Source organism: Pygocentrus nattereri, chromosome 24 (assembly GCF_015220715.1).
Source record: "Pygocentrus nattereri isolate fPygNat1 chromosome 24, fPygNat1.pri, whole genome shotgun sequence".
Taxonomy (NCBI): domain Eukaryota; kingdom Metazoa; phylum Chordata; class Actinopteri; order Characiformes; family Serrasalmidae; genus Pygocentrus; species Pygocentrus nattereri.
In genome coordinates this window covers 7,501-144,419 of record NC_051234.1, presented here as the reverse complement: position 1 = coordinate 144,419, position 136,919 = coordinate 7,501, and the positions used below count along the sequence as shown (strand labels likewise).

General features: G+C 41.0%; 4 protein-coding genes and 1 long non-coding RNA gene across 6 annotated transcripts; 4 read left to right on the top strand and 1 right to left on the bottom strand.

Annotated features, from left to right (window-relative positions):
* Nucleotides 1–18,499: 18,499 nt before the first annotated feature.
* dhdds (dehydrodolichyl diphosphate synthase) lies at nucleotides 18,500–32,306 on the top strand. Of its 2 annotated transcripts, XM_017685981.2 has the most exons (11): nucleotides 18,500–18,658; nucleotides 18,929–19,110; nucleotides 19,192–19,284; nucleotides 20,994–21,069; nucleotides 23,889–24,005; nucleotides 25,036–25,178; nucleotides 26,756–26,872; nucleotides 28,309–28,410; nucleotides 28,532–28,646; nucleotides 29,562–29,669; nucleotides 30,403–32,306. In XM_017685981.2, exons 4-11 carry the CDS (start codon nucleotides 21,007–21,009, stop codon nucleotides 30,643–30,645), a joined length of 1,008 nt encoding a protein of 335 aa, XP_017541470.1. In that variant the 5' UTR covers nucleotides 18,500–18,658; nucleotides 18,929–19,110; nucleotides 19,192–19,284; nucleotides 20,994–21,006; the 3' UTR covers nucleotides 30,646–32,306. The 2 variants fall into 2 exon arrangements, with proteins under 2 accessions (XP_017541470.1, XP_017541471.1); XM_017685982.2 differs by lacking the exon at nucleotides 18,929–19,110 and having other exon boundaries at nucleotides 18,522–18,658.
* A 1,455-nt stretch (nucleotides 32,307–33,761) lies between these two features.
* Nucleotides 33,762–36,584, top strand: hmgn2 (high mobility group nucleosomal binding domain 2). The gene is made up of 6 exons (XM_017685977.2): nucleotides 33,762–33,932; nucleotides 35,049–35,084; nucleotides 35,219–35,248; nucleotides 35,374–35,424; nucleotides 35,670–35,729; nucleotides 35,973–36,584. The coding sequence occupies exons 1-6, from the start codon at nucleotides 33,918–33,920 to the stop codon at nucleotides 36,006–36,008; spliced, it is 228 nt and encodes a 75-aa protein (XP_017541466.1). The 5' UTR covers nucleotides 33,762–33,917; the 3' UTR covers nucleotides 36,009–36,584.
* Nucleotides 36,585–40,872: 4,288 nt separating this feature from the next.
* Nucleotides 40,873–50,511, top strand: LOC108413464. Its single transcript, XR_001856761.2, has 3 exons — nucleotides 40,873–41,018; nucleotides 46,889–46,994; nucleotides 49,407–50,511. It is a non-coding gene; the product is annotated as an uncharacterized LOC108413464 (long non-coding RNA).
* A 36,598-nt stretch (nucleotides 50,512–87,109) lies between these two features.
* Nucleotides 87,110–93,139, top strand: LOC108413462 (uncharacterized protein C1orf232). Its single transcript, XM_017685980.2, has 4 exons — nucleotides 87,110–87,460; nucleotides 89,951–90,028; nucleotides 90,523–90,632; nucleotides 92,319–93,139. The coding sequence occupies exons 1-4, from the start codon at nucleotides 87,380–87,382 to the stop codon at nucleotides 92,683–92,685; spliced, it is 636 nt and encodes a 211-aa protein (XP_017541469.1). The 5' UTR covers nucleotides 87,110–87,379; the 3' UTR covers nucleotides 92,686–93,139.
* A 16,888-nt stretch (nucleotides 93,140–110,027) lies between these two features.
* Nucleotides 110,028–114,913, bottom strand: LOC108413465. The gene is made up of 2 exons (XM_017685984.1): nucleotides 114,843–114,913; nucleotides 110,028–112,021 (listed from the first exon to the last, which is right to left on the bottom strand). The coding sequence occupies exons 1-2, from the start codon at nucleotides 114,854–114,856 to the stop codon at nucleotides 111,079–111,081; spliced, it is 957 nt and encodes a 318-aa protein (XP_017541473.1). The 5' UTR covers nucleotides 114,857–114,913; the 3' UTR covers nucleotides 110,028–111,078.
* Between the last annotated feature and the right edge of the window lie 22,006 nt (nucleotides 114,914–136,919).

Sequence of the window (136,919 nt, the reverse complement as noted above, 5' to 3'; positions counted from 1 at the left end):
TTAATCAGTCAAGACTATCGTTACACCAGTCATTAATCAGTCAAGACCATTATCACCCCAGTCATTAATCAGTCAAGACCATCATTACTCCAGTCATTAATCAGTCAAGACCATCATCACTCCAGTCATTAATCAGTCAAGACTATCGTTACACCAGTCATTAATCAGTCAAGACTATCGTTACACCAGTCATTAATCAGTCAAGACTATCATTACACCAGTCATTAATCAGTCAAGACCATTATCACCCCAGTCATTAATCAGTCAAGACCATCATTACTCCAGTCATTAATCAGTCAAAACCATCATTATCCCAGTCATTAATCAGTCAAGACCATCATTACCCCAGTCATTAATCAGTCAAGACTATCGTTACACCATTCATTAATCAGTTAAGACCATCATTACTCCAGTCATTAATCAGTCAAGACCATCATTACCCCAGTCATTAATCAGTCAAGACTATCGTTACAACAGTCATTAATCAGTCAAGACCATCATCACTCCAGTCATTAATCAGTGAAGACTATCGTTACACCAGTCATTAATCAGTCAAGACTATCGTTACACCAGTCATTAATCAGTCAAGACTATCATTACCCCAGTCATTAATCAGTCAAGACTATCGTTACACCAGTCATTAATCAGTCAAGACCATTATCACCCCAGTCATTAATCAGTCAAGACCATCATTTCTCCAGTCATTAATCAGTCAAGACCATTATCACCCCAGTCATTAATCAGTCAAGACCATCATTACTCCAGTCATTAATCAGTCAAGACCATCATTACTAAAGTCATTAATTAGTCAAGACCATCATCACCCCAGTCATTAATCAGTCAAGACTATCATTACACCAGTCATTAATCAATCAACACCAACATTACTCCATCTTGACATTCCAGTCATTAATCAGTCAAGAACATCATTACTCCAGTCATTAATCAGTCAAGACCATCATTACTCCAGTCATTAATCAGTCAAGACCAACATTACTCCAGTCATTAATCAGTCAAGACTATCGTTACCCCAGTCATTAATCAGTCAAGACTATCATGATCCCAGTCATTAATCAGTCAATACTATCGTTACACCAGTCATTAATCAGTCAAGACTATCATTACCCCAGTCATTAATCAGTCAAGACTATCGTTACACCAGTCATTAATCAGTCAAGACCATTATCACCCCAGTCATTAATCAGTCAAGACCATCATTACTCCAGTCATTAATCAGTCAAGACCATTATCACCCCAGTCATTAATCAGTCAAGACCATTGTTACCCCAGTCATTAATCAGTCAAGACCATCATTACCCCAGTCATTAATCAGTCAAGACCATCGTCACCCAGTCATTAATCAATCAAGACTATCGTTACAACAGTCATTAATCAGTCAAGACCATCATTACTCCAGTCATTAATCAGTCAAGACTATCGTTACTTCAGTCATTAATCAGTCAAGACCATCATCACCCAGTCATTAATCAGTCAAGACCATTGTTACCCCAGTCATTAATCAGTCAAGACTATCGTTACCCCAGTCATTAATCAGTCAAGACTATCGTTACCCCAGTCATTAATCAGTCAAGACCATCATTACTCAAGTCATTAATCAGTCAAGACTATCGTTACACCAGTCATCAATCAGTCAAGACTATCATTACCCCAGTCATTAATCACTCAAGACCATCATTACCCCAGTCATTAATCAGTCAAGACTATCGTTACTTCAGTCATTAATCAGTCAAGACCATCATCACCCAGTCATTAATCAGTCAAGACCATCATTACTCCGGTCATTAATCAGTCAAGACTATCGTTACTTCAGTCATTAATCAGTCAAGACCATCATCACCCAGTCATTAATCAGTCAAGACCATCATTACTTCAGTCATTAATCAATCAAGACCAACATTACTCCAGTCATTAATCAGTCAAGACTATCATTGATCCAGTCCTTAATCAGTCAAGACTATCGTTACTCCAGTCATAAATCAGTCAAGACTATCGTTACACCAGTCATTAATCAGTCAAGACCATTATCACCCCAGTCATTAATCAGTCAAGACCATCATTACTTCAGTCATTAATCAATCAAGACCAACATTACTCCAGTCATTAATCAGTCAAGACTATCATTGATCCAGTCCTTAATCAGTCAAGACTATCGTTACCCCAGTCATTAATCAGTCAAGACTATCGTTACACCAGTTATTAATCAGTCAAGACTATCGTTACACCAGTCATTAATCAGTCAAGACTATCGTTACACCAGTTATTAATCAGTCAAAACTATCGTTACACCAGTCATTAACCAGTCAAGACCATCATTACTCCAGTCAAAACTATCGTTACTTCAGTCATTAATCAGTCAAGACTATCGTTACTCCAGTCATTAATCAGTCAAGACCATCATCACCCAGTCATTAATCAGTCAAGACCATCATTACTCCAGTCATTAATCAGTCAAGACTATTGTTACTCCAGTCATTATTCAGTCAAGACCATCGTTACACCAGTCATTAATCAGTCAAGACCATCATTACTCCAGTCATTAATCAGTCAAGACCATCATTATCCCAGTCATTAATCAGTCAAGACTATCGTTACACCAGTCATTAATCAGTCAAGACCATCATTACCCCAGTCATTAAACAGTCAAGACCATCGTTACCCCACTCATTAATCAGTCAAGACTATCGTTACAACAGTCATTAACCAGTCAAGACCATCATTACTCCAGTCAAAACTATTGTTACTTCAGTCATTAATCAGTCAAGACTATCGTTACACCAGTCATTAATTAGTCAAGACTATCGTTACAACAGTCATTAATCAGTTAAGACTATCGTTACCCCAGTCATTAATCAGTCAAGACTATCATTACACCAGTCATTAATTAGTCAAGACCATCATTACTCCAGTCATTAATCAGTCAAGACAATCATCACCCAGTCATTAAGCAGTCAAGACTATCGTTACACCAGTCATTAATCAGTTAAGACCATCATTACCCCAGTCATTAATCAGTCAAGACCATCATTACCCCAGTCATTAATCAGTCAAGACCATCGTCACCCAGTCATTAATCAATCAAGACTATCGTTACAACAGTCATTAATCAGTCAAGACCATCATTACTCCAGTCATTAATCAGTCAAGACTATTGTTACTTCAGTCATTAATCAGTCAAGACCATCATCACCCAGTCATTAATCAGTCAAGACCATCATTACTCCAGTCATTAATCAGTCAAGACTATCGTTACTCCAGTCATTAATCAGTCAAGACCATTGTTACCCCAGTCATTAATCAGTCAAGACTATCGTTACCCCAGTCATTAATCAGTCAAGACTATCGTTACCCCAGTCATTAATCAGTCAAGACCATCATTACTCAAGTCATTAATCAGTCAAGACTATTGTTACACCAGTCATTAATCAGTCAAGACTATCATTACCCCAGTCATTAATCAGTCAAGACCATCATTACCCCAGTCATTAATCAGTCAAGACTATCGTTACTTCAGTCATTAATCAGTCAAGACCATCATCACCCAGTCATTAATCAGTCAAGACCATCATTACTCCAGTCATTAATCAGTCAAGACTATCGTTACTTCAGTCATTAATCAGTCAAGACCATCATCACCCAGTCATTAATCAATCAAGACCAACATTACTCCAGTCATTAATCAGTCAAGACTATCATTGATCCAGTCCTTAATCAGTCAAGACTATCGTTACTCCAGTCATAAATCAGTCAAGACTATCGTTACACCAGTCATTAATCAGTCAAGACTATCGTTACACCAGTTATTAATCAGTCAAGACTATCGTTACACCAGTCATTAATCAGTCAAGACTATCGTTACACCAGTTATTAATCAGTCAAAACTATCGTTACACCAGTCATTAACCAGTCAAGACCATCATTACTCCAGTCAAAACTATCGTTACTTCAGTCATTAATCAGTCAATACTATCGTTACTCCAGTCATTAATCAGTCAAGACCATCATCACCCAGTCATTAATCAGTCAAGACCATCATTACTCCAGTCATTAATCAGTCAAGACTATGGTTACACCAGTTATTAATCAGTCAAGACTATCGTTACACCAGTCATTAATCAGTCAAGACTATCGTTACACCAGTCATTAACCAGTCAAGACCATCATTACTCCAGTCAAAACTATCGTTACTTCAGTCATTAATCAGTCAAGACTATCGTTACTCCAGTCATTAATCAGTCAAGACCATCATCACCCAGTCATTAATCAGTTAAGACCATCATTACTCCAGTCATTAATCAGTCAAGACCATCATTACCCCAGTCATTAATCAGTCAAGTCTAGCGTTACAACAGTCATTAATCAGTCAAGACCATCATCACTCCAGTCATTAATCAGTCAAGACTATCGTTACACCAGTCATTAATCAGTCAAGACTATCGTTACACCAGTCATTAATCAGTCAAGACTATCATTACCCCAGTCATTAATCAGTCAAGACTATCGTTAAACCAGTCATTAATCAGTCAAGACCATTATCACCCCAGTCATTAATCAGTCAAGACCATCATTACTCCAGTCATTAATCAGTCAAAACCATTATCACCCAAGTCATTAATCAGTCAAGACCATCATTACTCCAGTCATTAATCAGTCAAGACCATCATTACTAAAGTCATTAATTAGTCAAGACCATCATCACCCCAGTCATTAATCAGTCAAGACTATCATTACACCAGTCATTAATCAATCAACACCAACATTACTCCATCTTGACATTCCAGTCATTAATCAGTCAAGACCATCATTACTCCAGTCATTAATCAGTCAAGACCATCATTACTCCAGTCATTAATCAGTCAAGACCAACATTACTCCAGTCATTAATCAGTCAAGACTATCGTTACCCCAGTCATTAATCAGTCAAGACTATCATGATCCCAGTCATTAATCAGTCAATACTATCGTTACACCAGTCATTAATCAGTCAAGACTATCATGACCGCAGTCATTAATCAGTCAAGACCATCATTACCCCAGTCATTAATAAGTCAAGACTATCGTTACACCAGACATTAATCAGTCAAGACTATCATGACCCCAGTCATTAATCAGTCAAGACTATCGTTACAACAGTCATTAATCAGTCAAGACCATCATCACTCCAGTCAATAATCAGTCAAGACTATCTTTACACCAGTCATTAATCAGTCAAGACTATCGTTACACCAGTCATTAATCAGTCAAGACTATCATTACACCAGTCATTAATCAGTCAAGACCATTATCACCCCAGTCATTAATCAGTCAAGACCATCATTACTCCAGTCATTAATCAGTCAAGACCATTATCACCCCAGTCATTAATCAGTCAAGACCATCATTACTCCAGTCATTAATCAGTCAAGACCATCATTACTCCAGTCATTAATCAGTCAAGACCATCATTACTAAAGACATTAATTAGTCAAGACCATCATCACCCCAGTCATTAATCAGTCAAGACCATCATCACCAGTCATTAATCAATCAACACCAACATTACTCCATCTTGACATTCCAGTCATTAATCAGTCAAGACCATCATTACTCCAGTCATTAATCAGTCAAGACCATCATTACTCCAGTCATTAATCAGTCAAGACCAACATTACTCCAGTCATTAATCAGTCAAGACTATCATTACCCCAGTCATTAATCAGTAAAGACTATCGTTACCCCAGTCATTAATCAGTCAAGACTATCATGATCCCAGTCATTAATCAGTCAATACTATCGTTACACCAGTCATTAATCAGTCAATACTATCATGACCGCAGTCATTAATCAGTCAAGACCATCATTACCCCAGTCATTAATCAGTCAAGACTATCGTTACACCAGTCATTAATCAGTCAAGACTATCATGACCCCAGTCATTAATCAGTCAAGACCATCATTACCCCAGTCATTAATCAGTCAAGACTATCGTTACACCAGTCATTAATCAGTCAAGACTATCGTTACACCAGTCATTAACCAGTCAAGACCATCATTACTCCAGTCAAAACTATCGTTACTCCAGTCATTAATCAGTCAAGACTATCGTTACTTCAGTCATTAATCAGTCAAGACTATCGTTACACCAGTCATTAATTAGTCAAGACTATCGTTACAACAGTCCTTAATCAGTAAAGACTATCGTTACCCCAGTCATTAATCAGTCAAGACTATCATTACACCAGTCATTAATTAGTCAAGACCATCATTACTCCAGTCATTAATCAGTCAAGAACATCATCACCCAGTCATTAAGCAGTCAAGACTATCATTACCCCAGTCATTAATCAGTCAAGACCATCATTACCCCAGTCATTAATCAGTCAAGACTATCGTTACACCAGTCATTAATCAGTTAAGACCATCATTACCCCAGTCATTAATCAGTCAAGACTATCGTTACACCAGTCATTAATCAGTCAAGACCATCATTACTCCAGTCATTAATCAGTCAAGACTATCGTTACTTCAGTCATTAATCAGTCAAGACCATCATCACCCAGTCATTAATCAGTCAAGACCATCATTACTCCAGTCATTAATCAGTCAAGACTATCATTGATCCAGTCCTTAATCAGTCAAGACTATCGTTACTCCAGTCATAAATCAGTCAAGACTATCGTTACACCAGTCATTAATCAGTCAAGACTATCGTTAGACCAGTTATTAATCAGTCAAGACTATCGTTACACCAGTCATTAATCAGTCAAGACTATCTTTACACCAGTTATTAATCAGTCAAGACTATCGTTACACCAGTCATTAATCATTCAAGACTATCATTACCCCAGTCATTAATCAGTAAAGACTATCGTTACACCAGTCATTAATCAGTCAAGACCATTATCACCCCAGTCATTAATCAGTCAAGACCATCATTACTCCAGTCATTAATCAGTCAAAACCATTATCACCCCAGTCATTAATCAGTCAAGACCATCATTACTCCAGTCATTAATCAGTCAAGACCATCATTACTAAAGTCATTAATTAGTCAAGACCATCATCACCCCAGTCATTAATCAGTCAAGACTATCATTACACCAGTCATTAATCAATCAACACCAACATTACTCCATCTTGACATTCCAGTCATTAATCAGTCAAGACCATCATTACTCCAGTCATTAATCAGTCAAGACCATCATTACTCCAGTCATTAATCAGTCAAGACCAACATTACTCCAGTCATTAATCAGTCAAGACTATCGTTACCCCAGTCATTAATCAGTCAAGACTATCATGATCCCAGTCATTAATCAGTCAATACTATCGTTACACCAGTCATTAATCAGTCAAGACTATCATGACCGCAGTCATTAATCAGTCAAGACCATCATTACCCCAGTCATTAATCAGTCAAGACTATCGTTACACCAGACATTAATCAGTCAAGACTATCATGACCCCAGTCATTAATCAGTCAAGACTATCGTTACAACAGTCATTAATCAGTCAAGACCATCATCACTCCAGTCATTAATCAGTCAAGACTATCGTTACACCAGTCATTAATCAGTCAAGACTATCGTTACACCAGTCATTAATCAGTCAAGACTATCATTACACCAGTCATTAATCAGTCAAGACCATTATCACCCCAGTCATTAATCAGTCAAGACCATCATTACTCCAGTCATTAATCAGTCAAGACCATTATCACCCCAGTCATTAATCAGTCAAGACCATCATTACTCCAGTCATTAATCAGTCAAGACCATCATTACTCCAGTCATTAATCAGTCAAGACCATCATTACTAAAGTCATTAATTAGTCAAGACCATCATCACCCCGGTCATTAATCAGTCAAGACCATCATCACCAGTCATTAATCAATTAACACCAACATTACTCCATCTTGACATTCCAGTCATTAATCAGTCAAGACCATCATTACTCCAGTCATTAATCAGTCAAGACCATCATTACTCCAGTCATTAATCAGTCAAGACCAACATTACTCCAGTCATTAATCAGTCAAGACTATCATTACCCCAGTCATTAATCAGTAAAGACTATCGTTACCCCAGTCATTAATCAGTCAAGACTATCATGATCCCAGTCATTAATCAGTCAAGACTATCGTTACACCAGTCATTAATCAGTCAAGACTATCGTTACACCAGTCATTAACCAGTCAAGACCATCATTACTCCAGTCAAAACTATCGTTACTCCAGTCATTAATCAGTCAAGACTATCGTTACTTCAGTCATTAATCAGTCAAGACTATTGTTACACCAGTCATTAATTAGTCAAGACTATCGTTACAACAGTCCTTAATCAGTAAAGACTATCGTTACCCCTGTCATTAATCAGTCAAGACTATCATTACACCAGTCATTAATTAGTCAAGACCATCATTACTCCAGTCATTAATCAGTCAAGAACATCATCACCCAGTCATTAAGCAGTCAAGACTATCATTACCCCAGTCATTAATCAGTCAAGACCATCATTACCCCAGTCATTAATCAGTCAAGACTATCGTTACACCAGTCATTAATCAGTTAAGACCATCATTACCCCAGTCATTAATCAGTCAAGACTATCGTTACACCAGTCATTAATCAGTCAAGACCATCATTACTCCAGTCATTAATCAGTCAAGACTATCGTTACTTCAGTCATTAATCAGTCAAGACCATCATCACCCAGTCATTAATCAGTCAAGACCATCATTACACCAGTCATTAATCAGTCAAGACTATCATTGATCCAGTCCTTAATCAGTCAAGACTATCGTTACTCCAGTCATAAATCAGTCAAGACTATCGTTACACCAGTCATTAATCAGTCAAGACTATCGTTAGACCAGTTATTAATCAGTCAAGACTATCGTTACACCAGTCATTAATCAGTCAAGACTATCTTTACACCAGTTATTAATGAGTCAAAACTATCGTTACACCAGTCATTAACCAGTCAAGACCATCATTACTCCAGTCAAAACTATCGTTACTTCAGTCATTAATCAGTCAAGACTATCGTGACTCCAGTCAATAATCAGTCAAGACCATCATCACCCAGTCATTAATCAGTCAAGACCATCATTACTCCAGTCATTAATCAGTCAAGACTATTGTTACACCAGTTATTAATCAGTCAAGACTATCGTTACACCAGTCATTAATCAGTCAAGACTATCGTTACACCAGTTATTAATCAGTCAAAACTATCGTTACACCAGTCATTAACCAGTCAAGACCATCATTACTCCAGTCAAAACTATCGTTACTTCAGTCATTAATCAGTCAAGACTATCGTTACTCCAGTCATTAATCAGTCAAGACCATCATCACCCAGTCATTAATCAGTTAAGACCATCATTACTCCAGTCATTAATCAGTCAAGACCATCATTACCCCAGTCATTAATCAGTCAAGACTATCGTTACAACAGTCATTAATCAGTCAAGACCATCATCACTCCAGTCATTAATCAGTCAAGACTATCGTTACACCAGTCATTAATCAGTCAAGACTATCGTTACACCAGTCATTAATCAGTCAAGACTATCATTACCCTAGTCATTAATCAGTCAAGACTATCGTTACACCAGTCATTAATCAGTCAAAACCATTATCACCCCAGTCATTAATCAGTCAAGACCATCATTACTCCAGTCATTAATCAGTCAAGACCATTATCACCCCAGTCATTAATCAGTCAAGACCATCATTACTCCAGTCATTAATCAGTCAAGACCATCATTACTAAAGTCATTAATTAGTCAATACCATCATCACCCCAGTCATTAATCAGTCAAGACTATCATTACACCAGTCATTAATCAATCAACACCAACATTACTCCAACTTGACATTCCAGTCATTAATCAGTCAAGACCATCATTACTCCAGTCATTAATCAGTCAAGACCATCATTACTCCAGTCATTAATCAGTCAAGACCAACATTACTCCAGTCATTAATCAGTCAAGACTATCGTTACCCCAGTCATTAATCAGTCAAGACTATCATGATCCCAGTCATTAATCAGTCAATACTATCGTTACACCAGTCATTAATCAGTCAAGACTATCATGACCGCAGTCATTAATCAGTCAAGACCATCATTACCCCAGTCATTAATCAGTCAAGACTATCGTTACACCAGACATTAATCAGTCAAGACTATCATGACCCCAGTCATTAATCAGTCAAGACTATCGTTACAACAGTCATTAATCAGTCAAGACCATCATCACTCCAGTCATTAATCAGTCAAGACTATCGTTACACCAGTCATTAATCAGTCAAGACTATCGTTACACCAGTCATTAATCAGTCAAGACTATAATTACACCAGTCATTAATCAGTCAAGACCATTATCACCCCAGTCATTAATCAGTCAAGACCATCATTACTCCAGTCATTAATCAGTCAAGACCATTATCACCCCAGTCATTAATCAGTCAAGACCATCATTACTCCAGTCATTAATCAGTCAAGACCATCATTACTCCAGTCATTAATCAGTCAAGACCATCATTACTAAAGTCATTAATTAGTCAAGACCATCATCATCCCAGTCATTAATCAGTCAAGACTATCATTACACCAGTCATTAATCAATCAACACCAACATTACTCCATCTTGACATTCCAGTCATTAATCAGTCAAGACCATCATTACTCCAGTCATTAATCAGTCAAGACCATCATTACTCCAGTCATTAATCAGTCAAGACCAACATTACTCCAGTCATTAATCAGTCAAGACTATCATTACCCCAGTCATTAATCAGTAAAGACTATCGTTACCCCAGTCATTAATCAGTCAAGACTATCATGATCCCAGTCATTAATCAGTCAATACTATCGTTACACCAGTCATTAATCAGTCAAGACTATCATGACCGCAGTCATTAATCAGTCAAGACCATCATTACCCCAGTCATTAATCAGTCAAGACTATCATTACACCAGTCATTAATCAGTCAAGACTATCATGACCCCAGTCATTAATCAGTCAAGACCATCATTACCCCAGTCATTAATCAGTCAAGACTATCGTTACACCAGTCATTAATTGGTCAAGACTATCGTTACACCAGTCATTAACCAGTCAAGACCATCATTACTCCAGTCAAAACTATCGTTACTCCAGTCATTAATCAGTCAAGACTATCATTACTTCAGTCATTAATCAGTCAAGACTATCGTTACACCAGTCATTAATTAGTCAAGACTATCGTTACAACAGTCATTAATCAGTAAAGACTATCGTTACCCCAGTCATTAATCAGTCAAGACTATCATTACACCAGTCATTAATTAGTCAAGACCATCATTACTCCAGTCATTAATCAGTCAAGAACATCATCACCCAGTCATTAAGCAGTCAAGACTATCATTACCCCAGTCATTAATCAGTCAAGACCATCATTACCCCAGTCATTAATCAGTCAAGACTATCGTTACACCAGTCATTAATCAGTTAAGACCATCATTACCCCAGTCATTAATCAGTCAAGTCTATAGTTACACCAGTCATTAATCAGTCAAGACCATCATTACTCCAGTCATTAATCAGTCAAGACTATCGTTACTTCAGTCATTAATCAGTCAAGACCATCATCACCCAGTCAATAATCAGTCAAGACCATCATTACTCCAGTCATTAATCAGTCAAGACTATCGTTACACCAGTCATTAATCAGTCAAGACCATCATTACTCCAGTCATTAATCAGTCAAGACTATCGTTACTTCAGTCATTAATCAGTCAAGACCATCATCACCCAGTCATTAATCAGTCAAGACCATCATTACTCCAGTCATTAATCAGTCAAGACTATCGTTACTTCAGTCATTAATCAGTCAAGACCATCATCACCCAGTCATTAATCAGTCAAGACCATCATTACTCCAGTCATTAATCAGTCAAGACTATCGTTACACCAGTCATTAATCAGTCAAGACTATCATTACCCCAGTCAATAATCAGTCAAGACCATCATTACCCCAGTCATTAATCAGTCAAGACTATTGTTACACCAGTCATTAATCAGTCAAGACTATCGTTACACCAGTCATTAATCAGTCAAAACTATCGTTACACCAGTCATTAACCAGTCAAGACCATCATTACTCCAGTCAAAACTATTGTTACTTCAGTCATTAATCAGTCAAGACTATCGTTACACCAGTCATTAATTAGTCAAGACTATCGTTACAACATTCATTAATCAGTTAAGACTATCGTTACTCCAGTCATTAATCAGTCAAGACTATCATTACACCAGTCATTAATTAGTCAAGACCATCATTACTCCAGTCAAAACTATCGTTACTTCAGTCATTAATCAGTCAAGACTATCGTTACACCAGTCATTAATTAGTCAAGACTATCGTTACAACATTCATTAATCAGTTAAGACTATCGTTACTCCAGTCATTAATCAGTCAAGACTATCATTACACCAGTCATTAATCAGTCAAGACCATCATTACCCCAGTCATTAATCAGTCAAGACCATCGTCACCCAGTCATTAATCAATCAAGACTATCGTTACAACAGTCATTAATCAGTCAAGACCATCATTACTCCAGTCATTAATCAGTCAAGACTATCGTTACTTCAGTCATTAATCAGTCAAGACCATCATCACCCAGTCATTAATCAGTCAAGGCCATCATTACCCCAGTCATTAATCAGTCAAGACTATCGTTACTCCAGTCATTAATCAGTCAAGACCATCATTACCCCAGTCATTAATCAGTCAAGACTATCGTTACACCAGTCATTAATCAGTCAAGACCATCATTACCCCAGTCATTAATCAGTCAAGACCATCGTTACCCCAGTCATTAATCAGTCAAGACTATCGTTACAACAGTCATTAATCAGTCAAGACCATCATTACTCCAGTCAAAACTATTGTTACTTCAGACATTAATCAGTCAAGACTATCGTTACTTCAGTCATTAATCAGTCAAGACTATCGTTACACCAGTCATTAATTAGTCAAGACTATCGTTACAACAGTCATTAATCAGTTAAGACTATCGTTACACCAGTCATTAATCAGTCAAGACCATCATTACCCCAGTCATTAATCAGTCAAGACCATCGTTACCCCAGTCATTAATCAGTCAAGACTATCGTTACAACAGTCATTAATCAGTCAAGACCATCATTACTCCAGTCAAAACTATTGTTACTTCAGACATTAATCAGTCAAGACTATCGTTACTTCAGTCATTAATCAGTCAAGACTATCGTTACACCAGTCATTAATTAGTCAAGACTATCGTTACAACAGTCATTAATCAGTTAAGACTATCGTTACCCCAGTCATTAATTAGTCAAGACCATCATTACTCCAGTCATTAATCAGTCAAGACCATCATCACCCAGTCATTAAGCAGTCAAGACTATCGTTACACCAGTCATTAATCAGTTAAGACCATCATTACCCCAGTCATTAATCAGTCAAGACCATCATTACACCAGTCATTAATCAGTCAAGACTATCGTTACTCCAGTCATTAATCAGTCAAGACCATCATTACTCCAGTCATTAATCAGTCAAGACTATCGTTACACCAGTCATTAATCAGTGAAGACTATCATTACCCCAGTCAATAATCAGTCAAGACCATCATTACCCCAGTCATTAATCAGTCAAGACTATCGTTACACCAGTCATTAATCAGTCAAGACTATCGTTACACCAGTCATTAATCAGTCAAAACTATCGTTACACCAGTCATTAACCAGTCAAGACCATCATTACTCCAGTCAAAACTATCGTTACTTCAGTCATTAATCAGTCAAGACTATCGTTACACCAGTCATTAATTAGTCAAGACTATCGTTACAACAGTCATTAATCAGTTAAGACTATCGTTACTCCAGTCATTAATCAGTCAAGACTATCATTACACCAGTCATTAATTAGTCAAGACCATCATTACTCCAGTCATTAATCAGTCAAGACCATCATTATCCCAGTCATTAATCAGTCAAGACTATCGTTACACCAGTCATTAATCAGTCAAGACCATCATTACCCCAGTCATTAATCAGTCAAGACCATCGTTACCCCAGTCATTAATCAGTCAAGACTATAGTTACCCCAGTCATTAATCAGTCAAGACCATCGTTACCCCAGTCATTAATCAGTCAAGACTATCGTTACAACAGTCATTAATCAGTCAAGACTATCGTTACAACAGTCATTAACCAGTCAAGACCATCATTACTCCAGTCAAAACACTTGTTACTTCAGTCATTAATCAGTCAAGACTATCGTTACACCAGTCATTAATTAGTCAAGACTATCGTTACAACAGTCATTAATCAGTTAAGACTATCGTTACCCCAGTCATTAATCAGTCAAGACTATCATTACACCAGTCATTAATTAGTCAAGACCATCATTACTCCAGTCATTAATCAGTCAAGACCATCATCACCCAGTCATTAAGCAGTCAAGACTATCGTTGCACCAGTCATTAATCAGTTAAGACCATCATTACCCCAGTCATTAATCAGTCAAGACCATCATCACCCCATTCATTAATCAGTCAAGACCATCGTCACCCAGTCATTAATCAATCAAGACTATCGTTACAACAGTCATTAATCAGTCAAGACCATCATTACTCCAGTCATTAATCAGTCAAGACTATCGTTACTTCAGTCATTAATCAGTCAAGACCATCATCACCCAGTCATTAATCAGTCAAGACCATCATTACTCCAGTCATTAATCAGTCAAGCCTATCGTTACTCCAGTCATTAATCAGTCAAGACCATCGTTACCCCAGTCATTAATCAGTCAAGACTATCGTTACCCCAGTCATTAATCAGTCAAGACTATCGTTACCCAGTCATTAATCAGTCAAGACCATCATTACTCCTGTCATTAATCAGTCAAGACTATCGTTACACCAGTCATTAATCAGTCAAGACTATCATTACCCCAGTCATTAATCAGTCAAGACCATCATTACCCCAGTCATTAATCAGTCAAGACTATCGTTACTTCAGTCATTAATCAGTCAAGACCATCATCACCCAGTCATTAATCAGTCAAGACCATCATTACTCCAGTCATTAATCAGTCAAGACTATCGTTACTTCAGTCATTAATCAGTCAAGACCATCATCACCCAGTCATTAATCAGTCAAGACCACCATCACCCAGTCATTAATCAGTCAAGACCATCATTACTCCAGTCATTAATCAATCAAGACCAACATTACTCCAGTCATTAATCAGTCAAGACTATCATTGATCCAGTCCTTAATCAGTCAAGACTATCGTTACACCAGTCATTAATCAGTCAAGACTATCGTTACACCAGTTATTAATCAGTCAAGACTATCGTTACACCAGTCATTAATCAGTCAAGACTATCGTTACACCAGTTATTAATCAGTCAAAACTATCGTTACACCAGTCATTAACCAGTCAAGACCATCATTACTCCAGTCAAAACTATCGTTACTTCAGTCATTAATCAGTCAAGACTATCGTTACTCCAGTCATTAATCAGTCAAGACCATCATCACCCAGTCATTAATCAGTCAAGACCATCATCACCCAGTCATTAATCAGTCAAGACTATCATTACTCCAATCATTAATCAGTCAAGACTATTGTTACTCCAGTCATTAATCAGTCAAGACCATCGTTACACCAGTCATTAATCAGTCAAGACCATCATCACCCAGTCATTAATCAGTTAAGACTATCGTTACCCCAGTCATTAATCAGTCAAGACTATCATTACACCAGTCATTAATTAGTCAAGACCATCATTACTCCAGTCATTAATCAGTCAAGACCATCATCACCCAGTCATTAAGCAGTCAAGACTATCGTTACACCAGTCATTAATCAGTTAAGACCATCATTACCCCAGTCATTAATCAATCAAGACTATCGTTACAACAGTCATTAATCAGTCAAGACCATCATTACTCCAGTCATTAATCAGTCAAGACTATCGTTACTTCAGTCATTAATCAGTCAAGACCATCATCACCCAGTCATTAATCAGTCAAGACCATCATTACTCAAGTCATTAATCAGTCAAGACTATCGTTACACCAGTCATTAATCAGTCAAGACCATCGTTACCCCAGTCATTAATCAGTCAAGACTATCGTTACCCCAGTCATTAATCAGTCAAGACTATCGTTACCCCAGTCATTAATCAGTCAAGACCATCATTACTCAAGTCATTAATCAGTCAAGACTATCGTTACACCAGTCATTAATCAGTCAAGACTATCATTACCCCAGTCATTAATCAGTCAAGACCATCATTACCCCAGTCATTAATCAGTCAAGACTATCGTTACTTCAGTCATTAATCAGTCAAGACCATCATCACCCAGTCATTAATCAGTCAAGACCATCATTACTCCAGTCATTAATCAGTCAAGACTATCGTTACTTCAGTCATTAATCAGTCAAGACCATCATCACCCAGTCATTAATCAGTCAAGACCATCATTACTCAAGTCATTAATCAATCAAGACCAACATTACTCCAGTCATTAATCAGTCAAGACTATCATTGATCCAGTCCTTAATCAGTCAAGACTATCGTTACTCCAGTCATAAATCAGTCAAGACTATCGTTACACCAGTCATTAATCAGTCAAGACTATCGTTACACCAGTTATTAATCAGTCAAGACTATCGTTACACCAGTCATTAATCAGTCAAGACTATCGTAACACCAGTTATTAATCAGTCAAAACTATCGTTACACCAGTCATTAATCAGTCAAGACTATCGTTACTCCAGTCATTAATCAGTCAAGACTATCGTTACTCCAGTCATTAATCAGTCAAGACCATCATCACCCAGTCATTAATCAGTCAAGACCATCATTACTCCAGTCATTAATCAGTCAAGACTATTGTTACTCCAGTCATTAATCAGTCAAGACCATCGTTACACCAGTCATTAATCAGTCAAGACCATCATTACCCCAGTCATTAATCAGTCAAGACCATCGTCACCCAGTCATTAATCAATCAAGACTATCGTTACAACAGTCATTAATCAGTCAAGACCATCATTACTCCAGTCATTAATCAGTCAAGACTATCGTTACTCCAGTCATTAATCAGTCAAGACCATCGTTACCCCAGTCATTAATCAGTCAAGACTATCGTTACCCCAGTCATTAATCAGTCAAGACCATCATTACCCCAGTCATTAATCAGTCAAGACCATCGTCACCCAGTCATTAATCAATCAAGACTATCGTTACAACAGTCATTAATCAGTCAAGACCATCATTACTCCAGTCATTAATCAGTCAAGACTATCGTTACTCCAGTCATTAATCAGTCAAGACTATCGTTACCCCAGTCATTAATCAGTCAAGACCATCATCACCCAGTCATTAATCAGTCAAGACCATCATTACTCCAGTCATTAATCAGTCAAGACTATCGTTACTTCAGTCATTAATCAGTCAAGACCATCATCACCCAGTCATTAATCAGTCAAGACCATCATTACTCCAGTCAAAACTATCGTTACTTCAGTCATTAATCAGTCAAGACTATCGTTACTCCAGTCATTAATCAGTCAAGACCATCATCACCCAGTCATTAATCAGTCAAGACCATCATTACTCCAGTCATTAATCAGTCAAGACCATCGTTACACCAGTCATTAATCAGTCAAGACCATCATCACCCAGTCATTAATCAGTCAAGACTATCGTTACCCCAGTCATTAATCAGTCAAGACCATCATCACCCAGTCATTAATCAGTCAAGACCATCATTACTCCAGTCATTAATCAGTCAAGACTATTGTTACTCCAGTCATTAATCAGTCAAGACTATCGTTACTCCAGTCATTAATCAGTCAAGACCATCATCACCCAGTCATTAATCAGTCAAGACTATCGTTACTCCAGTCATTAATCAGTCAAGACTATCGTTACCCCAGTCATTAATCAGTCAAGACTATCGTTACTCCAGTCATTAATCAGTCAAGACTATCGTTACACCATGGCGGAGAAAACTCATCTGCGCGTTTCCTTTATTCTACATTAAACGGGTTTCAGACGGCAGGGGGGCGGGGTTTCACTGACACCGCGGAGAAAACACGTGAGTTTTCGCTGCTGTTTTAGTGAAACACATCCTTCTACTGTCTGAAATTAAAGAAAAGTTCTGGCAAGTTATTAGAAACTATTTTAACTGTATTTTTAGCCGTTGAGTTCCATTCACTCCCATTCATTGAGGACTCGCTCGCGGGCGCCCTCTGCTGTTCAGCAGTCCTGTTTGTGATATAACAGGGGAAATAGGAAGCGGCTCCTCATTTTTATTATTTTCTTTATAACTGGAGAATCAAAGCAGCACAACTGTTTTTTTTAACGGCACAAATGAATAGTAGAATTTTATTCCATTTCTGGCCGCATGGGGGTCCAGCTTCACGGGGGAGATCATTCAGAGCGGTTTGGTGTGAAACACTCTGTTCTAGACAAACTTACTGAGTCAGAGCTGCTCACAGTGGTGGTGAATGGAACCAGACGTCCCCTCTAAAAGCTCCTCTCAGAAGGTTCCTACAGTAAATGGTGATGAATTGATGGCTGAGGCGCTGCATCACAGCAGGTTTGCGATAAGATCTAAAACAGTTTACAATCCAATTAATTTTAATCCATTCATACATAAAGGGAGTTCTACTGTAGAATACCCTGCTGAAAGGACCATTAGAAACCAGTAGGGTTAAAACCTAATGGTTTTTCTTCTTTTGATGTCTCAGCCGCTGAATTAAGCTGAAGTGTTGAAAAATGGGTGGAACTGCCCTTAAATTAAAGGGTGTGTCGCCTCGTCTTGTTGGAATTGCGGTCATTTGTTGTGCTTTTGCTCCTTTACTGACAGGATAAACACACCAAATGCCGAAGTTAGCTTCTTGGTCGCTAGCTAGTTAAAATTCCCGTTCCATCTTAAATGGTACGCTTACTGCTGTGCCATTTAAGGTGGAACGGAGAGTTCGAACGAAGAAGCAGGCGGAGAAGCCAGCTCCCAGTCGCTCTGGAGATCGGCGTGTGGCGTGCGTGCATGTGAGGACGTCTTTTTGGCTTTAGTGCAGTTTTAATTCATCATTTCGACTTTCTTTAATTTTAATATAATTTTTTTCTCAGCTTTTGAAAACAGTCACGTCCGCAGACCCCGACGTCACGTCCTGTGCGAGGAAGCGGTCGTCATCGTCCGGCAGGAGTGAGCTGGAGCTCTGAGTGAGTAAAACCTGCCGAGGTCGGTTTGAATGAAACCCCGTTTTCGTTCATCCATTCGGCTCCTTCCGCTTATTTACCCGCGGGTCGCCCCGATACCGCTCGGCTGGCCTGGGCAGATACCCAGCAGCGCGTCAGCGGGGCCGGGGTTTACCCACCGGGCTGGTCTTTAGGGTTTAAATCGGGCTTCATCCCAAACGCCTCGGCTTTTCGACGCCTAGTGCACTAATTTAGTGTAAAAGCCCCTTTCCGCCTGACTGGGGTCACCCAGGGTGCTGTGCGGTGAACAGGGAACCGCTTGAGGTTCAGCCTTGATGACCTGATGAAGCTCCAGCCAGTGTGCTGCTCTTAAAGGGGAATTCTGTGGATTTCTAAAGAAAATGGCTTTAAGTGAGATGTAAAGTCGTGCGGGGTGGTCTGATGGACCAGGGGGTCTGCAGCACAAATGTGTCCGAAATCCACCAGTTAACCCGCTTGTGTTTATATGAAATATTTATGGTGTTAAAATACCGGAACATCTGAAAAAACAAGTATTTCACAGGAATATTTTGCCTCACAACCCCTTGCATTAACCCTCCGCCACAAATGGGTTAAAGTAAATTGGTTAACGAGATGTTTTGGGGCAAAGATCAGAGCATTTCACATTAAACCACTCTGAATGGTTTTGCTCACATCCTAGCCGTTTAAAAATAGGCCAGATTTTCTTTTAACTAATGTTTCATCACTCAGGCTAAATGCCTCTTTGGCTGGTATTGAGCTTGGAAGGTAGAAGTCTTGACGAGTCAGTTGGATCATCTGTCCAAAAAGTTTGTTGACACCTGCTGATGCAGCGTTTTGTCTGAAATGAAGGGCATTCATATGGAGTTTGTCCCACTTTGTTGCAGCAACAGCCTCTACTGTCCTGGGAAGGCTTTTCAGTAAATGTTGGAACATTGCTGTGAGGATTTGTTTGAGTATTAGTGAGGTCAGATGTTGGATGATCTGATCACTCCAGCTCATCTCAAAGGTATAGATGGAGCTTTATCACTCCAGAGAACGGATTTCCACTGCTGTTCTAATGCTGGTGGGGTTTATAACCCTCTAGCCGACGCTTCGCATCGAGCACAGTGACGTTAGAGGATCAGCTTTCTGCTGCTCAATGCTTTTCTATGGATATTGATCTATGTCTACACAACTGAACACCTTTGCCAGCAGGAAGTTCACCCTCAAATAGCTGAATTCACTCGGCTCACTAAAGCTCACTAAAAGAGCTGTCAGGATAGTTTTGGACCTTTTGGGTTCTTCAGTAAAGACGATGCATCTGTATATTTTGTGGACACTCCCAGTGTGCACACTTAAATGGCTCCTTGCATGTTGAAATGCTTCTTCAGATTGATGGAGAATGTGTTGAATTATGCTTCTATATAGATCCTTTTATATAGAAACATCCAGTTCTATGTAGCACCTAAACGGGTTCTCCTATTGTTACTGCATCAAGCTCATTGCAGTAGGAGCACCATTTCTGGGGCTATTTAGAACCATATACAAATTCTCCATCTATCTGAAGTACCATTTCATACAAAAACATGCAGAAGGTTCATTGAGTGTCTGTGGTTCTATATGGAACTACTGTCTTTACTAAAGAAACCTTGGAGATGCATCTTTTTTAAAGACTGTAATATATTATGTTTACCAGAAGTGTTAATAAACTAAAGATAATGTGTTTATTTCAGACTGTAAGCTCAGATGTCGTGGATCCGGGAAGCAGAACTAAGCCTTCTGGAAAGGCTCTCTGCCAACATCCTGAAGGTAACTAACTTTTCCCCTGCTGCTTTTCATCAGCCTGACTAACTCACTTTGAGTCAGCTGTGTCTGAGTTGGAGGGGAATTCCACTGATTTTTGTCAAAATGTCTGAATAATTCAGTCTTTCAGATGTAAGCAAAGTCATTGCGAGTGGTTTGGTTCATTGTAGAGAAACTCAAAGTTGACAGTGTTAATGATGGGAGCCAGAGACTGAGGTGTGTATGATGCAAATATAGCCATTTTATTTACTATCAAAAACCACCAGTGACCCTACAAAAGCAAGTTAAAAAATAGTTTTCATTAGCCACGTTTACATGCAGCCTAATAATCCGTTAATAATCCAACTAATAGCTCAATCGGAATAGTCTAGTCCGATTGAGACCATTCGGAATACAATTTCTATCCAATTGATCGAGGTGGGTAATCCTGTAAATAATCCATTAAATAGAAGAATAACATCCGTGTAAGCGCCTGTATCCGATTACATTCCCTATCGGAAAGTTTCAGTCCGTTCTGCATGAGCGTCGCGTCACAGTGAGAGTTTATACGGTTCAACACGGCGGAGCAGAAACTGGTCTGCAGAGGAGACGAAGTTCATGCTCTGATCTTTAAAAGACGGCGGTGGGACGGACGTCCAGCTTATGCGTCTCAGAGCACGACGTCTTCCTTTCGGCCTTCTTTAATAAGGACGTGTGAAGGACGTTTTCCTGAGTCTGACGTCATTTTAAAGCAGTTAAAAACACAATCACTGCTCACTGCTGCTCATCTCACTCTGACTGGACCTCACGTGATGTTCACTGTCATGGTAACGTTTACACTAAGTGGTTCTCCGCGCATGAGCGTCATTTTGCATCAGATTACTTGTGAGTATGTAAAGAAAGATTTTCATCAGACTGTTGAATAGAGAGTAAGCATAAACACCTCAGTCTGAATCTGTAATCGGAATGTGTTCAATCGGATTGGCAAAAATCTTTGCACGTAAACACAGACACTGTCTTACAACTCCCTGCGTGCACCATTTAACCATCCGGACGTTTGGTTCCTATCACTGTGAACAGTTCTGGCTTGCTAAGTTCAAACCACTGTGAATGACCTTGCTTACATTGGAACTATTGAATGATACTGAGACATCAAGGCTGTGTTTTTTATATATATATATATATATCTACTAATAAGCAGCTTTTAAATGAGGAAGAAGGTCAGTAATGTCCTGCTGGGTTACTGCAGTCGTCTTGAGAAACACGCAGATGAAGAAAGCTGTGGTTGAGAATTTGTGGATGAATAAAGTGAACTGGTCAAGTCTGAGGGGTTGTTGTACTCATGGTGAAGTAAGCCGTGGCAGCTTGCCCTGTTAATGCATACTAGTGTTTGAACAGTTGTTGCAGGAGATTCACCATGAGCATGAAAACAAACGTCTGTTGTTTTTGTCACAGCGTTCCACAGTAGATCTCATTTTACGTTAATTCAAGAATAAGGAGTTTCTCAAGAAAAGCAGAATACGTTGTATGTGTCTTAATCAGCCAAGAAAGGTGGCTTTGCAATACTGCTAACCAGTGTATTACAGCTCTGGTCCTGGAGGCTCAGCGTAATGTGGTGATTATGGCAGTTTTCTTGTTCATACACACCTGAATCAACTCATTGGTTAATAGCCAAGTTCAGTGGGTGTGTTTGAGTAGAGGAGCTGCCAAACTGGGCTGGACACTGGCCACCCTGGACTGGAGTTGTGCACCCTTGTATTAGAGCTTTGCTTTCTAAACTGATGCAGTAGATATCTACAGTCCTGCACAGGTCACAGATGATTGACTTCATTGAATGTCCTGTTAAAATGGCTGTTAAGTACAAGTTATACATTTTTCAGTGTTGGGTAAAAGAAAATTGCCTCATTATCAAAATATAATATCAGACTGTTCAGTGTTTAGGGTGTTCACTCCTCACCCTCATTACAGCTTCCATTCTTCACTGGAGAAGGTTTTTAAAGAAATCCGCAGGCAGTTAGCACGTTGCCAAAGTTCAGTCTTAGACGTTGATTGCATTTTATGCTTCTCATGATCCAAGTAGCCTCATATTTACACATTTTGATCAGTCCATAAACTTTACTCCATGTTGATGTCAAATGTTGTTCAAATGTTCTTTTTTGCCAGTTTTCCTTCTTGACAGCTACACATTCTTTCATATCTCCTGAAAAATGAATAAATTAAATATAAAGGGCTCTTTTGACTGGAAATTGAATAAATAAAGGGTGGTCTCTGACTTTTGCACAGCAACATGCCAACAAAACATCCCGTGCTCTGACGGTGTGTCTTCTTAACCGAAATGCATGCAGCTTCCCAAAAGCATCTCAGTATTAAGAAGGAGAGATGATGTGATGGAGATGGATGATGGAGATGGATGATGGAGAGTTCACTGTGATGCTCACTCTACCATTTAAGGTTCATCTTTGTGCTGAGATGCTTTTGGACTTCTTTTAGCTTATTTTTACACTGCACACCACTGTCATTTCTGAATCTGTACACGTTTCCTACATGTTTTGCTTCTGCTGTATGTCCTGAACATTTGTAGACAGCTGTGTCTGGATACTTTGTCATATAAAGTACTTGTGTACTTTAGTGTTTTGTGTGTGAAATTTGTTTAGTGAAAGTGCAAAAGGTGTAGAATTTGTGGCCAAACACCAAGAATCTTAATGCATATTAATTTATAGCAAATAAATGTGATTTTTATTCTGAGTTGGCACATTTTGTCCCTGTATAAGATAAATTGTGCGTTTATTGTGATTTGCTCTCTTCTCTGTGTGTCTTCGCTGTCTTATGTATTTGCTTTTCTGCAGGCAGGGCCCATGCCCAAACACGTGGCCTTTATTATGGATGGCAATAGACGTTACGCGCGGAAGAGACATGTGGAGAGACAGAAGGGCCACATGCAGGGTTTTGATAAACTGGCAGAAGTAAGTGCTTCTTGATGAGGTATTCAATCAATTTTTCCATAACTCAGTTATTGAGATGTAAACAAATTTGTCTGGGACATGATTCAATGTAGAAAAACCTAAAAATTCAGATTTCTGTACAGCGGTGGTAATAGGAACCAGAGGTCATCGCCATGTCTACAACACAAAATTAGATTAGTTTGTAACCGTTCAGAATGGACCTCGGCAGTGTGACCGTATTTATCGTTGTATTTATCGCAAAATTAGTCATGTTTAAGTGGATTTAGCGCAACACATTATGTAAAAAAAAAGTGTATTAAAATTTTTTACATTTAAAAAGTTTAAGTTAAAAAAAATTACATTGAAAAAGTGTATTTATAATTTATCATGGTATTTTTTTAATGTAGCACTTCTGGCTCTTTTTTATATTAGCTAATAAGTACTGTGATTGTGTATCATGAAGAAAAATTGACATTAATAATCATTAATATTAATAATGATCATTCTGAAGTGAATACACACATGACTTGAGAAAATATTTATGTAGTAGCAATTCTTATGAATATTTTAAACATTTTTAAACTTTTATGTGTCAGCATAGTCCAGAAATTTTACTTTGGCCGAGGAATACGTGCATACTTTAGTGAATATTATCATAATCCATTATAATTTGTTAGTATTCCAAAATTGGTTCCATGGTATAGAAAACTGCATTTTCCTTGATCTTATAAAATGAGAGTTTGAAAAGTGTGTAAATGTTTATCATTCACTTCTCAGTCCATACAGTCCACATGTAGAGACTAAGCTGCGAAATCATCCCATTTTGAGTTCACTGGTTTTGTGATGGGACGAAAGCCAACACCTTCACTCGTTCATACTGAAGTTATAACGCATGCTTTTTGGGTGAGGCAGCCAGTCACAACAGAGCTCATTTACATACAGTAGTCCGAATGGCACTGCTGCAAAAAATTCCCAGAATGTGGCTGTTTTGAGTCCCTAATCTCTCATTTTAGATATTTTTATTAGTAAGATGTGCTGTTTGACCCTTTAGACGCTACGTTGGTGTCTGAATTTGGACATCCGTGAGGTGACGGTGTACGCCTTCAGCATAGAAAACTTCAAGCGCTCTAAAGAAGAAGTGGATGGCCTGATGGAGCTGGCTAAAGAGAAGTTCCTCCGTCTGCTGGATGAACAGTGAGTGACACTGGCAGCAGCTCAACAACATTGTTTGTAGACCCAATCCGAATGTTTCTAAACAAGGTTGGCGATACTTGCATCCAGTCAGCATGCAGGCATCTAATTTTACATGACTTTAAATACACAGAACAGACAGAACTAAAACATTAGTAAGTTTTTCCAAAGCCAGTACAGCTGCTATAGTATAAATCCCAGTGAGGGAAAGGGAGTAAAGGGAGACCTTTAACGTGGAGCTTCTCTCAGAAGTGCTGTGGAAATTAGCATCATGTAAGATGCTTTTAATGTGCTTTTTCATTGTGGCAATGCACAGTGCTGTTAACAATAAAGTTATCAAGCTATCACAGTAAGAATTTAGCAAGCAGCTTGAACCATAACGGCTTCAGGAGCATGTAGTCGTGGGCTGGAGGTCAGGGAACCAGCTCTGTGACCAGAAGGTCACCAGTTTGATCCCCAGAGCTGACAGTCCATGACTGAGGACACCTAACCCCCGACTGCTCCCCGTGCGCTGCGGATAGGGCTGCCCACCGCTCCGGGCAAGTGTGCTCACTGCCCCCTAGTGTGTGTGTTCACTAGTGTGTTTGTGGTGTTTTACTGCAGGGATGAGTTAAATGCGGAGGTGGAATTTCCCCGTTGTGGGACTAATAAGGGGGGAAAAAAAACAACAACATTAAGAGCATGTAGATGTACAGTAACTAAATATATTGATATTGATAAATGTATTCTGTGTTTCTAATATCTTGGCCAAAGAACTCTCAAATAACTAGTACAAAATTCTGATCCATCAGTGTAGCGCTACCAGTTGTCCCCTCGGAGATCAGGTCTTTGCTGTTGAGATGTAACACTGTTTTTTCCCTATGATAAAATAGAAGCTCAGGCACACAACACAGCTAGGAGTATGCACTATATACATATATATAGTACTATATATATATATATATATATATATATATATATATATATATATATATATATATATATATATATATATATAGATAGATATATATATATGTATATAGATATATATATATATATATGTATATAGATATATATAGGAGTATGCACTATATATAGCTCACGGGCAGACCAGACCATTTAATCTTTTCTAAAACATCCATTTTCATGTTTTTATATTAGTAAAATGAATAGTTAGCCTAGAGGAAAGGATGTTATTCTCGTTACAGTTGTGTGCCAACATTTGAACACTCCTGATCAAATCATGTTTTGTTAAACTCTTCTACAGAGAACATGCTTACACGTTACATTTATCTGCAATTGCTTTGTTCTTTTCCGTATGTTGTATTAATTAAATAACCAGTAATAGTGCATTAAAATGTGTCCTCTATAGGGGGGATGTGTTCACTTGCCTTCATTTGGAAAATCAACAAAGCATGTCGTTTGACCAGGGCGCCCAAACGTTTGCATATGACCGTACTTAACATCTGTGGTCAGCGGAGTGATAAGGGTATAGTGGAAAAACATGCCGTTATACCTGAAGAATGCTTTTCAGCCCGTTGGATTGCGCTAGCTGATGTGTAGATCTGTACAAGTGACTCGTTTCGTGTGTTTGATTCAAGAGAGAATCTTGAAAAGCATGGCGTCTGTATCCGGGTGCTGGGAGACCTCACGCTGCTGCCAGAAGATCTCCAGCGGCTCATTGCTAAAGCTGTGGTGGCAACAAGGGCACATAACAGGTACGAGCGCCACTGTTTCTCTCTCCTGCGCAGGGTTAGACTCGCAGGGTCAGTGAGCTTTATGTGAAGGAGAGCTTCACTGCTGGCTTCATTCACTGAAGACACACAAGCTACTTCTTTAAAGTGATACTTTAGTAAAAAATCTATACACAGTGATCAATCAGCCGAGACATGTTTGGTGTCTGAAGTTTGCTTCTTTAGTTTTGTGCTCGAGCCACAGGCCTAATGTGGCTAACGAGTAATGAGAGCTTGTAGTGATGCTCATTCCAAATCGTCTGAGATGTTTGTGCAAAACGAATCAGTTGTGCTGCTCTGATTCAGAATTTCCGCATGACCTGATGCCATGTAGGCTAACGGTATCAGGAATGTTTGTGCTCATCTCAGTTGAAAGCACCACCCAATCGTACTTCTGGACATTATATACTTTGTCTTTGACTGTTTATTTGTTTATAGGACTGTAAAAAGCTTCATCTGTTCGCCACGTCTGAGAATTCCTTCTAAAAGCTGAAGTCTCAGTAAAAAAACATATAATCAGCAGATGCTGCAGGGGGTGCAAAAACGTTTTTATTCTTTTATTCATTTTACCCGATTTTCTCCTCAATTTAGTCGTTTCCAATACCACCCGCTAGTTAGGACTCCCCCAATCACACGATGCTACCAACGCTAGGAGGGTGAAGGCAGCACAGGCTTCCTCCGAGACCTGAGGAACCAGCCGCCGCTTCTTTACAAACTGCCGCTCGCGCAACGTCACGGGACAGCCGAACGCGCTCGGAGGCCAGCGCCAACCGCCAGATCTGTTACGTCAGCTGACAGACGACTGCGCTGACCAGCATCGCGTTGAGTGATGGGAGGAGAAGGGGGCCATCCTGCCCACCCAGAGAGAGCGAGGCCAGTTGTGCTCTCTTGGACTCCCGGCTATGGACGGATGAACTCGCGATCATCTGATGACACAGCCAGCGCTTAGACCATTGCGCCACTCGGGAGCAAATACGGATTAGGAAGAGCTGAATCCAAAACATGATGACTGCGTTTTGAAACCTCCAGAAGAATCAAAGTGTCTGAAATTTGCCTCAACAGCCTTAGTTTATAGATAACAGTATGTTGTACCATGTCTGAGATAACTAGCACCTGGTGGAGTGGGCATAGTGTTCGCTCTGTGCTAATTGGTGTACACAAGCCTCTATTACCTGCTAGCTACGTTAGCCAGGGCAAAACTAAAGAAGCAGACTTCAGACACCAAACATGTCTGGCTGATCAGCTGCATTTGCGGTAATGGAGGTAAGAGACCTTTAAGATTTACAGATAAATAGTATATGATATTTACTGTATGACAAATCTGATTTTTTTTTTTTGTTAAATTATTCCTTCAACATCTTCAGCTGCAGGAGCTACACTTCCAACTTCATGGCATTCTGTTTGTCTGTTTTGGTTGCCAGGTGTTTTCTGAACGTGTGCTTTGCGTATACATCAAGACATGAACTCGCCAATGCTGTCAAAGAGATGGCCTGGGGGGTGGAGCAGGGCCTGATAAAGTCCAGGTAACTGATTGACCAGAATGTTGCTACAGAACTTGCAGCACAGTACGTCGTTCGCTTGTTACTGCGATGGTGACCTCTGCACTGTAATGTACACCACAGTGCGTTTATGTATGTGTTTCAGTGACGTGTCAGAGGCGCTGCTGAACGAATGCTTGTACACCAGCAACTCTCCAAACCCTGACCTGCTCATCCGCACGTCCGGCGAGGTGCGACTCAGTGACTTTCTGCTGTGGCAGGTACGAAAACTCAGAGGCCTAAAAGAACTTTGCTTCCATTGGAAAACAATTTATGAATGGATATTATAAAAATGAAAGCTAGCAGAGGCCGCATTTGCCTAACTGATGATCTTTTTAGTGGTTTGGTGTAAAGTGTTCTTTTTATTTAACTCTTACTTCATAGCCAGAAGTTTGATTCCTCAGACAACCAGCGTCCTCTCTGTGTGGGGTTTGAATGTTCTCCCTGTGTCTGCAGGGGTTTCCTCCTGCAGGTGCTCCGTTTTCTACCCACAGTCAAGCACATGCAGTTGGGCCAGTTGAAGATGCTTGCCCCTAGGTGTTACCCTAGGGGGTCACAATGTCTACAACACAAATAGAGCCATCCAAACCCACCAGTGAACCTACACATGTCTTATGTAACGTTGATGGTAAAATAGAATATGTTTTGTTTGGGGACGGTTTTGCCTTAGAACGCCTTCCATATTCTTCTCCACCACAAATGATTGTTAAAAAAATTAGGACAAAATATTTGCGTCATTCATCCGTTTCATTTGATAACTTTCTGTGAGGGAGCTTTTAGAAGCATTAAACTCTTCAGACGCCTGGTTCCTATCATCACCACTGTGAACAATGCTGACACTACCAGTTTCTCTGGAATGGAGCGTTTCACACTAAGCCGCTCTGAATGACTTTAGGTTTAATCTTAATGTTCTGTAGAAACTGTGATTTACAGGCTTATTCAGTATCTGCCAGGTAATGGAAGCTCTTTTTCAGATCTTTTAGAGAAGTTGTTTGTTGACCAGTTGATAAAGTTTCATCACAAGCAGAAATGTCAGTTCTGTGACCCTCCATTCTTCTGTTTCAGGAGCATTCTGTACATTCTACTGTTACTGACGAAGACTGATTTGTAGTCTTGCATTTTTGTGTGTTCCACAGACCTCTCACTCTTGTCTAGTGTTCCAGTCTGTCCTGTGGCCGGAATACTCTTTCTGGAACCTCTGTGAGGCTATTTTACAGTACCAGCAGAATCATCGCTCTCTTCAGGTATGTTATGGCGTCTTGTGAGCGAAAAGGTTTATGCATAGACTTAAATGGGTCTTATAGGTATAAAATTATAGGTACATTGTAATACATCAAACCTGAAAGTGGTTTTAGCTGCATCAGAGTTGATTATAATACTGTAATAATATAATATTTTATATTTCTTTCTAAGAATATTCATGTTCCCCTTAACACAGACACTCGCATTCACTAACATCTAAACATCTACCCAAGCTCACCTCAGCTGCCTCACATGTGCGTCTACACTGACTGAAGGAGAGCCTCAGTGAGAAAAGACAATAGGAAGGATGAGTCTAAGGCCGTTTTTCCACTTTTGAGCCAATCGATCCTCAGGGCTGTACCGGGCCATTTTATGCTGGTCTGGACTCATGACACCAGTTACGGTTTCTTTACTTCTTAATATACGTTTCCGGCATTTGGCAGACGCTCTTATCCAGAGTGACTTAGAATTTGATCATTTTTACACAGGCTTGTCCAGGCAGGGGACTGAACCCCAGACTACAGCGTAGAAGGCAGAGGTGTTAACCTCTACACCAACCAGCCACTTTACCATTGTTGTTCTAAGTTTTTATCATCTATATTTGTGAAAGCAGAGCACCAGTTAGTTGAACCGAACATGCACTGGGGTGTTTGGATCTCTTCAGCTATGCATCTGGCACAGTTTGTTTCACTGAACCCAATCTTAAAGTATCTGCTTGTCTGAACTGTGTTACAGAAAGCTCAGGAGATGCACAAAGAGGGCCAGGCCATACGCCAGCTGGAGGAGGACCGCTTGTGTGTGGCTGAACAACTCCAGCAACGAGGCAACGGCAAGCCGATGGACGCTCGCGCCCGACAGACCGTGCTGCTGAGCTACTCAGAAAGCCGGGAGGAGAGGGTGCAGCGCTTCCTCTGCGCTTTGCAGCAGAAAAGAGACACTTTCTTCGAACATTTGAGCAGCCCGACAGTCGTGGCTTAGGCCTCTGTTCTCATATGGCAGCGGTTCTGGTCCTAGGGTTCCCCTGCGGTGCTCATTTTAGCATCTCTCCTGCTCTAACACACCCACTCATGAAAGGCTTGATAATTAGACTCCTAAAATTAAAGATGCCTGGGACATGCAGCTCTAGGATAAACCTTTAAAGGCAGTGCACAGAAAAACCACATTTGGTTCCCTAAAGGACCTTTCATTGGATGGTTTTTAGAGAACCATTTGAGTGTGAAGAGTCTTTCGAGTAGAAGGATCCTCTACACAACATAAACGTTCTAGGAGAAGTTCTTAAATTGGTATAGAACCTTTAGGTTAAAATGTATTGCACTCACTCTTTTTCCAACATATTTCTTTAGGTAGAACCAAAAGTGGTTGTTTTATGCACTGCTCAAAGAAGACTTTGTGAGCGTAGTCCAGAACATTTACAGTTTAAGAGGTGGAGGAACGTCATTCACACCAACATATAATTTAAAACAATGGCTCACCCGTCGCAAGTTTCTTTTGGGGAACCAAAAGTGGTTCTTGTGAGACGTTCTGTAAGAACCCATTGGGCAAATTAATTTTTAGAAGTGTAGCTGGTTAGTTGTGTCATGAGGATTCATGAAACTTAAGAAATTTATCTTGGGAATTTTTACTTCTCAATCTCGTAAGACATGAGTGACCGCTCTCCCATCGTTTTCAGGTTTTGTTGGATGAAGATTTTTGAACATCAGGTTATTTTTTTTCCCTCCATTTTACCTCTAAAATGTCTCACAGCATCTATGACTGGGTATAATCAGTAGGTTAAAAATAAGTCATTTGTACACGACAATGTAAACCTATGTAGACACTAGGCTTAATCTTTCAAGTGGCACTTGTTATAACACTGGCTGAGGTGAAATGACGCTGAAATGGTCAAAAGCAGTCTTAAATAAGTTGGAATGAGCTTTCATAAATTTATGTAGGTTTATGTCAGTCTTGCAAGGCTTATGTAGGTGTCATAACAATTTGACTGCTGCTCTGTAGTCATATTTAGGAATATGGTTGTGACTAAATTAGTGCTTTGTGTTGATCCTAATATATTTTTTAAGTAAATTTTGGCAAACATTTCCGAATCTGGCCAAATGTGGTGTTTGAGAGCAGGGAGAAAGCACCATAATGTGCAGGCCAGGAGCATTCCAGGACCAGAATTTGGAACCACTGTTCAGTCCTGGAGTTCCACTATTACTGTCCAGGGCGGCTGGATCAGGCCAGCCGTAAATGGGTAACGCTATGAAACCAGAAACGTTAAAAGGTTTTTTATCTAATAATTTGTATATAGTTCAGATGAGAAGGACGCACCCCCGTTTTATGGGGCAGTGGACTATTTATACTTGTTGTCTTAATGACTGTCCTGGACTGAAAGCACTTCACAGTACACTGCTCAACGTGGGAAACGATCTCTGTTGATTAGAAGTGTTGATTTTAATCCTTTGAGGTGTGGAGATTTTGGAATACGTGGCTCTCGGGTGTGGCAGATGACTATGTGGTTGACGTGACATTCAGAATGCTGAATATGATTGATTGCCGTAATCCTCAAAGGGCGAAAGAGCGGACACTGAGCACTCAGTGCTACTGTGACAATGTGTGTACATAAAGACCAATGATTTAGAAAATAAAGTGATCAATATCAAGAACGTGTCTACCTTTTTTAGTCTCGCTGCTGCCCACTCTGATTCACCACACTGTGTAATTACACTATGGCCAGTTTCATAGACCTGGATTAACCTAGACCTAGGCTAATTTCCCACTGGTGATGCACTAAATTGCTAATGGTGTAAGACTAGTCTGGGAAACTGGCCCAAACGTCCAAAAGCTTGTAGACACATGCAGTCCTCTATTCTCTTAGACAGTTCTTCAAGGGTTCTTTAGTAAAGGGAATTGAATTGCAAAGAACCTTGCAGTCACGCAAAGAGGGGTTATACTGTTCTATTTTCAGTGCTTTTCTATGGAGGTTAAAGCTGCATACGTCACTCGACCCTCCTGTTATGCTCAACTGTAAGGACTTCACCATCTGACAGTTTACCTGATCAGAACTGATGTCAGGATTGTCTTCACGTTCAGATGCTCCTCCTCTTCTTCACTATACTGATCAAGGGTGAGTTCTAGAGCACCCTCAGCCGTCTGTCATACTGCTCATCTTTCCACCAAACTATAGGCCAATACAGAACATTGTGTGTAATGTAAACATGCAGGAGGGGTTGCAAACGCTGTAAAGCCCCAAAAATGCTTAAAAATCTTTTTTCTAGTGTTTGTAAACTTTGAAACGGGTCAGTGTGCGTAATCAGTCAGGACACGGCCTGCGGATCAGTCCTATCCGGCCTGGGAAGTTAGCTTGATTTTCTATCAGTGTTAACCAGTTTAAACCATGTGCTGCACTACAATCCCCAGCATGCACTGCAACATAACGTGCGCTCCAACCATCTTCCCCCAACAACAATCTAACGCACAGCAGTTACAGCTCAGCTCTACACAATCCCCCACCAGCCAGACCACCAGACGCAGCGGCCGCGTTTCCGCCGCAGGTCGGCGTTTAAGGCGTCCCTGCTGAAAGTAAACAGAGACCATAAAGTGTCCCTGCGGGTCTCTGGTGGGTTTCTAGCGTGTTTTTGGCCTTTAAAATGGGTTGATAGCACAGTGTAATGGATCCTAATGGTTTATCAGACCAGTGGCTGATTTTAAACGCATTTTACTGTTTCCTAACGGATCTAAGGGGGTCTACAGGAAGCTAGTGGTCTCTATTTAAAAGCCGTAAACCGTTTGCTTTAAGCGGAGCTCGGCGTTTTGGCGTGTTATGAATCAAAACTCGCAGCGGTTCATAAAAACACATCATCTCATAAAAACGCGACAGAACCGCGGCGTCTGGTCCCCAGATCTGTCGGGATTTCTAACATGGCGCCTTTCGGTGGTCGCGTCCGACGCCCCCCGATACAAAAGGCCGCAGTGCCTTGCAGCGGGTTGAGCGGAGCCACAGCAGCGCCCTCTGTCGGCGAGCCCCGCTTTCGGCTCCGTGTCTCTTTAAAATGTAAAGCAACGCCCAAATCACGTGACCGCGGCCGCAGCCAATGGCCGAGCTGGAAATGTGAGATCTGGTTTAAACCGGTTTCTATCTTATATTTCAATATAAAAACTAAATAAACATTCGGCCGTTATTGTATTGAAGCTTTGTGTGGTGAGCACGACGCTGCAGGACCCCGCTCAGCCGCTTTCCCTCGTTTTTCCGCGCTTTTTAAAAAGAAGCCAAGATGCCTAAGAGAAAGGTAAGGCCGCGCACCCGCGCGCCGCCGCGATCCGCCGCGGCGGTATTCGGGCGTTTTCCGCGCTTTTCCGCGGACGCGCCGCTGGATTTTCGCTCGAATGGCGCTGCGGCCGCGTCTTCAGACAAAGCTGTCAGCTCCGCTCCGCCGCCGTCACCCTGTGACGTTGAGTCGAGAAAAAAAAATGTAAACAGCCTCGTAAATATTTCGCTTTTTAGCCGTTTATGAAGCCCGAAATGAGCGAAAGTCGCGGGAAACGGGCTTTAATGCGCAGATTTAACCGGCGGTGGAGTTTAACCGACGCTAATTCCTCCTGAAGTTGGCTTCTCGTTCGAATTCGGCCGGTCCACCTTAAATGCCGCAGCAGTTACGTTCTGGATCCTCAGGCGCCTGAATGTAACCGCCGCGCTGTTTAAGGTGGAACGGGAAAATTCCAACAGCTTCGCAGTTCGTCCGCCGCCGACTTCTTCTCCAGCTGTCAGCTCGCCCCCATCTTTTTTCGAGGCCGCTGTGACGGGTTTTATTCCCTCAGCAGCGTCGCTGAGCGGAGCTCTCGGCCGGTGATTTATGGCTTTCAGTGTCTGAGGCTGAACCGGCCGCCGCGCGGGGGAAGCTGCGTTAAGCGGCACCTTTGGGCTCGTATTTGCGGTAAAACCGCCTTCGCTGCCGTGTTGGCGGAGCACCTGCCTCCGGCGGCGGAGCCCGCAGCCTTTTGTTGCTCTCTAAGTCGTTTGGACTCAGAGTTTTTGCAGTTGTGCGAAAAATGACGTTCATACCAACAAACGAGGCCGAGTCGCGCGCGCAAACCCAGAATTCATATCTCAGATTTGAAATTTCGACGGTTAAAGCTTGTGGCGCGCGCTGCCGGACTCGAGGACGAAAGGAAAGGAAGCGGCGAGGGCGGCCGCGCGCGCCCCACAATTTGAATTTGAATTTGAATAAGCGCGGGAAACGAGGCTCGGAGCAACGAGCGAGCAGAAAACAACAGAAAAGCCGGGAAAGCGGGTTTTTCCCGCGGCGGCGCGCGGGGGGCGGGTGATTTACTTCACCGAGCCGATTTGATGTTTTTTGTTCTTTCCGTAAATCAGTGATTTAACTAACATTCCCGCTGATCCGCAGGCTGACGGAGACAAAGCTGCCAAGGGCAAGGAGGAGGTGAGTGCGGCTGCTCTGTTGGTTTGTTTATTAGCCTGGCCGTTAATATTAATATTACGCAGAATTGATCTTTTCATATCGGGGTGCTGTGAGTCGCTGCTGCGCGGTTTATTCTGCGTCTCTTTGTTTTGCAGCCAACAAGACGCTCCGCAAGACTGTCTGCCGTATGTCGCTCCACACTTCACCTTTTAAAACACCCTTTGATGTTTATTAGTAGACTTAGGAAAGTCTTAATTGGGCTATTTGTGGCATTTTGACCATTTATTGATCACCTGTGCATTATTTACAGAGACCAGCCCCTCCGAAACCAGCCCCGAAGCCCAAGAAGGCTGCCCCGAAGGTAATAAAGGACAAGTTTCATTTGTTTTTGTTATTTTGCTCAAAAACTGATAAAATATGGAAGTCGTGTTGTTTCTTTGAATGACTGCTGGAAAAGGGGGCGTGGATTTGTAGCTGTTGTTGAGAGTTTAAAGTTATGTTTACATTTCTGCGGCGCTTCCTGACGGCGCGCCGGGGAGCGGGAGGCGATCGGGACGGAGGGGTCATTGGTGTAATTGTGATGTCATGTATGTGTTGAACTTGCAGAAAGCAGCTAAAGGGAAGAAGGCCAACCCCGCTGAAAACGGAGACGCCAAGGCAGACCAGGTGTGTGGGGGCAGGCCGTGATGGCGGGGTCAGGCTGCGGCTGCGGCTGGGTTGATTGATAAATTGAATAGATTGATTAATTGAGTTATTTTTGGCCGTCAGCTTCAGGGAAATACGATTTTACTGACTGGGACCAGTTTGTGAGCATTTTGATACTGTAACCCTCAGTAATGCAAACCTGTTGGTGTTAAATCTGTGAACGTGCGTCGAATGACGTCATCACCCCTCTCGTCTCTCTTTCAGGCGCAAAAGGTCGAAGCCACCGGAGACGCCAAATGAGAAGCAAATGAATTGTTTAATTCCTCTGTGTACTTGGTGACTGTACAGTTTGAAATAACTATTTTTTACCAAGTTTTATATTAAGAATATCGTTTATAGTTTAATTGTTGTTCGCTTTCATATCCATTTACGCCCCTTTCCGTCGTTAACGAAGCCGCCCACCTTGCCGCAGTGATTCCCTGGATCAATTGGTTGATAAACTCCTACATTTTGGGATTTGGGTTTTTAAAACTTACGTAAACACCAAACATTCTCATAAGGCAGCTATTGTGTGTTTTTAGAATATTTGGGGAAAGAAGTTTCCTTTTTTTCTTCCTTCTTTTCTTTATTTTATTTGTGTACTTACAACAATACTGTTAATTTTTGCATTATGTCCTTATTAACGCAGTGGAAACGAAATGATGGCTAAATTTCAGGCGGGAAACCGACCGTGATTAAATTTGCAATATGGAAGTAACGATTTTCTTCAAACTGTTATAATGTCGTTTTTATTAAGTTATACGCTCCAATATCGGAAGGATGTTTGTGACTCCTAAAATTACTTGTTCTAAATGGTTTTGAATAAAATAAAAATTTCAAAAGAATGCGTCTGCTCGCGCTGCTGGTTTAAGTGCATGAAGAGGGAAGTCGTGTGAAATGCTGGACGATGAGCCAGTGACTGATGGTGGGCTGGACACGCAGCTGGTCAGGCTGCGCAGCGATCAGCTCCAGGAGTGCAGAGTGAAGTAAGGGAGGCCGGTCAGTCATTTGACTTCTAAATGATGTCGATACACAAGATTTCCACTTAACTGGCATTATTTAAAACCTTGTTCTAGAATGGGTTCCACTCAAAGATGCGTTCATTAGGAGCTGTGTTACTTTTTAAAAGGATTTTTGTTGCTTTATACACAATATTAACACTAAATCAAGGGCGCATACAGAGGGATGTCGAGAATGAGCGCAAGTTTCATGAATTAACGTTGAATTTCTCAAAGCGAAACGATTCCGTATCTACAGCCCAGCTGTCACTGTCCAGATGTTGAGACTGGTTGCGTTTACTATGACAGATATTGTGGAAGCTCCTTTGGCCTAAAGGTGTTCTCACTATTCTGATTCAGCTCAGGTCGTCATTTTCGGTGTTTTAGAGGATGAAAATGCTAAAATGTGAGGAACATGGGGTTCTGTAAGCTCTAGATAAGCAGTCAAATTCCGCTGTTGCTAAATAGCAGTTGCGGTCTTGCTAACAGTCCACTAGAGGGCAGCACAACACAAAATACTGCACTACCGGCGACCAACGCCTTAGACATTCATTATTAAAGCAGTTCAGCTCTTGACCAGCAGAGGGCGCTTTCAGTTCGGCTTCAGTTCAGGACTTTTACAGAGAAATTCCAATATTTATTGTGACTTATTTCTCTATTTATCCAAGAACACCTTGTTTTCATTTATGTGCAGTGATGGAAGAGCAAATAACCTGATCTCCTCTGTACTTCACACGGAAACTTTACTCCTCCAAGAAAACTCACCTGCGCGTTTCCTTTATTCTAAGCGTTTCAGACGGCAGGGGGCGGGGCTTTACTGCTGGAGCAGGATGATTGATGGACGAGCGGAGCAGCTCATTGGCTGTTCGCGCTGACTGACGTCATGAACGCACAAGAGGCGCCGTCTTAAACTCCAATAACTGGAGTTTAAAAGCTCTTAAATTTAACAGCGGTGTTAAAATGGTTTATGCTGTTCAGGGAATTAAGGAATTCTTTTACATTAAAAATGTTTCAGCTCCATATCAACCCATTCATTCTGGACACGCTCGGGAGCGCCCCCTAGCGTCTGAGGAAACCTCAGCGGGTGAGCTCCTATTTATTAGGTTCTCTGATGAAACAACAAAGTGCAAAACTGATTCAGAACCTAAAACCGTACATTAACATCAGGGACGTGTCCTAAGAAGATCCAGTGTGTGCAGTCCTGTGGCCTGTTCAAGTAAGTAGAGCACACTGGACTCTCCCAGTGAAGAATCGAGCTGTCCTGTGTTCATCACCTACTAAACTATGAAGGAACATGAGAAAATCACACATTTAACGTCTTCAGAGAGAAAAAAGGCCACTGAGCATAAAACTCTAGCACTGAATATAACGCAGGAGGCCTTTCCTGTAAGTGGCCTTGAGAGTCAGAGCCCATAAAGCACCATCAAACCACTGGAGGTGGTTTAAAGTGACTGTTCCAACAAAACAGCAGTGTTTATGGTCTTCATTCCATGAATACATATTCATATATATATATAAATAAAGTAGAGGAGGCAGTGGATAGGGCAAGATGGAGGCAGATGATCCGCTGTGGCGACCCCTAAAGGGAGCAGCCGAAAGAAGAAGAAGATGAAGAAGAAGATATATATATATGAGGCAGTTAAAGAAGAACGACAGCATGACGTGACGAAATGCTCCAGGATGAGAATAACTGCTGATTTCACGTTTTCACCACTTCTGGTCTTCCTAGCTATGTGTAAAGGGAAGGGAGTGAATTTCTCTACCAAACTTTCAGCAGAAAACACCAAACCAGAGTCTAATTCCCCAAGATTCCTGTCAGCAAATGGAACAGGTGGTAGACACTCGTAACTTTGTTTGGTCTGCAAGGATGTAATGGTCCACATAAGGTCTTGTATTGTTCCAGCAGTCTAGATTAGACTGCGATGAACTATCTTAGACCGTAGGACCGTATTTACAGGACTAAACTATAAGATGAAAGCAAGGTCATTCAGAGTGGTTTGGTGTGAAATGGTTGATTATAGAGACTCAGGTTTCGTTACAGTAGTGGTGATAGGAACCAGGGGTTCAACACACCTTTCTGACTCAGGAGAACAGAGCATCTCACACCAATCAGTGGAGCCGGACGAAGTACACAAACCCTGTACTGGAGTTAAAGTAGATACTCAAGGTAAAATATTCCTCCAGTAAAAGTAAAAGTTCCTCCCTTTAGACCTCCACTTGAGTAAAAGTACTAAAGTATTTCCCTTCAAATGTACTTAAGTATAAAGTAAAAGTACTAAAAGAGGAATTCTGGCTCTGATGTCCTGTTATCATTTTTATAACCAGACTGGCTTCATGAACTCATTTCAGGTGAAAGTCCTCCAGCGTCTCTCTTGGTAAACCAGTCTTTTAATAGAACGTCATTAATTAGTGACGCTGACGTCTATTAAAATGATCAGAAGCACAAAACACTGAAGGTAAACAGTTTCCATCAGGGAGAACCGAGTGGCTCTGAAATCACTTTTTACACACAAGCAAAGTTTCAGTTTCAGATTTATTTACAACTTAGTTCCAAGTTTTTACAAGAATTTTTTTTCTCCCAAATGTTTATCATCACGGGGCGGCACGGTGGCGTGGTGGGTAGCGCTGTCGCATCACAGCGAGGAGGGCCTGGGTTCGATTCCCCGGCCGGGTGATCGGGGTCCTCTCTGTGTGGAGTTTGCATGTTCTCCCCGTGTCTGCGTGGGTTTCCTCCGGGTTCTCCGTTTTCCTCCCACAGTCCAAAGACATGCAGTCAGGCCAATTGGACATGCTACATTGCCCCTAGGTGTGAGTGTGTGAGTGACTGTCTGTGTCTGTGTGTCTGCCCTGTGATGGACTGGCGACCTGTCCAGGGTGTATCGTGCCTTTCGCCCGAAGACTGCTGGGATAGGCTCCAGCACCCCCCCGCGACCCTGACGGAGAAGCGGCTTGGAAAATGGATGGATGGATGGATGGATGTTTATCATCACACTATCCTTTAGTCCATAAGCAGACTATATGAGTCTGATATGAAGGTAACGTTTATTAATCACACACACACACACACACACACACACACACACACACACATCTTCTAAACCACTTATCCTTCTGGGTCACAGGGGTGATGGAGCTCATTCCTGCGGTCACTGGGCGGAAGGCAGGATACACCCTGGACCGGTTGCCGGTCCATCACAAGGCAAACAGGCCTTGGGGAGATTGAGCATGTCCAGTTGGCCTGACCGCAGGTCTTTGGACTGTATTTATTAACCAGGCAGCCTTTATTAAACTCAGAGTCCACTGAGGGGCGTAGCTGAGTCTTACACAGAAAAGCAGGAAATGAAAGGAGTAAATGGACAAAACAAAATATGACCAAATTATTGCAAAAGTACGTAAAAATAAAAATGAGGAAATGTTACGACAAATCGGGACAGCCAGTTCACTATTAAGCAATTGATTGATAAAAAATAAATGAAGTAAGTAAAAGATGTAAAAACACGACTAAAACCTCTACACTGTTAGAACTGAAGGTTCTGTGCAGGAACGTTTTCCTTCATCAGGTACAAACAGTGTAAATGTTCCTCAAAGGTTCTACAGTGGTTCTAAGGTCTGATTGTGGAGCTTAAATCAGTTCCTCCAGGTGAAAAGTGGAAGCAGTAGAGTAAAAGCCTGGAGGCGAGGCGAGGCGGGGTGTGTGGAGTCAGTCCAGCTTAGAACAGATCATTTCAGTGGATTATGGTTCAGTTATGTTCCCTGACTGGAGGTGCTGATATGGAGCCTTGAGGGAACCACCCCAGTGACAGGAGGGGAACTGACCCAGAGACAAGAGGGGGACTGACCCAGAGACAAGAGGGGGACTGACCCAGAGACAGGTTAGGGCCTTTATGTCTGTGAGTTTAATAGTAATAATGAAATGATAATATTGTAAAATAAGTAAAACAAAAAGTAACAATAAAAATATCAATCAGCCAGAAAAACAAGCAGAAGTATATATTTATCTGGTATTTAACGCCATATACTGTTTGCAGGGAGTTTAAAGTGTTTATGCTTAAAAAACACAATAAAACCAGGTCCATGCTGGCGCGCACGTGCCTCGTTGGCCCCGCCCCCTCCTTCTATATAGGCTTCCTACACAACCTGCAGTCTGAACATCGCGTGCTTTCGGCCCCCGCCTCGCTTCAGGCTCGACCACCGCCTTCAGACCACAGGCTCGACCACCACCTTCACACCTTCAGACCTCAGGCTCGACCACCGCCAGCAGCCGCTCTTCTGGGTAAGAAACGGACTCGTTTCGTTTATTTAGCCGAACTTTAGTCCGCCGTTCATTCCCAGCGGCGCTGACCACCGGACACGGCCTGACGCTCTGTTTACAAACAAAAGGTCCAAAAGGTGAAGAAGTTGAGTTGAACTTACTGACACTCCCTCCCGGTGAGTCCGCTTTATACCCGGTTCATTCACAACAGAGTGACCCCCAGATTGACCCACACTGGCTTTGTAGTACGTGTGAATGCATTTGTACCGAGATGCATCACTGCTTCGCTCCTCTTTAGTGGGTTTTAGTTTTTGGCAAATTTTTCCGCACTTTTTATTCTAATTGTGCGTTCCACCTTAAATGGTGCATTTTTCCGTTGGCGCCTGAGGGGACAGAACGTAAGAATTCATTATTTTGAGAGAGGACTTTCTCATCACATCACGTCCTGTAGTTGTGGACATTGTGCAGACACTAGTGCGGCGTTTCTGAACCCCCTGTTTGTTTTCCACACCAGCTTTAACCCAATAATGGGCTCTGAAAGGGCTGATGAGTTGGATCAGGGGTGTTGGGAGCAAAAGTGCAGGGCAGTGGGCCTCCAGGACATTTACATGTCCAGCGTTTAGCAGACGCTCTGATCCAGAGCGGCTTACAAGAAGAGCTCTGTCTGTCTAGAGAAAGTCTCTCTGCTAGTTACCAGTAGGTTAGAGAGAAAGTCGGTCCTGAGCTCAGATACTGATAGAGACACAGTCACTGTAGATACAGAGAGAAAAGAAGCAGAGCTGAACACAGAACAGTGCAATACAACACACTACAACACACTACCGTAAACTACAATACACTACAACACACTACCGTAAACTACAATACCGTAAACTACAATACACAGTGAAGTACAATAAAATAAGTGCAGCTTATAATTCAGTGCTCATCTAAGTGCTGTGTAAAGAGACGTTTGAAGACAGCAAGGACCAGTTGTGATGGATGCTCCACCTGAATTGCTCCATCTGTAATGCCTGGACTGCAGACAGAACGGACCGTCCAGCTCTTTGGAGAAACAATGTAATATGTAAAGCTCCATTGCACTGAGCATTGACATGACCTCGTCATGAGTTGATCAAAAGAGTAACCCTGATCTAGAACATCGAGACCATGGTAGAACAGTGGGGGGTGGGGAGGGTCCGTACTCAGTGTTCCAGCTCAGCCTTGTCTCAGTTTGACTTGCGCTCACTTTGTGTCTCTATGGTGTTTTTTGTTTGGGACTAAATTGAAATATTTCACATGCATAAAGTTCACAGTATGATCACCCCAAACAAATCGGCATCGTAGATGGTGGTGTTTTTATTTATTTGTTTATTTATTTATTAGCATTTAAAAGTGCCAGCTGACCTACATACCTTCACATTGCAGTAACGTTTCATGACAAATGGACAAAAAAAGGTGCAAAATGATTTGGAATGAAATATAATTGTAATTAAACTGTATTTTTCTTTTGTCCAGTGAACGTACCCTTTCTCAGTTTCTTTTTAAAAAAGTTCTTGACCACAGGCATAAAATCCAAAATTGCCCATCTGCTTTAGCTGACCTCTTATCCCAAAAGCCTGCGCATGGTCATTAGTTTGTTTGGACAGATAAGATGCTTTGGAATGTCGTCAATATCCGTAGTTTTTGAAAGTGGACGTGCATTCTCCATACTTGAGCTGTTTCTTATATAGCGGGATGAATGGAACCAACTGTTGACCACAGCAGGCTTCATTTACTCTTCAAAAGACTTCAGTTGATCTTGTTAGGATCTGAAGGAAGAAGCACCTCTTTTAGCTTTAGTGTTCAGTTTAGTGTGTGGCCGTTCACACTTTGGTCCAGTTCACTGGGCTTTTAGGTGTTGCGGTCAGAGGACCAGCTCTGCATGCTGACCATTTACATACTAATCAGTTCAACAGCTGTCATCCCTGTTCTTACCACCTTAATAAGCGTACAGCTGAGTTGCTGATATTGTAATGGCTCTTTGTGGTGATGCCGTTTATTGTGAGTACTGATGTACAAGTGGTGTTATTTTTGGGGGGTATATGTTTTGCGGTCTTCAGACGGAGGGAGGATCTTCACACACATGCAACAGCCATGTTGGGAATGCAGTGTGCACGCGTCAGACACGTGAGGTGGGGTGGGCTGGGCTGGGGGGAGGATGGACAAATGAAGGCAGGGAGGGCTAGAGGAAGGATCTTGGGCTTGAGTTGACGTTGCGTCAGGCAGAGAATCCAGCCTGCTTACTGGTTTTGTGTATGTGTGTGCACCATGAGCACCCCGACCAGTCTGCAGCCGAGCTGTATAGGCGTAGTAAAAATGTTCTTAATCTTGAATGGAAGTCAATGTACGAAGATTTTTCTCCAAGTGATCTTGTTCCATGTCTATTTTCCTTATCATCCTGCCTTCCCTTACAGCTCTAACAGAGCAGCAGCTCGGTGTAAAGCCAGCATGCACAAAGCTGCTGAAGCCATCGCCAGCGCTAGCTGCATTGTTTAGGCAGAGAGGAGCATTCCGGTGGCTCGGTGGGAGACCCCACACTCAATCACACACAGAGAGGGTGGGCTGAATTGGAAGAGAGGGGAGGGACATGGATTGTGTGGAAAGTGGTGATTAGCTGGCGGTATGAAGGAGAACCTTCATATTCAAAAGAATTCTTTTCAGGGAATTGGTTGAGGGCTGGTATAGCACAGATGGACAAAGAGTGTCCAGTGACTCTGTGCTGCTGTTATTGGGTAATTTTGCTGAAAAAAGAGGAGCTGTATGCTATTCCAGTCTATATCCAGTTTGTACCTTGAGTGAAAAATGGAGATGTGGTGAATGGAACCAGACGTCCCTCTAAAAGCTCCTCGCAGAAAGTTCCTACATGAACTGGTTTTGAATTCACTGCCTGATGGCTGAGATGCTGTTTTATGATGGTTTTGACCTGAAACATGTTTCTTTAAAATGCATTAGTGGTGGAGAGGTACATGCAAGCAGTGGTAAAATAAATTGGTTCCAAAACTTAATTTTCCAGATTGTCCACCATTTGTAAAGTCTGACACTTGTGATTTTGGATGGTAAATAAAATGATTATATTTGTGTTGTAGACAAGTCGACCCCTGGTTCCTATCACCACTGTAAAGAAATGGGTCTGTTTCTCTACAATGAATGGTTTCACATCAGACCGCTCTGAATGAGCGATTGAGTTCTGCAGAGACTTTGACATTATGTTCAGTGTGATTTCATTATTTTTGCATGCCTGATTTGTTATAGTGTGGTACATGCCTAATAAACTGCATCATCTACTTCCTTATGAAACGCACACCACAATTTGGGTTTGTGATTCCTATTTCGTGTAGAGCAACAAAAATGGGGAAGCAAAACAAAATTTGCCAACACTTTTTGGCTACGTAACTTACTTATACAAGTTTCTGCAAGCATAGTATGAGAACGATCATCAGCCCGGCGAGCAGGTTTTAGCACCAGGCTACTATGGGCTATAAACTTCTTTGTTGAGGGCGAATAACATGACCATGATTGGCTAAACTCTAACCTGGCATCCATAATGGCTACAGCATACCTTGTTTTTCTCAAACCTCTGCAGCCAGTTCCAAGTAAAGCTGTTCATATATGTTAACACTCTTCACCTTGACATGCCCAGTATGTCACAAACCTCCAGCCGAGATTTTCCACCGAGAAGAGAAAGCCCAGTCACTTAATCTGATTATTTGCAGGTACCACTAACAAACTACTTAGACAGCTTAGTAACTGCTCTTCACCTTGGCTGGACGGATTAAAAAGGCCTTTTGTGGCCAAACGTGTGATCTCAGCCAGGAAACCTGAACCTGGCGAGAAACTCCTCAAGTGGTCGACTGTGCCTTACTTTTGCTGCTATTAATGCGGTTTGCTTAATCCAATTATTCAGAGTCATGTAGCTTATTAAAAGGATCCAAGTACTTTGAAGGATGACAGCTTCTTTACTGGAGCGAATCCTTCATGGAATACTTTTGGCAAACGGGTTATTACTTTTGGTGAACGTAATCTGATTGCGCTTCATGTAATATCTTTCCTAAAGAAGAAAAGTGTTGAATGTTTGGATGGCGACCTACGTTACATCACTGTAGCTGACCAGCAGGGATGCTAACTGTAACTATCAAGCAAGTGAAGTGGAATAGGGTTATATAATGGCAGAAAGAACCGTGCCGAGCCATGTGGTTCAACATCACGGAAGGCATACGTGACTGGAGAGGTTTCGGCATAAAGAGGCATGCTAGTTTTTGTTAACGCCACTGAGAATGTCTTGGAAGGGGTGGGGCTTTTGTTGTAGGTTGTGGCTTTATGGGAATCATACAGGCCATTAAAGATCACATATGTGCTTAAATAAATAGTTAGGCCAAACACGCTAACATGACTGCTAGGTTTATTTATTTTATTCCCAACCCCCCTCTCTGTAGTGTTGTGGCGGGCACCCTGTGGAAGCCACAAAGACCATGATCCATTCTGACAGCTGGCAGAGAGCGCGAGAGAGAGAGAGAGCGCGAGAGAGAGAGAGTCCGTCTGATTGGGTGGGATGGGCCTTTATAAAAGGGCAAAGCTCTAGTGTGAGCTTCCTCAGTTGAACAGGAGTCCCTGCATGCTTGGCTCTCTCATCCTGTAACTTCCAGTCTGTGAGGATTTGCGCTACTTGGCTCTGCAGCCACAGAGCCTCTAACAGCTAAAGAGTTGTGCTGGTATCTGTTCCAGCTGTTCGGGACTTTCCTTCCTGCCTTGGAGCAACTTTTCATAACCGTGTTCGTCTGCAGGACCGCTTTGATTCTTCTTACATCTGCATGTTTGCAACCAGGTTAGCAGACTGATCCTGGACATATAGCTTTGTACGCTTTCCCTGCACCTCCCATGCCCTCTTCCTGGTAGCTAACTAACTTCCTAGCTGCTGTGTTGTTTAAAAGACTGCCTTCGAGACGCCTTTCCTTCTGTGGTTGTGGTTTTCATCCAGCTTTGGCAGATTGGTAGAGAATTGGGTGAAATCCTTTGTCACCCTATCCTTGTATTCCTACAGCTCTCAAATATGCTAGCTTCTTATATAAAAGTCTCTTTGAGGGCTTTACTGAGGTGATTTTTAGCAGCGATGACCGATTTATAGAACTTCCCAAAGTGGTGTCTGTAATTCTAGTTTGAGTTCCTTTTTAACTTTAGCTGAGTTAACCGCCAGGGTTTAGCATGGTAAGTTTGCTGCACCCTGAATGGCAGTACTGGTCAGATCCAGCCTAAACATGCTTATGTAATAAGTTGCATTCCCTTACATTTGGTAGCATGACAAAGGATCAAGTAGGTCAAATCCAAAACTTGTGTCCAATGTCCAAGCATGTGGATTTGCCTCTCTGTATGGGGTCCGAGATCAGCTGGGCTTAGTTTGCCGTTGCCTGAGGCTAGAGACGTTCCCTCTCTGGCGTCGACTGGGTTTAACACGGCAGACCGAAACTTTTCACTTGAACAGAGACTCAAATAGTGGATGGTAAACTTTCATTGTTTGAGCTGAAATGATCTTCTAGCTTTTGAAAGTCAGTTTTGTTCACCACAGGATGTCCAAGAACTAGGAATATAAGGATACATTGATTTGAAGATGCTGTTGCAGCTGCATTTTGGAAAGTCAGAATAGCCATATTTGATGACCTATAAAACATCAGCACCTGTGCTTTAGGCTCTTACATGACGCATTTTCAGTCAGCATTTTTCTGTCCTTAGTCTGCCGAGAGGGGAAAGTTATAGTCGGTGGAAAACGACCCTGTGCTACAGATACATCAGTTAGAGATTAGGTTGAAATGCTCCTTTTTAAATACACTCTGCACTGTGAGACGGAAGGCTTTACAGATGTCTTTTGTCCCGTCCAGGTCCATCAGCTGTCTCCTATAGGTCCATCCTAGCGGCGTACCAAAACCTGCAAGTATGATCATCAGACTGGGACGCTTGACCCCTGGGTACTTCCGTCTCCTGCAGGTATGTGACCATTTCTCTCCGATAGGAACACGGAGTGTTTTTCATTTCACTTACTGTCTGTCAGTGAGTGAAATGAGCCAATGGTGTGTTTTTGTAGTTTGCTTTTAGCCACTTTTAGTTACATTTCTGCATAAATTAATGATAAATGTGTAGGCAGTCATAAAGCGAAGTTTCATGTTCGGATGTGCTGTTCAGGAGATACTTGGTTGTCCACAATGGTGGTGAATGGAACCAGATGTCTGAAGAGTTTAACGCTTCACAGAAAAAAAGCTCACAAAAGTTAATAATGAAATGGTTATGATTGTTTTTGTATCAAGCTTGTTTAATGACCATTTTAAGATGAGCGTTTGGCCTAAAGCAAAACAGTCCCCAAAGAAAAGTGTTTTATCAGCAGCGTTACATATAAGAACTCAGTCACCGGTCACTCTGTATTGTCAACGAAATGGCTGCATTTGGGCTGCGGCTGTTGCACCGTCTGGTTCCTATCACCACCACTGTAAAGAAACCGGACTCAGTGTGTTTCCACTTAGAATAAATCCCTCAGGACTGAGCTACGCAGAATTTTTTTAACATTGGTGGAATTCCCCTTTAATGGTGGTGAGATGATTGTAATGGCTTTTAAATGAATAATAAATGATATCTGAAGGAGTACATGCCCAGGAGGATAATATCAAATAAGTTTACGGTCTTGGCTTGTTGGGTTCCAGTTAGCTGTGAAAGGTTAGTCCTGCGCTGGCTTGCTGTTGGCCTCAGGACAGTGGGCCTGGTGAGCTGAATTAAGGCCGTGTTAACTCTGGAAATACTAGCTCAGACACATCCAGTGTGAGTTGGTCAGGATTCGCCTGACTGGAAATGCAAAAATAATATGAAAACCACAGAGAGATTTAATGATGTGTCGTAAGAACTGTAATGGAGTTTGTTCAGATAATTACGGACAGTCGGACTCCCTGCTGAGACTCGGTCACTTTGCTAGTAAAACGGTTTCTTCCCCATACGCTTCTACTGGATGTCTAAATTAATGAAGAGTGATTAGTAAATCTTGATCTTAAGTACCTTTATCGTCTTTCTATTCTTAGTCCTCTCTAAGCCCGGTTTAATCTGTCTGTTTTAATGGTTCTTGCTGAAGGCTTGTTAAAACTTGATTAGCGGCGCCACCTTGTCATTAACTGTCCAGACCAGTTTTCTGCCCGAGTTGACATCGACTGGGACAGTTCTTGTGTGTGTTTTAACTGGACAGTGGGCCCATGAACCTAAAGACCCCTAGTGAGGCCCACCTCAGTCACTGTTAAAGCCCTGGCTACTGATCTAATTACAAAATGTGTTAAATTCTGGCTGTACAGATTTTATTTATTTATTTATAATTTTTTAAACTTTTTTTTTTTTTTTCCCCTCTCATTTTCACCACTTTGGTCATTTTCCTAAACGAGTACCTCTGGCAGGTTTTGGTAAATAACGCAGTTTTCAAAATATGCCTTTCTGTTCAGTTTTGGTGTCTTACTCTCTTTGCTCTATTCCCTGTTCCCCAAAAACACTGGCCTCTCTGAATATTTAATAACTGTGCACCAGCCGTTCGCCTGACGACACGGCTTTATTAAAGCTTCCGTTACAATGGATATATGAAGTGTCAGGAAAGCACTAATGCGCTGGATAAGAGGACATCCGCCCTTTTCATTTTAAACGGAGTATTTAGTCACGTAAATAAACCAGAACAACAAATTCCCCTTTTTACACAGCAGAGAAATGTGAAAATGTCTAAAATTTGAATTGACGGTACAGAAAATGGGCAAATGGGTCTACAAAGAAAATCATGCTGCTATAGAAGTTTGACCAAAAGTCTGACTTGTATTGAAAGTTCGATTTTCTTTTTTTTTAATGACTTATTTTATCAAAATGGTAGACATTTTATCAACATCTAATATGCTGAAAATATTTTATAAAAATCTGATATTAAAATAGAAAATGAGCAATTTCAGAATGCCATTATTTTGAAATAAAAAGCGACAGTATTGAGAAATTAAGTTATTTTGAAGTAATAAAAATATAAAGATTCATTATTTTTGAGCTGTCAGAAATAAGCCTTTTTTAACAATGCTTCAGTGTTGAGAAAGTCGTTACTTTGAGATTAAAAAGTCCAGATATTGAGGTTAATGAGTCATTTTTGAGGTAATGTTTGAAAACATTGAGAAAGTAATTTATTTTGAGAACACGTCAATATTTAGAAAATGTCATTTTGAGGTAAAAGTTAAATCTTCAGACATGATGAGTAACAACTGACATACTGCTGAAAATGTTTCCATATGCAGGTCATATTTGACCTCTAACCCTGACTGTAATCAGCATATTGACCACTCTGTGAATAAGGCTAACGCTGTCTGGCTGTACTTACCTTTTCCTGTCTGTCCGTCATTGTAGAGGCAGGTAGCCGGTGAGGTTCAGACGCAGCCACAGGACCGTGCCCTCAACCAGATCGCCATGTTGCTGGCCATCATGGGTCTCAGCCTGTCCTACTACAGTGCCAAGCAGATGACTGAGAAAGTCCAGCGCGTCCCTGGGCCCTGAAGTGACCCTGAACTCTGGTCCGTTTGTATGCCGTAGCTGAAGAGACCAAAAAGCCGAATTGGAGATCGAGACGGAGGGTTGGGGAGAGAAGAGATTAATGAAGTTGTAGGGCACGGTTTTACACTTTCATCACCACCGTAAGCCTAAGACACTGGAGTTCACTCACCATGAGAAGAGAGTTCAGGGCTGCTGCTGGGGGTCCTCTGACTGCAGCTTAGCATAGAATGGGTGGGTGCAAGTTTTACACTGGGGCCAGAAATTAAAGCCAGAAGGAAGCTGAATGGGGCCTGGGTTGATGGTTGCCGTGGTCCGCGGCGCCTCTTTATTACCGCTGAAGTCCCGGGGTCCAGTGCTAGTGAGGTGCTATCTGACGTTATAATGCTGTTTTAAAGGGAAATGGCTCCGTAGCTGGTGACCTTGGCTAAGAATCGATGCCCTTTAAAGGGAAGCACCTCTGTATGTATTAAGCAGTAATCGAACACAGGCCAGGTTGATGAGTGGTAGCTGTGTACTGTGTCTAAGAATAAATGCCTTTGAAAGGACAGAGCAGGTGCATTATGTGAGCAACCATTGACCGCAGGCTTAAACGAATGAAGGCAAAGGTATTTTTTGGCTGTATAGCTGCAGGTAAGATGCCACAGCATCCTGAGAACTCGTCTACACAACTGAACGAAATTACATTTCTTTTAGACACTGTGAACGTTTTTACTGCACTGTCAATGCAAGCTTGTAAATGAGCTTACAGCAGCAAATCTAGACCTGGTTAAAAGGGACTTTTCCTCCTTTCCGTTTTGTATTCCTCTCTTTTTCTTGTATCTGCAATGCTTAGTAGGTGTTTACTGTGACCTTTCTAATGCATGAGTGTGAACTGTGATAGTTACTAAGGACATCTGTGGTAATGAATGTATGTTGCTATTTTGAAAAAAACAAACAATAAAGCTGTGAAGATTTTGAATAAGATGGTTACCTGCCTGTTTGAAATGCTGCGTTGTTCAAACATTAACTTTATCTGATCAATTAATACACCTGGGGTATTTCACAAAGCAGGGTTTCTCAGTTTTGCCAGATAGCTTAAGCCAAAAGTCAAGTCTGACCAATATGAAATGAGCCGAGGGACATTACCACTGGGCAATCCTCGATTTCGGGTTATATGACTATCTTAAAAAATCTGCGTTGTGAAGGACTCCCCTGGTTACGAAGCCTTCAGCCTGCGCAAACGCTTTACCATGCAGAAATGGCACTTTAACCGGGCACTTCACACGATGGTAAACTAGTCTAGTTCTAGGTGAGTAAGTTGTGACATCACAAACTAGAACATTCACAAACTCTTTACTGCAGGGTAGTTCATAAGACTACATGACACCAGGGTTGGGAGAGGTACTGAAAAATTAGTAGTTGACTACTAATTTAACTTAGAACTATAAACTAACTTAGTTTGTAGCTACGTTCCCAAAATGTTGAGCAGCTACAATTCGGCTACTTTTCCAGAAAAGGTAGTTGCTGCTTTTTAGTTACTTTCAAAGCATGACTGTCAGAACCAAGCAGGCCCAACTGATGGTGTGAACAAGACACTGCATTTAATCCTGAGCCAGAAAGAAACACACAACTGAAAAGCTGCAAATAAACAAAAAGATCAGCAAACGGCGAAACCAACAATCAGACTTACACACCCAATGGCCTGATATCCAATACTAGTTTAGACTAAAGGCAAAGTCAATCATTCCAGGCTTTTCCAAAAAAATCTACAAAAATAATGGAAAACACACCAAACAATTTGTGCAAAGCATCATAAGCTGTTGAAATAAAACCGTTCTAGTTGAAAGATTTCAGCCAGATCTGTAGAGACGTGACTTTCAGAGCCCTTTAAACTTCAGTAACACTTTAGACTCTAAATCGTCATCAGTGACTCTGACTCTGTTCGTGGTGAGAATCAGGGCTGAAAACTCGCTCCACTGTTGCAGAGCCGCTGCAGCTCCACAGTAGAACTAGATTTTAGATAAAATAACAAATAATCCTCCTTTACTCTAAAATCACTATAACACACAGGTCTAACACAGTTTAAAAGTAAATGGTCTTAAACGCTGGAGTTAATGTAGAACTGCTGATTCACCCTTTAACCCTGAAGACCAGCGCAGATGGCTGGTCACCATAGCAACACAGATGACAGTCTCGTCCAGCTAGTAGCTACGAAACGGCAAAGAGAGACATTTAAGATGAACATCGATCATTTGGAGACGAATGGACTTATTAGTGTTTATAGTCACTCCAGCTGGTTTCCTGATACGTTTAATATGCTACAAGTTGTGAAGCTGAATGAGCTTCTCATCCTCCAGCTTCTCGTTCAAATTCTCCCATTCCACCTTAAATGGCATAGCAATACAATCATTTAAGGTGGAACGGGAGAATTTGAACGAGAAGCTGGAGGATGAGAAGTGACTTCAGCCTCATATAAAGTCGAACATTAAGAGACATTTTACAAGAAGTTTCCCTGAGATGTGAGAAAAGCAGAACAAAGTGAGTTTGTGTTTGTTTTTATCCTGAACTAGAACATCAGCGCATACTGAGACATACTTACAGCCAAGATGGTAAAACAGACAGAAATGTCGTGACTCCCAAGGTGGTTTCATTATTGATGAAAATGGCGTTTCTTACCAGTTCTGTTGCTCGAGCTGTCCGGGGCTCAGTCATTATTGCACAGTCGCCACCAGCCCAGCAAACGGCTGCGTTCTGTAGTTCAGGTTTTTTAGGAAGTTACTGAAGCCTGTGGTGAAAAATTTCACTATAGCTACACAAAAATTTGTAAATGCTACAGCTACCTAACTACAAAATGTAGCGCACTACTTAGCTACTCCCCCATCCCTGCATGACACCTACATAAGCCTTTAAAAACAGCTGACCTAAATCTACTGTAAACATATAAAAGCTTATTCCAGCAACCAGCAGTTGTCATGAAAAGCTTATGTAGGTGTCATGTAGACTTATGACCACAGAGCCAGATCGCCACAGATCCAGCCTGTTTTACTGCAACGCCAAGCAGACTTGAGGGGCTCCGAAATGACCCTAAACTCTGGCCTGTTTGTGTCGCAGAGCCAAATAAACTGAAAAGTCTGATTGAGATGGGAACGTTTTCTGATACCACATGAACACATTGATACCATCTCAGGACAGACAGATGTATTGTTAATGTGATAAAGCTGCCCATTGCTAATAACTGCGCAAACCTTGTAGTTAGAAGTGACTGACATGACAATTTTGCTACTTCTCAAGTTGACAATGACTGTCTGAATGCATCATCACATGTCCTATGATTGTCTGGTTTGACTGGCTATGTGGCTCGGAGCAAAGCAAAGGCCTTCTGTTAAGTTTTGTTCTGTTGGCTGAACGCAGTTCAAATAAAAGCAAGCAAGCCATAAGATCATGGTCTTAAGAGAATAACTCAGCAGACCCTTAAAGAGCTGCGGGTTTGATTGGCATCAAATCTAGCTCAGCGCGATTGCTTCCTGAATTGTAGTCAGCCAGCTGTCCACAGAAGCGTGCCATCTGTGCCAAACAGGAAGCGGTCAGAACCACAGACAGCAGCTTCCTCTCTGAGCTCACACTGCGTTGTCTGTAAGCAGGCCTGGATCTCTCAGCCCTCTGAATCTTGAGGTACCTGGCATCGATAGTTTGAGAGGAGCAGTTTGAAAGCTCTGCAGCCACACAATATGTCCAAAAGTTTGTAGACAACTGGGTCCAGTGTTTCTTCTGCAATCAAGAGTAGTGATAGGGAGCAACGTGTACCCCTCTGGGAAGAATGTATACTAAATGTTGGAACATTGCTGTGAGGATTTCAGTAAGCATTAGTGATGTAGCTCACAGTTCCACAGCCCAGTGCTGCGGGAGCTTTATACCCCTCTAGCCCACGTATGGCATTAGGCATGAAGCTGACGTTCTAGGTTGGAGCTGGACCAGAGTGTCCCATTCTATTGGTCAATGCTCTGGAAATGATTCAACATGTGAGTCTGCAATTGAACACTGTTTAAAGTAGCTGGATTTACTTTAGAGAAGGTGTCTGCATACGTTTGGCCACATAGTGTAGATGTTGGCAGGTTTTCTTGCTGGTCCTGCTCTTAAGGTGCATTGAGATCGGAAACTTCCAAGTTCACCACAAACAAATTGTTGCCAAAGATGCATAAATACAAAAAGTGGTAAATGTGGGCAAGTTAAGTGTTACTCAAGTTTACAAGGTGAGATGTTTCACCAACCTGTATTTGACTACATCTGTATATTTGTGTTGTAGTCATCACACTCTCTGGTTCCCATCATCACCACTGTAAAGTAATCCAAGTCAGCTAGTTTATATCCAATCAGCTTTAAGAATGGGTAAAATTCCACTTTTGTCAAAACATAAAGCTGATTATTTTCACTGGCACCACTGTAAAGAAATCTGATTCATCAGGTTTTCCTATAAATAAACTGTTTGTAGAGATTGATTATTATTTTGAACTGTTTGAACTTTGCAGACATTTTGAAAAATGAGCGGAATTACCTTTTAACTCTTTAGTTTGCTCTGGTGTGTTATCTGGGCCCCCTGGGTCTTGTACATGTTATCAGCTGCATTATCATTTAAAGGATGTTGAAAGATGTTAGCTGTGAGCTATCAGAGCTTTTTACAACTGGGACATCAGATAAGAGTGAATGGGTGAGGATGTGCTTTTGTTGTTTGTCAGTATTTATCCCTTACTGTGAGGACAGGCTGTTCACCTATAGGTTTTCTTGAAAGTGCTTTGCTGAGTCACACAGGCCAGTGTCTGGTGATGAGCTCATTTAGCGTGAGAGGAAAAAGAGGAAGTTTAGAGTAACGTGAGGACCCGTGCTAGCTCGCGTGCTGGTCTACTGCTGCTGGCAAAATATTTAAAGCAGTGGTTTCTAGTCCTGGTCCAGCAGGGCCCCCACTTTTATCTGCGCTATCCCAGTCGATCAAACTAATCTGCAAAAGAATTTCTGCAGATGTAGTCATTCAGCCAAGACATGTTTGGTGTCCAAATTTGGCTTTTTATGTTTAGCACTGGAACTAATGTTGCTAATAAACAGTAAAAGTCAGTAGTCGTCCAGATCTTTTCTATAAACACGCTGGAGTGGTTTAGAACACGTGTTGTGCTGACAAGTCTGCATGACCTTAACGAAGACATGGATGCGGTTTGAGAGATGTTTTGGTAATGTATTTACTAAAAACGATTTGGGTGACTATTGGCTTATAGTGTTTGTTAGCAAAGTTAGCCTTGTAGCTCTAAACTAAACTAAAGAAGCTAAACTTGCATACCAAATATCTTTCGGCTGATCAGCTACATTTTTGAGGTAAGTGTCCCTTAAACCAAAAGTCAAGCCAATAGGAGAAGATATCTGCGATATTCCTATTGGTCAGTTGTCACGTTTTCCTGCTTTACTTAGAAATCCTGCTTTAAGGAAACTTCAAGACTTCAAGACCAAAACATAGATCATAATTCAGAATTTAGGTTTAGGTGAAATATATGTTGCTCATCAAGGTTAAACGCCTTGAGTTCTGAGTTGGTACTGACGGCGCGTTTGCATGGAGGAGAGTTAAAATAACAAAGAAGGCTGCCCCTGCGGCTTTACTGTCCTTCCCTCACTACAGGATATTTATCACACCAGGGTCATCAGAAGGGCACAAAACATCATCAGGGGCAGTGCACACCCCCAGCACAGACTCTTCACACTCCTACCTCAGGCAGACGTTACAGGAGTGTGAAGTCCAGGACAACTAAGGGCTGACCAACAGCTTCTATTCACAGGCCATCAGGCTGGTGAGCACCTCACTCACTGCCTCTTCCCCTCCCAGTCTGAACTGGTTTAACCTTCCACTCAACAACTGCACCTTACCTGCACTGCACTGCTGCTGTTAGAACAATACTGTTTACATCTATTACTGCACAGAGTAACATTGTTTACTGTTTACATCTATTACTGCACAGAGTAACATTGTTTACTGTTTACATCTGTTTTCATCTGTCACTTGATGCACTTTATGAACAGCTGCTCCACTTATTTGCACATGAGCACGTGTAACTTTAATTTTATTTCAACTTTGCACATACTGTACACTTTTTGCTTTTACCTTTTAGTTATTCTTATATTTTCTTTTTTTTATTCTCATAAGAATATATATGGTGAAGGGAGGAAGAGCAAAGTATTGTACAGTATTTCATTGTACAGTGCAACTGCCTGTTCTGCTGTGCACATGACAATAAAACTCTTGAATCTTGAATCTCCGGTCTTCTTAATTTCCTCTTTATTTCCTTTTGGCTCGCCATAAGCCAGGAAGCTAGACTGTCTAGACATCATACCAATGGGTTCTGACTGTTTCTGTTTGCTGCTTGGTGGAGAAAAGGCCATGCACGTTGCTGTGCACACACTGGCTGGGCCGGTGATGTCATACTTCAATCTCCTGCCCTGCCGCTCTCCCGCCCCATGCCCGCTTTTTCCGATGGGGCGAGACTTCAGTGTGTCACGTGTTTTTCTCTCAGTTCCCCCTCGCCTTTAACCCAAACCCCCCGCCCCTTATGCATCACTGGGCAATTTGGGCAAAAAAAATCTGTCAGGGTGGCTCAGAAAGACAAGCTCAGGACATGAACCTGAGAGCTGTGCTCCTATTGGCTGGACCAGTGATGCGTCAGGAAGCTGTGTCTGTTCTGAGCCATGGAGATAAAAGGGAAGGGGATCACACTTTGGCGATGAGGGAGATACTGATGATGACTTTAAAATAACATAAAATCTGTTTTTGTTTCAGTTGCAAATTTGCAGACAGTACAGGCCTTATTGTGGATGACCAGTGATGTCTAATGGATTGATTTGGATCTGGAAGTGGTCAATACTGTGTAATAGTGTCGATCATGGAATTCAGTGCATTCAACTGTGATACAGTGTAAGGCTTAGAGAATGTCTAAACAGACTAGAGAATAATCCTTCAAATTCCCTTGCTGGTTAATCTTCTAAAAGATTGATCCAGATATTTTTAAAGAATAATATTATTATTTTGGCTCTACACTGTAAAAAAGACTATAAATGTACAGTGACTTACTGGGCTGGTAGTTACTGTAATATTTACACCACTCATACCGTAATGTTTATTTACAGTAATGACAAACTGTGCTGTATTTTAAAATACAGTAGCCTTCATTTTCACAAAACTACATATTGACAGCAGTATATTACTGTTATCAAAAATAACGTCTTTCTTATGTATGTATATATATATTGCATTCTAAACACTTTTAAAGCTAAATCTTTCAGTATTTACTAAAAGATTCATTTAAAAACTGCATTGTAAAAATATATTCCATCAATTTTTAAGAGCTCCGGTGTTAAAGCTAAAGCTAAAGCTAATATTAACATCATGAGAACAAATCTTAGAGACTGCAGCCCAAAGCTATCTGAAATTAGCTTTATTATACCCGAGGTTATCAGTGAGTTCCTACATTAACGTGTACTTTATTGACACTTGTGACAGAAAAGAAATAAAAAGTCCATGAACTCACATGAATGGCTCATTGTACGGTGGTGAAGGTTGTGCTGTGTAAGCTGTGCTATTAGATAGCCAGCTCGTTTGATCTGGCTAGGCTAATGTTAATGTTAATCAGAAACAGATGTACTATAAGTGCCGTGTTCACTCATGTCAAATCAAATCAAATCAAATTTATTTATATAGCGCTTTTTACAACTGATGTTGTCACAAAGCAGCTTTACAAAAATGGGAATCACAGCACAGAGAATCAGACAAAACACTGAACATAATATACAGAATATACAGAACCCCCGTGAGCGCTGAGGCAAGGAAAAACTCCCTCAGAGCTGGAGGAGGAAGAAACCTCGGGAGGACCAAGACTCACATCTAAAGGGGGGACCATCCTACCACTGGTCAGACAACTTATAAGTTAAACATTGAAAAGTCAATTTTACATCCACGCAGTTCTAATATATTCAGGTGTGTAAAATCAACAGTGGAAACAATTAGAGTTCATATAGATTTGGATGTGATCTGTAGTGGAGAAGCTGCGTTCCAGAAACTTCCATCAGTCTGGTCAATCAGGGGGACAGGGGGACTTGAGGGTGGGACATCCATCAGTATTGGGCCGGACCGGTGGACAGTCAGTAACTCGGAGGAAGGAAAGATTTAGGAATTAGTTTAGACTGTATTTATGAAGAACAGAAAATGTAAAAAATTATCAGAGTGTGACTAATGACTCCGGCAGGTCTGAATATGACAGCCTAACTAAAGGGAGAGAGCCAGAAGGTAACATAGACACGGAGGCTCCCTGAGACACTGGCATTCACCCACTCCACCGTCCACAAACCTGAGTGACTGCATGTAGTGAGTGACAGCAGCACCAGCATCTCAGTTTACCCACAATTCACTATGTCCATGAACCCCTGGATCTGCAGCCTTATCTAAAGGGAATTAACATTAACTACCAAAAGCTAAACTAAACAAGTAAGTTTTTAGTCTAGACTTAAAGATTGAGACTGTGTCTGAGTCCCGAACATTATCGGGGAGATTATTCCAGAGTTGGGGCGCTTTATAAGAGAAAGCTCTTCCTCCTGCAGAGCTTCTCTGAATTTTGGGAACTACTAGGAAGCCAGCACCCTGTGATCTAAGTAATCGTGGTGGTTCATAATAGGAGATAAGGTCTCTCAGATACTCAGGAGCGAGCCCATGTAGGGCTTTATACGTTAACAGGAGAATTTTATAGTCTATGCGGAATTTGACTGGAAGCCAGTGAAGAGCTGATAGGACTGGACTAATATGGTCAAATTTTCTAGTTTTAGTAAGGACCCTGGCTGCAGCATTTTGAACTAGCTGAAGTTTATTTAAGTTACTGCTAGAACATCCTGACAGTAGCGCATTACAGTAGTCTAGCCTTGACGTAATGAAGGCATGTACTAATTTTTCTGCGTCATGTAAGGATAAAGCATTTCTTAGCTTGGCGATGTTACGGAGATGTAGAAAAGCTGTTTTAGTAACATTAGATATGTGTTTATCAAATGCTAGATCTGAATCTATGATAACGCCAAGATTTTTAGCTGTTGAACCAGGTGTGACTGAGAAGTCGGCCAGATTCAACATTAGGTGTGATAATTTATTTCTAGCAGCTTTAGGGCCTAATAGAAGAACTTCTGTTTTATCACTATTTAATAGAAGAAAGTTGTGTGACATCCATGATTTCACATCTTTTACGCAATCCTCCATTTTCTTTATTCTCTGTTTGTCATCAGGTTTGGCTGATATGAAGAGCTGCGTGTCGTCTGCATAACAATGAAAATTAACATTATGTTTTCTAATAACTTTGCCCAGGGGGAGCATGTATAACGTAAATAATAACGGTCCTAAGATAGAGCCTTGTGGAACTCCATATCTAACCTTTGTATAATTGGAGGGTATATTATTTACCCTCACAAACTGAAAACGATCGGTCAAGTATGATTTGAACCACGATAAGGCAGTTCCAGTTATACCGACCATTTTCTCTAATCTTTCTAGGAGGATATTATGATCTATTGTATCAAAAGCTGCGCTCAGGTCAAGAAGTACCAGTAAAGAAACGCAGCCTTGGTCAGCGGCAAGAAGCAGATCATTTGTTATCTTAACTAGAGCTGTCTCAGTGCTATGATGAGGCCTAAATCCAGATTGGAATTTTTCATAGATCTGGTTTCTTTGCAGATAAGAGCCAAGTTGTTGGGCCACGGCCTTTTCTAAAATCTTAGAAATAAATGGTAAATTTGAAATAGGTCTATAGTTAGATAGTACACTAGGATCAAGATTTGGTTTCTTGATCAAAGGTTTAATTACTGCTAGTTTAAAGGCTTTGGGAACATACCCCAGGTTTAATGATGAGTTTACTATTGTTAATAGTGGTTTAATTATGTCTGGTAATACCTGTTTTAATAGTTTTGTGGGAACTGCATCAAGTGTACAGGTTGTGCAGTTTGATGAGGAGATAATTTTCTCCAGTTCTAAATGATGTAGTGGGTTAAAAACTTCCAACCTGACTTCGGTAGCTGGATTTTGTTCTATATCAGCCACACCAGATGACAGACAAGATGTGCTATTTATCTGTTGAACTTTGTCCCGAATATTTTCGATTTTATTATCAAAATAGTCCATAAAAGCATTGCTAGTGTGGATTGCTGGAATCTGAGGATCAGTACCTGCCTGATTTTTAGTCAGTTTAGAAATAACACTAAAGAGAACTCTAGGGTTGTTTTTATTAATCTCGATCTGAGAGGCCAGATACTCTGAGCGGGCTTTATTAATTTCTCTTCTATATTCAACAATACTGTCTGCTTACAGAGTGTTTTCAGAAAGAAGGTGTAATGAGCTTCTCTCTGTCTGTTATTAGGGTAGCCGTTGTTTTTCTGTGGTTACAGAGTGAAAGTACTGCATCGGTGCCCTTTAATTTCTGTAATATTACTACTACAAGCACACAATGACCCTGCTAGAGAAACCAGCACAGACCAGCACAGACCAGCATAGACCAGCACAGACAAGCATAGACCAGCACAGACCAGCATAGGCCAACATAGACCAGCACAGGCCAGCATAGACCAGCACAGACCAGCACAGACCAGCATAGACCAGCATAGATCAGCATAGAGCAGCACAGGCCAGCATAGATCAGCACAGACCAGCATAGACCAGCAGAGACCAGCACAGACCACCAAAGACCAGCACAGACCAGCACAGGCCAGCATAGATCAGCATAGAGCAGCACAGGCCAGCATAGATCAGCACAGACCAGCATAGACCAGCACAGACCACCAAAGACCAGCACAGACCAGCACAGGTCAACATAGACCAGCACAGGCCAGCATAGACCAGCACAGACCAGCACAGGTCAACATAGACCAGCACAGGCCAGCATAGACCAGCACAGACCAGCATAGACCAGCATAGATCAGCATAGACCAGCATAGACCAGCACAGGCCAGCATAGATCAGCATAGAGCAGCACAGGCCAGCATAGACCAGCACAGACCAGCACAGACCACCAAAGACCAGCATAGACCAGCACAGACCAGCACAGAATTCATGCTGTTTTTTCAGCAGGGAAAATTCATTTTATGCAGTTTGGTTTGTTATATTTTCTGCCTCAATTCAAAATCTGCTAAACATTGTTTAGTTTGGTAGTTAATTTAAAGTGTAACTTCACTGATTTTTGAAGATTTTCAGTCATTAAGATGTAATCAAAGCAATTCAGAGTGAATTGGAGTGAAATGTTTCTAGAAAAACGTACAGAGTCAGAGTTGTTCACAGAGAGAGTGATAGGAACCAGACATCTGTAGCTTAATGCCTTTAAATCTCCTTCACAGAAGGTTATTACAAGAGAGCGTCATGAAAGCACGGGTAGTGTTTGGCCTACGTTTGATAAGGTTCTCTACAACTAACCACTTCACATCAAACTACTCTGGCTATCTGTCTGTCTGTCTGTCTACCTGTCTGTCTGTCTGTCTGTCTGGATTGGGACAGTGTTAGAGGACAGTGTTCGGGGCCAGTAGACCGTAGCAGCGTGTGCCAGCGTGCTCCGTGCCGTGGTACTGAGTGTGAGACGGCGCCCGTGGGCTGCAGTGTTGTGACACGTCTGGAGCTCTGTCTGGAACACACTGAGCTCCACTGTGTGTCCCCCCGGCCCAACACACACACACGCACACACACACACACACACACACACACGCTTTCCACATTTACAGTCTACAAAGCATCCCTGTCATAAGAAAAGCACAATTCTGTTATTTATTTATTCATTTATTTTACACCATTTGAAAATGGCAGTTGCCACATACATATAGGAAAAAAATTAAACGTAAAATTAATAAAATGTGCCTTAACTTTTCTTCCTAGATGCTAAACTCAGAAAATAAACAGACAAACAGGCACAAATGCATTCATATCCGCTCGACCCTCTATCAGTGCAACCTTTCGGCCATGAAGTCACTAATGCAGGCCACTATGTCCTCGCGCTGATCTGTCCTCTGTTTCTCTTCATTTTTTGGTTCAGATTTTCTGAAAGCTGCTCATCATCTGACTCTGCTGTGACTCTGGCTGCTGACTCTGCTGTGACTCTGGCTGCTGACTGCTGTGACTCTGGCTGCTGACTCTGCTGTGACTCTGGTCACTGACTCTGCTGTGCTATACTATAAACTGTGAATGATGCTTGGTGTGAAGTTGAGACTAAAGTATTCTCTGACAACGAGGCCAATCAAGTAACACACCATGTACGTCCTGCAGTCTGATGTAATATTTAATTAGTGTTGCATTGGCTTAACTTAACCTGAGTTAGCTTAACATAAATTGGTCTGGGTCCTTTAATCTTCTTACCGAGTATGAGCTGAAATAAGACCAGCTGAAACACTGCATTAGTTCATTTACAGGCCAGATTATCTTGTTTTCCTTACATTTACTGGAATTTTAGCACATTAAATGTTATTTTACTTTATTTGCTGTTATTAACTTTGTAGCTTCTCTTGATCCTTCTTCTTGTTCCCTTGCCTTTTATGTTGATCTCATTTGCCTCTCTTGTGTGATGTGTGTGGGGGCTGGGGAGAGCAGGTCCTTTATCAAGACCTCCAATGGTCATGTAAAGACCTCCAGTGGTCATGTAAAGACCTCCAATGGTCAGCCTATTTTACATCTGGTTATCTGTAGCTCCCCAATCTAGCAATGACATGTGTCGTAGGGATATCTCAGAGACATCCTGGCTCCTATGTGGGGGAGACTGTAAATTCCTGGGTGGGCCTCAACATCTCTATTTTAATTACAAAGGCAGAGGCAGTCCCCCATCCAGTAGGTTTCTGGGTCGTTTAGATAAAGGGACAACTGGAGGGCGTGGTTTACATTGTTGGGTAAGCTTAGTCAGACTTGCTTGGCTGGGAAGACGCTCATTTATTAAATTTATTTTTCTCCACTGCTGTTTCTTCAAGAAACCAACACTTGCCAGCAGAAGTATACACCCCAAATGAGCAGTCCTTCCAGAAATGGAAAAATGATCTGTGCACATTAGCCAGTTTTTACCTTTTCTTGGAAAATGCTACATTTGTCTGTAGTACACTGGGGATCTTTTACATTTTTGTGGGAGTGAGATTCCAGTGGACTGGGCCATGTTAGGGGTAGCAATTAAGCATAGTATTGATCTGAAACACAACTGACTAACTACCTAGTGTTTTTTTAAAGTGATAATTATTAGTGCCACAACAGGGAAATTTCACCTGCACATTTAATCCATCCAGGAATTGAAACACCACATGCACTAGGGGGCAGTGAGCACACTTGCCCAGAGTGGTGGGCAGCCCTATTCACAGCACCCAGGGAGCAGTTAGGGTTAGGTGTCTTGCTCAAGGACACCTCAGTTATGTACTGTCGGCACTGGGGATCGAACCGGCAATCTTCCGGTCACGGGGCGGTTCCCTAACCTCCAGCCCACAGCTGCTAGTTGCTCTCATTCATCGGCATTCATTTTTGAGAACACAGCATTCCAGCCCATGTTTTTGTATCTGTGGAAGCTGGGGCAGGGAAGTTTATGGGTCTTCAGATTCACTGGTAAAAACTGAGATGTAAAAATGCAGGAGAAACGTCAAGTGTAGTGTGAAGTGTAGGCGATGAGAATAGACATAACTGCGTGACCCTCATGGTCCATGTGTGCAACGCTTTATGTCACAAAGTCTCTTTAGCTATGTGTCTTTTCAAACTGACAACAGCAAGATCACATTTTCCTCGTCTGTCTTCATAGCTCTATAAAACAGTGCCAAAGGGGAATGTGGGAACAGTGCCAAAGGGAATGTGCCAAAGGGAATGTGTACTTTTTTTGGGAATGTGGTTTAGGAGTGCTTATTATAACCCACTCCCAGCACAGTGGTTTGAAAATGACAGTCCTTCAAAATTAGATGCCAAAAAGAAAAAAAAAAGGTCTTCATTGCTTCACAGGATTTGATTTACACAGTAGCTGCCTGGTCAGTTTGGTTACAACGCCTTATGTTCTTAACTGTCTGCAGAGAAATGCTGATGGTTCCTCTTCCTTCTAATGACCTACTAACCATCCTGAAAAGTTTCCTGCTACTCCAGCTTTCAGTGAATAACCAGTAAATATGCACTCTCAGAAATGAAAATAAGTGAAAGGACTAGCTGACTAGCTAGACATTCATGGCTTGTTCAGTTGTATTTTAGATCAATGCAAAGAAACCCTGTCAAAAAATGAATAAATGGACATGGTCACCCACCACTTCCCAGCCAGGCCAGGCCCGCTGGAATCTCACACACACAAAAGCGTTGCTCAGTGTCCTAAAAAACCAGGGAAGGACTACAATATCAGGGCATGTTAAAGAAATCTGCACAAACCTGGATAAATGTGAACTTTCATGGCATCAAAACAAACCTGGCATTATCTAACAGTGTTTCTAAACCCCTCCCCTTCCTTCTTCCTTCTGGCATGTTCATTTTTCCAAAGCTTATTTTTGTCCTGAAGCTGTTATTAGGCCTCAGAGGACTAACATGTGTCAAATAAGGCGTGGCTTGGCAACTGATTCAAAAAGCCCCTGTTTGTCTCTCATAGCCAAGCCTGAGATGTAGTCCATAACACCCTGGAGCACAAGATCAGAATGTATAACTGGCTCTAGTGTTTTGCACAAGTTTTCACAAGTCCTCACTTCACTTCCCCACCGAACTTGCCAGTGTGATTAGGATGATAGTGCCCAATCAACTGTAAGTGGCCTTAAATTAAAGGAGCAGCACACACAAGAAACATAACGAGGCTGACAGTGAGTGAAAGCCGGTGGGAATGAGCGAGCATTATATTATTACATTAGCATTAGCAGGGTGTGTTCTTTTAGAAGTGAAGCCGAGAGCATGTGATTGTAGGAAAATGAGATGCGCAGTTGTGACGATGCCACGTGAGAAAGCTTTTTAATTTTTTGTTGCACATAAGTAAATGGTTTAAATAAAATCCTTGCTAGGTTAAACTTTCTATGGGTGTGTCAACAGTTGTAAAGGAGAGGGTTCTAGAATTCTGTCCTAGCCATTTGGTATACAGGGACCTAGCTGAAACTAAACTAAAAGAACTGCGTAGCCCCTTTAAGAGTGCTGCTGGAAAAAGGGGAGGAGTCACTGGGACAGGGGACTGGAACCAGGAAGAGAATCAAAGTTGGCCATGTGGAGGTGAAGGGAGTGATGTGTTTGGGGTAAAAGGAGAAGTTCAACCCAAAGCCTACCACTCCACAGTGCAAGGAGGAACTAGATAGTGGATTTTCCTCTGACTGTCTTGAATGTAATTTGTTGTCAGGCCTGCACCACCGGTGAGATCTGTCCTATAATACACATGCAGTGGTGTAAAGCGCCGACACTGGACTCTAGAGCAGTGGACACGTGTTCTCTGGAGTGACCAATCACGCTTCTCCGTCTGGAAATCCAATGGACGAGTCTGGGTTTGGCGGTTGCCAGGAGACGGTACTTGTCTGACTGCATTGTGCCGAGTGTAAAGTTTGGTGGAGGGGGGATCATGGTGTGGGGGTGTTATTCAGGAGTTGGGCTCGGCCCCTTAGTTCCAGTGAAAGGAACTCTTAAAGCTTCAGCACCAAGAGATTTTGGAAAAATTCATCCTCCCAACTTTGTGGGAACAGTTTGGGGACGGCCCCTTCCTGTTCCAACATGACTGCACACCAGTGCACAAAGCAGGTCCATAAAGACGTGGAAGAGCCAGTTTGGTGTGGAAGAACTTTCCTGACCTCAACCCCATAGAACACCTTTGGGATGAATTAGAGCGGAGACTGTGAGCCAGGCCTTCTCGTCCAACATCAGGGTCTGACCTCACAAATGTGCTTCTGGAAGAATGGTCAGAAATTCCCATAAACACTCCTAACCCTTGTGGAAAACCTTCCCAGAAGAGCTGAAGCTGTTATAGCTGCAAAGGGTGGACCGACATCATATTAAACCCTATGGATTAAGAACGGGACGTCACTCAAGTTCATATGTGTGTGACGCCAGATGACCGAATACTTCTGGCAATATAGTGTATAATTTGCACATCATAATGTACCATATGTTTTTAATGGGAGACCGATACCTGGACAGCAAGCAGGCCATTCTAGCACCCACAGTCTCTGATTACACAGTCATGTGTTTTGGCATTGCAATGTTGAAATAAGCATTGATGCCGTCTAGAAGGCAGCATGTGTTCCCCCTGGACACTTGTGAGCACCATGGTAGTTACACACCCTCTACAAAGAGGACTTAAATGTTGTTTATGCTGTTGTGCCAGGGAGTGGGCTTAGTGAGTTGGTGTTCACTGTGAGGGTAAAGTGTATGACCACCCCCCCTCTGTTAAGGGCAGTGAACATGAACTTTATCCAAAGCTGAAAATGCATAATTGCATTAAGATTATGTGATGATTGGGTTCAAACAAAGATAAATCTAAGTTGTTCTCTGAAAGCAGCAGCTGATAGTGGGTCTGCTAATTACGGATTCTTGTAGAGAGTATGCTTGAAAGATGGCCAAGATGAAACAGCAATCCAAACTCTTCCCCTCTGTCCCGTAGTGATGTGTGACCGCTGACTTATTTAGGACACCACATGGGACTAAATCAGCTGCTGGTGGACATCTGAGTGCTTTGGGTGAAAACATCTAGGGCTGTTATTCAGGTACAGAGTGTGTGTGAGAGAGTAACATGTGATTACACACAGCGCCACAAGGAGTGGGCCAAATGAGATTTACAACCCTCTGTTCAAAGAGGCCATGGGATTAGTACTGGAGCTATTGTTTCCCCTATTGGTCCAGAGAGCTGTATGTCCACAGTTAGCAACGCTGAACTGGTCAGGAATCCAGGAGAAAGATGCGTTTCATTTTTTCTTGTTTCTTTTTCTCATGCATTGTCGTGATGCAACAGCTCTGTGTTTAGATCCCAGATTGAACTAGCAGAGGTGGAATTTAACAGTGCAGCAACAGATGCTGTGAGTGTATGAAATAGCCCTTGGTTTTGGGGGTCCCATGTTGGCTGGCTACTCTAAATGTCACCTCATACTGGAGGTACCACATCACATTGTGCATCCTCCAAAAATTTGAAACCATTGTTATTAAAGAAAGTTCACACAGTGGCGTGTGATGACGCTCCATCACCCAGGCAGGGGTCATTTCTCAGCATGTCACAGCGCATCACACAGCATTTTACTGTCACTACTTTAAATTAAACCCATATCGAGATCACAGAGACCCACAGTACATTATATGTGACCTGTAATACACACAGAGAAAGGCAATCAGTCTTTTAGATAAACAAGTTAGTTCAGCTTACAGTGCTATCTTACTATCTTCACCCTTTCCTTTTCAGCTCACATCTTAGGAGCTGAGATTGTGAGTGGCTTAGATTATGGGGTGGCTTGGTATGCTCGCATTAGCTTAGCCTAGAAGGCTACAGCTTAAAACTCTAGACTATGTTTAATTTCGGCTTAGTGTATATTTCATGTCAACTTTTCTGTTTTATTTTATTTATTAGGATTAACATACTGGAAATGGACTGAAATCACCAAATGAAAAGTCTCTGACTTTTGCAGAATGTTTATTCCAACAAACTGGGGACTCTGTTTATCATATATGTAAAAGCTCAGTTACAGTTGGAGCCTTGATCTGAATGAAACACAGGGCATCAATGCTCACTCAGATGTGTTTAATGATGTCATGAACATTTGCTGGTCATTTGTGGGGAACAGTGCTGGCTCTGTGCTCTTCCTGTGAGGCTGAGGGACATGACCATTATGGAGGATCCTGAATGGCCTAGGGTGTTCCTTGGAAGAGCAAGCCTATACTCTTTAAAAATGCGGAAAAAAAGGATTGAGGGAACATTAGTGTATTGGAAGAAAACCTTGTATCTCAATTTTTGTGATGTAATTTGAAAACGCCTGTTGTCCTTTACATTGTGCGTATATTTCATGAAGAATGGACCAAAAGAAACGGGTCAAAATGACTTGGACATAATTCTGGATCCAATGACACATTGAAAGTAAAGTAGGTTTTTTCCTTCTCCTGTAAAGTCACCATTTGGAAGGTTTTCTTCAAACAGCGATAAACTGCTATTGATGGCGTCTATGAAAAAAAAAGACGTCGCATTTCATCGTGTTGACAAATCATATAGATTTACAGGCCATTCTATACCAGTGTCTGCTTATTTGCTATCATCTTCTCTCTATACAGTTTTAAAAGTTTGTGCGCCTCTTATTAAATGACAGGTTGGGTTGATTTTATCTCCTCTACAGAAAGCTGACTTCTTCACATTTCAATGCACAGTTAGTGTCTAGTGTCTGTTGAACTTAAGATATCAGAAAATGGCACATTTTAGATTTTATGGTTAATTTTCCAGTATGTAAAAAAAAAAGCCAAACATGGAAATAAGCAAAACATGGAACTGATAATGGTGTAAATTACTTCTCTCGCTCTACAGTGCCACACATTAAATGAAAAACATGTTTATTTATCTTATAAGGTTATTGATTCTGATAAATTTTTTAATTTTAAAAATAGCTTACTGTATAATCGCCTGTAATCTTTAGTTTGCTGTAGAGAAAACTAAGGAAAACGCTTGCCCCCCCCAAAACTACGGCAAACTACAGCAGCCTATATGTATTAAAAAACAAGTCATTTTATTACATCACCTACTTTTGACCATCAATTATTAGCTGCATAAAACAAACCAAGATTACTAGATCAGATTCTGAAAATGAATTCAATTCTAGATCACAGAAATAAAAAGTGCATTTTAAGCTATACAATGTAAGTGTTGGGGATTTGGGGACCTCTCTGGTGGAATCGTGTAACTGCATGTAATGTGTGGAAAGACATTTTGTAATTCACAGAAAACTCCTCCAAGGATGTGAGTGAATTACCATATCATATCTTCATCGGTGTGTTAATTTTGAGACATAAACATGGAGCCGGATCTTCTTTTTTTGAGCCTGTGCATGTGACATTAATACGAAAAGTCATATGACGCCTTTGACTTTATTATTTCAGGCCTTTCAGGGTGACTCCCAGCAGCGCACGTACACTAGGTTTCAACCTTTTGTCTTCTCCTTGTTTTCTCAGCCCCACAATTTGAATACCTTTGCTATAAAAGTCACATTGTTGTGTTATTGTCACTCATCATAGCCTGTAATCTATAATTGGCACCTATTGCAATGCGCATCATATTATGTGGGCATCAAATGTGGCGCAGTCTGCACGCTGGCCACCATATGTGTTTCTATACTGACAACGTGACTGTAAACATCCCAGTCAAGGACCCTGCCATGGTATGGCACACACTGTACCAGATAGGCTTCTATGTGTGGAGTGTGTTTGTGTGTTGGGGGTGAAGTGCTGTGAGAGAAGAGACTCCAGGCATGCAGGAAAACTTGCTGAGTAACAGCTTCTCAGCCAGTTTGAACCAGTTACAGTGGCACAGCTGAAGGAGGGGCCATGCAACAGCGTTAACTCTGTGAAGTGTTCCCTCACGATGGCTTTAGCCTCCATTACCACACAATGTGGCCTCAGACCCCCAAGATCATTCAGAAACAAATCCTCATGCAATGTGCATATTGTAAAACTTCTAGTGCTGTTCTCAAAGCAACAGAACTTGCCCTTTACCAGAAATGTGGTTGACCCGCAAAGACATGTTTGGTATCTGAAATTTGCTTCTTTTGCTTCTTACTGGGGGCAGTCATGGGCTGGAGGTTAGGGAACTGGCCCTGTGACCGGAAGGTTGCTGGTTTGATCCCCAGTGCTGACAGCACATGACTGAGGTATCCTTGAGCAAGACAACTAACCCCCAATTGCTAGTATAGCAGTAGGGCTAGTATAGGATAGGGCTGCCCACCGCTCTGGGCAAGTGTGCTCACTGCCCCCTAGTGTGTGTGTATTCACTAGTGTGTTTCACTACACGGATGGGTTAAACGCGGAAGTGGAATTTCCCCGTTTGTGGGATTAAAAGAGTATCAATTAATGAACTAATTACTGGAAGGTTGAATTAGTTAGTGTAGTGGGTAACACCTCTGCCTTCTATGCTGTAGACTGGGGTTCAATCCCCACCAGGGTAAGCACCCTACACTATACCAATAAGAGCCCTTGGGCAAGACTCCTAACACCACCTTGGCCTACCTGTATAAAAATGATCAAATTGTAAGTCGCTCTGGATAAGAGCGTCAGCAAAATGCTGTAAATGTAAAAACCCTGTTTAAAAAAAGCAGAGATTCCATGCGACCCTTATTAGTCCCACAGTGGGGAAATTTCACCTCTGCATTTAACCCATCCGTGAAGTGAAACACCACATACACTCTATTGAGCACACACACACACACCCCCGGAGCGGTGGGCAGCCCAATCCGCAGTGCCCAGGGAGCAGTTGGGGGTTAGGTGTCTTGCTCAAGGACACCTCAGTCATGTGCTGTCAGCTCTGGGGATGAACCAGCAACCTTCCGGTCACAAGGTTGCCAGTTCCCTAACCTCCAGCCCACAACTGCCCCACATTTCAGCTCCTCATTTATTCCATCCATGCAGTGAAACACCACATACACACTAGTGGGCAGCGAGCACACTTGGAGTGGTGGGCAGCCCTATCCGCAGCGCCCGGGGAGCAGTTTGGGGTTAGGTGTCTTGCTCAAGGACACCTCAGTCATGGACTGTCAGCTCTCGGGAGAGAAACTGGCGACCTTCTGGTCTCAGGGCTGGTTCCCTAACCTCCAGCGCACGACTGCCCCCATGAATGCTGGTTAATGCAGGTCTGATGCTTGTTTAGCTGGTCACCCAGCATGGTCATGCTGGTTAACGAGCATACTAGTATACAAAACACAACACAAGCTAGTTTTGGCGGTGACCAGTATTGCTAGTCTATGTTGTTTTTTTCTAGTAGGGAACTAATAGAGTTAGTATAGCATTAGCAAACTGCAGTCCATCATCACACACTTGTCTCGAATCTCTAACAGAGTGTTTGACCACATATTATTGCTTATTGTCTGCTCACAGTCCATGTTTTTCATTTCCCCCTTCCTTCATTTCTGTAGTTATACTTTGTAAATTAGTAAAAAAAAACTGTCAGAATTTCTATAACATCATTTTATATCAGGACATTTCTATTATTTTTCTCTCTCAGTTGTTTAATATTAGTTTATTTTCCAAAATAAAAGTCTCTGTGCATTTTAAAATTTATTTGAGGAGATTAAAGAAACAGTTAGAGCATGTATGCAGGACAATAATCTGGGTGGTCTAAGGATTGACCAGATGTGCCAAACCATCAGCAGGTACCGACCTTATCAAGCCAGCTTGGACTTCAGGCTCCAAAATGGTACTACTGTATAGTAAATTATGATTGATGAATAAATTACTCATTATTTAAATATATTTGCTCAAAATCCTGATGTCTGCCATTGGATTAGAATCCTTTTTTGACCCCTTAATGTTTAACCCAAGTTGGTGCCCCTGCACCTAATGTTTTCATTTTGCTTAATATGAGCTAAATATGCCAGCTGGTCGTGTCCCGACATTTACTGATAATTAAAAAAAAATATATCACAAAATGATACATGATTGTTTTCATTTTCTTATTTGAATAACCCATTAAGTAAACAAATATAAAGTCAGGTCTACCAGAGGAGAGGGGGGTCTCCTGTCCGAGGCCTCCTGTCTAGAGCCGGCTCTGCCATTACTTGTTACGTGCATTAGCCTCATAAAACTAGTTGAGGCCAGTTTGGATAAAGTCTGAATGATGAATATCTAAACACTGAGATATATTATTTACAGCTACCCAGAGTGCTGGCAAAGAAACAGTAGTCATTTTTAGACTTCATCCATCTAATCTATTGATTCTCTTCTAAAGAGAAACCAGTCGTTACTGCTGCGGTTGTGTAACTACTGGATGAATAATGGCTTGTTGCTAGAGAAGTGCTGGTGAGACATTCGAGTAATGTGCTGGTCTCTAGGTTGTTGGGGAGGTCGCTGCATACCACATAGACATGACGGGAGGCTAGGGCGTCGACCTTTGACCTCTAAGAGTCAGATAGCCATACCTTCAGTAGAGGTTATGGGTCTGAACGTGGTTATGTAAGAGAGAAACAATAGAGGGGGGGATTCTGATGTGTTTATGTGCCATCTTGCTTGAACACTTGTTTCACTCAATGCAACTGGTTTAGTTACCAAAAGCACTGACCACTCTTTTTAAAGGAACAGCCAAGACATGATTGGTGTTAGCTTCCTTAGTTTTGTGCTGGAGATAAAAAGTGGTAAAAATTTGTTGCATAGCAAAAAGCAGCATCTGCATGCCGTCTGTATTTTAGTCCATGTTTACAGATAACAGCATATCATACAGTGTCAGAAACCGCAAGTCGGTTAGAGATTATTGAACAGTTCAGCAGGTGTGTGACCATTTAGACCTACAGTTAGCACAATGCTAACAGGTGAGGTCTAAGTCTCTATTACTTGTTATGGATGTAGAAAATCTGTAATCTTGCACTGGAAGAGATTCAGGAAAGCTGGGTTTGCAGAAATGATGATAGTTTTAATAAAAAGAGACCTGCCTTAATCTCACCCCAATCCGAACAGCAGCTCAGACACACAACATTTATACAGTGCCACTAGTGGTTGCAGTCCTTCACAGATCAAAATGATAACGTCAAGAAAAAGCAGCTTATTTGTTGTTTAGCTTGTGTTTGCTTGCAGCTCCATGTCATCCAGTTAATAGCAGGGGTTAAACCTTCTGTCTGTACAGAAAGGGCACCTTGTGATTTCTCCACCTTCACAAAAACAAAGTGGAGCCCTCATAAGCTACATTAGCCTCGTAGCTAATGAACGTCTGATTAAGAACTGAGTCATTTAGCACAGCTGTCAATTAGTTTTGCTCAATAATCAGCATTTTAGTCTGTGTTTAAGTGTCTTTTTAAACTCTGTTAGCAGCAAAATCTGCAGCCTCTTGGTGAAGAAGGAGAAATGGGAGCGGCCATGATTTCTGCCATAAGAAGTGTTCTGTGTTAACACCAGCAGGAAAGGCACATGCATAAGAGCACGTTAGCAAATAAGGTCAATTCTATCCATGCAACTCTGCTTCATGATGAACACACATACACACACCTTGATCTAAAGAATGTCAACAGTAACAGCATTAATGTCTCTTAGGCAGAGGGGGTCAGATTGTGTGGGGCGACTCTGTATACCACCACCGGCACTGGTGAGGGTAACCCACACTAGCTAAGCCCACACCCCAAGACAATAACACCCACCCACCCACCCACACACACACACACACACACACACACACACACACACACACACACACACACATCTAAAGAACAACATTAAAAGACAACATTTAATGTCCCTTTGGAGGAGGGGGGCAGGATACATGACGTGGTTCTGCCTATCACTCCTCTAGAGCCCATTCTAGAAAGCAGAGAAAGTGGCAGCTGCCACACTTTCAAAGTATTTAGGTTCGCCTGTCCTTTCAGCAGGTTGGTCCTCATGGAAAGATCATGCAGTGGTGTTACCCAACCTGGCTGTTATCCTCCATATCAAAGTAGCCCAGTGTTTGTCTGAGTGACATGAGCTGTCATCACAGGCTAATTGTAGCAATGTGATTTATTGACTTCATTTTGGCTCCGGTTAGCTCTGGAGTTTTGGAGAAGCTGGTATTTGTGTAACAAGGTGCTCGTTTTCTTATTACTTGCTGCTCTTGTTCATAATTTTTAATGTACATTGTACAACAGTGGTATAATTGCAAAGAAACAATTGTGTGCATGTACCTGTGTTTATGTGCAAGATTGCATAAGAATTAGTGTGAATGTGTCAGTGATACCAGTGAAGTCATATTGTGTAACGGTTAAACGTCATCAGGCTGGGGCAGAGCTAGAGGAGTGGACCACGTTTGCCAAAGCAAAGCTGCCAGCTGAAAGTTCTTAGAAAAGGTGTGTTAACTTGTGGAAGAAGGCCAGAGCTGTGGTGGGAGTTATATCATATGTTTACACAGTATACTGAATGTGTGCGTTCATAAGAGTACAGCTGTTTTAGCCAGTGATTCAGAGAAAGTATTCCTGAAATTAATAGAAATTAGTTATTGTAATTATGGGAAATCTCAGTGTAATTCCACTGTAAGAGTTACATTGTGCGCTTACATTTGTTTAGAGCAGTACACTTACATCACTTAAACACCCTCAAAAACATAGTTTTAAATGGTTGATTCTCTTTGGATGACTTATTATGATCACACCCTGTCAGTCTGTGTCGACTGCAGTCCAGATCTATCCAATAAACTGTTAAAAATGGCTACTGGCTGTCCTGGTGGCAGGTAGCAGTAGCTTAGCATGCTCCAGCTTCACTCACCACTGTTCTTGTTAGCATCAACTGCACATGCCACAACGCAGGTTTGGTTCTGACTCAAATTTTGAGGATAAAGACTTATATCTGAGGCAGTGGATCTTTTGGGTTGAACAGCACGATTGCCTCACTGTTCTGTCCTTATTAGCAGTATTGGCTAGTGCTAGCTCAGTGAGCAGACTGAGCTTCTTACACCACAACGCAAGTTCGATATCCACAAGTTTGGAGGACTCAAATCAGAGCAAGTGAAGCCGTTAGTAGCAGGCTTTTCCACACTTCCTTCCCTAGCATTGTACAGCAATAGCTATTTAACATTTAAATCCTGTTGGTGTCCTTTTTAAGGTTAAAGCAGGAGCTTGTTTTGATGTCCGACCTGCTAAGCCTGAAATGTAGAGTGCTGCATTCCTCATTCAGCAAAGGTCAAAGACACCGCTTGCTTTTGTGGACTGAAGGTGTGGAGTTCGGAAAATGGGAAGCAGGGGGCATTCAGAATTTACATAATTGTGCATATTCAAAACTCTTTGCAGTCGTATTGTGTGTTTCAGTAGTTTCCTGGGTATACAATAAGCAATGATACATACAAAAATTTAATATAAAAAATTTACAGTATAAACTATGACTGTAGGAGTATATTAATATATTTATCCATTAATAGGTTCCCCTTTTGACTCTTGGTTCCTCTTTAGGTTTCTTCCTCTTGATCTTAGGGAAGTTCTCCCTTGCCACTGTTGCCCTTTATGATGCTTGTGGAGGTGTTGGACCTAGAGATATGCCATATATATATATATATATATATATATATATATATATATATATATATATATATATATATATATATATATACACATACAGCCATATATATACATTTTGCCTCGACTTGACACTGATACTTTTGTGGTATTGTTTCCTACATTGAACAATTTTATGTCCATTGAACTCACTTTTGGACAGAATTGTGTTAATGTAATAGATTATAGTTGTGTATATACACATTTAAGTCAAGTACTTTCAATGCAGTTCTTTTTTCAGTGAATGAGTCCGTTTCTGTGCCAGTTTGTGTTGACAGCATTATAAAATTGATAAGTTTACTTTTTTTTTGCAAACCAACTTGAGACGAGTTACATTGTCACGACAGCCAGTAACAGGTGAGAAATGTGGTTGATGGATATTACAAGTTTTAATATAATAATAATAGGGCAATACAAGAGAACAGTAAGGGACAGGCAGGGTCAGAAACAACAATAACAGCAGCAACATAGACATACCAGAGGGTGGTCGGACTGAAGATAGGTCGGTACACAGGAGAGCAAAAACCAGGTAAAGGGGCGAGGCTAAAGGGTCGAGAAAATACAAACAAAACGGCAACGGTAAACAATGGGCAAGGCAAAAAGGAGAAAAAGAAGTACAGACAAAGGTCGGAATAAACAAAGAATAAGAGCAAGGAAAACCCGTCGTAACAGAGCTAGAGGCTGGATAATACTCAGCACTAAACACAGGAAACAACAGGGCTTAAATACACGGGTTCACAGGTGTTGAAAATCTCAGTGATTAGAAGCAAGGCGAGCCGGAGCGCCGGAGCGTCACGTGCTCAGCAGAGTCACTGTAGTCCATAGGCAGAGCATGCTGGGAATTGGAGTCCATGGAGGTAACAGAGTCCAAGGCAGGCAGACTGACAGCGTCAGGGCTGACATACATAAGCATGGCCCTTATGAAGGCTGCAGGTTTAGGATTGGATTGACAGTCCTGTTTGTTTGACTTTGGAGTAAATTTACAGGCTTACAAAAACTCACTGAACTAAGGTGGTGTATTACAGAAACATGTAGGTTTTTATGAGATAATATGTAGAGATAATGTTACCTGACACTTGTGCAGAAGTAGCTCACTATTACAAGAAAATTAGGAAATAGAACATGTTTGATTACGAGAAGGCGTCTCACGGTTACATCTCAACCATTATAACATCATAACGATCTCAGTGTAATTGACTATGAATTAATTTGATTGTCTTGTAAAGCTGGCTGTGTTAAATGTTCTTACTGCTGGGAATTACAGAACGTATACCAGTGTTCAAAAGTGTCTTTAAATGTTTTAGAATGTCTACTTAATGTGAGCAGCTAAGAGGTCTGTCTTGATCTCATTGTAGCTTAAGCCAAAGAGAAAAATGTGACTCCTTCAATCTTCAGAACCACAAACAGCATTATAGGACCATAGCAGGCCATGTTTGTGCTCACGCTTAAAGTGTGGTTTTAATTAGTGTTGCCTCCCCGAAGCTGAAGGACAAAGAGCATTCTGTATCTGGACACTGGAATCTGTGAATGTGCGCATTGCTTTCAGCACCTTTGTACTTCTTCCTGCAAGAGGAGCTGTTTAAGTGTGGCTTGAATGGAAGTGTGTTGAATTTCCCTCACCCACTTGACTGTGGAGCCTATGTGACAGAGTAGCTGAAACCCCACTCACTAGTAAAAGTAGTTCCCAATAAACAACTTGAGTAAAAAAGTCTCAGATCCAAAAACGTAGCCCTGACTTCCCCCTTAGAACATTTGAGCACATTATAGCATCTATCAGAATCAAATCAAATCAAATCAAATTTATTTGTAGCGCTTTTTACAACGGATGTTGTCACAAAGCAGCTTTACAGAATTTCGGAAAAGACAAAGTTTTAACAGGACTGTAAGAATGTACAGAAACCCCCCCGGTTGGCAAGCCCGGGGCAACAGTGGCAAGAAGAACCTACCTCAGAACTGAGGAAGAAACCTTGGGAGGAACCAGGCTCACCAGGGGGGACCCATCCTCCTCTGGTCAGACTACCTACAGAGTTATTATACTACTAATATTAATAGCAGTAATATTGGTAGTAGGAATAACTAGGAGTCCATGAGAACATCAGTGTAGGGTGGGCAGCTCATCCAAGGTAGGTGGTGGTAGCTGGGGCAGCTGGTCTGAAGTGGGTAGCAGGAGGGCTCGGCAGTCCGTCATCCTTCAGTGTCCGGCCGGACATGTGGATGATTGTATACTCGGAAAAAAAGCAGGGAGATGGAATTAGTTTTATTCTATCCGTTTGTACATAAACAGGGAATGTGAACATTTCCAGAGTGTGGCTAACGACTCCGGCAGATCTGACTATGACAGCTTAACTAACAGGAGAGAACCAGAAGGACACACAGACACGGCAGCACTCTGAGACAGTCTGGCGTCCCTCAGAATAGAATAGGAGCTGAAGTTTGTTACGCTCCATTCCTCTCCTTTTGGTTCCTTATGGCCTCCAAACTGAGAAGTGTGAGATACTGTAAAGCAATACAGGAGCTGAACCGACAAAACAGCCTGAATGCAAACCCAGAAAAGGGGGATGAGGAACTAGACGTGGAACTGAGGAAAAGAGATTCCTTTCCTTACTAATGTACTGGAGAAGTATTGATGTTCGGACATAATCAGGAAGCTACAGATCTGGAAAAATGCACTTTAAGGGGAATTTTGGTGTAAAACTCACATTTAATATGTTCTTTGTCGTGTTATGTAAAACTCTGTAGTGCAGCATTCTTTACCTCAGCCAATTTATAATTCTGTATGCTTTTTGTGTTTTTGTCCGTCTGTGTTTCCTCACTGCACTTCTCAGCATGTATGAATGTCATACAACCAGTCGCACATGATAATACACACATGATATTCAGCTTCCTACCAGCAGCGTTAGCCATCTTCTTTCTGTATTATCCAGGTAGTAGGAAAAAAGTCCCCTCTACCTTCAAGACACCTCATTGATGGCGTTTCTCTCTTTACACTGAAAAATATGATATTAGTGGTGTGGGGTGCCTGTAGAAGGCAAATAGCCACATTTCCAACAGATGTAACGATGGTTAATATCTTCATTTTGGCCAGAATGTCCTTTCAAGTACATGAAGAATGCATATGTGAACAAACACAAGTCATGTCATAGTGAGAAATGACATGCTTCAGCCGTGTTTGCTCATTGCATTGTTTAGATCTTGTCAAAGTTGATATGTCCCACTGTGTTTTGGGAAACTTTGCACGTTTCTACATTTCAGAGCAATTTTGTTCAGTGACTTTGGCAAGTCATGTAGTATTTTTAAGATCAGAACATTTTGATTGACTGCAGGGCAGTGAAACAAAAACCGCATTCATTTCTCCCCAGAAAATCTGCTTAGACCTGGAGTTCCAAATATGGGCAAGACACTGACTACAGAATGACTCATAACTTTAGAGGATTATTTTGTTCCTCATGATGTTTAATAACCTCTTAGGCTGCCTCAACACAGTGAGAACCATTATACACTCAATAGCCCTTTCAGGATTTTAGCAGTTATCTGATCATTCAAGTGATTATTCAAGCACACTCAGATTTCTTAGATCTAGCCTAGAAATCTGATGAATAGAGCTGGATTTAAGCTCAGTAATGGGCTTTTTCAGCACGTGATAACCCTTACTCTGATTTCTTTTAGTTTTCTCAGGTGTGCAAACAGACCACTGTACGAGAAATAGCAAGCGGCGTTGAGCACAACTCCACTGAAATGCTAATTGCTGCTAATTAATATCTGAATTTTCATATTTTCTGATTACCCAAGTGCATGTATGTGCATTGAATGGATTAAGGACTAAATCCGATTTTCTGTAGTTATGAAATTATTAAAAGTATGTAAGCGCACTGTTTTATTACTTGCAAAAGACAATTCCACACTTTAACGCTTAGTTAACCCAAGCTTTGTTAATGTGGCAGCAGTGAATGCTGCTCGTTAGCATGATGTTCTGACCATTCAATTCAAGTTCAATTCATCAATCACTGATGAGAAAAAGGGCCTCAGCACAGGAACTTGGCACAATGATTTGGATAGTTCTCCAGATAATCCTGGATATGCTGATTGTTGAGAGTCAGAGCATTCACTGAGGTGGCTATTTTGAGAAAAGTACACTGTGTGCTGTAGGTGATCCACTATATTTAAATATAGATTAACATCCAAAATGACCGCAAACACATATGCAGAGGTGCAGAGCCCGACACTAACATGGGCTAACACAGCAGGACCCTGGGCTTCAGTTTCATTCGGTCAGTGATAAATAGAATAATGAAAGGCAGAGGGAGAGGCAAATGGAGAGAGATTTATGGGTGATTGTGGAACCCCATTGTGGATTCTCAAATAGCATGATCTCTTGAAAAAGATGGCTCTTCAATGGTTTTTTTTAAAAAAGGCCATGGTTCTATTTAGAACCAAGAATTCTATATAGAACTATTTCATACTTAAACAGCTCTTTGCATGGTGATCTTTAAATAGATGTAGAATGTGTAACATGATTCTACATGAAACCTTTTTACATTAATGCCATTTGACTGATGCTTTTATCCAGAGCAGCTTACACCTTGATCATTTTACACAAGATGGTGTTGGGAGTCTTGCCCAAGGACTCTTATTGGTATAGTGTAGGCTGCTTGCCCTGGTGGGGGCCTGAACCCCAGTCTACAGCGTAGAAGGCAGAGGTGTTATCCACTACACCAACCAACCACATTTTTCACAATCTGGTTATATACAGCACCAGAAAGGGTTCTCTGATTGTTATAATCTTGACATTGTAACAATAGAAGAACCTTTTTGGTGCTATATAGAACCTTCATATAAGAGGGTACCTTGCAAGACATTTTAGACAATTTTACAAACATTAAATGAAGCTTAAAGGAATAGTTCTGGGAATTAAAACAAATGTACACAGTTCCGTTTACCCCAGGTGTCGATCGACCAAAACACATTTGATGTCCAAATGTTGCTTCTTAATTTTAGCTTAATGCAACTAACGCTACAAATCAATAGTCACCTAAATCCAGTCTGTACAAACGTCTCTCACCCACATCGAGCTCTTCACTAAGGCCACACAGACCTGCTGATGTGGTTTAGGGCACAGTATGACTTACTGTGAACTATAAACATGAACAAAACCTCACTGTGCAGCTGAAAAGATTTTGGTGACTATTAACTTTTAGTGTTTTTTTTTTTGCTACATTAGTCTATTAGTTTTAGACTACATTAGCTCCAGCTCCAAACTAAATAAGAGAATATATCAAACATGTCTTGGCTAATTGACTACATCATAAGGTAAGTGGAAAACTGTAAATTAGATTAGATTGCCCAACTTTTCCTTTAATTTACTGCATCAACAGACAATTTGACTTTGTTCAAGCACTTCTTGAAACAAAGAAAATGTTCTGCCACTGCAGTTTATCTAAGGTAAAATCAGAAATGTTTGGAAATAGGCTGAATCATTTTATATTTTCAAAACAGTTTAAAAATGTAATAGATCAGATGTATTGCCTATATTTAAGATACTTTTACATGCCAAGGTATTGTTTTTTTTAAAGAGTTGTCTTTACCATAGGTTCTGATTCCATACAGCTGTATTTTTGGCTGGTGTGGGATCTAAGAATTTTCCATTTGGCTGTGACTATTCCTTGCTGTTTTTGATGTGGTTACAACCAATATCTTACAAGATACAGTAGCCAGGTTTACATGCAGCCTAATAATCTGTTAATAATTTGACTAATAGCTCAATTGGAATAGAATATGTCCATGTAAACGGATTATTTACAGGATTACACACCTCGAACAATCGGATAGAAACTGTATTCCAAATGGCCTCAATCAGACTAGACTATTCTGATTGAGGCCATTTGGAATACAGTTTATATCTGATTGAATGAGGTGGGTAGTCCTGTAAATAATCTGTTGAATAGAACAATAATATCCGTGTAAACGCCTGTATCCCATTACATTCCCTATTGGAAAGTTTCAGTCTGTTCTGCATGAGCGTGGCGTCACAGTGAGAGTTTATACTGTTCACCACGCCGGAGCAGAAACTGGTCTGTCCTTGACTGGACTGTTTTACCAACTCCAGTCCCATATTTATGTTTTATTACACTTGAATCTGACAGTTTCAAAGCAAGAGTAATGTCTTGATCTGCATTAGTCCTCAGAGTAAATTGATTGGTCTGATTAAACACCATGTTTTGATTTGACAGTCTGTTTAGAACGTCACATCCTTCCATCAGGGAGGTTATATATATATTCATTTAGTGGTAGGATGTTGTGATGTAGTCACTGCAAGAAAAAAAAAATCACCTTCCAAGAAGGAACACTCATCTGAAGGACAAAGGCACTTGCATGTACACACACACACACGCACACGCACGAACACACGCACGCGCACGCACACACACACGCACGCACGCACGCACGCACACACACACACACACACATGCACGCACACACACACACACACACACACTTAAACACATGTCGGATGTGTGTTTCTGGGGGAGGGGGGTGTCCATGGAAAGGCTGGAACACCACGTTCTGTACATTTTGTTCCCATATCATTAGGCATGTGCCACTTATACAACAGCACCTCCATTGCCATCTAGTGGTGAAATCCTTTCTACAGGACAAACACAGTGAGGCCTTGGGTGGCCATGATCTACATTTTTACACGGTCTCTACACTGAACGGTGATTCTGTGTAGTTTATCTGAAACATAGTAATCAAAATTGGAATGCATTCATAACTGACCATATTTTAGAAGTGATTCGTTCATAAAACTCTTCTTCCTTTTATTCCCTTTTCAATCTTTGAAGTGTTTTTCCCTCATGCTTTTGGGGGGTTTCTTCTTTTCAGAGTTGGTTTCTCTCACTGTTTCTTCCTAGTGTTCTTATGGAGTTTATCCTTTTGATCCAGGACCAGGATGAAGCACCTTTTGCTTTGGGACTTTTGTCCCATTGTGTGATGGCCGTTAATGGGCAGATCTTTTGTGGAGAAAGCTAGTTTGGGGAAAAAATGACCGTGGAAAAATATAAACTATTAAAAATAGAATTTAAATACATGGACAAAATGTTGTAATTTTGAAAACATTTTCCCTTACAAATCTGAGAAGACACCCTCAATCTGCAATTTCCCCCTGGGATCAATAAAGGAATCTGAATCTGAATCTGAATGAATCAACACCTGATCTCTCTGTCATATTGGAAAATGTCACCCAAACCTCCTACCTGAGAACCTCTGTCTTGCAGAGTTTAAGCTTGACTTTAGTGTAGCACACTTGATCTACTGTTCAGATGTTCCTAAGGCCCTTGATTAGCTGGATGAGGTGTTTTAGGTGCAGAAGCGGATTTCACTCAAATAGGTCAGTAGATTTCAAGCCATTTTATAAATGGGTTAGGGTCAGGGTCTGCTCATCTTCCTGGAGAATCACTGCAGAGTTTAGTTTCACACCACATCTACCACACTTAAATATAATGTTTTGAAAATTCAGTTGATAGTTAAGCACTTTATGAGCTGAAATGACTGTATATGAACCTGAGAAAACAAGAATGTGCAAGGTATGCAGGACTGGTATTGCTCTAAAGCAGGGCCGATGGGGCCATCTGGTGGCGGAAGGTGATAAAAACATTGTAAAGGATGTTCTTTTAGTGCTAGATGTTCTAGACACACTGTATGCAGTTCCGTTGTGTCCCTCCTTTGGATAAAAGTGTAATGATTACATGTAAATGCAAACACATGAAATCCAGACTGAAAGGCCTGGTCACAACCTATCAACAGACGGAGAGTTGACAGTGAAATGGATATGCCTGGGATCTTTACTGAGATGTGGCCTTTTGTTGTGTTACACAGTTTTCTGTAGTGCAACATTATACCCTCAGCTTCATTGACAGAATTTACAGTTTTATAGTTTCATGTTTTCGTTTATCAGCATTCACTTACTATGATATCCAGCATGCATCCTTACTATGAAATACATCATACACCCTTCGGGAATCGCTGGCATATAATCCTGACTGCTAGCCTAGCCATTGATCTACAGGCTAACAACCAAGCTAGCAAGTCTTACTTCAGTCGTCAAACAACCATAAAAAAAACAGAGATTCAGTCTTTATTCAGACACCAGTGAGGCATTCTTATCCTTTCAGAGAAAAGAAGCCAAACTGAGGTAAGATGTCTAAATAGCTATGTAGCTTCCTTGCTAACTCTGTTAGCTTGTTGTCTTCTTCATCTAACAAATCATTTGTCATTTGATTAATCCACTGATTATTTGAAGCCCACATAAATATGAATGCAAATTATTAACCAGCTGTTTACCAGCTATGTCCAATTTTAACAGAAGCCTATCCCATCTACAAACTACATTATAAAATGTTGCAAGTCTTAAAACTAGAAAATCTCTCAAGAATCTGGCACCACCGTAAGATGTGAGTATGTTTACGACAGATGTAGTGATGGATCATTTTTTAATTTGTGTCACTTTAAGACAAATCTGATCCAGGGTTGTACTGATTGGTGGATATTCTCTATATAGTTTCCCATAATATATACAATCTCTGGGATTTGGCTTTTTGATTGGTGGTTTTTGGACGTATGCAATGGGGTCAGATTCCCAGAGACAGATTAGCCTTGCCAGGGCCTTCTGAATAATGCAGGTGGTGTTTGAACCGGGACGAAACACGACGCTCCACATTACGACTGCATGCTATCAGAGAGATGCATGACTGCTCAGTGCGTCCAGAGGTTGCTCACTCAGTCCCTCCAAACCAAACCCTTTTCCAACGCTTACATCCCTACAACATGTTTACAAAGCAGAGAGGTTAAAAAGGTCTCTGTGAGGCTGCGTTCGTTAACCCCTTGGCTTACGAATCAGCTGTTTTTGCATTTTTGTTCCACTTAATTGATCTTGAAACAAAACTTAATACAGAAATATTTTTTTCCCATGACCATTTAATTTCGTAAACACATTCATCCCTGTGTGAAAAAGTAAGTTAGTCAAATAACCAATTAACCAAATTTAGTTTATAATTGGGATTGATTTAATTAGACTCACCCAGGCTTAATTAGTGCCAGCACTGAATAAATGTCACTTTAATAGACCCTTTCCAGCAATGAGAAGTAGGCTGAAGGGTCTCAACAGGCAGCGTGCTATACTATAATTAAAAGAAATTCCAAGAGATGAGAGAGGAAGTTACTAAAATATGTCAGCCTGGAAAGGATTGTTAAGCCATTTCTAAGGCTCTGGAGCTCACAATAAAATGGAGAAAGCAGTAGAGAATCTTTCCAGAAGAGGCTGGCCTACCAAAATTCCTTCAAGAGCACAGTGACGGCGCATTCAGGAAATCTCAAAAGATCTCAGTTGAACATCTAAAGAACTGGAGCATTCAAGATTCCATCAGCAGAAAGGCTCTAAAACAAAAGGCTCAGTCTTTTATAATAATGTTCTATGACTGATGCATTGAAAGTCTAACTTTTTAGAAGAAAGGCGACCAGTTACGTTTTATAGGAGCATAGTACAACAGTCAAACATGGTGGTGCTAGTGTGATGGAGTGAGGATGCTTTGCTGCTTCAGGGCCTGGATGACTTGCCATAATAGACAGAACCATGAATTCCGCTCTCTACCAGAAAATCCTGCAGGAGAATGTCTGGTCATCACTGTGATATAAGCTGAAGTGCAAATGAGTTATACAGCAAGACAGCAAGCCAAACCTCAAAACCAAAAGAGTAAGTCTCTCTCTGTACGGTTAAAAAAAAAAAAACAGTATTAAGGTTTTCGTGTGGCCGAGTCGTGAGCTGAACCCCATCGAGATGCTATGGCAGGACCTCAATCGAGTCCTTAAAGCCCTTTAGTTTGGCTGAAAGCAATTCTGCAAAGAACAGTGGGCCAAAGTTCCTCCACAGTGATGTGATAGACTGATCTCCAGTTATTGGCATCGTTTGGTTGCAGTGTTTTTGCTAAAGGTGGCAACACCAGTTATATTTAGGGCTGGCTGTTTCATGTGGGAGATATGTTTGTTGCAAAGCCTTTTTCTTTCAATATATGAAATTATTATCCAAAATTTGTGCTTCCTCATGTTCACTTTCATCCTGAAACATTTACTATGACAAATAAAAATAAAGAAAATCAGGAAGAGGCAAATACTTTTCCATAGCAGAATGTGCAAGTTATGTAGTTATACATGTAGGCAAATCAAGAGTGAGCCCATATACATGCCTTTTAAGTCTAATGGTTTAGAAATGTAATAAATGAGCAAAATGCTAATTAACGTTGTCTATTAAATGGAAATGCCAGAATCGTCAGTTAGCAGCAGTCATCATCTAAGAGGATGCCAGCAACAGAATACATACAACGTAATCAAGGGTACGCGCTTATCAGTGTAGTTACCATAAACCCCCTACAGGTAAATGAAACCTTCAGGGTTCTACATTTTTTATGAGGCCTGTTTCCATCTTCAGTGGACAGTCCATTCCAGCTCAGGTGGCACAGAAACACGGCGCAGGAAGTCAATGTGCTGGCTAATATTTCATCACAAACATTCGTAGCTAATTGGCCATGATTTTGATTGATGGCGTGTAGCACCTGTGAAGATGAACAGAAGTGTTCCAGTTTGAAGGGCAACTTCAATTACCCTAGATGGTGTTTAATTTTGGCAATTATCATAACAGCATTAGAATTATTACAGCTATTTAATAATGTTTCTCACAGGGAGTTTCTTTCAGATCAAGGACTCATCTCAGCTTGCTTTCCCAGCAGTGATGATTTAAAGAAGGCCTCACTTTAGTGATTAGAGCACAAGTAAAACTGGAGTTTCTAAGTAACTTATAGAACTCCAGTGTGCCCTCTTAGTACATACAGCATCTATCAGCATAGGAGCGGACATTTTTAGACCATTCATCTGTTTTTTGTCTTAAATAAAATGCTAAAGTTCCAAACTGAGAGTAAAGCAGCCAAATCAACTCAACAGAATCAACTTGCATCCAAAAAAAGGAGCCTGGAACTATTTTGAGTGGCTGAAGTGCAACTGAAGTGAAGTTGCTAACTTTAAGGACAAATATGAACTGAGAAAGAAATAAAAATAAATAATAAATAAATAAAGAAAGAATAAAAAGTTCATAAATGTTTTTTTTTTCAGTTTAGATGTTGACATAACACCTGTGTCAGATGACCAGTTGCAACCCATGAGTACTGGAGCTAGGCCATACATGTAAAAGGCTGTGGCAGTGCAAACTTCTGCTATTATTGTAGTTAGCACTAGTGCTAAGTTAATGGTGATTCACACTAACATTTTTTTGGCTGTTGTAGATTAAACAGATATTTGAAGCTTCTAAAATACATACCATGTTTTACTTGAGGATTATAACAGACATATTAGCATATTTTACCATGTAGCAGTTCTACAGTGACTCTTTCATTGGAGAGGTCTGGTTTTAACAACCCACTGATTAGTCTGCTGCTCATGTTCAGTCAATGACATTTCTAAAACTTTCCCAACAGTGATGTTTTTTCTCACAAAATTTGTCTCGCCTATTGGGAATCAAACATGATTAGTTAAAACCTCAGGCACCTTGTAATTATGCTTATAGTTAATCTATGTTCATGGTAAGCATGTTAGGTCTTCTCTTTAGCCCCTGAAGTCCTGACCAATAGGAAGCCTGCTTAACTAAATCTACCTAGATTCCATGGAGAAAAACAGGTCCTGATTGGCTTGTTAACCACTGGACATTTTAAGAATTTTCCTCTTTCTATCCAAGACTTAGCACTGAAGCAACAGTAGTGTTGTAGTACTTGCAGACTTTATATTCAAGAATGATTCTACTGAATAAAACAAACTAAAAATTACAGTGTATTTTTTTTAGTTTCCAGAAAGCATTGTCACTGAGACATTCACTGAGCTGTGAGTTTTTGTCATTTTTCCCCATAAAATGGCAGGATACAAACTATACACATAGATATTATGACAATAAAGCTGGCAAAAAAACCCTGTAGGACCAGTGACACCTACTGAGGTGTTTATACATATTTACGTAGGTCTATGAATGGCTTACAAAGACCTTTGCCCTACAGTAAAGTGTTACTAACTGATTTAAAAGGTGGACACTACAAAATTCCAGACAATAATGTGGACAGCCTGACCTAAAAGGTCATATGCAACTGTCCACAGTGATCCTAGAGAAACGCAGCTTGGGTTTGAGTTGCATTAGTTGTTCTTCTTCATCCGACCAACAATGGCAGCTCCGCTCTCAAAAGCAGCCACTTAAATATTCATGAGGTAACCCACACCTGTTTCCAGGTAACCGATGCTGAGGTCCTGAACCATGAAAGAGCGAGTGTGTGTGTGTGTGTGTGTGTGTGTGTGAGAGACCAGCACTGTAACTGTTTCTTTCTGCTGTTCACACAGATACCAGAGCTTCTGCAAGCAAGCTGGTATTTTCTGAACATATACGAGACCATGAAGGAGCTCTAAGGAGCTGCAACCAATAGTGCTGTTTCTTTCCATTGTGTGGCTAGATTCATCATTTGGTGATGTTTGGACGTGTTTGCAGATGGACCAGAGACGCTTCTGAGGACCTCTAAAGTGGGATCCCGTTGATGGTGGCTTGACGGGGGATTTCTCTCTTTCTCTGTTTTCGCTTGTCCAGGCTTTCAGAAGGAGCCATGAATCCACTTTTTAAGGCATACAAGAGCAAGGTCATGAAAACCTTCAACCCTGATGCCGAGGAAGACCCTGCTGAAGAGGTAAGGTGGCATATTAAGCCATTAAACTGCAAGCTTATTATTCAGTTATTAATCTTAAAAAATATTAGATTAGGCATTTTCATAATCTTTGTATCTTAGCATATGATTGACTCTCATAGACAATCATTTCAGTTTTCCTGTCATGGCAGAACCCAACAGAGCCCATAATAGAACCAAATGGGGCTGATGATGAAGCTAAAATGATTGTCCATTAGTTGTTTAATATTGTTGATATGTTTTACAATGTGTGTATTCATCCATTTTCTTGATGTTTTATTTTACATCATTTGAAAATGTTAAGTACCATGTACAAAATGTCATGGCAAACGCAGAAACGACATGGAAAATAACCTAGAATTCATTTTTAACATTAATATACAGTCATATGCAGAGGTTTGGGCTCCTGTAGTCAAATGAAGTTTTGTTGATTTTCTAAGTGATAATAAGTAAACAGCCCACTACAGAAAACAAAATTTAGCACATTTTAGTGCACAATTACAGTTTGTTTGCTTTAACATTTACCATATAACATTTGTTTGCTTTAACAATTTAACATATAACATGTAACCTTTAAACGGCTGAGCATATTGGATTCCTATAAATACTGACTTAGTAAAAAATGTGCAACACTTTAATTTACATTAGAAAATGCAGGTTTTACTTTTATTTGCTTTTCCAAAGAGCATTATAACAGAACATTCAGTGTACTGTCCACATAAGTGTCAAACCTGCTCCAACTGTAACGCTTGGCCTTCACTAAGGTGATCCAGCAGCCATATATCAATGTCCCAGGCGAAGGGTGATGCATATTTATTATGCATAGCCATGTTGTAATTATAGCCAGATAGATACAGGCCGACAGTGGGGCACATTTACAAATTACTAAAGTATTGTCAGAAGATCAGAGACCACTCTTTTCACAGAAGCCTCAACAAACAAACACCAGTCATTTCAATATTTAGTGTCCACACTTTACCTTTATTACAGCTTTCATTCTTTTGAGGATACTTACAATTTTCCACACCTTCAGTCTTAAAAGTTGGTTGAATTATCTGCTTCTCAGAACTCAGAACTCCATCACAAACTCAGTGATGCTGAGGACTGGACTCTGGGGTGGTCAGTCCATTGTTCAGCTTCTTTGTTTGATGATGATCTTCTTGATCAACTACACATCCTTGCAGACCCACAGTGCTGAGTGGTCTTCTCACAGTGGAAGGATGGACAGAAACACCTGTGGATGTTCTCAGATCTGAAGCAGCTTGATTTTCTCCTCTCTCAAGGATCAAAGTTTTTCCATTGATTTTCCCTGACACATATAGGCTGTTGAAAATGTACTGGATAAAGATGTATTGGAGAGGGTGCAAGAGGGTGAATGCAGAAGGTTCTGAACTGTCCAAGTTATGGTAGGTTAGTATGCTGCAGGTGTTTGCTGTCCTAGACGAAGGACAATGACCTAGTTCTTCAAAGCCGATGGGAACTTGATCCTGAACAGGATCCTGGATGCCATGCTAGAGATTTAGCAGGAATGATTAGCAGGGATGATTTGGGTAGTAAATCTTGGGGCATGTGTTAATAACACTTGGACACTGGAGCTGTCCTGCTTTGTCCATTTAAATGGCTCTCTGAAATTGAGACAGCTGCAGTATAGCAACCATCACAGTTTACATAACTTGTCCAAGTATCTATGCGTGTCAGCACATAGTGGATAAGAAAATAGGTCAATGACTACTTCATGTTTTTACTTACAATGAGTTATTATTTCTCTTATTAGAATGGATGATCCTTTAAACTGCATCATATTATTCACTAATTAATCTTACGATGAATTATTCGGTAACTATATGATACTCAGTGAAATGGATTAAACCCTTAACACGGACTTCAATGCAAACTGGTTGAGCTATTCTTAGGTTATAGAAGTGTGTATTAAACTTGAACTGTTAAGGGGTCAAATCCCAACTCAGTCTGCAGGACTAGAGCATTAGCCTTTTTAGACTCTTCTCTAATCATCACCAAAAATCTTCTTTTTGGCTGTTTTGTCTGGTTAGGTTTATTGTTTTAGCTACAGGTTTCAGTGGGAATGCGTTGTGTATGTGCGGTTATACTAACGAGCCACTAGATGAAGACATTTACAGACTGGAGAGCAGTGGCACAAACCCTCCTAACTTCTATAGTTTGTAATTCACTTATGCTTACAGTGAAACATATACATAATCAGTGAAACATATACATAATCAGTGTTTATAACTGCATACCTGATATTTATCCTTGAATTGCTAGAGTTAGAGTTGAGTTGAAACTGAGTTCTACATTAAGGTAAATCTCTGTCTGGAGGACTGGTGACCATTGTTCTATGACACATGAGGTCAATCAGTGCAGTTTCATACCTGATTCAATAAAAGACCACAACCTGGGATACTCAGTCATATTGCTCCATCTTACTTTAGCCATGAATCTCTGTTATAACTCTGTATTTGGGTGTTGTTTTAGGTGATTGAGGCAGCCGAAGAAATGACACCAGTCCAGCAAGATGAAGGGCCAAGCACTGTCACTCAACTCGCTAAAAGAGTAAGACTGGACACAGTCCACCCAGCCCAGCTAATGCCACCCATAGGATTACTTAACATTTCATTTTTTACCTTTACCCCATATATTTGAGATAGTTTGGTGTCCATAAAATGGGAAAAGATACATTGCACAGCTAAAGTAGTAGCCTTGTAACATCTTGAAGCCTGATTTTTGTCACTACTTCTGTTCTGTCCACTTTTATAGATAAAATCTATTTGATTTTATCAACACAGTTTGAACAGGGTTGTACATAAACATTTTGAGTGTATAGCACTGGTGCTAGAAAAGTGGCAAGTGTTGTAGCTTGAATGCAAATATTATAGCACTGAAATAAAGACTTTTTTAGTAACCCCAATTATCAGAACTATATATATATATATATATATATATATATATATATATATATATATATATATATATATATATATATAATCAACTCATAGTCTCTTGCTAATAAAACTTCTCTTTGACTGCTGGTGTGGTTGTTCTTTCAGATGCAGGGAGTTGGGGCAAAAGGGTGGAAAAGTATGACTGCTCTCTTTAGCAAAGATGATGAGCACCAGCTTCTGGAGGCAGAGTCAGACAGCCAGCCTGCTGCAGACCAGTGAGTGACCATAAAGGCCTCAGCATTCACCTTATTCTGCTCCTAGAACTCAGACTCTTCTGCACTACAATTTTCTGCATTGCATGACCATTGCAGTTGATTTGATTTAATATTGCATACTTACTGGCCACTCTCTTGTAGCTCCACCTTGCTCATGTACAGTTGGAGATTGTAGCCCATGAGATGAACAACAGCAGTCCTGTGGCTTCACCAGGGTTCGAGTTGCGGGGGCAGCATCCTAAGCAATGAGGCCCAGACCTTCCTTTCCCCAGCCACTTCCAATAGCTCCCTGGGGGGGATTCCAAGGTGCTCCCAGGCCAGCTGGGCAATATAGTTACGCCAGCATGTCCTGGGTCTTCCCCAGGGTCTCCTCCCAGGTGGACTTGCCTGTGACACCTCTCGGGGGAGGCGTCCATGAGGCATCCTAACCAGATGCCTGAACCACCTCAGCTGGCTACTCTCGACATGGAAAAGCAGCGGCTGTACCCCCCTCCCGGGTGACCGAACTTCTCACCCTATCTCTAAGGGAGAGTCCAGACACCCTGCAGAGGAAACTCATTTCAGCCGCTTGTATTTGCAATCTCATTCTTTTGGTCATTACCCAAAGCTCATGACCATAGGCGAGGGTGGGAACGTAGATCGACCGGTAAATCGAGAGCCTTGCCTTATGGCTCAGCTCTTTCTTTACCACAACAGAACAGTAAAGAGACCGCATCACTGCTGACCCAGCACCAATCCGCCTGTGAATCTCCCGCTCCCTTTTACCATCACTCGTGAACAAGACCCCGAGATAAGACTCCTCCACTTGAGGCAAGAGCTTATCCCCGACCCAGAGAGGGCTCTGCACCCTTTTCCACCTGAGAACCATGGCCTCGGATTTGGAGGTACTGATTCTCATCCCGGCCGCTTCACACTCGGCTGCAAACCGATCCAGTGAAAGCTGAAGTTCACGGCCTGATGTCCCCAATAGGACCACATCATCTGCAAACAGCAGCGATGTGACCTTGAGGTCACCAATCCGGACACCCTCCATCCCCTGACTGTGCCTAGAAATTCTATCCATGAATAGAATCGGTGACAAAGGGCAGCCCTGACGGAGTCCAACTCTCACTGGGAACGAGTCTGACTTACTGCCGGCCATGTGAACCAAACTGCTGCTTTGTTTGTACAGGGCCTGAATGGCTCGTAGCAAAGAGCCATGTACCCCGTACTCCCGAAGCACCTCTCACAGAATACCCCAGGGAACACAGTCGAATGCCTTCTCCAAATCCACAAAGCACATGTGGACTGGTTGGGCAAACTCCCATGAACCCTCCAGAATCCTGGAGAGGGTGAAGAGTTGGTCCAGTGTTCCACGACCAGGGCGGAACCCGCACTGCTCCTCCTGGATCCAAGGTTCGACTATAAGCTGGACTCTCCAGTACCCTGCATAGACCTTACCAGAGACGCTGAGGAGTGTGATTCCCCGGGGCCAATCTGCCATTGTACACCAACATAGTGGAGCTATAAGGCAGGTGTAGCTCATAAAATGGCCAATTGGCAAATGGATGTACAAAGTAGGTATTTCTAATAATGTAGCCAGTGAGTGGAAGCCCAATGTAGGTGTTTTAAATAAAGCAGGCAGTCTGTATGCAGTCAGTTTGTCTGACTTGTTTTTTTGGTGACTAATCTTCGTTATCTCTGCAGCCCACTGGCAGTGAAGCCAGAGGAACCCCCACGGCTTAACAAGCGTGGCACAGGATTCTGGGATAGCTTTGCCACTAAGTGGCACCAGGCAGCTGCCATGAAACAGGCTGAAGCAGCATCTGCTGCAGCAAATGTGGCAGGTGGCGAAGAAGGGGTGGAGCCAGGAACCGAGGGGCTGAGCCAAGAGGAGGGGAATCAGGGAGGGATGGAGAACGAGGCAGGAGGAGAAGGAGGGGGGTGTGGCAACAGCTTTTCAAAGTATGCCTCTCTGGGTGGGGCTAATGACAACGCATCCTCCTTCAAATGGAACTTTGTGACAGGCAAACTGGCTGAGATAAAAAGCAAAAGTATGACCAAAAGCAACTAGACCAGTTACAGCGGAGGAGAGACGCCAGAGATGGAAACAGCAAAGCAGAAGCCACATATCTAGTCAACACAAGCTACAGCGTTACACCATAAACCTTCACTGTGCACTGGGATCTGATGCACACCTAGATCTCTTCTTGTCATCTTGTTGTGGACACATCTCATGGCGTTTGTTTCTTTAGGCAGCTCCTCCAACCTTTGATCTGACTGAAAGGGCATCTAAACTTCAGACAGTGCCTTAATTTTTTTCCCAACCCTGTGGTGAACAGTGTATATACGATGTCTTCTATTAGAAATAAAGGAATAATTAATACCACCACTAGATGGCAGTTTAGACTGATCAGAGTGCAGAAGCAGCCACTTCCTGTTCCTTTCCATTATATCAAATATATGACAAACCACAAGAGGGCGCCTGCAAGTGAGGCCTCATTGGTAGTGAATGGAGCAAAACAGGTATAAAAATGTAATAAATATTTTTCTAGTTTCATGAGAAAAAATTTCCTTTAATTTTAAAAAGTAGAAAAATGCATTTTATATTAAATAAATCTGTATCTTTCTATTTTTCTACTACTGCTGGGTGCTGGTTTTGGAGTAAAGCCATTTGCACTTGCTGGCATCATGAATGCACATATGACACTGTTACAAAGTCTTATACTCGGAGTCGGAATATTTTACAGTATTCTGTGCTGAGAAAACAAGTCAAAACAATTTAATACATTAGTTTTGTACAAAAGCTCCACGAGAACACGTTCATTTAGGACCTCTTTTTCTAGTGACATCTAGTGTCTGACCAATCTTGAAGACTGTATTGACCGGCAGCTCTTCTCTGAAGTAACGCCTGAGCTGAGCTGAACAGTAAAGTAAGCGCTTTTCGTACACATTCCATTTAGCCTGCTACCAAACTACATATACTAATGCTAGCTAGCAGGGTGTGATCGTCTTATTCGTATCTGTGAATGATGATTTCAGATGATTTCATGATTTTCAAGCTGGAATCTTTTTAAAAATGTTTTAGCCTTACCCTGATCTGGTCTGCTAGTTAGTAGGTTGTACCTTGGCTGTTATGAAGGTTAGCTAGCTCAGAAGCTGCAATGGTAAAAATTTGTCCTGAATCCCTGTTTGCAAGTGGTCATGAAAGGTCACGGGGCTACTGAATAGCAGGCCTTGCCATTTAGCCTCGTCTCTGGTTAAATTTGGCTTATCTGGGAGGTAGCGTAATGGAAAAGGGGCTAGTTTAAAAGAGTGTAGGCTACTAATGAGAAATGAACAGATTCTGTGGATCTAGATTGGTTGTTTTTTTATGGACATATCCCATAATCTTCTTGCTGGCGTCCCCCTTTAGTCAACGTACTGCTGCAAAACACACGTTTCAGGGAATTATGTACTGCAGTCTTTATTTACAACAGAGATCACCATACCTGACTCAACTATTAGTGCAAATAGCTAATGAAAGGTCTTAATAAACCAAAGTCTGTGTAATTAAACTGTACTGTCTTATGACATGACATCTTGTACAGAAGAATTTATTCACTACATAACTGGTACTACAGACAACACAAAGGTCTAATTTTTCATTTTTTTATTCCAGAAAAATTGTGCCTTAATTATCAGCCCTGCTAAATAACACCACACAGACCTGCATGCCTGGTCACAAGCAAATCCTACATATGCTGTTTTTTGGATTATGTTATGCTGGTCAACCAGCATGACTGTGCTGGGTGAGCAGCACAAACCAGCTTTTTTCAGCAGGGAAGTAATTACTGATCAAATATCCAGAATCTACTTTATAATATTAGGTTGATATCAATTATCACGTGTTTATTTGTATGTAAAGTCAAAATAGGAATGATGTTGCTGCTGTTAGAGCTGGCAAAGAACACTTTTCTTCAGGGGTGAATAAATCTCTGCCTTATTTACATTACGCAGTGGTTCTGATGATCCTGTTCCTTCTCTGGCTTCTTCTTCTTCTAATTGTATTCCAAGTTGTGAGACAATCAGTATAAATCAAACATAAACCACTGACAAGGCCATGATTAATCTGAGTTCAGACTTATCAGCGAATTCAATATCCAACAAAGTGAATCAGCCGCCAAGTGACCAGACAACAAAACCGTAAAGAGCTGATGGATATAGACATTCTCTCGATGCTGCCTGGTGTCAGTTATTTGCTCATATCTCCAGCTGTTTTTCTCCATTTTGAATGTCATGCTGAATGAGTTGTTTTGTTTGTTCTTTTATTTTGTGACCAAATAAAATCCTAATTTCAAGTAAGAAAAGAGAAAATGCCTGATGTCCTTTAGTCACTGACTGCACCAGCTCCACCTCAGCAGACACCAAGCAAGCTGTTTAGTCCAGCTGAGAAGATAAAGCTAGTCGTAAAGCTGTGGATGTGTGCCTTGTGAAAAACTCCATAAGTAGAAATACTGTTACTGTGTGATAATTCAATTGAGGAAAATTTTAATAGAAAACTCCAGTAAGAGTAAAGAAGTTTACTTGAGTTGTCAAGTTACTTTTCTGTATATCTGCAATCGCAAATTTCTAAACTGATGTGGCTATTCCATCAGAAATCATCTGTGCAAACAAAACTACAGCAATACTGCATGGGGCAAAAACCTGAGTCCTGAGACTCCTCCACTAGCACAGATTATAGTTTATCTGCTGCCAACAAAGAAGCTTAGAATCCCTAAAGGACTGTGCAGAGTTTGTTACTGTGGTGGCAACATGAAGGGCTGAACAGGCAGGCCAGCACTTAGCTCACATTATAAGGTAGTAACTTTAACTTGTCAGGGACTTTAACTGTCAGCTGGTGTTGGGTTCATTTCTGGCTGATTCCCGGTTGTTCAGCTGTTCTTCTGTCACAGCTACCGACTGAAAAGCTGCTCAGTGGAGACGACAGTTTGGGAATTTAGTGTAAGGAGCTGGAGAACGAACTGCCAGCTGAGCAGCGAGTGGGCGGAGCTCGTTACTCTGACGTAGCAACAAGCTGCTCGTTAAGAAGCTATAATTTGGAGGAAGGAACTGCGACCACTGAAGCAGTAGAACAAACAGGGGGTGTGTTATCATAAAATAGCATTTGTTATGTCAATCATTATTGGTGATAACACTCCTCGAGTGTTCTACTGCTTTAATACAGTAGTTAAATAAATACAGTAAGAAATGAATAAACTGGCCGTGAACGCAGCGTTTAATATGTTTTAATATACACTGGTTATCTATGTATTCAGGTTTAGGTTCAAAATGCAGGTTTGGTGAAGCTTTGAACTCCTGATAAACACAGTATGGTCTCCCATCCAGTCACTGACCAGGACCAACCACTGTTTGTGGCTGGCCTCCAGTATCATCCATTTAAAGAATCCCACCACTCTTTCATGTCTCAAAAGAGGCTGCTTTATTTTTATAAATTCTTAATTTTGAGACAAATTCAAAGGAAAGGTTACGTTAAAAGAACTTTTAATGTCAGGTAGCTTTCAGTGAAAGTCGTGACCAAGCCCCACATTGCTTAGTTTCTGACATGAGACCAGACCAAAGACCTCCAGTGGCCAATTAAAGAATCCCACCAATCTATTAGGACTCTTAATTAGGACTCTTAAGAATTCTTAATTTTGAATAAACGCTATATTTATGTCTGTCCGCAGCTTCTAATGTCAGGTAGCTTCAGTGAAAGTTGTGACCAAATTGATAGATTCTTAGATTCTCACATGAGACCAGACCAACGGTTCTCCTAGATTTGTATACATTCTGGTAGCCAAAATAGGTCTTCTATGTAATTTGGTAGACCTCACAAAGAAATCTGCACCAGGGACTGTGAAGTGGACAGGGGAGTGTGAGAAGGCATTTCAGGACCTGAAGGATGCTCTGTGTGAGGACACAATTTTGCAGAGTCCTGACTTTTCAAAGCCTTTTATTCTGCAAACTGATGCCTCAGGTGTAGGATTGGGGTTTCTTCACTGGGATTTAATAAACACTGATTTTTGCACCCCAACCTGGAACGTACCCACGTGTCTTTTCCGTCGGACCATCACACCTGGTATTGATAATATTGTGTTTTCCATGGGAATCCACATAGGCTATGAACTACAGGTGGAAGTAAGTGGCTGCAGTGTTTCGTGTTTCTCGGATGTTTTGGTCAATGGCAAGTCACTGAAGGTTGGTCCACCAGTGAAACAGACATAGTGAGTGATTTTGAGTTGAATGATGTTGCACTGTATATTCAAGGGAACCACTTTTAAGCAATTCAGATGGATCCACAATACCAGCCCCTTATTAAAGATGAATTCCACTGATTTTTAAAAATTTCAGCATAATTTAGTTGTTGAGATGTAAACAGTCCTTCATAATGTTTTGGTGTGATGATGTGGTTTTGATGTGACTTGGATTGCATTTTACAGTGGTTGTGATAGGAATCAGGAGTTGTTATATCTATAATGCAAACAAGGCATTTTATTTGCTATCCAAATTGAACTTACACATGTTGTAAAATAGATATACAGTACTGTGCAAAAGTCTTAGGCACCCAAGACACATTTTCAAAATCTATTTCTTTGTGTAGTTTGTGTTTATTTGCTGAGAAAAGTGGTATTTGAATAAAGAAAATGAATAGAATATTAATTAATAATGATTTATATATATATATATATATATATATATATATATATATATATATATATATATATATATATATATATATATATATATAAATAGTGATTCTCTGGATGTTTTTGTTTGTTTACCCATCTCCAAGCCTCTCCTCAAGGAAGCCCAGTATTATATGTAGTTAAAAAGCAGCTCCTGGTTTGACCAAACAGTGCTCAGTAAATTGAGCTCATGATGTAATTGATGATATTAACGAGTCTCTGTGACGGCTGTGAAGGTGTCCAGGAAAAATATGGACCCTAGAAATTCTTGTTCCTTTTTATTGTTTTTCTGTTTATTTGAATTATGAATATGACTTTATTCTATGACTCTATGACTTTATGTCTATGACTTTATGTCCACAAGCATAAACTTCAGAAAGTCAGGTGGTAGAAGTTTCATCACATAAACTTTATTAATAGTATAGCTTGAAGCCTGTACTACATGTCCTATAGTGGCTCATTAACAGTGATCTGTAAAAAGACTACAAGATACATACATACATAAAAAGATACATACTTTCGCAAAAGGTTTAAAGCAGTTATTGCTGCAAAAAGTGGTCCTTCAAAAATTTAAATGTGGGGCTTGAATGCTTGTGTCAGCAATCTCTGACTCTAATATTCTGATTTAGCTTTTCTAACAGCAGAAGTACATTTATTTCTCAACTGTCTAAAGGTAAGCCAATGGTCTCGCTCAGGGGAGAGAGACCATTGGCTTACCTTTAGACAGCTGAGAAATAAATGTACTTCTGCTGTTAGAAAAGCTAAATCAGAAAATTACTTTAGCTTAATCACCAGCACTAGAAACCCTCAAAACATCTGGAAAATAGTAAATTCTCTAAAAAATAATTCCCCCCTTTTTCCAACAAGCGTTTTAGTTGACGATCTGCTGATTTCTGCCCAGAAGGAAATATGTAAAGCCTTTAACTCACATTTTGCTGCAGCCGGCCACATCTTTGATAAGAATAGCACAAACCCATTGAATAAAACTGATCTCAGCTCTACTGTTTCTAGAACGCATGGTCTTTACTCACTCCAGCCATTTTCTCCATATTTAGTTGCTAATGCCGTGGATAAAATGAATCCACGAAAAGCCACTGGAGAAGATGGGCTGGACCCCTTTTTATTGCGTCTCGCAGCCCCGATTATTTTTAGAATACATTTTATACATTTTTAATCTTTCAGTTTTATCTTGCAGAATTCCCAGGGTCTGGAAAACAGCTCATGTAATTCCTCTGCATAAAGGTGGTGAGACAACAGATCTGAATAATTATAGGCCAATCTCAAAACTGTCGTGTTTAGCAAAAATGTTGGAATCTCTAGTGAACCAGCAACTGAAATCATTTCTTCATAAAAATTCTGTTTTATCTAAATATCAGTCTGGTTTCAGAGAAGGTCACAGCACTATCTCTGCTACGACACTGGTTTTAAACAACCATAAAAAATCTTTATTCAGACATAGACCAGAAGAAACATTGTGCAGCTGTTTTTATTGACTTAACAAAAGCATTCGACACAGTTGATCACACTCTTCTTTTACAGAACTTAGAAAAGATGGCTTTGATGCAACTGCGCTGGACTGGACCCAAAACTACCTCACTGACAGAAATCAATGCATGGCATTGAATAATTATAAATCAGAGTTGGTATCTGTATCTACAGGTGTACCACAAGGTTCAATTTTGGGTCCAGTCTTATTTAATATCTACATACATGATATTGCTACCTCTTCTTCAACCTCAGACTGCAAAATTCACCAGATGACACAATTTTATATTGCTCAGCTGATTCTATTCATGCTGCAACAAGAAAATTACAGAGCTCATTTAATGCTCTGCAGGTGGCGCTATATAAGCACAAACTAGTTTTAAATGCCACGAAAACTAAGTTCATGCTGTTTTCCAGATCATTTAATACTGATTTTAGTACTGTAAATATTACTACCCTGGCAGGATCCACTATTGAGAGAGTCACGGAATATAAATACCTTGGCATATGGCTGGACGATAAACTCAGTTTTAAACCACACATTAATAAACTAGTCAGTAAATGCGACAGAAGCTGGGTTACTTTTATAGACAATCCTGTTTCCCCACGCACGCCCGAAAAAGACTAGTTGAAGCAGCTTTACTATCAGTGCTGGACTATGGCGACGTTATCCATAAATATGCTCCTCCAGCTCCCTCAAATTACTGGACCCAGTGTATCGCTCTGCCCTGAGGGTCATCACTGGAGATCCGTACAGAACTCACCACTGTGAGCTGTATGAGAAAGTTGGGTGGCCCTCTTTAACGGGACAAAGGGAAACACATTGGTTGATTTTTATTTATAAGACACTCTCAGGTCCTTTGCCAGAATATATCACTTCATTGATGATTACGAATAACAGTAATTATCAGACTCGCTCTAGTAATTGGATCAGCTGCCAGGTACCAAGAGTTTTTACTGAACTGGGAAAATCTGCTTTTAGTCACAGCACCAGCTGGAATTCACTACAGGACACACTAAAACTCGGCTCACTAGCGTCACTCAGTCATTTTAAACTTTTAATATCAAACCACCTTCAGACAGCCTGGACCTGTTTTACTTAATCTTATTTATTCGTAACTTTTATTTTGTATTAGTTCTCCTTAGTCTTTTATCTCTTTTTATTTATTTATTTATTTCCTCTCATTTTATTTTAAGTTTTTATGATTACTTTTTAATTTGTGATATTGTACTATTACTTTACTCATTTCTTATCTATTTTTGATCTTAATTTCTTACCATTTAAATAGGGTTAGGTTTAGTTCTATTTTTTATCTACTTTTATCTTTTATTCACTGTTATTTAAAATTTTCTTTTAATTTAAAATGATTAAATGTAGTTATTATTTTCTTTGTCACGTCAATCCCTGTTTTTGTAAATGCTCGGCTGCATTGAAAATGAGGGTTGCCCTCAATGTACTTCCGAGTCAAAATAAAGGTTGATTGATTGATTGATTGATCTCCCTTCTGGCCACCAGAGGTCTTCCTCTCCTGAGTTTTAATATGGTCTCCACAACAAGCGTAATGAGTCCCACCTGATCCTATAAAAACCTCTCTTTCACGCCCACTTTGTGAAGTATTGCCAGTTCCTCAGTGTCTGCCTTACCAAGCCTTGTTTATGTGCATGTGTGTGTGCGTTTGTTTTGGACTGTTGTCTGCTCTTTGAACTGAATTTTGTTCTTGCCCTTTTGGATATTTTTGCCAGTTTTTTTTTGCTGACTGCTTTTTGGCTTTTGACCTCCTTTTCTGTCCTTGACCTTGCCCCTTGGATTTCCCTGTTTTAGTAAACCACCTTTAACCTGCACATGGATCCTTCTCATGTTCCTGAGAATCAACTGTTACATTATGCAAGTAGCATAATTTTTTCATTTTACTTCAAAATTTACTTTATTACTTATTACTTCAATTTTTCCAATGTTCAGCAGTATTGCATTTAAAATGCATACTTTTATTATATACTATAATATAAAGTTATTACACAATCCCATTTCCAAAAAAGTTGGAACACTGCAAAAAGTAAAATAAAAACAAAATGCAATGATTTGCAAATCATTTAAACCATATTTAATTGAAAAAAGTACAAAGACAACAAATGTTGAAATATCAAATTCTGATCTTTGGGCCCTCAGGCAGCACTGCATTAAAAACAGACATGATCCTGTAGTGGAAATCACTGCATGGGCTCAGAAACACTTCTGAAAACCACTGTCTGTGAACACAGTTCATCACTGCATCCACAAATGATTTGTTGTCTTTGTAGTATTTTCCTTTAAATATATGGTTTACATCATTGCATTCCATTTTGATTTACATTCTGCACAGTGTCCCAACTTTATTTTGTAAATGGGGTTGTATATATTGACCATGCTTATATAAAATTAAAGGGATAAAAAAAAAACCAATATAGGATTTAATTCTATTTTGGTAGTGGATTCAATGCCCTCTAAAAGAGAAGGCATTTAAAGAAAACTTAAATTTAAAGAAAACTAGATGAATTAAAGACAGGATGTGAAAGTTTTTTCCTTAAGTCTTTATTCAGGTTTCTCTTCCATGTTAACAAAACATGCCACAATATTATTAAACATCTCCATACCTCCACAGGTATGTCATCTGGACCAACTGCCTTTCCATTCTTCATCCTTTTTAAAGCTGCTCTCACTTCCACCTTACTAATTCTCTGCACTTCCTGATCCACTATCTCTCCCCCCGTTGTCCTCCTCTCTCTCTCGTTTTCCTCATTCATTAGTTCTTCAAAGTACTCCTTCCATCTACTCAACACTCTCTGTTCACTCACTAGTACATTTCCCTCTCTATCCTTTATCAGCCTAACCTGCTGTACATCCTTTCCAGCTCTATCTCTCTGTTTAGCCAAGCGATACAAGTCCTTTACTCCTTCTTTACTGTCCAGCCTCTCATACAGCTCATCATAGGCCTGAGCCTTTGCCACCATTCTTTTCGCTATGCGACTAGCCTCACAGCACTCCTGCCTACTTCCTTCATCTCTCTGGTATCCCACTTTTTCTTAGCTGCCTTCTTCTTCTGAATACTCTCCTGGACTTCCTCATTCCACCACCAACTTTCCTTGTTTTCTTTCCTCTGACCAGACGAAACACCCAACGCATTCTTGCCAGTTTCCCTCACCACCTTAGCTGTAGTTTCCCAGTCCTCAGGTAGCTCCTCACTGCCCCCAAGGGCCTGTTGTATTTTTTCCCTGAACTGCCTGCAACCATCCTCCTCAACCATCCTTTTCCCAAGCTGTTCCTTTAGGATTATCCCTACTCCATTTCTCTTCCTCTCTACACCATGATAGAACAGTTTGAATCCACCTCCAATGTTCCTGGCCTTCTTCATTTCCATCTGGTCTCCTGGACACACAGAATATCTACCTTCCTTCTCTCCATCATGTCTGCAAGCTCTCTGACTTTACCAGTCATTGTCCCTATGTTCAGTGTCCCTACTCTAACCTCCACACTCCTGCCTTTCCTTCTCTCTCGCTGCCTTCTAACCCGCCTTCCTCCTCTCCTCTTTGATGGTCTTCGACCTACAGTAGTTCAATTTCCACTGGCACCCTGCTGGTCAACAGCACCGGAGGCGGTCGTTGTTAACCCGGGCCTCGACCGATCCGGTATGGCAATCATATCTGTGATCCACATGATAGTTTTGGCACAAGTTTTACGCCGGATGCCCTTCCTGACGCAACCCTCACCATTTATCCGGGCTTGGGACCGGCACCAGAAGTACACAAAGTACGCCCCTAATGGCTGGTTTGGGTTTGGACAGTAAATATCACTGCTATATTTGTGTATATTTTGTGATTCCTGATTCCCATGAGCACCACTTTAAAGAAACCCGAGCATATGATGTGTGGTGAGTCAACTTCTTCTTGGTTTTCACCTTTTATTCAAGTCGCGAACAGGCACCGTTAGCAAAGCACAAACTTAGCTCATCATCCCTACTTCACTCTCCATTTGTTTCCCTCCTGACATCACCTGGCCTATCCAATAAGAATGTGCACAATGCATATGCCTAAGAGAAAGGTAGTTTTCACTCAACCTTAACATTGCATGACATCTCCCCCTTTAAGTCATTCCCTTTTCCCTCCTGGAAAAAAACAAAACATGCAGCCAGTAATAACACTGAAGAAGCACAAAAACTTCCTAATGCTGCATAGAGTCCATCCCAAAAGATACACTTTAATTAACCTTTGAACTGTTTCCTTAACTGTCAGTCTCTGAAACTATTTTGAATTACCAGCACAATTATCCCATTGCAGTTAATTATGGACGCACATATTCCTTCAGCCAACTGGCTGGTTTGACCTGTTTCCTGGCCATAGTCATATTCAGGACAGAAGGGTGTGTTGCAGGTTGCACAGGGGATAATCGTATTGAAGGAGAGCTTTTCAGTACTGGAGTGCCAGGGGTCACCAGTGGACTTGCAGCCGGCAAAGTCTCTGTGCTGTCTCCTGTGGTATTTGGCACAGTCTCATGTTCCTCTCATGGACTAGGGGCACTCTGCAGATGCCTCAGATTCCTGCGTGTTATGGTGCCTTGCTCTGTTTGCACAAAATAAGACCTGGGTTCAGGTGTTTTTGCAAGGATGGTTGCTGGCATGTGCCAATCCTTCTCCCCATCCTGCTTAACTTTGACGCTCTGGCCTGGCTGCAAAGTGGGTAGGTTGCGTGCAGAGTGTCGTCTGTTATAGAAGAGTCTGTAGGCACACTTGTTTCACTGATCTTTCTTGTGCACTTGCTCATAATCGATGACACTTGGCTGCAGCTTTTGTGGAAGGAATGGAACAGTCTTCCTGATCTGCCGACCTGTCATCAGCTGTGCCAGACTCATTCCGGTGGCGTTGGTAGGAGTGGCCCGGTAACTCATTAATGCCAGCTGTGGGTCTGGCTGTTGCAAAATGCGCTTTGCAATAGCAACACTCCTGTCAGCTGCTCCATTACTCTGTGGGTAATATGCGCTAGAGGTTGTGTGGGTGACATCATACAATCTTTGCAAAGCTCACAAACTCTGCAGAAGTGAACAGAGTTGTGTTATCAGTCACTACTTCATATGGGATTTCCCATCTGATGAACATGCTCTTGAGATGGGCTATCACCAGCTGACTAGTAAGTGTTGACAGGCGAGCTATCTCAATGTCACGTGAATAGTAATCCACAACACCTAGATATTTGTTGCCATCCTGTTCAGATATATCTGCTGCTATTTTCTGCCAAGGGCCATCTGGCAACGGGGTAGCGATCAGTGGCTCTCTCCTTCATGTGGGTCCATTTTGTTGACTGAATTCACATGTCTCTACCATCTTGATGTCATGTCCTATCCCCGGCCACCACACAGACATATTGGTGCGTGCTCTGCACTTAGTGAGGCCTTGATGCCCTTCATGGATCCTGTGTAGAATCTCCGTCCTCTGTGGTGCTAGGACAACAATTCTGTCACCGTACAGCAGAGGTCCATCAACAGCAGACAGGTGAGTCCTAGCAGCATGGAACCCAAGGACTGTGGACGGTAGTCTGGATGTTTCCCTGGGCCAGCCTTCCTGAACAAACTTGCCAACTGCGTTCAGGTCACCATCCGCCTGGGTGGCAGCTCTAAGTGTGTCCAGTCTGTCTCCAGTCACCGGCCTAGTGGACATAACAGCTTGTATGTAAGCTTTCAATTCCAACTGTGTGTCGGTTGGATTGCTTTCTGTGAGTGGATTTCTTGACATGTCCACTACAACCAGCTGCTTCCCTGGAACATGGACTGCAGTGACGCTGAATCTCATTAAGTGCATTAACAGGTGCTGAGATCGCAGTGGTGCCCGGTCAAGGTCATATGAATTTATTAGGGGAATGAGTGGTTTATGATTTGTCTGAAGAGAAAATCTGTCCATACCTTGTAGATATTGTGTAAACTGTTTACACGCCCACACCGCTGCTAAGCACTCCTTTTCAATCTGGGAATATCGCTGTTCTGTCGGGGTCAGCGTTTGAGAGCAAAAAGCAACTGGACGTAGTTCTCCTCCTTGCTGTTGTAGGAGGGCTGCCCCAAGGCCATAGCTACTAGCATCTGTGCTCGCCACCGTAGGCTTGCTGCTATCATAGAAGGTTAAAGGAGGTGCCGAAACTAGCATGTTCTTGACCTGATTGAAAGCTTGTCTTTGGGCATCCCCCCCATAGCCATTCAGCATCACCCCTTAGCAGTTCGGTGATGGGGTGCAAAACGGCAGACAGCCCCGGCAGAAACTTGCCAGTAATTAATCATCCCTAACACCTGGCGAAGTTCAGTAATGTTTATCGGACTGGGAAGGTCTGTGATGGCTTTGACTTTGCCAGGGTCTGGTCTGTTGCCATTCTTCCTGATTACATGTCTGAAGTATTGGATTTCTGATTTCCCAAATTGGCATTTGCCTCGATTTAATTTCAGCCCAGACTCCTTTATTGTCTGAAGTACTGCTCTGAGGTTTTGGTCATGTTCCTGTTTGTCCCTACCATAGATCAAAATATCATCCATCACTGCCACTGTACCTGAGTGACCCCTCAGAAGCATGCTCATTTGTCTTTGAAAGATTTCAAGTGCGGATATAATTTCAAATGGGAGACGCTTGAAACAGAACCTGCTTATGGATGTAATGAATGTAGTTACTACATTGTAGTATGTATGTAGTCTACTGGAGACTTCAAGGGGTATTTGCCAGAACCCACTTGATGTGTCGAGTATGGAGAAAACTGCAGCGCCTGACAACTTTGGTACTATGTCCTTAAGTGTTGGGAGTATAAATCTCTCCCGTTTCACAGCCTCATTTAGTCTTTTCAAGTGCACACACATCCTCACCTTTCCATCTCTTGTCATCACTGGTACCATGGGTGTACACCAATCAGTAGGTTCTTTGACTTATTCAATAATGTCTAATTGTTGCATGCATCTTAATTCCTCTTCCACTTTTGGTAACATTGGGAAGGGCATATGGCGGAGACTGATGAGACTGTACGGCTTAGCATCAGACTAAAGCTCAATCATAATTGGTTCACAGTCTAACAGACCTATGTCACCGAACAAATCCTCTCCTATTTCAACTTCCTCTAGTCTCTGTACTAGTCCCATGCTGCAAACAACTTTCCTGCTAAGCAGATTGTTCGTATATGGGCCCTTGAGCACATAGATCCAAAAGCTAAAAGTTTGCTCCTTTCTTTGTGTGGAAGCGAGAAATTTACCAAGGCAGTTTAGTTTCCCACCAGGGCTTCACACACTGGCCTATACTTCCTCCAGGTGGGGTTGCTGTGGTAAGCTTTTGAACTAATTTTCGGACATAATGGTAACGTCTGCTCCAGTATCAATTTTGAAGTGCACATTTGTGCCGTTCAGTTGCAGCTTAACTTGCCATTCATCTTTTAAGTCAACATCATCTGAGATTTGACCCAAAAACCAGGAATCTTGACTGCTGTTTGCCTCTTGGGTGACAGTAACCTCTTTCACTTTTTTTGTTTTGCACACTGCTTTAAAATGGCCAGTCGTATTGCATTTACAGCACTTTTTTTCCCTAAGCAGGACATGCTCCAGGCTCATGCCGATGTATGCACCTTGAACAGCTCCTCCCTGTGCTGCCTTCACTTTGTTGTGCGTTTTGTTTTGCCACTCACATGCCCCTTAACGGTTTACACTGTTTTTGCGGCCCACTTCGTCAACACACTGTGCTCGCATGAAGACGTTTTGTATTTTAACAAGCTCTGCCTGGCGTGCCACCTGTATAGCCCTCTCCAGAGTCAGCTCCAGCTCTAGCTGTAGCTTCTCAGATACATCGCTATCAGCCACCCCAATCACAGTACAATCACGTATCTGTTCATCTTTGGTTTAGCCAAATTCACAGTGCTCTGCCATTTCGTACAAACTCCTTACAAAAGCCTCAACACTCTCCACTCCACTGCTCTCGCTTATGAAAGCATGCCCACTGGTGTATAATATTGCACCGTGGCACAAAATGGTCATTAAACTTACTCACCACCGCATCATAATAGCTGCTTCATCTGCCGTAAACACAAACGTGCTAAAAATAGGCTCAGCTTCTTTGCCCATTGCATAGAGAAGTGAACTTGTACATCACAATCTTCTTGATCGAGCTTTGTAGCAATCTGAAAGCGGGAGAAGCGCTGTCTCCAGATCAGCCATGAAGCCGGCTGGGTGAAGTCAAATGCTTCAGGTGCGTGAAACTTCGACGTGGTCCTCTGTTCCTTCTCCCCTTTTGTGCATGCGAAGTCGCCACTTCTGACACCATGTAATGATTTGCGGTGGGTCAACCTCTTCTTGGTTTTCACCTTTTATTCAAGTCACAAACAAACACCGTTAGCAAAGCACAAATTTAGCTCATCATGCCAAATTCACTCTCCATTTGTTTCCCTCCTGACGTCACCTGGCCTATCCAATAAGAATGTGCACAATGCGTATGCCTAAAGAGAAAGCTAGTTTTCACTCAAACCTTAACATTGCATGACACAGAGTAAAAAGGTTTCTCTAAGGTTTCACATTAAACTACTCCAAAAGGCTTTGTTTAGATCTCAATCACTAAATTATTCAATTCTCTTTTAAAGATTTTATTTAGCGGTGGCTGTTTTTGGATTGTTCCTGCTGACTTTTTTTAGGTTACGTATCTTGTTCAGAGTACAGATGAGGGTAGTTACATACCTTTTACGCTTGGTACAGATATGTATGGGTTTCAGAGAGTAATTTACTTTTAAGTGATGAATGGTAAGTTTATTTTTATTCATTTAAACAGTATAATAAATGTGTATACTGTAACAACCTAAAAACAGCCTGTAACAACCTAAAAACTAAAAATGGTCTGTAACAACCTAAAAACCTAAAAACTGAAAATAGCCTGTAAACTCTGGAAATTGGACATCAAGAATTCTCCTTCAAAATGGCATGAGGCAATATGACCACCCCTGAATAAACTTGAATTTAGGTGGGAAATTTATTGACACAACCTAGCTGAGATATAAATGTGTGTAATTAGTCTGTATGTGTTATCATGTAGGGTTAGATTTTATTTACCTGTTTGCAGCTGTGTTCCTCACTTGTTTCCTAAGAAGAGAGGTCTTTGTACAGTACTAAGTCAGTGAAAATTCCCTGACAAAGACAAGAGAACTAATTTGTATGTGTCTGTCTGTCTGTCTGAGCTAAATGCACAAAAGGAGTACCAGCGTGCGCCTTACTCAAGACCTGCATTCCCGCCTTTGGGTATTGACGCACCGTGTTTCACAATCAGAGACAGGACTGCAGCACAAATCTGTACTGCTGATTTTGGGGGGTATTTCCACTGACGTATGAAACCAAACCCTAAGCTGAGGTGGGTGGCTACCAATTCCATTTTCTCAGCTTCATATAATTATAAAGGGTGATTTTCCTGAATGAAGCAACATCATTCAGAGCAGTTCTGTCAGAAATGTTCCCAGCAGCGATGATAAGAACCAGGTGTGTGAAGAGTTGAAGAAAGTAAGAACCATTAGATTAAATGTTTTTTGTAAATTAACTGCCTGTTGTCTGAGACCTGCAGGGCAAACAGAGCAAAGCATACAGTACAAGCTGATCTAAACTGATTTCATGTTGGTTTAGCTGGTCACCCAACATGATCATTCTGGTTGACCAGCATACAAAATGGTTTTGCTGGTGGCTAGACATGGTGGTCTGTGCTGCTTTTCAAAGAAGGAGGTAGGGTAATTGGAGGAAGATGTCTGCCTGCTGAATTTTTTCTTCTGATGAAGTGATGTGGTCCTATCTAACACAGACACATTTACTAAATGCCTATGGTCTAATTTAGTCTGAAATTTCTCCTACATCACTGCATTCATTCTAGCTCATGATTTTTTTTGCTCTGGAAATAAGTCCTGCAGGATTGATTTTCACTCGAAGTGAAAGTTAGACCTTTGAAGTGAGACATACCCCCAGATATGGAGCAAAAGGTCCGCTTTATGGTAACTCAAATTCCAAGACTGTTCAAAGATTAAAACATGTTTTAAAACGGTTTTAACCAAATCGGCAGAAGGAATCATATACCTTGTACAACTTCTATACAACTTTTATGACTTCAGTATAGATACAGTGCACAATTTATGTTGGATTATATTCATGGTTTTTCACCCCTCCACACACACTTTCTATCAGAAAACTGGCTCCTGCGGAAAGAATTTATTCCAAGGATACATTATAACCCTAACCCTAGCACACCTAGACACGCTCACACACGCACACCTAGACACACGCGCACACACGCACACCTAGACACACGCGCACACACACGCACACCCGCACACCTAGACACACGCGCACGCACACGCACGCACACCTAGACACACGCGCGCGCGCACACACGCACACCTAGACATACGCACGCACACCTAGACACATGCATGCACACACGCACACCTAGACACACGCGTGCGCGCACACACACGCACACCTAGACACACGCGCGCGTGCACACAGGCACACCTAGACACACGCACACCTAGACACACGTGTGCGTGCACACACACGCACACCTAGACGCACGCGCGCACACCTAGACGCACGCAAACACGCACACACATGCACACCTAGACACATACACACACACACGTGAACTGTAGATGTGCTTTAAGGCCTGGGCATGATGTGAAAGCTCTGGAGCAGTTAAATGTATTATACTGCCTATTCAATTTGACAGGTGTCAAAGTTGTTTGACTAACTTTCTAAAATGCTTTTCAAACCATGTTCACAACACCGGCCCACTCAAGATGACATTAGTGGATCTACCAGCTCGCAAATGTTGTATATTAGAGTTTATTTTTGGGAAGTGGTCCACAGAGACTAGTGAATACAGAGTTTTCATATGGAATGTTGATAAAGCCTAACCTTACCAAAAACATGCCCACAGTAAGAAAGAAACAATGGATGTATCCATTCAAATATACACCCACCAGCCATTTCATTAAGTGCACCTCCCTTGTATTTACACTCTTTGTCCTCAAAAATAGCCCATGACCTGTAAGCAGAACCTTAATACGTTCATTTTAAAACAGGGATGCACCAAAATGGGAACTGTTGGGCTGATTTCTGATATTTTCCAAAGTTGTAATACACAGATGTTAATGCATAAGCTTCTGCTTTGACTACATCCATATTGAGATCTTTAGCAGACAAATACATCAAAGACGCCACTTGTAGTACTGATTCATATTGTTTTATTTTTCATTCTGCAAGCAAAGCTGAAAGTATTTTACAGTTCACCTAAATTAAAACAGACACAGCTTTAGCACAAGTTGTGGTGCTTTATTCTCAGCTGCATAAGCCAAAATGTATGAGTTTCGCTCATGCTCTCACAAAATCTTCTCTTCCTGGAACTCGCACAGACCATTGAATCCTACAGAAGCGTCTGGACCATGGACCACCGTGGCATTCATGACCTGTCCCTTGTAGACAACTGTCTCATAGATGAGCATCTGAGCTGTTAGCCCCATGCAGAACTGGGTGCTGTAGCTGGCCAGCAGTTCCTTCATGGAGAAAGTTCCCCAACCTAGAGGACTTCCTGAAGGCTGGTGAGGAGGTGAGCTTGTGCAGGAAAGGTTTACAGTTATAATCTTTATCATCACCAAGGAAACGCCTCTCAGCATCTGCAATGTCTGAGATGGCTAAGCTCCACCAGACCAGACTCTGGGTGGATGTGATGTCATCTCCTGGTTTCTTTATTCCACCATCATTCAGGATGGGTGAATGTGTGCATTACTCATTTGTCTCTTACAGTAATATTAAAACTGTGATGCTTTAAAACAAATTTCCTCTATATAGATTATCTGTGCTTTGAGTGGCGGAAGTGCTGCAAATTCAAAGATCCATCTATAAAAGCGTTGCATAAAAAATCTGCCATAGCATTGGCAAATATAAATCTAAAGAATAAAGATTTATAAAAAGAGTTGAAGAGGAGAGAGTTCCCACCTCACTAAAAACAGGCCAGACCCAATTTTATACTAAAAGGGAAATTCCACAGATCCCCCCCTGCATTTCATGCCTTTAAATGATTGTTTACCTCAAATGTCTATTTCTTTCTAAATAAAGTATCAAAAATATCCATTAGTAATGGATTACTTTTTGAGTAACTACCCTGGTCTCATCACCTGGATTAATGTAATGGATGAATTTGGTTGGGATTCTAAAAATGGTTTGCAGTCACCAAACTGCCAGCAATAAGTCTGGACACTCCTGATCAATAGTATTAGTCTAAGTCGTAGTAAATAGCTATGTCCTCTAGTACTTCGGAAGCCTTGTGCTCACTGAGGGCATGGTCTGGCTCCCTCAGGAGATTCCGTTTAGTGACCTCACATACACTCACACTGCTGTACAGTTGCTCCCGATCCACTTCCAGAACCCAGCCTGGCTCCATGTAGAGGGCTACGGCAACATGATCCCACACATAATACTTCTTATTCTTAAGTGGCCTTGCATGCACTGTGGACTCTTCTTTGTCCACCACTAGCCTGTGGCCAAGACATGCTGATGGAGCCTGACAGCGCCATAACATGTTGCCTTGAAAATACCCACATACATCATCACTATTGATTGGCAGGCGTGGGTATTGCCTATAGTACTTAATGTGCCGTGGATGCACCAACACAGAGTACATTATCTCTTTCTTGTAGATCTTGGTGTCCAACACACGAAAAACTGGAGCAGAATTGTAACAGAACTGTGTGGCGTATAGAGACAGGAGCTTTCTTAGACGAAAGGTGAAGCGGAAGTTGCCATAGCGAGACTTGCTCTGGAATGCTGGTGAGGTGGTGAACTTCTCCAGGAAAGGCCACTGGTTATAGCCCCAGCCATCTGGGAATAACTTCTCTAGGAAATTTTCCTCTGCATCAGCAATGTCTTCCTTAGTCACTGACAGACTCCACCACAGGAAGTTCTCTTTGTCATATTCATCATGGTGTGGAATCTGGAAGCCACCATCATCAAAGATACCCCAAACGCCACTCTCCTCAGTCACATGGCACACTTCAGATACACGGAAGAGCACGGATTGTGGATAAAACGGGATGTTTTTATTCCTCAGGTAGCGATTGTCCACTCCAGGGTCATCTGTCAGCTCTGATAAACTCACATGCTCACCCTCACAGCATGTTACATCATAGCCTCTGGAGTTTTCATACTTTGTCCACTCTCTGGAAAGGAAGGAACTTATTGTATTTTAAGTGATCATGCATTCTGTTAGATTATCCACTAAAAATAAATCAAATAAAAATCTTAGATTCCTCACAAATACACTTGAGAAGTAAAAACTATTAAGATGTGAATGTACTCAGGAAATAATATGGCAAATCCATCAATTTAACTGAGCAAATGTAACAAGTAACCCACTTCTGGAGCTTAAGTGCAACAATTGATACTATTGACTGTAATATTTAAATTATTGCTACATTGTTATAATGGTATGACTTTTAATGTACATTTTAATTGATATAATACCATATGTACAGATGAGGGTTGTTCAGAACATTAGTGCAATATGGTGTTCCTCAAGACTCTGTTTTAAGCTCCTTACTGTTCTTCATTTACAGTCACGTCCAAAATTTACAGATTACAGCATGTTAAATATCTCTGCATCTTATTCCACGACCTCATGTCCAGAATAAGTGCTGTGTCGGTGCTGCACTGTCATGTTTACTGTGTCTAATGCTGTTTAATTTATTGTATTTATTGTTTCTAGCTTAATCTTTTGTTTGATGTCTGCACGTTCGCACTTTGTACTTTTTGTTCCTTGTTGCTACGTGATGTTCCTGGAGGAACGTAATTTCACTCCACTGTGGACTGGTAGAGAGATGGAATACAATAAAAACAATAAAAGCCTCTTGACTTGAAAAGTTTGTAAACCCTGTCAAATTATACATTTTAAATAAACTGAAAATTATCACATTCTCTACAGTTAAAAATGACATTTTCTTTCAAGTTTTTAAAGATTTCTATTTACTTGCTGCATTTGACACACTGTGGAAAAAAAACTAAATATAAACATGACAACTTTTGCACAGGCAACATTTTAAATTTGAGTGCAGTGTACATTAATATGTGCAATGTGTTCCTATTTTCACTTAGAAAATCAACAAAACGTAATTTAGCTCAATTTTATATATTCTATATATTCAGCCCCATAGTGCAGAACACAACACTGGCTATGACTTTTACACTAGTAATCTACTGTCTATATGTACCACCTCAGTCAGACACAGTGACTGAGATATACACAACAAAAGACTTGCACGGTTAAAGATTTCACTGTACAATTACAGCAAATTACTGGCTATTAGTGGCATTACTTTCACAGTAAATAACAGTAAAATAACAGCTGCATATTGTGACTACACAGTCACTTGGACCGCAGTATTCCTGTGATGTAGCCATATTCTGCAGTACACTTACAGTAATATGCTGTAATTAAAACAATCTATTTTTACAGAACAATTGTAAAAAAAGTAATGCAACTCAGGAGCCAATTTACTGTAAGCTTGTATATGAAATATTAATATTTTATTATTATTTTATTAATAAATATTAATATTTACATAAAGATATAAAATAGAAAGCCTGGTAGTAGAGAAAACAAAAAGCAATATCAATTAACATATTTATTTAATTACATGTATAAATGTAAATGTATTACAGTAATTTTCTGTTTTATAGAAAATCTCTTCATATTAGTTGATTTCATAATAAAATGATGAATGCAGCATTTTAAAGTGAAAAATAATGTTAAACGAAATCCTGGCAATAGTTAACAGTGCGCTCAAGAGCTAAAGCCTGAAAGACCAGAAACTTCCTGCTTCTGAATTCTGATGAAACGAAAGTGTTGCTGCTGGGCGTTAAGTTGTTGTTGCTTCTAATACGACTGTGTATTTTATACTCAACCGACTGCAAGTTACAGATAAGAGCACGGGTATAACCCTGATGCTGTTTTTTATTAATTGAATTCTGGTTTAATAATTTAAAATTCCAGCTCACACTTGAGAAAAATATCCAAAAGATCACATATCCAACCCTGTACGATGCTGAGACATTAATCAATGCTTTCCTGAATCAGAGGTTAGACTACAGAACTGTATTATTGACTGCTTGCACTGCTGTTTGTCTAAAGAAGCTCCAAGTAGTTCAGAATATTGCTGCTCATCTACTTAACAGGAGCAGAGAGTCACAGCATTGTTTCTCTGTAATTCAGTTCCTTTTAACTTTCACATTGACTAAATTCAGAAGAAAAAAGCCACATCAATATAAAAAACAATAATGTTAATAGAAAATATGATAATGTCGTTGCCTATCAGTTCTTTACAGTGGCGGGTTTTGTTCTATTGTTTGTCATTGAAATACTTTGGATTAAACGAATTGTTTCATCTGCATGTGATACAAATCAGACAAGGTGTTTACTGCCTCAAAAAGGTCCCTCACAGAAAGTTATTGCATGAAGCAGTTATTAAAATTCTTTATGCCCGAAAGGTTATTTTACACTAGTTTTGTGATGAACTTTATTTTTTTACTTTTTTAAAATCCATAAACAGTGGATAGGTACACGTAGGACGCTGTGAGGCAAAGTACAATACTCAAAAGAAACGTCCTTTTTCAGTTTTACCTTGATTTTACCATCACCAGTATTACATAAAAACTGGGGGAATACGAGAGTAAATAAAAAGACTATATTTGTGCTGGTTCCCATCACCAACACTGTAAAGAGATCTGACTTCCATCAGACACAATAATAAACAAAGGCTTTAAAAAGTACTGCAAGGGAAAAAGAGCAGATGGAGGCTTTCTGAAAACCTCAGTGAGCTAAAAACTGAAAACAGCCTGTATCAACCGGAAATTACAGAGCCAGAATTCTCTTTCAAAATATGTCATAAGGCAATATGACCACACCTGATTAACCAGCTTAGCTTAGCACTACTAAATTCTTTAGTCTATATGTGTTTTACATAGGTTTAGATTTTGTTTGTTTACCTGTTTGCAGCCATGTTTTCTTGCTGGCTTGCTTTCTTAAGAGAAACAGTCTCTGTATAGGTCAGTGGAAACACCCCAACAAGGAAAAGAGTGTGTCTGTCTTTAAGTGAGTTAAACGCCTCACTTGAGAGGGGCGTGACATTACTGTATTTTCTGATCAGAGACAGGACTCTAACACACACACACACACACACACACACACACACACACACACACACACACACACACACACACACACACACACATTCAGGCACACTCATTCTCTCTCTCTCTCTCTCAGACACGCGCGCACACACATTTAGACACACTCTCTCACACACACACACACATAGAAATCTGCACTGCTGTATTTCCCCTAACTCCTGATTTACAGCTGTTTTTTGGTTGAAATCAAACCCTAAGCTGAGGTCGGTGGCAACCAGTTCCAATTTCTTTATTTATATATATATATATATATATATATATATATATGGGGATTTTCCCAAATTTCTACATAATAAAATCATTGACACGTAAGTCAGAAATGTTCCCAGCAGCGTTATTAATAAGAACCAGGTGTCTGAAGCGTTAATGAAGTCAAGAACTATTATGTGAAATGGTTACGAACTAACTCCCTGATATCTGAGACAATGTTTTGAAATAAGCTGCTGGACTGAAACGTTTAAATATCTATGAAATCCATTTGGTTTACAGGTCATTTTGTTGATTTTCTACATAAATAAAAGTAAACACATCCTCTACAGAGAACCCCATTAAATATGATGTCTTTCTTCAATTTTGTCCATTTTCTATTTATTTGCTTTTTTTATTTGAATTTTGAATATTGGAAAAAAATATTACACAACACAAAATGAGCCATAGCTTTTGCACAGGTCATATTTTAGGTTTTTTGTAATCTGTGAAATTCAAAAAATAAACATAAATCGGGCATTCAGTGAACTTCAAAGTCAACATAACCTGTCACATGACCAGGAGGATCAGGGTGTAGTTTTTGGGGGATTGATTATGATGAAGGTTTAAGTGTGACTAAGTCATCACTCTCATCAACTTGATTTGAGCAATTATCAGGTGCTTGTTGTAGCTTGTGTATAGATCAATGGTGCCGCTGAAGGGCTCACAGTTTATTTTGTCTGGGTCTACAACAGTGCTATCAGTGTAAATATCAGTGTGTATGGGAGGGAGGGAGGAAGGAAGGGGTCATCCATAGTGCACTGAAAGACTTCTGTTGAATTATAGCCATGGCTTTCAACCCTCCACATACGTTTATCAGCAAACTGCCTCCTGTGAAAAGAATTTATGCCAAGCAAGGACTAAATCTGCTGACCTTCATTAACCACATTCACAAGCACACACTCCAGCAGTAACATACTGGAAGGCCTGAGCTTTTAAGTTGTTACCAGTATTATACTGGCTGTTCAGTATAATGTAAAGGCGATGTAAGGCATCCTAAATTATGCGATCGGCAGCTTTATTTAACATAAGTTAGAACTTTTTATACATTCTGTTGTCAGTATAGAAATTTATTTTAAATTTATGGAAACATTATCGATCAACATTAATTATAAGCAGCAGTCTAAGCTCTAATTACATTTTGTGTGAAGTGACTGTTTGATTTAATGCAACATCTGACACCAGAAACCGAAACTTTGAGGCACGCCTAACCTAAACAGAAACATGCCCACAGTAAAAGACAACAGACGTCTCCATTCACCCACCATCCACTTCAGGAAATACATCTACCTTGTATGTACACTTGTCCATTTTATCAGCTCCTTGTATCAAGTACCATATAGATGCACTTTGTAGTTCTATAGTAACAGACTGTAGTCCATCTGTTTCTCTGATACTTTGTTGGCCCCCTTTTACCCTGTTTTTCATGGACCCCCATGGACCCTCACAGATCAGGTATTATTTGGGTGGTAGATCATTCTCAGCACTGCAGTGGCACTGAGGTGTTTGAAAACTCCAGCAGCACTGCTGTGTCTCGTCCACTTGTACCAGTGCAACACACTAACACACCACCACGTCAAAGCCAGTACTGAGTTTAATTCACCTCCCAAATAATACAAATAATAAATTGCTTTATGGGGGTCTTAACCATTGACCACCAAGAATTGGGTAAATGGGAGCTAACAACAGATGAACTACATTGGGCATCCCTACTGAAGAAACTTATCAGACAGAAACAGCCAATAAGCTCACTGATAGAAATGTTTCAAGCCATTTTATTTTCCAGACTGCAAACAAAGCTAGAAGTATTACTTTTTTCTTGCAGGATTATTTCATCTGGTTGAAAAGAAAAGCACAAATTGAGCAATGAACATAACAAAGACAATTCTATGAATGAACACAACAAAGACCGTTGATCCTGATTTGAAATAACAGTAACTGGCTTAACACACAACAAGCACTCTTGTTACTTGGGTGATGAGGCTTCAAACTCACACTTTATAAACTCCTCATTGCTGAGTTTAAGCTCTGCTCCCTGACAGAGACTCAGGTGCTTAACCAGGGTTTCCTGGTCAAACTTGAAGATCATACCCTGTGGAACATGGAACGCCACTGCAAAATGGTTCCATGCGCAGAACTTCCGCTTCTTCTTTAGCACACGGCGCACCCGCATTTCTTGTCGTTGAACCAGCCGAAAGGCATGAGTTTTGCTCATACCTTCTGGTCTCCACAAAACTTTGTTATTCTGGAACTCACACACACCATTAGCAGAGCCCTGCAGAAGCGGGTATCTCTTGAACTCTCCTTTGGCGTCTGGACCATGGACCACTATGGCATGCATGACTTCCTGCTTGTAGACAACTGTCTCATAGATGCGCATTTGGGGCACTTGTCCCATGCAGAACTGGGTGCTGTAGCTGGCCAGCAGTTCCTTCATGGAGAAGGTGAAACGAAAGTTCCCCAACCTAGAGGACTTCCTGAAGGCTGGTGAGGAGGTGAACTTGTGCAGGAAAGGTTTACAGTTATAATATTTATCATCACCAAGGAAACGCTTCTCAGCATCTGCAATGTCACCCTCTGAGATGGCTAAGCTCCACCAGACCAGACTCTGGGTGGATCTGATGCCATTTCCAGGTTTCTTAAATCCACCATCATTTAGGATGGCCTGGAAGCTGCTAAAGTTGGTATCATGCCGTAGATTGGACACGTAGAACTCAACTGGATGAGGGAATTTTGGGACAAATTGATAACTGTTCAGATACTTATTCTGAATCCGTTTTTGAAGTTGACGAAACTTCAGATGCTCCCCTTGGAAGGACATTTCGTTGTGTCCTCTTTCATTCTGACGCTGCATTCTGGTGAGGGCTGTCGTGAAACACGTACTGGTGAAAGAAGAAAATGTTGTTTTGAAATTACAGACAAAAAACTAAGGACTCTGCTTCAGTGTTTTACATTATGTCCTTTTTGGCATTTTTGTTAGTTCCAGTCATTTTTGTTTATTCTTGCCTGTGTTATCAGCTGGTGCATGTTTCATTGGCACTGTTTTGGCTACTTCCTCTTTCTTGTATGTTCTGCTAGGGACTTTTTGGTGGAAACAATGAAATGATTTACCACAGCAAGGTTTCATAACCAATATGCAAATACTAATGTTCCACCAAAGCAAGGTCAAATGACCAAAGTGCATACCAAACATTTTTGTTGCCTAAAAGTTTTCACTTTTGTCCATTTTTATGGGTAACAATTTTGTAATTTTGTGTAATTATCTAAAAAAATGCAAAGATAAGTATACTGACAGCTACCCATGTTTTAGCAGTGCAACATACTGTTGACATATTTATATATCAGCTACGTTAGCCACACAGCTTTAATGCAAAACTAAAGGACCAAACTTGAGACATAAAACATGTTTTGGCTGACATTAAGCGGCAATCTCAAAAAATAATCTTTGAAGTTTTGAATAAGTTTTGAAGTAGTTAAAGGTGGATGTTGAGGAATGTTTTAGAATACAGCCCTGTAATTTCCAACTTCTCCTTATGCCCACATTTCTTGTGGCACTGGCTGACACACAACCCCATAAGCATAACAGATCCACCACCCTGCATAACAGTTAGCAAGGTGTTCTTTTCATCAAATGCGGCTCCTTTCTGCCTCAAAAAATACTTTTGGTGATTGTAGGCAAAAAATTCTTTACTTTCTGTTAGGCGCTGGGTTAGTGAAACACAACACCCTCACAGGTGTTAAGGGTCACATAATTTGGTTTGTCTCCTCCCTTACCCAATGTATTCTGTTTCTCTGTTTCTCATGCCGTCTTCCTGTCCTGTCTCCCCCCTTGTCATATTGTATGTGCTCGGATGGGTTGATCATAATTTCGCTGGTTACTTTGGTGACTATGTGACAATAAAGGCTTCATTCATATCATCATTAAATATATTGTAGCCAACGGAAGGTCTAATCATTTTTACATCAGCAAAAGTTTAACACTACCAAAGTCTTTTTAGGCAAGAATGCCCACTCAGTGACCATCTTGGTAGCTATTTACTGTCTTACGGACCCAAATTACCACTTACAAAAAATACAAAGTCACTGGTAAAGTCTGATAAAAAATGAATTGTTTGTACTGTTTCACAAATAACGTGCAGAACATGTTTTTGGGTTGCTCTGGCTGCCGTGCATGCACAGATCTTCATAAATGGGGGGTGTCATTTCTCGCTTGTGGCTTCACCAGCAAGCCGCTTTGGTTGTTGTTTTTCAAACCTGGGACTTTCCCCGCAAAACGGATGCCATATTGAGCTATCAGGCATTACAAGTGGGCCCTTTTACTATCCAACCACTGCTGTCTCCTCTGTCATAACATCTTTGGCACAACATAACTGAGAAAGTACATTCAAAAGTTCACTCAAGCATCAGGGACAAAAAGACTCACCATTGAATTATTGAACCATTGGTAATTGTTTTTGTTCATTCTAAATGGTACCCATATGTAAAACTGTTTTCTGTTTGAGTCACTGCACTGCAACAGTGACGTTCATCCCCCAGGAGAATGAGGGACAGGCAGAAATAATACACCTTTTTCTAAATTCTGTAGTAGACAGTTTTATTTTACCTCAAATGTGCGTTATGACTGCTTCTCTTACATTCTGTTCTAAGCGTGGAGGATCTGTCTCTGAGCTGTAATTCTGTTCCGTTTGATTTTATGTGATGTCTGAAACCAGAAATCGAATTTTGAGGCATGCAGTAACAAGGCCACAGTAAGAAAATGATGACGGCTGCCTCCATTCTAATATATTAACTTAAGACAAGCAACCTATTTAATGCATATATATATATATATATATATATATATATATATATATATATATATAATCCAACAAAACAAAATTAGATTGTTTTATTCATATGTAACAGAGGACAAAATTATATATATTTGTTGTTTTGTTGGATTATATATATATATATATGTTAACTTACAAATCCCTTCAGTAAAAATCTGACAATTTTACTACAGTACAAAACAATGAAATCATTTTACTCACCGAATGACTAAGTGAAGCTTCAATTCCAGCTATAAGGCCAGCTTAGGTGCTGAACTGGTGAATAGAACCGATGAGTTTCAGTCATTAGTGCCAAACCATCTAAACAGAGATTGGTCACTTTAAAATATGCCTCTCCTCCCATATTTTTTTTTTTGCTTGCTCATGCCTCCATATCTGCTTCAGATCCCATGTCTTACTTTCAGCCTTCAAAGACCTTCAAAGAAATACTGCTTTACAAATTATATATATATATATATATATATATATATATATATATATATATATTATATGGTTTATCAATATGTTAATTTCTTTATCTTTAGATTTCAGGTGTATTTCTTATGAGTCACTAGAATCTGAAACAGTGCACTTTGCAGTTTATCAAATTTACTTCACATGGTTTCAGATGTTATAGATGTTGCCAGTTGATCTATCATCTTTCCATTCTTAGCTCTTCCCTGACACAAACAGGCCCGATTATAAGTTATATTATCAGTGCCACATTCCACAGGAGACAATAAATCATGCTGCTTTCAGAAAGGCACCAAACGCTGCATAACAGGAGAAACAAACATATCCAAACAGGACCAAGACTAAAACAACAACAAAAAAGAATCAGAAGACAAGACATCACCACATGACATAGGTCAGTCAATCATTACCTAATACCTATCCATCTTCAATCACTGGTCAGAAATCCAGCCCTGTCCAGTAGAGATTTTATCATTCTACCATTGCACTGACAAATAGAGTATGTTACAATCTAATGCATGTAAAACACAGTCTGTTATTGAACATCAGTAAAATTATAACACCACTGACAAGATTACTCATTTTTAGTGATCTTCAATTTTAAAATCATCCATTCATGGGAAACACCACTGATGCAGTGATGTCTTCCTTTAAGATATCCATCCAAGAAATCATGGATTTTTTTCCATATTTCTGCAACACTACAGAGACACATTTTAATTTTTTAAAATAATACTTCAAGATCTGTAAATTCACCAAAATGACATGCTGTTCTTTATGCTCAACACAACTGAAATCACTAAAACAAATAATTCATACAAATTTATCAGTTTTTGTTGGCTACATTAGGAATAGAACAAAGAATATGCTCATTTCCATGGCTTCAAAACTGTGAGACACTATTTACAATACCGTGGTAGAATGACCCATATCACTTGCACTATAGTCTCAGTTTTAACTGCCATAACCCTAACCCTACACTCTAATTAAGTTTAGTACACTAAAACAAATTACTGAAAATTTCATCTCCATCACCGATAGAAAGTACCCTATAAATGAAGATTCATGTATTGATCCTATTACTATCTCAAATACTGACTTGGATTTAGATGATCATAACATATTTGAGTGATTCTGTGGAAACGTCCTTACGTCCAGTGTAGAGGTCAAAAACATTTTGCAAACTGCAATAAGATATACATAACTTTTAAATATATTATATAAATGACATTAATGCCAAATAAACATTAGTAAATATTTATTGAAAGTAGAGGTCATCTGGGGTCATGTCATTGATGTGACCTCCACTTAATAAAAATTACTCCCTTTTAACTTCTTCTTGAGGATATAAGGAAAGGCTCATGGTGAGTCCACTGTCTCTTATTTATCTCATGATTTCATGTGAGGTTTTAGTTGAATTTACTGGTATGACCTACTTTATTCTTAGGGAGTTGGGGAAAAAAAGAACATAAATGGATGACTTTACATCATTTAACGAGTCGGCCTGTACCACAATTGACAACATGTGGTTTGATGCCCTGTAGCAGCCATTATAACTGGTGTTACCTTCTTTCAGATTTCATGAGTATAACGTTTCTTTATCATTGTCAGTTAATTAGACTTGAGGGATAAGAATCTTGGGTCTCATGTATGTCATGGGTGTCACTGTGTTTTGTGTCACATTAAATAAGATGCATCTTGTCTGTCATGAAACAGATTTTATTTAATGTGACAAAAAAAAACAGGTGACACAAGACCAAAGCTCCTTATCCCCCACCTCATTTAATTAACAATAAAGAAAAGTTATAGTTATTATAACTTTATAACATAACTTTCTTCAAATATTTTCATTGTAGCAGATATGTGGTTGCACAACTGAACAAACATCACTCAAACAAAACTGATTCAAACAAAATAATTTCCTGATGTCACATTATTCTTCTTTAACCCTGAGTACATGTGCTAAACAGATTGAGAAATAATATTCTTTAAAGCCTTAACCTCTACAACTCCCCGAGACCCCTGTGGTTCCAAACCACTCTTCGTCATGTTCTTCATAACGTTCATATTCCATAAGCTCCGTTCAGAAGCTGGGCATCGTATGAGGCTGTAGCTCTTCTCTCCAGTCTAATAGACGGTGATGTCATTTTAATCCTTTATCATAAAAGAAGCTGAACTCAGTTTGTTTTTCTACTGAAAGTCGACCCGTTTTTCCCCAAATCTTGGCTCTAAACTATAAACAGACGGCGTCTCTTCAGTGATCTGCTCTGGAAACATTACTTTTAGAAAATAACACAAAGAGCGTCGGAGATCTTTGGCTTTCAGCAGTAAACTGTGAGCATATAGTGATGTGTGTAGATCATAAAACACACGTTCTGTTCATTTAGAGGAGATTTTGCAAAAAAATATTTATTTAATGCAGTTACTGAATAATTTGTCTTACAATGTGGTCATGTGAATTCAGATGGACAAACCAAAACATCCCCTGGAGAATAACAGGTTAATAATAAAAAATAATAGCCTTTAATATTAATACAGGGGTAGGTGACACCAGTGACAAGAAGCGATGCATGTGATCTTTAAATAAATGTACAAAAAGAGTCAAAATGATTAAAGCTGCCACTTTTCTTTAATTACACAGCCGATGAGATTCATAAAAACTGACTTAGAAACAGAAAAAGATTAAGATGTCCCTAAGTGGACATTTCTGTACACCCAATTCTTGTAAATATCTAAGGTTTGAACACAACATTGTTTTTAAACCATCAAATATTTCAGTCCATATGAGCTGCTTTGGGTGAGTCATTTACTTGGATTTCGTCTGATTTCCCAGAATCTTGGTTTCTTTTTTTAAATTTGAGTATTTTTTTATTTCTACTAAAAGGAAAGTGAAAATGAATTTACTGACTCATATGGCACCTTTTCCCATCTCGCGCATGAGGAAGATGTTCACGAGAGCCCAATTTGAATCTCCTCGTGAGGTAAAATGGACTCAACCAAAGAAACAACATGGTTAAAAAAACCACAGGAACCACGGGATATGTTCCAGCTGATGAAGCAGCTTATAGTTAGAGGGTTAGCCAGAACACTTGTTATTTACACTGCTGTTCTAAGACAAGATAAATATTTTATGTACAACCCCAATTCCAATGAAGTTGGGACAGGGGCGTGTTTCCCACTGTGTTACATCACCTTTCCTTTCAACAACACTCAATAAGCATTTGGGAACTGAGGACACTGATTGCTGAAGCTTTGTAGGTGGAAGCTTCAGCTGCTCAGCAGTCTCCGCTGTCGTATTTTGAGCTTCATAATGCGCCACACATTTTCAATGGGAGACGGTCTGGACTGCAGGCAGGTCAGTCTAGTACCCACACTCTTTTACTACGAAGCCACGCTGTTGTAACACGTGCAGAATGTGGCTTGGCATCGTCTTGCTGAAATAAGCAGGACATCCCTGAAAAAGACACTGCTTGGATGGCAGCAGATGGCAGTTGCTCCAAAACCTGTATGTACCTTTCAGCATTAATGGGGCCTTCACAGATGTGCCAGTTACCCCTACCATGGGCACTAACACACCCCCACACCATCAGAGATGCTGGCTTTTGAACTTTGCGCTGAAAACAATCCGGACAGTCCTTTTCCTCTTTGGCCCAGAGGACACGATGTCCATGATTTCCAAAAACAGTTTGAAATGTGGACGCTTCAGACCACAGGACACTTTTCCACTCTGCATCAGTCCATCTCAGATGAGCTCGGCCCAGAGAAGCTGGCGGCGTTTCTGGGTGGTGTTGATATGTGGCTTCGCTTTGCATGGCAGAGTTTTAACTTGCACTTGTAGATGGAGCGACGAACTGAGTTCACTGACAGTGGTTTTCCGAAGTGTTCCTGAGCCCATGTGGGAATATCCGTTACAGAATGATGTGGGTTTTTAATGCAGTGCCGCCTGAGGGGTTGAAGGTCACGGGCATTCAGTGTTGGTTTTCTGCCTTGCCGCTTACCTGCAGAGATTTCTCCAGATTCTCTGAATCTTTTGATGATATTATGGACTGTAGATGATGAAATCCCTAAATTCCTTGCAGTTGCATGTTGAGAAACGTTGTTCTTAAACTGTTGGACTATTTGCTCACGCAGTTGTTCACTAAGTGGTGAACCTTGCCCGTCCCTGCTTGTGAACGACTGAGCCTTTCAGGGATGCTCCCTTTATACCCAATCATGACACTCACCTGTTTCCAATTAACCTGTTCACCTGTGGAATGTTCCAAACAGGTGTTTTTGAGCATTCCTCATCTTTCCCAGTCTTTTGTTGCCCCTGTCCCAACTTCTTTGGAACGTGTTGCAGGCATCAAATTCAAAATCAGTGAATATTTGCAAAAACAAAGTTTATCCGTTTGAACATTGAATATCTTGTCTTTGTGGTGTATTTAACTGAAAATAGATTGAAAAGGATTTGCAAATCATCATATTCTGTTTTTATTTATGTTTTACACAATGTCCCAAGTTTATTGGAATTGGGGTTGTAAGTAATGATGTCATATGGTCACATCACCACTGATAATCAGAATAAATGTATTCCCTTGATTTCCTGTGGGTGCCTCTTCAGTTTTTCTTTTTGCTCCAACAGCAGCGACATGTAATTTCAGAAATGCTGCAAAGTTAGTCACAGCACATCAGAAATGTTTCACTCAGAAAGGATGAAACCATTCAAACTTTTCAATTCTACGCAGTATAAACATTCACAGATAAAAGTAAGTTAACTTTTATTTCAGCAGATACCTGCTATCTCTGTATCATAGTGAGAATTAGCTATGGAGTGTAACTAAACCAGATATGACTGATAACTAGTACATTGTTAGTGTCAGAGCAAAACTTCATATTTCCAAAATGGTAACTTTACAGAAGGAAAAACTGTCACCAATATTTTTTAAAGAAATATTTGTGCATTTCTATTGGTCCATTCATCATAAAATTCTATCTTGTTAGAAAGGGCAGCTTCAATATCCATTCATTTTCAGTTTTAAATTTTTGTTAAAAAAAGTACACAACAAAAAATGAGATCAGACAGCAGCAATAGGTATTCAGTTTAGTTCAGAGTACTTTTCAAACATACACACATATACACACAGATACATATATATACACACACGCATATACAAACACACACACACTCACACAGATACACACATGCATACACACATATAGACACACACATACACACTCAGACACACACACGCATGCAACAAAACCCACAATGGTATGATGTCAGATAACTAAACAGCCAGCCAAGTTAACTGTAAACTTACTGGAATGTGTCTCTGTGGTCTTATCAACTTTGCTTAGTGACATCTGACTGGCTTTGCAGCATTTCTGAAGTAGCATATATATTGGTAGCATTTTTATAAAATTTAGTTCCAGTGTAGTCATGTTGATGAAAGTGTTTTCTGAAGTTGCATCATGTTTATGAGTTTGTGTTTTTCATTGTACTGTGCATTAAATCGTGTTGGCCACCACACTGCATTTTTCATATATTTTAATTTCCCCCCCTGAGGTCCATGTATGACACGTACTAAACGTCAGAATTCATTTTTACATGACCATTTTCCAAACTCTAACATAATTAGACAGACTGTTTGTTATTGTGTCTTCAAGACTGATATAAGTAAATCTGTTTTGATTAGCCACCATACTCCTTATAACATAGGCAGATTTTTTATTTGATATCGCAAAAAAAAAATCTGAATGTTTTTACAGTTTCTGGATCTGGACAAAAAAAACAGCCATTAGGGGTGTACTTTGTGTACTTCTGGTGCTGGTCCCAAGGCCCAGGTTAACAACGACCGCCTCCGGTGCTGTTGACCATCAGGGTGCCAGTGGAAATTGGACTACTGTAGGTCGACGACCATCAAAGAGGAGAGGAGGAAGGCAGGTTGGAAGGCAGCAAGAGAGAAGGAAAGGCAGGAGTGTGGAGGTTAGAGTAGGGACTCTGAACATAGGGACAATGACAGGTAAAGGCAGAGAGCTTGCAGACATGATGGAGAGAAGGAAGGTAGATATTCTGTTTGTCCAGGAGACCAGATGGAAAGGAAGCAAGGCCAGGAACATTGGAGGTGGATTCAAACTGTTCTATCATGGTGTAGAGAGGAAGAGAAATGGAGTAGGGATAATCCTAAAGGAACATCTTGGGAAAAGTGTTCTGGATGTAAAGAGAGTGTCAGACAGGATCATAAGCCTGAAGTTGGAGGTTGATGGTGTAATTCTGAATGTGGTCAGTTCATATGCACCACAGGTTGGTTGTCAGTTAGAGGAGAAAGAGGAATTTTGGAGTAAGATTGATGAAGTGGTAGATGGTGTCCCTAGAGAGGAGAGATTAGTGATTGGTGCAGACTTCAATGGACATGTTGGTGAAGGGAACAGAGGGGATGAAGAGGTGCTGGGTATGTATGGTGTGAAAGACAAAAATGTGGAAGGTCAGATGGTTGTAGATTTTGCTAAGAGAATGGAAATGGCTGTGGTGAACACGTATTTTCAGAAGAGGGAAGAACACAGGGTGACATACAAGAGTGGAGCGAGGTGCACATGGGTGGATTATATCCTTAGCAGGAGATGCCACCTAAAGGAGATTTGAGATTGTAGTGATTGAAGTGGTGCCAGGGGAAAGTGTAGCAAGGCAGCATAGGGTGGTTGTCTGTAGAATGAGATTAGAAACAAAGAAGAGGAAGAGAGTGAAGACAGAGCCAAAGATTAAATGGTGGAAGCTGAAGGAGGAGGATGGTTGCAGGCAGTTCAGGGAAAAATTGCAACAGGCCCTTGGGGGCAGTGAGGAGCTACCTGAGGACTGGGAAACTACAGCTAAGGTGGTGAGAGAAACTGGGAAGAATGTTTCGGGTGTTTCGACTGGTCAGAGGAAAGAAGACAAGGAAAGTTGGTGGTGGAATGAAGAATTCCAGGATAGTATTCAGAAGAAGAAGGCAGCTAAGGAAACGTGGGATAACCAGAGAGATGAAGGAAGTAGGCAGGAGTGCTGTGAGGCTAGTCGCATAGCAAAAAGAATGGTGGCAAAGGCAAAGGCCTTTGATGACCTGTATCAGAGGCTGGACAGTAAAGAAGGAGTAAAGGACTTGTATCGTTTGGCTAAACAGAGAGATAGAGCTGGAAAGGATGTACAGCAGGTTAGGCTGATAAAGGATAGAGAGGGAAATGTACTAGTGAGTGAACAGAGAGTGTTGAGTAGATGGAAGGAGTACTTTGAAGAACTAATGAATGAGGAAAATGAGAGAGAGAGGAGGACAATGGAGGGAGAGATAGTGGATCAGGAAGTGCAGAGAATTGGTAAGGTGGAAGTGAGAGCAGCTTTAAAAAGGATGAAGAATGGAAAGGCAGTTGGTCCAGATGACATACCTGTGGAGGTATGGAGATGTTTAGGAGAGAAGGCAGTGGACTTTTTAACCGGGTTGTTTAACAAAATCCTGGAGAGTGAGAGGATGCCTGATGAGTGGAGAAGCAGTGTACTGGTCCCCATTTTTAAGAACAAGGGTGATGTGCAGAGCTGCAGTAACTACAGAGGTATAAAGTTAATGAGCCACACCATGAAGGTATGGGAAAGAGTTGTTGAAGCAAGGCTAAGGCGAGAGGTTCAGATCAGTGAGCAGCAGTTCGGTTTCATGCCCAGAAAAAGCACCACAGATGCAGTGTTTGTGTTGAGAGTGTTGGTAGAGAAGTACAGAGAAGGTCAGAAGGATCTACATTGTGTCTTTGTGGATCTAGAGAAGGCATATGATAGGGTGCCAAGAGAGGAACTGTGGTACTGTATGAGGAAGTCAGGTGTAGCTGAAAAGTATGTTAGGGTGGTGCAGGACATGTATGAGGATAGTGAGACAGTGGTGAGGTGTGCAGGTGGAGTGACAAACGGTTTCAAGGTGAAGGTAGGCTTACATCAGGGATCAGCTTTGAGCCCCTTCTTGTTTGCAATGGTGATGGAAAGGTTGACAGATGAGGTCAGGCAGGAGGCTCCATGGACCATGATGTTTGCAGATGACATTGTAATCTGTGGTGAGAGTAGAGAGCAGGTTGAAGAGAATCTGGAGAGGTGGAGGTTTGCATTGGAGAGGAGAGGAATGAAGGTCAGTAGAGACAAGACAGAATACATGTGTGTGAATGAGAGGGAGGCAGGTGGAAAGGTGAAGATGCAAGGAGTAGAGGTCGTAAAGGTGGATGACTTCAAATATCTTGGGTCAACCATCCAGAGCAATGGACAGTGTAGAAAAGAGGTGAAGAAGAGGGTGCAGGCAGGATGGAGTGGGTGGAGATGGGTGTCAGGGCTGATGTGTGACAGAAGGATAGCAGCAAGTGTGAAAGAGAAGGTTTACAAGACAGTAGTGTGTCCTGCTATGATGTCTGGTTTGGAGACTGTGGCTCTGTCTAAAAGACAGGAGGCTGAGCTGGAGGTGGCGGAGATGAAGATGCTGAGATTTCCGTTGGGAGTGACAAGGATGGACAAGATTAGAAATGAGCAGATCAGAGGGACAGTGAAGGTAGAGCAGTTTGGAGATAAATCCAGAGAGGCCAGGTTGAGATGGTTTGGAGATGTGTTGAGGAGGAATAGTGGATATATTGGTCAAAGAATGTTGGAGATGGAGCTGCCGGGTAGAAGGAGAAGAGGTAGACCTCAGAGAAGGTTTATGGATGTAGTGAAGGTGGACATGGAGATGGTTGGTGTAAAAGTAGAGGAGGCAGTGGATAGGGCAAGATGGAGGCAGATGATCCGCTGTGGCGACCCATAAAGGGAGCAGCCGAAAGAAGAAGAAGAAGAAGGCTCTGGACAATATGAATTGAGGGGTGAATAGTACATTTTAAAACCTTAACAGTGTTGACATACTACATGTGTAATGTTTGTTTTAAAAATAATCTTTAATAAGATGTCATATCACCAGTCTGCAGGTCAAATTTTAGCATAAACCAGCCAATTATGTAAGTTTTCTTCTAAAAGAGAAGGGGAGAACATCTGGAAAAATCAGTGAACTTTTATTTAAGGCTTTCACAAATACCTGATAGAAATTGATTAATCAGTTTTAAATTTGTTTTAATAACCTCCTAATCTTTTAAAAGTCTTATTATTCAGTAACTACACAGACTACAATGCAAACTAGCTGAGCTATTTTTAGGTTACAAAAGTGTGTAGTAAAACTTTGGGCTTGCCGGTGGGCCCTGGCCATTTCCATTTTAATCAGTGGACATTTGATAATGATATGAAAGCAACTCGCCTCAAGAGAATGTGTATTTTTAATTGTATCCCTGGTCATTTATTACAGTAAGAGGCAGTCTGATAGAAAAACTCATTTGTATGATGTTTTGTCAGGTAGTGTCTTTATAGTTTATTAGTTAATTAGTCTTTGAAAAAAACTTCCTAGTTTAGCCATTTTTTTGCTTAAGCATGTTGGAATCTCCTTTACAGGTTGATCTCACGGCTGCTTGAAGATCCTGAAGGAGAAGTTTCAGGACTTTATCAAGAAATACAAAACATTATAGTAAAGATCACACATTAAACTTGGACTACATTTTACATGTGACAGACGCTCTTATCCAGAGCGACTTACATATTGATCATTTTACACAGGTAGGCAAAGGGGGTGTTAGCAGTCTTGCCCAATGACTCTTATTGGTATAGTGTAGGGTGATTGCTCTGATGGGGGTTTGAACCTCAGTCTACAGCATAGTTTGTTTACATTTTTTAATACTCCAGTTGCTGGCTAAACATGCTGTGAAACATATTAAGAAACACTTTGAAACCCTTCACCAGTTCCTATGGAGGGAAGAAGCAACTAGCATAGGTGCTCTGAGGATGTAAAAGAAGCAAAAAAGTCAGGCAGTACAGAAATGGCTCTGGACATAAACAGAAAGATAGTCTCCCTTACTGATGATATCTCAGCACTGTTCAAAGAGATGAGAATGGGTGACCTATTTTCTACTAGTATTGCCATGGCATAATTTCTGTGATTTTCTATGTGATTTAAATATTTCAATTAGATAACTGGAGGTATATTTTTCTCTTTCTCTCCCTGATCTATCTTTAGAATATCAAAACTACAATGAAAATGTACGTGAGCTGTTTCCTGCTGCTGTTCTCCGTAGTTCTAAACTGAAACCTGCAGCAGCACTGACTTCTTGAATATTCTTTTAGATCCCAGTACTCATTCGAGGATCCACACCTGAATTCAGTAATTCTTTTATACAAGGCCACATATCATCACTGTCATAGCAAAACCATGTAAAGTTTTTTTAGGTTTTATTTTGGGGACATTTTATAGAAGTAGAGAACAGTTGAAAATTGCTTATATTATAACCTTGTTACATTAACTTTCATTTAAATTTGAGCATGTTCTTTCCTCTCCTGTGAAATAAACATTTTTCTTACACTTTATATTGATTAAATTACTTCACTGTTACCCTAAAGGTTTAATATTGTGAGTATTGAATCTTGTTGGAAGTTTTCATTTTCATTTGTTTGCCTAACATCTCGTTCACCTTTTTAATTTTCCCCACATTCTGAACAGATTTCAGTTTTAGGAGAGGTGGGAAATCAGGGTTTAAAAAAGACTTGTGAAACCATTGAGTGTGCATTTTATGATGAAATTTGAATCTTTTGGACAAAGTATTTCATGTGGAGGCATTTTCCAACAACTTTTGATGCCCTGGAGTGAATATTAAGTGACTTAATGAATGGGCAAAAACGCACATGAAGGTAAGACATATTTTGGCTATTTTGGTCCAATGTTGAATTATTATTGGCTAGGTTGGGGTTTTTGCGTGTGGTGCCGTGTGTGTTGTGAGGTGTAGTATGGTGTGTGTAGTGGGCTGTGCGTGGTGTGGTGCATTGTGTGTTATGAAGTGCAGTGTGTGTAGTGGGGTGTGTGTTGTAGTGTGGTGTGTTGTGTGATGTGTTTTGTTTAGTATTTAGTGTTTAGTTTAATGTTGGGGTTTTAGTTTAAGTGTGAGATAGTAGATTAACAGATTTATGGTGAAGGTTATGATTGTGTTGGGGCTATATTTTAGTGTTATTATCGTGTAGGTGTTATGTTTTAGTGTTAGGTTTTGTGTTAGGTTAGTGTAGGGGTTGTGTTTTAGTGTTTAGATAGTGTAGGGGTTTTTTATTGCCTTGGGGTTATGTTTTAGTGTTAGGTTAGTTTAGGGGTTATGTTTTACCGTTCAGTTAGTTTAGGGGTTATGTTTTACTGTTCAGTTAGTTTAGGGGTTATGTTTTACTGTTTAGTTAGTTTAGGGGTTATGTTTTACTGTTTAAGTTAGTGTTGGGGTTATGTTTAGTGTTATGTTTAAGATTATGGTTATGTTTTCAGGTTTAATGTTATGTTTAGTGTTGGGGTTATATTTTATGTGTTGTTTAGTGTTGGGTTTGTGTTTTATGTTTTGTTTAGTGTTGGGGTTAGGTTTAGTGTTATGGTTATGTTTTAGGATTGGGTTTATTGTTGTGGTTATGTTTTAGGGTTGGGTTTAGTGTTATGGTTAGTGTTGGGGTTATGTTTAGTGTTATGTTTAAGATTATGGTTAGGAGAAAGAAGGGAGGGCCAATTAGCTTCGTAAATTCCGCAAAATACCATGACCCCACCGAGTTTCGAACTCGGGTCGCTGGACTGAAAGCCAAGAGCGCTGCCCATTACCCTACACAATAGGCTGGAAGTAACGGGAAATTGTGGATCCTTGTAGCTTCAGAGCTCCATGGTAAATTCCAGCCATAAATAAAACGCCCGCTGCCCCGGGTTCCGCTGGGACTCTGGATGTCATGACTTCCATGCGCTGGTTCTTTCGAAGTTCCATGGGTCACTGGATGTCGTGACTTCCATGCGCTGGGTCTTTCGAATCTCCCCTGCAAAGCCACGAAGCCGCGGAGCCCCATAGCTGCTGGGTCTTTCGAATCTCCCTGGGCCTCTGGATGTTGTGACTTCCATGTGCTGGGTCTTTCGAATCTCCCTGGGCTTCTGGATGTAGTGACTTCCATGTGCTGTGTCTTTCGAATCTCCCTGGGCCTCTGGATGTAGTGACTTCCATGTGCTGGGTCTTTCGAATCTCCCTGGGCCTCTGGATGTTGTGACTTCCATGTGCTGGGTCTTTCGAATCTCCCTGGGCCTCTGGATGTTGTGACTTCCATGTGCTGGGTCTTTCGAATCTCCCTGGGCCTCTGGATGTTGTGACTTCCATGTGCTGGGTCTTTCGAATCTCCCTGGGCCTCTGGATGTTGTGACTTCCATGTGCTGGGTCTTTCGAATCTCCCTGGGCCTCTGGATGTTGTGACTTCCATGAGCTGGGTCTTTCGAATCTCCCTGGGCCTCTGGATGTTGTGACTTCCATGTGCTGGGTCTTTCGAATCTCCCTGGGCCTCTGGATGTTGTGACTTCCATGTGCTGGGTCTTTCAAATCTCCCCGGGCCTCTGGATGTTGTGACTTCCATAGCGATGGGTGTTTCAAAGTTCCCCGGGTCTTTGTTTCTACTGGGTCTCCCAGTGGCCGACGGGGGTCTTTTGACTCGCAGAGAACATTGGGAGACCATAAAAACTTAGTCAAAAACCAGAATAAAGCCTCCGGACTTGCAGAAATGTATGTGCTTGTGCCTCTGGGAGACCATAAAAACTTTGTCAAAAAAACCATAGTAAAAATTCTGGACATAGAGAAATTTATGTGCTTGTGCCTCTGGGAGACCATAAAAACTTAGTAAAAATTCTGGAATTAGAGAAATTTCTCTAAGTCCAAACCATTGTCAAAGTTTTTTAGGTCTACCAATGGCCTAGCGTCTGGGCGGCGCGGGCTGACTGATTTAGTCTGAGGGGGAGTGCTTAAGTGTGGGCCACATAGGTTCGTGAGGTGCGCTGGGTTGGTGTTGGGTCTTTTCCCCGGATGTTTTGATTATTTTTGGCCGAGAAAGGCGTGTGTTAATGGGGTAGCGTATTTTGGTGTAGCGGTCCCTGGGCATTGTGGATCTTGGGCCCGGAGGACGCTAGAGAAGCGGATTTTTTAGTGTGTGAATGGGTCTTTGGAGCATGTAACGTGGGTGTGGGTCTTTTTAATTTCCATGGGTCTCTGGGAGTTCTGAGTCCCATAATCATGGGTCTTTTTAATTTCCATGGGCCTCTGGGAGTTCTGAGTCCAATAATCATGGGTCTTTTAAAGTTCCCTGGGCCTCTGGGAGTTCTGAGTCCCATAATCATGGATCTTTTTAATTTCCATTGGTCTCTGGGAGTTCTGACTCCCATAAGCCTGGGTCTTTTTAATTTCCATGGGCCTCTGGGAGTTCTGAGACCCATAATCATGGGTCTTTTTAATTTCCATTGGTCTCTGGGAGTTCTGACTCCCACAAGCCTGGGTCTTTTTAATTTCCATTGGTCTCTGGGAGTTCTGAGTCCCATAATCATGGGTTTTTTTAATTTCCATGGGCCTCTGGGAGTTCTGAGTCCCATAATCATGGGTCTCTGGGAGTTCTGAGTCCCATAATCATGGGACTTTTTAATTTCCATGGGCCTCTGGGAGTTTTGAGTCCCATAATCATGGGTTTTTTTAATTTCCATGGGCCTCTGGGAGTTCTGAGTCCCATAATCATGGGTCTCTGGGAGTTCTGAGTCCCATAATCATGGGACTTTTTAATTTCCATGGGCCTCTGGGAGTTTTGAGTCCCATAATCATGGGTCTTTTTAATTTCCCTGGGCCTCTGGGAGTTCTGAGTCCCATAATCATGGGTCTTTTTAATTTCCATGGGTCTCTGGGAGTTCTGAGTCTCATAATCATGGGTCTTTTAAAGTTCCCTGGGCCTCTGGGAGTTCTCTGGGAGTTCTGAGTCCCATAATCATGGGTCTTTTTAATTTCCATGGGTCTCTGGGAGTTCTGAGTCTCATAATCATGGGTCTTTTTAATTTCCATGGGCCTCTGGGTGTTCTGACTCCCATAATCATGGGTCTTTTAAAGTTCCCTGGGCCTCTGGGAGTTCTGAGTCCCATAATCATGGGTCTTTTTAATTTCCATGGGTCTCTGGGAGTTCTGAGTCTCATAATCATGGGACTTTTTAATTTCCATGGGCCTCTGGGTGTTCTGACTCCCATAATCATGGGTCTTTTAAAGTTCCCTGGGTCTCTGGGAGTTCTGAGTCCCATAATTCAGGGATCTTTTAAAGTTCCCTTGGCCTCTGGGAGTTCTGAGTCCTATAATCATGGGACTTTTTAATTTCCATGGGTCTCTGGGAGTTCTGACTCCCATAATCATGGGTCTTTTTAATTTCCATGGGTCTCTGGGAGTTCTGAGTCTCATAATCATGGGTCTTTTAAAGTTCCCTGGGCCTCTGGGAGTTCTGAGTCCCATAATCATGGGACTTTTTAATTTCCATGGGTCTCTGGGAGTTCTGAGTCCCATAATCATGGGTCTTTTTAATTTCCCTGGGCCTCTGGGAGTTCTGAGTCCCCTATGCCTGGGTCTTTTTCATTTCCATTGGTCTCTGGGAGTTCTGAGTCCCATAAGCATGGGTCTTTTTAATTTCCATGGGTCTATGGGTGTTTTGACTCCTATAGCTCTGGGTCTTTTGGAGTTTCCTGGGTCTCTGGGTGTTCTGACTCCCATAAGCTTGGGTCTTTTGAATTTCCCTAGGTCTGTGGGTGTTCTGACTCCCATAGCCCTTGGTCTTTTGGAGTTCCCTGGGTCTCTGGGTGTTCTGAGTCCCATAATCATTGCTCTATGGAAGTTCTGAGTCCCATAATCATGGGTCTTTTTAATTTCTCTTTGCCTCTGGGACTTCTGAGTATCATAATCATGGGTCTTTTAAAGTTCTCTGGGCCTATGGGTGTTCTGACTCCCATAATCATGGCTCTATGGAAGTTCTGAGTGCCATAATCATGGGTCTTTTTAATTTCTCTGTCCAAACCATTGTCAAAGTTTTTTAGGTCTACCAATGGCCTAGCGTCTGGGCGGCGCGGGCTGACTGGTTTAGTCTGAGGGGGAGTGCTTAAGTGTGGGCCACATAGGTTCGTGAGGTGCGCTGGGTTGGTGTTGGGTCTTTTCCCCGGATGTTTTGATTATTTTTGGCCGAGAAAGGCGTGTGTTAATGGGGTAGCGTATTTTGGTGTAGCGGTCCCTGGGCATTGTGGATCTCGGGCCCGGAGGACGCTAGAGAAGCGGATTTTTTAGTGTGTGAATGGGTCTTTGGAGCATGTAACGTGGGTGTGGGTCTTTTTAATTTCCATGGGTCTCTGGGAGTTCTGAGTCCCATAATCATGGGTCTTTTTAATTTCCATGGGCCTCTGGGAGTTCTGAGTCCAATAATCATGGGTCTTTTAAAGTTCCCTGGGCCTCTGGGAGTTCTGAGTCCCATAATCATGGATCTTTTTAATTTCCATTGGTCTCTGGGAGTTCTGACTCCCATAAGCCTGGGTCTTTTTAATTTCCATGGGCCTCTGGGAGTTCTGAGACCCATAATCATGGGTCTTTTTAATTTCCATTGGTCTCTGGGAGTTCTGACTCCCACAAGCCTGGGTCTTTTTAATTTCCATTGGTCTCTGGGAGTTCTGAGTCCCATAATCATGGGTTTTTTTAATTTCCATGGGCCTCTGGGAGTTCTGAGTCCCATAATCATGGGTCTCTGGGAGTTCTGAGTCCCATAATCATGGGACTTTTTAATTTCCATGGGCCTCTGGGAGTTTTGAGTCCCATAATCATGGGTCTTTTTAATCTCCATGGGTCTCTGGGAGTTCTGAGTCCAATAATCATGGGTCTTTTTAATTTCCCTGGGCCTCTGGGAGTTCTGAGTCCCATAATCATGGGTCTTTTTAATTTCCATGGGTCTCTGGGAGTTCTGAGTCTCATAATCATGGGTCTTTTAAAGTTCCCTGGGCCTCTGGGAGTTCTCTGGGAGTTCTGAGTCCCATAATCATGGGTCTTTTTAATTTCCATGGGTCTCTGGGAGTTCTGAGTCTCATAATCATGGGACTTTTTAATTTCCATGGGCCTCTGGGAGTTCTGAGTCCCATAATCATGGGTCTTTTTAATTTCCATGGGCCTCTGGGTGTTCTGACTCCCATAATCATGGGTCTTTTAAAGTTCCCTGGGCCTCTGGGAGTTCTGAGTCCCATAATCATGGGTCTTTTTAATTTCCATGGGTCTCTGGGAGTTCTGAGTCTCATAATCATGGGACTTTTTAATTTCCATGGGCCTCTGGGTGTTCTGACTCCCATAATCATGGGTCTTTTAAAGTTCCCTGGGCCTCTGGGAGTTCTGAGTCCCATAATCATGGGTCTTTTTAATTTCCATGGGTCTCTGGGAGTTCTGAGTCTCATAATCATGGGACTTTTTAATTTCCATG

Coding starts and splice junctions, on each gene's coding strand:
- dhdds (XM_017685981.2), top strand. CDS start 21,007: ATGTCGTGGATCCGGGAAGCAGAACTAAGCCTTCTGGAAAGGCTCTCT. Junction 25,179..26,755: donor CTCCGTCTGCTGGATGAACA/GTGAGTGACACT, acceptor GTTTGATTCAAG/AGAGAATCTTGAAAAGCATG. Junction 29,670..30,402: donor AGAATCATCGCTCTCTTCAG/GTATGTTATGGC, acceptor ACTGTGTTACAG/AAAGCTCAGGAGATGCACAA.
- hmgn2 (XM_017685977.2), top strand. Junction 35,425..35,669: donor CCAAGAAGGCTGCCCCGAAG/GTAATAAAGGAC, acceptor TTGAACTTGCAG/AAAGCAGCTAAAGGGAAGAA. Junction 35,730..35,972: donor GAGACGCCAAGGCAGACCAG/GTGTGTGGGGGC, acceptor TCTCTCTTTCAG/GCGCAAAAGGTCGAAGCCAC.
- LOC108413462 (XM_017685980.2), top strand. CDS start 87,380: ATGAATCCACTTTTTAAGGCATACAAGAGCAAGGTCATGAAAACCTTC. Junction 87,461..89,950: donor AGGAAGACCCTGCTGAAGAG/GTAAGGTGGCAT, acceptor GTGTTGTTTTAG/GTGATTGAGGCAGCCGAAGA. Junction 90,029..90,522: donor TCACTCAACTCGCTAAAAGA/GTAAGACTGGAC, acceptor TTGTTCTTTCAG/ATGCAGGGAGTTGGGGCAAA.